This window comes from Xiphias gladius, chromosome 6, assembly GCF_016859285.1.
Source record: "Xiphias gladius isolate SHS-SW01 ecotype Sanya breed wild chromosome 6, ASM1685928v1, whole genome shotgun sequence".
Lineage (NCBI taxonomy): Eukaryota > Metazoa > Chordata > Actinopteri > Istiophoriformes > Xiphiidae > Xiphias > Xiphias gladius.
In genome coordinates, this window is record NC_053405.1 from 17745342 (window position 1) to 17852759 (window position 107418).

Genomic DNA, 107418 nt, shown 5'->3' on the forward strand with positions numbered 1-107418 from the left:
GGTTTCATAATTATCAGATTTAGATTTCAACGGCTCCAGGAGATGCCGGTGTCTGGGAGAAGGGGTTGCACGTGTGGAACTGGGCATGTTAATTTCAAATCCTGTTGACTTTCCTGTTTAAATTATTTAAATAATTCTGCAACCCGATCTGATTTGAGAATAAACTAAAAACAAAACACGCATACATTGATTATTATACATCAGATATTGGGTAGTTAGTAGTGTATTGTAATTGTGACGTTGCATAGGATTGGCTAAAGAGTAAATGGATTTATGAAGTAGTTAATTAGGTTAACCATTTACCATTACAGCCCTGGATGACAAAAGCCTCTTGTTTGACTCTCCACTCGTTTCTCTTCTTGAGGAGGCTGCTGTCCGAGCTAAATGATTTTGGGCCAGCAGGAGACTTGGTTTGCATCATTTCTCTCATGCTGCTGCCCATGAGCCCTGAATGAAGTCTGGGTGTTCTGCACATATGATTGTGAGAGGCCTGTTGTTTCAACACTGGTCGGGATTATCATCAGGATCATAGACCTCCCCCAGAAGGGCAGGAATGAAGGATTTGCCCCATCGTCCATGTTGCCCTGTTGTTGTTTGTTGTCAAATATGTCTGTGGTTTTGCTCAAATAATTTAAAAATCCTGAAAATAAATCTCTTTTAAGAATTTCAATACTCATAAATTCATGAAAGATCTCACATCTAAATTACTCACCTTCTCCAGAACTGTATAGGTATTTTGACGAAAGGCTCCCTGAGTGAAACTAGATGTAGATTTAAAGGGCAACGCCCCCAATTTTACAGTCTGTTGGGCAGTACTACTGCGCGTGATGTCACCTGAGTCGGCGTTACTAGCATAACATACCTAAATCTTTGAACAAACCACCGGCTGTCAAATCGCATTATGGGTGATGTAGGTGCCAGGATCTGACAAGGAAGAAAAATGAGTGAGATTTAAAAAAAAAAAAAAAAGACAAGATCTCTGGTTCTGCTGCATCGAATTTGATTCTGTTTTTAAAATTGTCCATCTTAAGTCTGACTCTGTTTTAGGACTGCAATTCTAAATCGGTGGAGTAATCTTTCAAAAAAATCAACAGAGGTTATCCTTAAAATCAGAGATGATGTTTTTTTATTTTCCCACCTGTTTTTCAAATCATACCACGATCCCGTGGAGAGCCATTTGACAAAGACTTTGTCTAAATACATTTGTAGTCAGTAACAGAGCAGACAGCATGAAACAACTTCAGATCACACATCTATCTGTTTATTTTTGTCCCTATCTCCCTCTCTTTCTGCATTTTCTTATGGCCCACAACACTGACCCACTGCAGAGCTCCTTCTCTCCCCTGCAGACAAAACTGCTTCTCTGAGCTTCACTTCTGTTGGAACATAAAAAGGATGTTGTCTCAGCTTTGTTTTCTCTCAGCTGTCCAAGGAAGCTCCTGGTGGATCCACCTCTGGTGGTCTCAGGTCTGGAGCCTTGCAGACCAACACATAGAAGAGCTTATGCACATGAACATACCATCAAATGCAAACATGCAACACAAACATACGACTCTGCCTCAGCTCCCCTGCTGCAGCATCTCACGTTCTCATGCGCTCCCACTGATTCAGAGATGTGAACCAAGTAGAGCGATGATACATGGCAGAAGCTCTTACTGACAACCTGCTGTTTGATACAATGTGAAATCCACCATGTTTTGTCTGTTTCTCACATGCAGGACAGAGGTGTGGCTTCTGGCCCCTGCTGTAGACATCAAATTACTTGCTATATGTTCACATATGATCATGAAAGGTGAGAGAACCTTGATGGTAAAATAAGAAAATCCAAAGTATGGCAAAACTAATTACAGCTTGTAAAGCCGATAGCGAGTTTAGACAGATAAGACCCAAATATATATAATATAATAAATGTATTAAAAATCAAAATAAAAAAATAATCAAATGGCTTTACAGCTAAATACAGAGAAGCCCTTGAAACCTGTTCCAGAGTGCATGTGACCTGAGACTGGGGGCAACGGTTCAACAGTTCACCAGTCTCTGACTGTCCTTGAGTGGCCCAGTGACCCAGCCAAAGCCCAGACCTTAACCCCATAGAACATCTGTGGAGAGACCTGAAGATGGCAGTTAACAGACGCTTCCCATTCAACCCGATGAAGCTTGAGAGGATCTGCCAGGAAGAATTTGATAAACTGTACAAATCCATGTATGCAAGGCTTGTACCATAGAGACTTGCCCAAGTAGACTCAAAACTGCAATTGCTACCAAAGGGGCATCTAGAAAGTACTGAATTAAGGGTCTGAATACTTTTGTGAACGAGAGATTTCAGTTTTTGGTCTTCAATAAATTTGCAAAAAATCGGTTGTTTTCACTTTGTCAGTATGGGTTATTTGAGTTGATGTTAATGGACCATTTTTTCCATTCACAATTAAATCTACAACACAATAAAGTGTGCAAAAAGGAAGGGGTCTGAATACTTTCTGAAACCACTGTATGTGATGATATAATTAAAAAAGAAAACATCACTGCTGAATCAACAAGCTACAATTTCCAAACAGCTATGCAACAATTAAAACAGATCAGGAGCAGCACACAACTAAATTACATTCATTGCAACTTAAACCTGAGATTACCTCTCCTGTTGAGTCACAAAAACATTTGTGCTACATATTTGCAGCTGCAGGCAATGAGCTTTTGTTTCTGTTTAATAGATATAGATGTAGACATATAGAAAGAAAGAAAGAAGATGGAGACACAACAGACACAGGCATGAAGGACACTTCAGCCAGACAACTCCTCAGGACAGACATCACAGAAAATAAATACAGCCATTTTGCCAAAGTCCAGGAATCTGGATAAATGAGGTTGCACAGCACGAGGGTAACACAAGAGGATCAGCGGTGTGTGTGCGTGTGTGTCAGGCGAGGTGTCTGTGACCTTCTCCACCTCAGACCCTGCTTGCTCATCTCCCCACTGGTCCTAGTCATGTTGATTTAAGCTGCTTATTCTACATCAGGTGGACTATCTGTAGTTAAGAAGTGGTCAGCCGGGGCGAGAGGAGGAAAAGGGTGAACCAGCCGCAGGGACCCTGGTACATCTCCTGATTTTATACCCCAGCATCCTTTCTTCCACAAGTCATGTCCTATATGCCATTTTTTTCTTCAGTGTTCTTTCATTCATGTCCGCAGGGTTACAAGAATTTTAGTCACACCTAGAGAATGGGTGCAGTGACTGTCACCCTCAGTCATCACAGTTGTTTGTAATATTGTAATTGCTTTTTAAGATGTTTCTACAATTGCACCCACAGTCAATTAATCTGTACAACAGCATCAACTTAAAAGTCTAACAAATAAGAAAAATGACTATTTTGAGCTTGAATTCATGATTGTATGTTACCCTCTAGTGGACAAGAAGAAAATAACAGATGAAAAAAGGAGGATTTTAAATTCGAGCGTTTCATGAACTACCACTAAGACTATGATTACCTTTGCTGCTTAATATATTTCTATATGAAACAGCAGAATGGGGTCAACAGATAAGTAGGGAAAATGCCCGTGATGTTCGCAATATTGCAAACTGAAAAATGCAGTCATCTGTTGCATGATATTTGACTGGAAGTTTTTGATTGACTCAAAGTTCTTTCCACCATCCAGTGCAAAGTGAGTAAATATATAAAAAACATAATAAGTATACGTGTATTTATTTAACATATTTGACAGACAGTAGTAAGGAAAGGGTCAAATGCACCCAGAAACACAAGGTAGGAACAAGGAAACTGCATTTTAAGTACACAAATAATTATTGTATACTGTAATACTGTAAGTTTTTATAAATTAATACATCGCATTGTTTCTTGGATATAATTCAGTTTTCATTTGTGAACATGGAACTTTCATTCTGAGGACATTATCATTCTTGAAAGACCATACATGGCCTGATGTTAGGTACTTCCCCAAGAATATACAGTATGTCATCCATAACACTACATGACACATGATTTGGAGTCTTAGAGGTAGAAAGTGTCTTTTGAAAGACAGGAACTCCACATATAGAAAAGGAACTCGGAGCCAGTTATAGATAAAACTCGATGAAGTCATGGTTCCTGATTTCTTAAATATTGAGGAAGTGACGAGTGTTTATCTGGAGCTCATTTCTGAACCAGCACTGACAGTAGGTGTACTCATTACCTGTGAGTGTAGAGTACAGAGGTCAAAACAGCACCCTTCAGCCAAAATCATTTCCTGTTGCAAATAAATATACATATGTAGCATAATCATAGATGAGCTGGACCTGCCATTCTGCAATAAGAATATTTGTTGAAACACTGAAATGTGGGTAACTGTGTGTAGAGATGGGATGTCTGGACTCCAACCACTTGTCCCAGGACACCCACTGGAATTGCTATTGCAACTAGCTTCTCATCTCATTTCTTCTGTCTAGGCTGGAGGTCTGCAAGCCATGTATAAGAAATCCATTTTCATTGGAGACTGAGTGACGTTTTCCTCCGCCATTTGGAAAAGTTTCAAGGCACCAGCAGTGGTATTGTGGGTAGTATCCGGTAACGTAACAACGTTGAGTCAAAAAAGGGCAAGGTTCACTGCATGAAGCCAACTTATATGCTATAGTTTTTTAAATAAAGTAAACTACAATAGGAAGCTCTAACAGAAGTGTTGAAATTCAAATAGTTGATTCAGTGCATAATGCCAACTCGTATGCTTGTGATTTTCTGTGCTTAACGTGAGCCCCTAAATTTGATTTTTTAAAAACTGTTGTGGCAATGTGAATCAGGCATAATTTGTTTCAGTAGTACCACTGCATAAAGATGAAAAAGCTTTTATTGTAGTAGGCAATTTCACCCTGTGGATTTTACAACGGAGCTCCACTAGACCACTGAGCTGAGCATTGCATTAAAATAAATCAAACAACACTGTCAACAGAAGGACAGGAAAAAAAATGACACCTTGATGCAAAAAACAAACCAAAAAAAAAAAAAAAAAAAAAAAAAAAAAAAAACAAAAAAACAACATTTGAGTGACAGAAAATTTAGGCTGAAACATCATACATTAAATTTTAGATTTCATCACTGATCTATGCACACATACACACACTACCGTTACTCAACAATCACACAAATCAAATACTATACAACAAAAAAAAAAACTAATTGAAATATAAAAAGAAAAGTCTAATAAGCTTGGATAATCAGAATGTTGACATTTAATTTAAAAACCTTTGTTCAGCAGGGAAATTATTACCAACCATGTGTTTTAAAAAGAATACCGTCAAAAGGAGCCTCAAGTTCTGCACAAGTTAATTGCAACAAAGGCTCATTTAACGAGAACAGAAAACTTCCAAAATGTTTCAGACACAAACTGAGATACAGATATGAGACTGGTGAGGTTAGGTCCATCAACCTCTGAAAAACATCTACATTTACAGCACAGAGCTCTGACGCTACTCTCCACCAAAGGCCAACCTGCACACACAACAAATTCTTGTAAGCAGTCAGGTGTGTTAAACAAACAAGGTAGATTGGACTGAATGATAAATATAAGGCAGGAGATCAAAAAAAATGGAGAAGCAACAAAAAAAAGTAAAGGTTTCCATCAAAAATGGACTGGAATTATGTCAAAAAAGAATCCCGATTTTAAAAAAATGTACAAAAACAAGATGGCCACATCCTCCCTGATATGACCTCTTGAAACAGTCCCACTATGGTCTTCAGACAGACAGACATCAGTAGCGTCGACCAAAAGCTCCACCCTGCAGCCCGCCGCCCTGCATCAGCTGGTTCTGTCTGTTGAGAGCTCCAGAGAGGGACTGAGATGTTCCTGTGTTCATGTAGCCTCCGCGGCTGTTGAGAAAAAACGACACCGTTCTAACTGACAGTACTGGCTGCTCTTGTGAAGTTTGTCTTAAAAGGGATAGCACATCAACAATGAGACTTAAATAGATATTGATAGATATACTGATATTTACTACACACCCTGCCATTCCTCCACGTGCCATGTGGCTCTGGCCTGGGATAGCACCATCCCTACCTGGAATTGAAAAGCAAAACATCAGACACAGATCAAGACCACTGTAGTTAAAGCTCTAGACTGCCATTAAGCAGGATAACTGTACACCATTTTACTTCAGCCCGCTGCTATGTGTGTGCCATCTGCCACACCAAGAGAAGGAAAAACTACTGTACTTCATTCAAAATAATGCTATCATGAAAACAGCCTGTGTAACTAGAAGTACAACCATTACACACAAAATACAGCACAAGCATTCATACTTTGCCACGGTCTGTCTCCTTCCATCTTCCGACCGGAGTCCCAGTCTCGACCTCCTTCCCTAAAAAAAAAAAAAAAAAAAACAAAACAAAACAAAACAGATATTTTTATATTTTTTCCCTCCTTCAGGAGAAATGTCAGTACTGAACTCTTTTCAAGTTTTTATATGGCTTGAACTGAAGCAGCTCACTGTGACGCTCACCTCGGGTTCATGCGCTTGTCATAGCCTCCACCCCAGGGCTCTCGGCCGTCTCTGCCATGTCTGTCTGACCTGTCTGAGAAGTGCTGTTAAGAGACGAGGCAGTTAAAACTCTCTCACACCCTGCTCCTGTGAAATTGCTACAAATTTTAGGCTTCAAAGATTCATGTTTTACTGTTCTTTAGGGCAGTTGTGTCAGGCACACACCGAGCCAATGACGCCACAGTCATGGGAGGAGGGTCCACGTCTCTTACCTGACCATCTCTGTCTGCACCCATGCCACGAGTGTTGTCCCGCCTGTCCATCATCATGTCATCTTGGTAACGGCCCCGGTCTCTGTGGTCAAAGTCCTGATAACGCTCTTGTCGACCGAAGTCGGAACGGCCGTAACGGTCATCCATGGCCATGCGCTTGTCAGGCCAATCATCTTTCCTAAAAAACAGATCAGGCAACAATAACCACAAGGAAGTTCACCCACTGAGCCTGGCTCTATCTGGCTGATATAGAGCACATACAGAAGTACTGAAGCTCAAACTCTTTTTTTTGGTGATACTTTACTGCTGATCGGGAAAGCCAACTGAAATGAACCTATGCTTAAGCAATAAATACATTCATCAATCATCCCTTTCAGCGTCACTACACCATGGCAGTTATTATTTACCGGCCATCCATGTCATAAGGCCTTTTAATGGGGCGTCGCTCCTGTTCATAACGCAACTGCTCCTGCTGCCGTCTCAGCTCCTCACGCTCCCTGAGGATCCTTTCCTGCTCCCGTCGCCTCTCGTACTCTATACGTAACCTTTCACGCTCCAGGAACTGACGCTCCATACGGTCCGCATCGAGACGCTGCTTCTCAGCCTGGGAATGAAACCATTCATCATGACTATCAACAGATATCGTAAAGATAATTTTTTATATAAAAAAGTACATCTGGGACGAAGAGAAATTTGACAAATGGATATATGGAAGCAAAAGATATTTCTATTGACAATTTAATTGGAAGCAGTGTATGTATTCAACAGTCTAAGATTTGCATCAGAGAGTATACTGTAAGAAATGTGGGCAAGAACACATAGCAATGCAGTGAGAGAAATCCCCTGCAATTATTTGACAGTACCTCAAGCCAGTGTCTCTTCCGCATCAAGTGTTTCCTCTCCTCTCTCTCCCTGAACAAACGGATTCGCTCACGCTCACGATCTGGGCGGTTGTCACGATCACGGTCACTGAAAAAAAAAAAGAAACAAACAAAAAAAAAACAGCAAAGATCAAACTCTGATCAGTGAGTAACTAGCACCAAAAGTATTTACTGTATCGAAAGACAGGTGAGTATATATAGGTTAATAGTGTCCAGTGTAAAATCATATTGTTCAAACATAACTATAATGATTTCTTCAGTCCTCAAAAACAGATCTAAAACACATTTTTATCTTACAGAAACAGATGCAGCTCTACTGTAAAAAATACATCACACGGACCTGCACAAGATAACAATCTTAAGAAGTACAAGAGCTTCATTAATTTTGACTATCAAACCTTATTAGAGTAGGTTGAGATAATTTTTTCTAGCCCCATGGCATGATCCTTACGTGTATCTGCGTCTTTCCACCTCTCTGATCTCCCTCTCCCGTTGTCTCTGTCTCTCCCTCTCTCTCTGCTCCTTGATCTGGTCGAATGACAGGATGTCTTTCTTCTCCTTACTAGATGACTTGCGGTCCCGACTCTTTGTGCTCTGGAGAAATGAGAGAGGGAAAGAGAGGACAGAAAAAGTTAAAGGCAGATTTAAAAAACACATTGTTACATATATTAGTAGACTCAAGCTGAGGTTTCTAAACATAGCTACCGTAGTAACTCGAGTATAGCAGCTATAGGGGTGTATGTTTACTTACTCGCTCCTTGCTTTTGGTTTTGACGCTGATAACGGGCTCTCCTTTGGACTTGTCCATAACTACAGTCCTCTCATTTCGCCCTGTGAAAAATATAGTTGATATTGTCAAGCAAAAATGAAAAAAATTACTTTTTATAGGAGAGGTAACTTTTTACAGCATTAACTTGATACATGCAAGATGGGAATCATCTAACTTTTCTTACCTTTGCCATCTTTCCCTTCTCCCTCAGATTTCTCATCCTTTCCATCAGACCTATAAAACATATCAAGAGTGTGAGCATTATCAGAGCTATTTTAAAAAACATTTTAAAAAAAACAATTCAGTGACTGGTTCACTTCTCTCCCCATAGTTTGACAGCTCATCCACTTTTTGAGTTATATAGCTCAGGAACTCTCAACTGCTATGGTTACAGGTTACCACCTGGTCATGCAATGCTAAAAATGTATGCACCGATGATATTTAGAAGGCACACTGTATCAAAATACCGGGCTGCTAGTTCATTTTTAGTAACAGACTTTACTCAAACACGAGGCAGCTTGTAAGCACTCTTACTTGGAGTCGGAGGAGTGTCTCCTTTCGCTGCCAGATTTCTTGGGGTCATTCTTGTCTGCTGGCTTCTTCCCCGCTGGCTCATTTTTAGCCTACAATGTTTAAACAGGAACATGTTTTTTCACAAGAGCTGAATGAACAGATTCAGTTTCACACACTGATCATACCAAACAATGAAACTGAACCATAACACCTCTTTTGTGGGCATCAGAGAGTTTGTGTTCTGATATGTTATTTCTTGCAACAGTTTAACAACCCTCTTGTTTTCTTGCACTTACTGTTTTCTACTGGCATCGCTTCCTATCAGTGCTTGCTACAGTAGAGTGAAGCCATAAACCGAAAATTTAGCAATAACAATATGTTTGATAAAAGCCTTGCCGGGTGTTTTGGAGAGCTGCATAATGCAATTACAACAACTAAAATGGGAATAAACTTAAGATTTATTTTAGTTTTATCCTCAAATCTTTATCTTAACAATCTAAGTGTATGTGTTGATTAAGGCAATAAACTTCCCACAGAGATTAAATTCAATAAAAAGGAAATTTGAGTTCGACCTACAAGGGCTAAGATTTACTCAGATCCATGAGGTGTTTATCTGGCCGGTACCTTAGTTATTAGAGGACCAATAAAAGCAATGAAAGCAAAAGTCTTCCCTCAACACTCACCCGCTCCACAGAGATCATCCTGCCATGCAACTCAGTCCTGTGAAGGTGGCTGATACACTTGGTGGCCTCCTCTGTGGAGGACATGGTAACAAAACCATAGCAACGAGCCCCGGGGCTCTTGGCATTGGTCACCACCTTAGCTCCAACAACCTTGCCGTATTTGCTGAAGAGAGTCTTCAAATCTGTCGCTCTGGTAGTGGACGAGAGACCGCTGACCCACAGATTCCTGCTATTGCTCGCTGCAGCACCACTTCCGGCGGCTACACATATACACAATACATTAATGAGCATATACCCATTGAATGTGAAAGACCAGAAAAGACAGGAAACCGCTTTATTCACTCACCCTTTTCATCTTTTGGCTCAGTCTGGCCATCTTTTTCCTCCGAGCTAAAGAAAAAGAAAAAAAGCCATAAGCATACACGAGTGAGGACACCTAGGATCTCCTCATATGAATGTATTTACCTATGTGTTTTATGGTTTAATAAAAAAGTTGACAGTGACCAGCCCATCATGTACCGCAGTGCCGTGCTTTAATGGTGAATAACTGGAAGTATACCCTATGAAAATCCGAATACGTTACTTGCCAAAGGGTAATAGGTGAGTGTAAGGAATGACAAATGAAAACAGACAAATGCACAGAACGTTTTTACCTCCAAAAGAGCATCCAAATTTTTCTAGCACAAAGGAGCCAATGCAACAGAGATAACCATTTTGGTTTCTAGTAGACAGAAAGCAACAAACCTCTTTTTCTGATCATCGCCCTCTACAGAAGAGGACTCTTTCACTGTCGAGGCTGAATCCGCAGCAGCTTTCTCTTCTGTCTTCTCATCCTCCTCACCCTTCTTAGACCCAATTTCTGAATCAACGGTTTCACCCACAGCGCCCTGTTCGCTTACACTAACAGCCTGCGAGCTTTTGTTTTCAGCGTCAAATGTCTCTTCTGGGACATTCTGTATGTCCCCAACCTCTTTGGCGTCCATGTCCACAACATCCCTGTCGGTCTCCACATCTCCAGAGGCGGCTTTGTCGGACACACTGTCTTCCCCTCTGGCGGTGGCAGCTTGCTCTTCTTCAGGGCTCGTCTCGTGGCTCTGGTGTTGATCTTCGTTAAGCGGCTCAGATAAACAAGACCCGGCTACTTTGTCATTTTCTACGGATTTAACAGGAATAGAATGGCACAGAGTTTAATCACTTCTGAAACACAGCAATGGTTAACGAGGAACTGGCAAGGCCTGGATTAGGAACGTCATGACCACTGGCGTGTGCTCTTAGAACTATGTATTAAAACGATGAAGTAGACCCTGACGAGAGACTGGAAGAGAACCCAAAGGCTGGAGGACAACCAAGCAACTAGTGCGACAAACACTTTGGTTCAATTCTCAAGTTGAACCACTTCAATCTGTTCACCTGATCCAAAGCAGACAAAGAGTTCAGTGCTGAAGAGAGCCACAAGATCGGCAATGCGGCAGTAGGGTCCGCTGCAGTCCATCTTCTTCCAGCCTTTGGATTTCCAAGTGTCCATTTGTATTGACCATAACTTCAGCTCAAGTCCAGAATATTCATATCCAGCTTATTTCTGAGTCAGTGTCTTTAAAAATATGTAACAGCTGATGAGTCTTGATGGACCTTCTTATCTTGGTCTTCATGTGGCAACCTAGAAACACTGCAATCACCTGCAACAGCTAAAACCTCCCTGACCATGGAATTTTAATTGCTGTCAATGTGCATCAAATTGTTAACCACTGCCATTTTACAACTTGAAGAACATCACTGGTAACTTGACCAATATTTAATGGTGAAAGTATAAATAATGGATAACCAAATTTCAGCACAAAGCCAGCAACTTCCTTTGGGCTTCCAGTCTCTCTTCCTAAACAAAGTGTTTGCATTCCAAGCTCAACACTGTAAAAAGATGCCTCCACCTTTTTATTAACCATTTTCTACAGTACCTGTTTCTTCTTTCATGTCGTCTGCATCTGGATCCTGAGCCTAAAACAAAAAATTGTGTTTTTACGAAACTGACTTTTACCATAGCATCACAATACACGAAAATATTTGTGAGGGAACATACCGTATTGATTGATGAGCACGTCATATATTCATCCTTATATAACATCTCAGACTCGCCCATCTGTTAAAATACGTACAAGTACAGAAACATTAAAACTTGACAAATTAAAAAAAAAAAAATTAGTTGACAAATTTGTAGTCTAGTCTCACCTCTGGACCTCTTGCTTCATCTTCTGACTCGAAACCCCTGTTGTCATGTTCTTCATTCATCAATGTGTCGTCTTCTCCATGGAAATTCTCAGATTCATCTTCATCATCCTCAGCTGGTACTCCATTGTCGTTCTCCGTCTCATCCAGAACGTTCATGTCGAGGATGTCCATTTCCTGCATGTTCTCATGATCATCCTGCAGTTCCTCCTGACAGAGGAAAGGGGGGAATTTGTTGAAAACAGTAAATACAACACAAAAGTATGATCAAGAGCCCAACAACTCTGCAGTTGTGAAGAAGAGGTACCAATTGTGTAAAAACATTTTACAGCACTATACCTGTTAAAAAAAAAACAAAAAAGAAAAACCCTTTTAAGAAACTTACATGCCCATCATGGGAGTCTTCCTCAATAGTGCTGTCCTCTGGTTCATCATTCTCTTGCCTGGTATCTACAGAAAATATACTTTAGTTTAGACCAAGTCTTCTTCAGGTGTCTTACAGGTGCCAAAGAAAACTGTTGTGTATACCATCTACAACCTCCAAAATTACCATTGCATTTATGGACCAAACAAAATTTAACATTTTCAAACTCAAAAAGATTTTTTTTCTTTTAGAATTTCTGGCAGGACTATTGCCTGACACACGGCAGGCAACAGACAACCATCCTACCGCCTACCATGTGCAATGGACCACACACTTCAAGCAACAGACACTGCCCCAGAAAAAATCTCATCTAATCACATATGAGGTTTGACTACTGCTCTTGACATTGACAAATATTTAAGGCTCAGAGGCAAGGAACACAAGACACGTTAAAAATTTTATTGCCAGTACTAATCCACCTGACTCTGACCTGCTCTATAAAATTTACACTGATTATTTTTTTCTTGTTTTTAAATATAAACTTAAGACCTATCCAAGCTTTGAATTCTTTTTTTTTTTTGCTTTTTTTTATTTATGTAGTGTCCTTGGGTTACATTAAAGGTGCTTAATACTGAAATGTTTAATGTTATTGCAAATGGAGTTTCATAGTGAAACATATCATTCTACTCATCTGACTGTATAACCCTGAGGATTATTTGCAATATGTGTTCTGTAAATAGTTTTTGCTGAATGTAATCAAATTAATAAAGAATAAGAAATATGCAAGTAACAGTTTGTAATGGCTTGGTTTGTTGCATACTAGATGATTTTTAAATGCAGGTAAACCCACTAAAAAGACAACTGACTCCTTTCCCATGGCCAGTAGACAAGTTCTCCCAGGGTCAACCCTGCAGACTACTACAACAGAAAGGGGTGGCAATCAATTATCCCACAGCTTCTGGTCGGCGGGACTTTTTGAGAAAAGAAAAAAAAAATGTATTTTTGGCTGGACCGCAAGAGCAGGGGACAGCCCTACACGGCGGGTGTGAGGGTGAGCTGCTAGCTGCCTTGTAGACTGTCAAAATTGATCCGTTGCATCTCTTTGTACTCGTGGGTTGGTGCTACTGTCAGTGTTGGACCCTCTTGGTGAGATGGTTGAGTCGGTGTTTTTAAAACTTATTTCCAAGAGGATAAAAAGGGGCAAAAATCATGTCCACTTGGTTGTCATGTTTCCATCACTGCTGATTCGAGCTGGAGCCAATTAATACCGCTGGCTACTGTCATTTGACCTAGAAATAAATGCCGATTGTACCCTTTCCCACTGAAGACAAAAACCAGATGTTAGTGGTTTTTTTTCCCAGTGTGAAAGGGGCTTTAATGCTGAGTAACTGGGAACACAACTGGGAAATGTTCTGAATTCTGGGTGAGTTGGCATGGAAAGACCCATTAGCAGCTAAAAATAGATGTGTGTAAAATGTATTTAGGAGCATACCGCAAAGAAAAAGTATTACAAAGTTTAGCCCAAGCAGCCTCTATTTATAATTATTTTTTCAACAAAAAGGTTTATAACAACAATGGCAACGATGCAGTCAATGCGCTAGACCAATGTTGTCCGTTGAAAAGAAAACCATGTGATGAACTCGTCAGCGCAAAGAGCCAAAACCACATCAAGAATTCAATAAGAAGCGGCCTTTGGAGTGTCTACAGTTGAACACTTGATGCAGATCAGCTTGGAGTCGCATTCAGTGCAGCAGTTTGATCCCAGTCCTGCTGTGGACTGCTGGCTGAGCTCAAAAGGGGCCAAACGCTGCTGGACCAGTGAAATCCTTGGTGTCTAAACAGACTGAGCAGACTTTTAAGTGTTTAGAACTAAGAAGAACTACTTTATTATAGAGGTGTTCATACCTTTCAAACTGTTAATATAGTTTAAAGCAATTTAAAGTATAAATAGATAAATTACTTTAATATTAAATAAGTACAGTTTGAAGCAGAACTAATTAAAAACATAGTGTACTTTTGTATTCAAGTAAATGAAATCACTTCGCTTTGAATGTGTCCTCCTATCCCTTTCTTAAAGAGAAACATCTTCCTTTTCATGGTGCCACTGAAGGTCTCCATGTGCTCCTTAATTCTGCAACTTAGAAGCGCCTGTGCTCCTTAGGAAAAAAGTGAGCATCAACTCCTGATTAAGAGGTATTTCTAACAGCAGGTGAGGTGAACAGGCATGTGCACAGGCCATTAAATATCTAGTATCATGTGTCATTTGACAAGCAGCGGGCTCTCCAGTATTGTCTCATTTACACAGAAGATAATGAGACAAAATCACGTGTCACATTCCACAGACGTTTACAGTTTAGGTGGAGGTGTGTTCGTGCAGCGTGCGCTGACTTTACCTCTGGCAGCCCGCTTAGGGGCAACGTTGGTTTTCTTTGGTGCTGAATCCGGAGCCACAATAATCTCATCGGGATTTGCACCCTCCTCCTCGATGGCCTGTTTATGGAGAATAAAGCCACAAACGAATACTTTAATGGACTGGAAACAAGTAAGGAGGAGTTGGAAATTAACCTGCGTCAAATATGCATAAAGCCACGAAAATTAAGGCATTTAGCTGTTTGACGCAAAGATTAGCTAACAGCTAGCGGTAGCACACGGTTCCGGTCAATGGGGCTCGTAAACTCACGTAGCTTTGAGTTTATAATGGTTTGACAGGGTGCATTCGCAAAGCCAGAAAAGGCAGGTTAATGCGGTAATTCTGTGCCTAGTTGTTAAACAAGAGAGCAGCCAGGACCTTTTTCAGTCGCTCCGACAGCACGCTCTTGACGCCCGTGGTGTCCAGGTTTCGCTTCTTCAGCTCGGCCTTCAGATCAATAACTCTCAGCTCCGACAGTTTGCGAACCTCTGCGCCCTCCGGAACCTCCACGTCCGCCGACGGTTCAGCCATCGTCCTGTCCGACAAAATATTTCTTCAGTTTGAAAATAACCCTTATTATGCACTTTATTTACTGATGCTGCACTACAAATGGAACTTGCTGGCCTGCAAAGGTGCTGCAAAATGGAGGCCGCGCTGAGCCAGTGACGTCAGGGCGCAGGCGCAGTACAGTTGTAGCGCAGAGACATGCACAGGGAAAACTGCATTCATTTGTAAAAAAAAAATTATGAAATACATGGGACACACACACTCAAAAATCCGAAGACATACAACAGTTCATACAATTCATCTTCAAAGGTTATATTTTATTTCTTCCCTCTTACAAAAAGAACACGTCAAACTTGATCTGCAGTGTTATGTGATAAAATGTACCGATTTCTTGTAAAAAATCTTTATAAAACATTACAAAAACTTAATATAGAAGATAAATGGACCACATACAATGACCTGAGTCCTGGGTCAACTTTACTGAAATGGCAAATCAAAGGCTTTTTTCCCATCTTTTGACTTTTTTTTTAGTATATGTGTACTCTGATTTATCAGTATGTAATGGACAAATCAGGTTTCATAATGCCTAGTAAGAGTGAAAATCGTTCATTTCACTAAATTTGTAGTTTGTGTTGTTTACTTGGCTGTGGGGCAAGCTTTTGCTGGGTACAAGAGGTTTAGGGGTATCAAACAATTCAGGACTGTCAGTCTCCTCTGGTATGTTGGCACTGCTGGATGAAGTCGGAGAGTCATTGGTGGAAGATTCTCTGCCAGTTTGTGCATAATATGACCATGCATTTGAGGCTGACCCAACAGAGGCGAAGCCCTCGGCAAAGGAGGAGCACTGAGGAACGCCGAAGGAGTCAAGGCTGAGGGCTGAGGACGCAGAGCAGGTGTGAGATGGTCGTGGTTCATAGAGGTTGAGTTTGGAGACCAGCGGTTTGCCAACTGTTACTGGTTGCCTTTCCTGTACCTCTTCGTCCATGTTGGAATAGGTGTAATGAAGACAGACACTGAATGTGAGCTCGCTCTATTAAGACAGTGAAGAGCAGAATGTGTTTTTTAGCTTTTAGAGAAAAAAAAATATATAAAAAGGCTTGAGAGGTTCTGACCCCCACAAAAGACAATGAAGTATCTCTCAGAAATAAAACAATCAACATAACATACTTAAATTTTACTCTTAATTGTAGACCTAATCAAATCTTTTTCAACATAAACTTCCATACTTTAAGCCTTATTTCTGACTGCTCAGTATTAGTAAATTGTTTCTAGAGGGCCCATAAACACTTATCAGGTTTCTTCTAGGACAGAAATAAGAGAAGTAACTATGAAAAAAAAAACGACCAGTGTCTGACCCTGAGTCTCTGCAGGCTGCAGATGCGAGTGTAAAGACTGGGGCCCTCTGATGAAGGAATATTTTCTTTGATCAATAATAAACTGCCGGCTTCAAGCAGAGTCTCCTGGTTACTCTTCTTCAGATCGATGTCCACATCCTCCCAAAGAAACATAGAACAAAGTGGTAAGGTCAGTACAGATCTTAAATCAGATTTTTTTTGGGTGTGTATGTGTACTTCAAGTATCCACAATAACAAATTATGTCCTGCTTAAATATATGGTATAGCGGAACACTGAAGTATTAAAAGTCACAAGCATTATGTGTCAGTATGAGCCCGAAATTTTGTGTGACTTTAAAATCGGAAATCTGTATAAGTAATATCAACTAACAAACCTCGGGGAAGTCAGTAAGCTGAGCAGAGCAAGAAACAATTTCTCTGGGCTTCTCAAGTATCCGGGTGTAGATGAACATGATGTTGGAGAACTCTGCAGCAAACCCAAGCTGAACCGTCACCCCACAGTCAAACTGCAGATAATGACTCTTGGGTAGGACTATGAAGACAGGCATTTGAATTAGGTAAACTTTACTCCACAGACATGACAATAACTCTTACCATATTTAATCATTTTAGATAATTTTTGTAAAAAGAGTACCGTGAGCGACGGCCCACTGCAGGTTGCGAGCTGAATAGGATGCAGAACATTCAGAGGTCTTTATCTGGTCGGTGAGGGACCGTCGTTCAGACAGATTACTTCGTAGCTCCAGAGCCTGCCTCCCTCGTGTGATTGCACAACGACCCATGTCTAGTAAGAGTAAAGAACTTTTAATCTACAGTATGCATTCATTAGAGCTGTTAAATAGTAATTCAACATGAAATTATGGAGGGGGAAAAACTGCTAGGTAGAAATTTTCATTTTTCATGAAAGTTTCTCCTCTGGCTAGAAACCAAAGAATGTTTCACTACATTCATGCTTCAGAAGAAAAACAGAGCTGTTATTTTTCTGCTTATTTGATGCTACAGTATAGTAAAAAGCAGCACCAATGCTTTGCAACAGGACATGTTCCATCTAGGTGTTCCGGTTAAGTCATGTTAGAGAGCCAACATGCACATTAGCAGAGCCCAGAATGTTCAAGCGTCAAACAAACTATAAAGAATAACGCCACAGGGGTTGGTTAGGTTAAAGATTCAGGATAGATTATGTGAGAGGTCTGGATGCACAGTAGGCTCACCTCACTATCAGGTAAAGTACAAAATTTAATGAGATGAATGAAGACAAATCATATTTAGTTAATTTGCGTATGGGAGTTGCAAATGAGCCACTTTCAGGCCACATGCTGATGCAGAGTAATCTGTTCTAACAACTTCATATACATAGAACCATCTCAAAGAACTGCAAAACTGCTAACTGCTTGGCCAGTTGCTGCAAATCTGAAAGCAAAGATCTCTTGCAGCACTTCACAGGTGTGCTCTACATACCTTCAGCCACTCTGTCTAGCATGACTGTGACCTTCTCATCTTCACAAACTCGCTGTTTGAGGAAGTTTATGAAGATGCCATTGGACACGTCTTCCCTCTTTACTTCATATGCCTCTGCATCTACACATCTAAACACAACCAAGTACATACAGTATGAGTGACACCTTACAGGCTAAAGCAGGAAAACTATTACATAATTAATACATGTATTCAATATACTTCTCCGTTCTTAAACACTGGACTCAAAGATTCAAAGACTACCTCTGATGCCAACCTCGGAAAGTTTACAATTACTGTGTCAGAGGATCAGCAACTTACGTGGCATAACCAAACACTGTATTTGCTGTGACCTTCAGCAGTCTTGGTTGTACAATGACATCATCATTTGGGTTTCTACAAGAGAAAACATTTAAGCACAAATATGCACAGCAGATGGTCTAATCTTAGCATGACATAAAAACAAGCTGGTACAAAAATTCATTTCTTTAAAATAAACACTGATACCTTTTGCGACACATGTCCAGCAGGAATATGTTGAGTCCAGTCTCTTTCTCCTGCATCCTGGTGAGTATATTCTGTACACACAAACAGTGCTCTGATGTGTAGGAGGCCGGTGCATCAATGGGAACCATGAAACTGTTGCCATAATTCTCATAACCATGACCAGCAAAGTATAGCAAGCCTTTGGTAGGAGGGAAGAGGGAAAAAGTGAGATTAATTTCAGCAAAGTAAGGCATTGAAAAAAGTTTGCCCTAATTACAAATTACAAATTATACTGTGAACAAATATATTAGCCTGTGCAGTCTTCAAAAGTACAGACACAGACCCAAATCAGGTTTCGAACATATTATCTAGATGGACAAGGGACAAACCGTAGACTCCCTTGTCAAGCAGCAAGAGGAACTCTGTAACGGCGCTGTGCATCTCCTGCCAGTTGAGGTCAAGCAGGGAAACCACCTTGAAGTCCATTTGTCGGAGGAGGTTGGTCAACTCATGGACGTCAGCAATGGGAGCACATAGCTGAGTGTGGTAGAGGTAGTTCATGTTGCCAATCAGCAGAGCAACTTTGCCTGTTGCTGTGGAGGGGAAGACAGGGCATCATGAAAGACCCAGTTACCTAATAAATTATGTAATATTACCTATTAACTGTGTACACTGGGCAACTCTGCAACTGTGGTCTACAGATACTGTACTGTAACTACAGTATTTGCTTGGAAAACTCGCCATAGAAATGCTTGGCTGACGAAGGCTGATTGGTCATCTCTTGTAGTGGATTTATTCCTGGTCTGCAAATTGGCCTTTGGATTTCCTGTGAGTCTGGCAACACCGATATGAAAAGAAATTTTTTTTTAAGTGTCCCATGCTGTTTGATATCTGATCAGAATGTGAAAGTCTCATTTTTAGTCCTTTCTGCAGTGCTTGCTAATCTCACATACACATTAAAAAAATGTGTGAAAAAATTATCTCGAACCGAGTCCACACTGATCAAACAATAACAATGTGGACACACACACACACACACACACACACACACACACACACACACACACACACACACACACAGCCCAATACGATCTCTGAACTGCTTTGACACACACAAAGTAAGGTTACATGATGATACTCTTCTTCACCAATGTGCCTACAAAAAACAGGAATCAAAGTGTGATGAAATGTTCCAGAAAATAACAGAGGAACTAGAATACTACTCTAGTTCCTTAATTTCCTTCTAAATATTCAATTAGGAAATAAACAATACCTAGACCACGATCAACTTCTACCCAGGATGCATCAGTAATGGAACTGGGACCTGCGAAAAATTTAAAAACACAAAGTTATTTACTGCACAGTTCTGCAATTTTGCTCATGTGTTAAACTGATCCTATAAATTTAGAGTGTGTCAGGCTTACTGTAATGTTGATCTATGCATGATCGCAAATTCCTCAGAAGCATTTGCTTGATATTCATACAGTTGTTATAAAACTTTTAACATTAAGATCTCTTTGATTTTTCTCATCTACACATTTACATTATGAATATAGAACAGAGAAATTATGTCTCTGGGTCTCACCAATGGTGACTGTTGCTGTGTCGCTCCACGCCTCATGATAAAAATTGAACACCTTACATCTGTACAGTCCTCTGTGTGCTGTGGTCACACACGGGATCTACAGGACAAAAATACAGAAATACAAAACATCAATTACACACATTATACTGACACAGACGAATACACATACTGTGTATCTCCTGTCATATGACAGTGTACAAATAGTTAAATGTAACATTTGCAACATTTTAGTCAGTGTCTTGTCAAACTCCTCCACTGGTGACCCACCAACCAAATGGGACTATGACATTCAAACATATTGGTCCACTTCATCCAGTGGAGGACAAGGAAAGCATCAACCTGATTTGATCATCTTTACACTCGCTCATTTTCACAATTGGTCTCCAAAATACAGATTTAAAACAAACAGCTCTGACTTTGCCAGGACAAGAGGAGCTCAAGCTCACCAAGTCCCATTTTAAATGTAAAATAAGCCATTTTTGTTTCTGATACCCTTTTCATGAATATAGTGCTGTGACTTTATATTTCTAGTCTTCGTTGGCAAGCCTTTTCTCCTCTAATTCTAAATTTTAATCCAGAAAGGTTTTCTGAAATGATGACTGTTATATGCAGTAGGTAAGCAGTTCACAACAGACTCTGTGAGCAGGCTTACCTTGAGTGAAGGTGTCTTGTGTTCTGGCATGGGCACCGCGTTGTGGTACCACTCGTACTGGGCGGGAGGGTTGGCCTCTGCTTTGCAATGAAGGAGCAGAGAGTCGCCCTCAGACGCTGCTTGGGACTGAGGCTGATGGGTGATACGCAGCCCACTCACTGACCCTGGAAACAGACTGCTGCTGCAGCCTGACATGACAAGATTTGCCACGCCATGAGATGGAATCAAAACAAGGGAAACAAGGAGAGGAGAAGAAAGAGAGGAGAGGTACCTGGACTAGAACTTGCACAGTGAACCAAGCAAACCTGAGCCCACTGAGAGAAGATGCAGTTTTCTCCATGGTTGACCCTACAGATGTAGTGACCCTGGTGGACCGGGGCTAGAGGACACAGGACCAGCTCCGGCATACACCCTGTCTCGTCCAAAATCTAAAGCAAGGAAATGATCAGTATATCCTAAAGTCTACATGACAAATTATAGCTGATATTTGTTAGGAACCATCATGAGAACAATTGTTTTGTCTCAATACCATCGCCACTGTAACATCAATATGGTGTAAAGGTGGCAGATTTAGCCAAAAATGAACATTAATACAGAACGCTCAACATAACTAAGGGTTTGACCTGAAGGTTACGTTACTTTTTATAATCACATAATGATAAGATGTTGGACTGACCTCCTCTTTGCCTCTGAACCACTGGTAGCTGAGCCCAGGGGGACCATCAGCTCTGCAGGTCAATACCACCCTGCTCCCCGCTGTGGCCTGCTGGGACTGCGGCTGCACTGTGATCAGAATCATCTCTGCCACTACCAGACACACACACACACACACACACACACACACACACACACACACACACACACACACATACACAGCCATACACACAACATTAACAAGCACAGACAAGAGGAAACACTCACTCAGTTGAAGAGGTATTTCCATTTAAAACATGTCACTTCAGAGGATGTGGCATAGTTTTAACAGGCACTAACTTACGAGAGGATATGAGAAAATAAATTAGTGCCAAATAATATTTCCTCTGCTTTGAAAGTTATATGGTTCACAGAGATATGACTATTTTTACTGTTGTTTACAATAGAGAAGAACTAACAGAGAACAAAAATAGGAAACTATAAAATAATTTTCAAACTGACATAAATTTCCTTCTTTGGCATTATGGCCCATTCGAGGGCTGAGAAAAATGAGACAACTAATTTTCCAGGTCTTGCTATTGGTTGTGTGGCTTGTCTTTATGACTTACTATGACATATAAAAAAATTAAAAATATAAAAGATATACCAAAAAAATATACGCTGTACTCAAGTAACAGTACTTGCCACTTTCCACCTCTGGCATTATCACCAATGACACAACCTGTGTTCTCCAGACAAATCAAAGTATCTTTGCAACTTTAAAGAGCAGAATTCATGGCTGATATCAAGGGCTAGAAGTCTTCCCTAAAGTAACCCCATAGCTATAACAGAAAAGTAACCCCATAGCTATAACAGAAAACAATGTACACTTTGTATCCAAAGTGTACATCGGATACAAAGTATCCAATGGATAAAAAGTATCCAATGTAATGTTAATGTTAAACCCCGCTGGGAAGGAAACGCAAGTTTATCTCAGGTCCCTGGATTTATTTATTTATTCTTTTTTTTTTTTCTTTTTTGGTTAAACGGGTACTTCCTGAAATAATAGTTCTATACATTTGCATAGGTATGGCACCACATTCACTTCTATTTTACCTGCGGTGGTGAGGTAATGCACCGCTTCCTGGTGGTCCACCTTCCTCAGGCATTGGAACAGGAATTCCAGGGAGCAGGAACGATCAGCGAGACGAGCCAGGAGGGTGCGTCCTGGGCTGCCTGCGGCGCTCAGCACCTGGAGTGAGCAGCTGGTCAGCTCACTTTCACTGCAGGGAAGGGGGGCAGAGTTAGCAGAGGTGTTGACAGTCCTAGGGCCCCCAAAACCTTGCAGGAATGTATAGTAGAATATTAGGTGGTGTTGGTGAGGGGGGGGCAGACCTGTTTAAAATGCCATATATCAAGGAGAGTCCTTGTTATAAGGGATAAATGTTCAAACGGTTTATTATGGTCACGGAAAAGATGTGGAGACCGCTGTGAATCGTGTGGGGCCGCCGCCCCTTTTGTGTGATGCCTTCAATGCCTTACCTGCAGCGGAATTTCGGTTCCTCGGCCACCGCATTGGCTAGCTGCCTCCATCCGCAGGTGGAGTTGTCCAACATCTTTGACAGCCTGTTCAGGACTTCTTCGCTCAGAGTACCAATGCTCATTTTCCACTCCTCGGTCTTATGTTTCACCACCAACAAACCCAGAAGTCCGCTGGACAAACAGGGACATTAAACTGAAACTTTACGGGCTGAAAACTGCCCCCAATAAACTCCACCACTTAGCAGTGAGTCATCTAGGATTTTCCCCCGGGTGTGACTGCCAGAGATGACCGAAAACAGTGGTTTTGATGTTGAATGAATCTCCCACCCGGGTGCCTACGCGACTGGTGCGCTACAAAGCTCGTAAGTTGTAAACACATCTTTGGGTTTCCTGTGGCCAGCTTTATGAAAATGCGTGGCGCGGAGGAAAGTCCGCCTGCAGTTAACTGTACACACAGGGCACAGGAAATTTTTGTCATATCAAGCAAACAAGTTAGGAAACAGCGAAGCTTTAACATTAAACCATAGGTTTTATCCAGACCAAACTAAAAACCCAGAAGTCCGTTGAGAACCGCGCTGCCACTTGCCGCTTCCGCCATTAATATAGGGAGGCATTGATCAATGGCGTGAGGAAGATTTTGGGCTTACCGACTTTACAAGAAGTACAGGCTGGTGATCAAATCCAGTTGTAGAGACAGAGGAACGAGAGGCGCTCAGATACAAGATGATGTCTGGTGCATTTTTAAACCATTGCTCTTCAACTCTGACATGATTTTGTTCCCCTCATCATTTGCTTTCATTTCGGTTCCTCATTTCTGCCATCCCCGGCAGGCTCATTTGCATGAAGCGTTGTCATAGCAACGCCACTCATTTAAAGCCAACTTTTACGGCGACGGATCAGTGCAAAAAACGAATTAAATTTACAACCTGGCAACGCAAACGTTGCTCCGTGATTTAGAACTGGTCTAGAAACCATGCATAAATGGTTTGCTAACCATAAATAAAGCCATTAATTACAGTTCATAAACCTTTCATACAGAGGTACCAGATTTATATTCATAACATGGATTAAAATTGATTAAAGCTATATGGGATCCTGCAAGAATAGAAAGAATCATTTGTTGGATATTTATTCATGTTTATTTATAATAAGTCTTCCAAATAAAAAAAGTGAAAGTGGTTTGTGGAAAAATCATCGCCATTGTACTAATTAATTAAATCCAATGTGATACCCCTGCATTACATACAATAAAGTACCTTTTTGAACTCTCACCACAAGGTCCATTTAGTAGCTGTTCTGGAGCTTTCGATTGTATCAAAAGCTACTAAGCGGACCTTTTGGGGAGATTGTTTCCAAGGTCAGAATGTACTTTCAGTCTGCATTTTTTGCTTCTGATGTTCACTTTATGTTGATATTGTGGTGATGTATTGTGTTCGACTGCATTTTGAGGTCAGGTCTTATATTTTTCCCCCTGTGTTCAAGATAACCATCGATAAATTTCCTGAAGTCCTATACTGTATATCAGAGACAGTTACAAGCTTTCTTTCAATTTACAAATACTGTTCTCTGAGGGCCAATGCAGGGAAACCACTGAATATGATAAATGACTTCAGATAACCTGCTAGATGGATGGCAAACAGTGGTTAACAGATGGTCTAATGATATTTCATTCAGGAACTTGACCTGGGATCTGAACATGTCAATGTCATGGCAATTCAGTTCATAGAGTCTGAAGCACGTCGATGTACAGAAGAAGAGCTCCCCGCTGTCACACTAGGGATGGCTTATAACTTCTTCCCTCTATGTAGCCTGTTGAAACGCCAAATGTTTTCCTTCCTCAGACGCTTCCAGTATTCCCAGCTGTCCGACTCCAGCTCGTACAACTTTTTGGGTGTTCCCAGGTTCAACTGGAACAACCTGAGCAAATGATAAGAGGGGGATTGGATCATTGAAGACACATGAAATGCCCTTATTTTCCAGAAAATTAAAGTTACAATGGGTGGACAAAATAACAGGAAAAAATATAAAATATGATCTGAAACTGCAGTCTCCCTATTACTTAATAGATGAGTCGAAATCTGTCTGACACAGTCTCAACTAAAATACAAACCAAAAGTAAGCAAAAGCATTCGTTATTTTGTCCAACCCGAGTACAGTATACTTCATATTCTTTTACTGTAATATAGCATCAATCTAGTATACCCACTGTCCTCTACCTCAACCTTCGTCAGCAATGTCCTGCATGTGTGACTGCCCTATCAACTACTGAAATTAACCATATTAACTAACTATATTCACTAAGCGTAGCTGGAGAGAGTCATATTGAGAGCCAAAAACTGTAGCTTCAAGTAAATAAATGGGGTATTATAGATGTAAAATGGGCAAAATATATGTACAACTCTTTGCAAGAGAAGAACACATTCAAAATAATTTCCTTATTTACTCTTAACCAATTAAAAACAGTTTTCTCAATAGATATTTTTAAAAACGAGGAAACAAAATTAGACAAACAGAAACTGTTAGTTCTACTTGATGATAGCAGGGGCCAAAAGAAATAAAATGTGGCTGAAACAGAAGAAATATGTGCTCTCACCACTCTGGGTATTCCTCCGGGGGCTTCAGTTTGGGGTCCTCTCCTTGCTTGAAGATGTTGACCCCTACTGCATACGAAGTAAGTCTGACAGGGTCTTTACACACTTCTGGACCTTTCAGCTCTTCCTTCACCATGCCTTTCCCTTTCCCTTTGGCGGCTGGAAGAAGTGGGGAAAAAGTCGAGTTTCATCATGTTAATATCAATACAAGAATGTCCATTGAGATTGGCTCAGGGTTGACTGCAAACAAACCACCACTGCTTTGTTAACCATAACACATTATGATTTAATGGCATCTGCAGACACAGGTGATTCAGACAAGTAGAGGACTGTGAAGGAATCTACTGTCAAAATGTTATTATTGTATTATTGCTTGACCACAACAACTATTATCCACCATTGTATTTTTTTATTTTTATTTTGAATGGCACACAGTGGTGTAAACAGACTAAATGTGTCAGCAAATCTTGACGCATAAGTGTCATCACCAGAGCCTATTTAAAACTGGCACTGAAGAAAATAGAGATTTACAGTAAGTGTATAGTGAACAGAGGTCTCCTCTTTACTCACCAACTTTCTTCGCATATCCACATGTCTGTATCCTGTTTAACATGTTCGTCCTGCAGAGCACTGTTGTAGCGTTGTTTGTGATGCATTTCGTTAACGCTACTGTCCTAAACAAACTGTACCCTGACATTGTTATTTTACGTTACTTAAAAGCGCAGCCCACGATGCTACAGTTTGACATTCATGGATCCTTCTAACTTCCGTTTTCTGCTTTGTCTTTGGCTCTGGCTCTGGGAAAATAATATACTGCGCCTCTCTGGACGGGAAGACACACTACAAGCCGGCTGATACAAGGTGCCCTACTTGGGTCATTTCACTTTAGTCCGACAGGTGGCAGCACAGGTGTACATGTGAATGGTGCTATTCTAACAAAACAGAAGACGAAGAAGAAGCGGAAAAATGTCGAAAATGTCGGAGTACGAAACAGTGCAGAAGAGTTCCCTGAAATTAAAAGGGGTAGGACACATTTCAGCTGGGAAAAAGTAAGTATTGTGGCATCTGGTAACATATTTTAGTAAGAGACGACGTGTTTAATCGGACAAAAGTACTTCAATACCCAGTCGCGACTGATTAAAAACCCCTGGTATTCAAGTGAGACCAATGTTAGCTTGTTTGCTAAATGAAAAACAGTGTCATCTGATATGTTAACGTTTACTGAGATTCTGTGAATACGATTACGATTTATGTGGGGAAATTCACTTTGAAAATCACTTGTCCCATATGGTCAGCACCGTTCGCCGTAACATTATGAAGTGTTTAGAAAACATTAGCATGTTAGCATTAGCTACATCAAAAACAACGAACTGTATAGGACTAAGGAGATGAACTCGATCTCAACATGTCAGACTTACTTCGAAATACATAATATAAACTTTGTCGAACGCAGTCATTTTATATAAGAAATGGTTAAACGTAGAAACCTCAGTAACACGCGGACAAAGAATAGTTCCTAGTGACTTGTACAACACAGACTGTGTGTAGACGTGTTTCTTTGTGGATGGGAGTGGAAGGTCCGACAAGCCAATTGTTAACTAACTGTCATTACATGTCTTTTTTTTTTTTTTTTTTTTTTAGGAAGAAGAAGAAGGATAAAGACAGTAAGCATCTCCTGGAGCAGGTCGTGACCAGTCAAAACGATGAGGAGGTGAAAACAAAGAAAGTATATGTTGACAAAAGGACACCGGCACAAATTGCCTTTGACAAGATGCAAGAGAAACGGGTAAGTTACTGGCCTCCAACATTTAAGAGCTACAATGACTGGACAAGGATTTGAGTCAGAGGCATAGTTAATAGTAGTAGTAGTAGTAGTAGTAGTAGGCTGTAGAAATCAAATTTAGCCGAACAGAGGAAAAGAACAGAATTGAAATATTGAGTAGAATAACCAAAAAAGATCTGGCTGCTTTGTGACAACTACTACCATAAATCTGTACCACAGTCAGCCACATTGCCATATTAGTATGAAGGTTCATAGTTTTACACAGTCCAGGAATAAGGAAATCATTTTGCACTGGTGGACAGAAGCAAACAGAGGAGTTCATATAAGAACAAACAACACTTGTCTAAAATAGTAAACAAACGGAAATCCAAAAAAAACCAAAAAACCTTTTGGATAGGAAAACTTCCAGGCATATGGTACATGTGTATTGCACACTTAGCTTCACAACCAGCAAGGCTGCACTGGAACAGAAACACCAAATTAACCATATGGGGATAGTAGATTATTACCTTATGTGCTGTTTTTGAACTCTCCTGTTCTAGGAACGTGGCAATTAGAAAATTAGAAAATACCAATGAGAGAGAGCCAACTGTATTCAATCTAAATCTTTACCCAGCATAGTGATTCCAACCTGAAACGGTTTCAATATAAACTATGTTAGCTCAGTAGTGTAGTTAATGGTGTTTCATAGTCTCAGTTTATTAGTCTTCACACCATATAATGACTGCGTTGATCCGCCCTTTTCTATTCAATGGACGAAGTTCATTATTTGAAACAGTTAATGTTGCAGCATAATGTGTTGTGAAGCATACACATGGTGAAGCACCATAACATGAACATGGTGAACATCCTCTTCATTTAACAATCAACATGTCTACTGCCCAAAAACATTGGATGATGTCAAAAAGTGACATAACCTACACAACCTTTATATGTACAGCAGGCAACTGGCATTGCAACAATTTGATAGCGTAGGCAGTTTTAACGTGTGATTTATTGGTAACAGGTGGTGATGTCTGTTGTCACTGACAGTCACAACTTATGACAAGTCCAGTGCCCATGTTTTCGTGTTGTTCAGTAGTATACTGTTTGTGACGGTGTTTATAGTGTGCCTAAACCAACAGTGATAATGTCCATTTTTCAACGTTTCTTTTGCATTTATTTTGCCTCTGTCTCTATCTCTTTCCTTACAGCAAATGGAGAGGATTTTGAACAAAGCTTCAAAGACACACAAACACAGAGTCGAGGTAACTTGTCAGATTTTAGAGAGCAACATTCCATCCAATCTGTTAATTCAAACTTGCAAAACAGCACAGTCATTCAAGTAAATGTTTTTTATAATTTTGAATATGAAACATTTATGTTTGTATCTTTACACGTTCCAAGTTGCATCAGAAAGGGGCTCATATTTATCACTGGAGAAATATTAGCAAAAATTAATGTATCTTCTGTTGTTTTGTTTGTTTGCAGGATTTCAATCGCCACCTGGACACCTTGACAGAGCATTATGATATTCCTAAGGTCAGCTGGACAAAATAGAAGAGGAGCAAATGTTCACCACTTGTACAAAAATCTCACACATCACGTTTCTGTAATGTATATTTGTTATTTGCTAGGTTTTTATATATATACACACAATTAAAATTTGTTCAAATAGAATTCATTTATTCTTTTGTTGTAATTCCTGGTGTATACAATAAAGGATATGAGTAAACATATCATTTGTCTTTGTTTTCTTTGTCATACTATACATCCTTGATGACATAATTTGATAACCAAGCATATTGGCTGATGTTTCATAGATTAAAAAATACAACTGGGTAGGTGTAAACAATATAAATAGCAGAAAACCAGAATATATTTGCTTTTAAATTATATTTTTAATTGAACTGGAACGCTGCACAAAATGGCACACATACTGTAAACCAGAACACAAAAGGTACAGTAGTCCATGTTAAATTATTGGGGATGGCACAGTGTGAACGTGAACTACCCTGAAGGTACCAACTACAACCTGAACAGAGTCAAAAAGTATTTCATAAGACTTTAAAACTAACTAGTTTGTATACAAATGTACACATTTTACTACAGAAAGTTGTATTAATAGTGAAACTTAATACTAATTTAGTTAAGCAACAGATGTATCCACTAAAAACACAACATTGTCTGATAAAACAATGAAGTTTAAGACATGCATGTGTATGCGTGTTAAACCCAGGTGAAGTTATGTTCACAAATATACAGGATTTACAATTATACTATGTTGATTTTCAACATTTCGACAGTTTTTGCATCATGTGTTGCAAATTTTTAGCCAGCTAAATAAAACCGTAAAATTTAATTTATCAATTGGCCCAGGTCTAATATTGGCATATACCTTTTTTTTTTCTTCAACCATTTTCAACTGGAGTAGGTTAAGTAACACCAGTAGGAGGCTGCATCAAACAACAGCAAAGGATTCTCAAAATTTTTATTAAGAGGTAAGAGGTGTTCAGGACTCAGAGCAAGTTTTATTCATCCAGTTCTTCTTTGATTTAACAGAAATACTCTTTTCTCACATTAGAAAATGTATTTGCTTTGTAGTGTTCCTTTTATTGTCAGAGTTCACTTTGGCCCCAGCATGTCACTTGGCTTCACCCACTGGTCAAACTGCTCCTCGGTCAGGTAGCCCAGCTCGACAGCCACGGCCTTCAGCGTGGAGCCTTTCTTATGAGCCGTCTTGGCGATGGTGGCTGCTTTGTCATAACCAATGTGTGGGTTGAGTGCAGTGACCAGCATGAGAGACTCATTCATGAGCTTGTTGATTCTCTCTGTGTTGGCCTGGATGCCCACCACACAGTTGTTGGTGAAGGAGACGGACGCATCGCCCAGTAGCCGTGCGGAGTTCAGCACGTTCTTGATCATCATGGGTTTGAAGACGTTGAGCTCAAAGTGTCCGTTGCTGCCCCCGATGGTGACTGCAACGTGGTTTCCCATCACCTGGGCCGCAACCATGGTCATGGCCTCACACTGGGTGGGGTTCACCTTGCCTGGCATGATGCTGCTTCCTGGCTCATTCTCCGGTAAGATGAGCTCTCCCAGGCCAGAGCGGGGTCCTGACCCCAAGAAGCGAATGTCGTTGGCAATCTTCATCATGCTGACAGCCACTGTGTTCAGGGCTCCACTCAGCTCCACCAGGGCATCGTGAGCTGCCAGAGCTTCAAACTTGTTGGGAGCCGTCACAAATGGCAGGCCTGTGAGAGACGCAACAGTGGAGGCTACTTTCTCAGCAAAGCCAATGCGGGTGTTGAGTCCTGTTCCTACCGCCGTGCCCCCTGCTGCCAGCTCATACACCCTGGGCATGGCGGCCCTCACTCTCTCTATGCTGTACTTCACCTGCTGGACGTAACCGCTGAACTCCTGTCCCAGTGAGAGCGGCACAGCATCCTGAGTGTGTGTGCGCCCAATCTTGATGATATCTCTGAATTCCTCAGCCTTAGCAGCCAGAGCATCATGCAGAGTCTGCAGGCCGGGCAGCAGGACCTGGTGGACCTCCGTGGCTGCGGCAATGTGCATGGCAGTGGGGAAGGTGTCATTGGAGCTCTGGCTCTTGTTTACATGGTCATTAGGGTGGACGGGATCTTTGGAGCCTAGTTTCCCTCCCAGGATCTCAATAGCTCTGTTGCTTATCACCTCATTGACGTTCATGTTGCTCTGAGTTCCAGATCCAGTCTGCCACACCACCAGAGGGAAATGATCATCCAGCTTACCAGCTGAAACCTCATCTGCAGCCTGGATGATTGCATCTGCTATCTTTGGGTTGAGGCCGTACTCCTTGTTCACTTCAGCGGCCGCTTTCTTCAGGATACCAAAGGCCATGATCACTTGGATTGGCATTCTCTCACTTGGTCCCCCAATCTTGAAGTTCATGGTGGATCTGACGGTCTGGGCACCGTAGTACTTGTCAGCTGGGACCTTGAGCTCGCCAAACGTGTCCCGCTCAATCCTGTACTCTGAACTGGCCATTCTGGACGTGCAAAAGAGGAGTTTAGAGTCGACGCCGAGTCTTTGCAAAGTCAGGAGGCTGCAGTTTAACTGCCGGACGCTTCTCAGAGACCGAAACATGGCTTCTCATTAGAGGTGAATCCGGGGGGAGGTCAATGTAGCTTTCCACATTGTAATCTGTCATTGGGTGAATAGGAAACTGGTCGCAATTCAGCCAATAGTGAAGCAAGAGAGGCGGGATTTCCTCTTGGGTTGTCGTATCGAGTGGCAACGATCGGGCTGCTTCATCCGGATCGGTGAAGCGTTTCACAACATTGCACGACAGTTTATCCGCTATGACAACCAGGCTCATTTTGCTTTGTAGAATAAAAGTTAGTAACTTTACATGATTTTGTTAATTTTTTAAAATTCATACATTTGATATGCGCGCCTATCAAAATTTTAAAGAAATATAGATATGGAATTTCTGACACACGTGGATTTTCTGATAATGGCACAGAAACACCAATGTATCACTGATGTATGTATTAATCAATGTATAAATCAATGTGTATGTGTGAGACTTAGATTGATGCTCAACATCCTGTGTGGAACTAGGATTAATTTACAGAATAGAGATGTGAAAAAAAGGAAAGAAGCCTTGTTTTTATTTTGAATCTTTTTTGTTTTCAGTGCCAAGTTTTATATTCATAAATGTAAATGGTCAAAGAGAAACCCAACATACACCACTTCAAGCATTACATGGCCTACAAAAATCAGAAACCCATTAGGACTATGGACATCGACATTGGTTTTAGTTTCTATATGTATGCGCCCGTTTATTTTGGTTTTTCTTGTCAATTCTTCATATTTTTATAGAATTTTTTAAAAAAAGGAGTCAGCGACTGTATAGTAACACTGGAAAATATGGAAGTTGACGCCTTGACATGGTGAGACTGGCAGCTCATTCAAAATAACTTCATTTTACCCCTGTACCCATTTTATTGTCTATGTGGTGATTAAGATGCAATTTATATTTATGATGGTTGAGATTGAATGTTATTTGTATGGCAATTTTTTTTAGTTGTTTATGTCATGCCAGAGAGAGGGGCATTGTACGACAGACAACTTCCCTGAATTTTATGTACCCACAACACATAGATAGATATTGCATATAGATGAGTTAAATGAGTGTGTATAGGGTGCTGTAGTTTGTAATTTTACAGTAATATTGTATAGTGTCGTAAAATGTACATTTAGGTTAGATTTTTTTGCGTAATTTTGTGACAGTAGAGATTGTTATGAAGCAATCTATCGCATGACATTAAATCGCAAGACCGATTTTCATTTCATTACAATATCTTGGTTTCGAGTAGAAAGTCCTTTATTTTGAAGCCTGGGAACGAGCCTTCACCGGAAGTAGTTTGTGCGGTGTTGCTATCTTGACTCCGCTGACTCTTCTCGCGGTAACGTTAGTACACTGTTAGCTTGCTAGCTAGCACCAGTCGTTTCCAGGTTTCGTGTCGACCTGAAAACAGTAAACGAAGAGAGACACAGAAAGGCTACGCAGCTGAATATTCTTTATATCCAGGCTGCATAAACGAGCGGGACAATGCCACACAACTTCCAGCCCGGAGACTTGGTCTTCGCTAAAATGAAGGGATACCCCCACTGGCCAGCCAGGGTAAGCAAGTAACGTTAACAGCAGCCGGAGGGGCGGAGGAGGGGGTGGGCTGCTCTGCATGGGACGCTGGAGAAGGTTCTCTGTGTATCTTCGGTTCTGTCTAAAAAGGATACCAATCACAAAGACACTTAACTTGTTTTTTACTGGGCTGACAGGCTGCGTTACAGGCCCGAAGTCAGTGCACCAGCAGCGCAATTTGCATGAGATGCTGTCGGCCTCATCCATATGGAGGCGTACAGCGCCAAAGCTAACGTTGTTATTTTGGAAATGACGTTTGAGATAACCGCGTAATATTTTCTAGATAAGAAGGCATCTTCTTCATGTTAAAACTTGCACATTGTGCACCGCATATCCAAAACAATTTAATTCAGTTAAAATTAATTTACATTGTTTTGTTTTCTAGAGGTAACCAACATTAGTACGCGGTACTATCATGTTTGAGTCGCAGGTCCACAGCAAACTTGTGCGATATTTTCTATTTGCCACTTGGCTTTTACTTCAAAGTTTGGCTTGTTTACAGATTGAAGATGTGGCTGATGGAGCAGTGAAACCACCTCCCAATAAAATCCCAATTTTTTTCTTTGGGACACATGAAACGTGAGTACAACATTGTATCATCAGTCACTTAAAGGTAAAAGTCAATGCATTTGCAGAACTGTTAAAAGTTAGATGACCACAATTGATTTTTTTTTTTTTTAGTTTTTTTTTTTTTAAATTTTGTGTAAAAGGAAGGGGATTAAATCACATTATTGGTAGAAAGCCATTAACTTTAGTACATTTGCTTTCTTTGTCATGCATTGTTGAATTGGCGGTGCCACTTTCAAATTTAGGCCCTTACTGATCTATTTTTTAGCCTAATATCCTCTTTGTGAGTGCAATGGTGTGAGGTGAAAACAAAAACACTACTTTTGTCTCAAACCACTGCTTGTTAGTCTCCTTTCACAAGCTTTCTTTTCTGAAGGTTCACTGTTAACCATTGACATGTTTCAGTCTGAGTGCAATATGTTTCTGAGAGATGTATTGTCATGTTTGATCCAGCATCAAACACCATTTGTTTGACAAGATGGCACCTGCAGTATATTAATCCAACACTAGGTGGCACAGTCTACTGTTGTAAAGTCTCAAGTCAGTGTAAAACTTTAACGTCAATGTAAACAAACTTTTATTTAAAGATAACATTGGTTTGGTTTTTTTTTTTTAAGGGATTAGTATAAGTAGGTCACATTTTCTTTACCTCCCTGTTTCACAGAGCATTCCTTGCACCAAAGGACCTTTTTCCCTATGAAAAGTACAGAGAACGCTACGGAAAGCCCAACAAAAGGAAGGGATTCAATGAAGGTTTATGGGAGATCCAGAACAATCCACATGCCTCCTACAGTGCCCCGCCTGTAGTAAGTCACCCTGATATCAGAAATCCTAAATCCTGAAGTATCCACAATTCGACATTACCCCATACTCAAAAAGATACTGTTGATGTTGACTTAACTTTAAGTCTCTTACTGTGTCAACCTCTCATTTTAGTTTTGGCTCAGGCTCATTTGTTGTTTGTGATCCTAATTTCAGTGAATTTTAGAAATGATTATTTCCATTGTTTTAGAATTTGGTGGCATGTCTCTGCTCAATAGTAACTCTTTCTTATGAATGCAGTTCAGTGTATCCCGGTGCCCAACTATTTATGATGTGGCGTAACTGCAACTTAACCCATGTGATTCTGACCAGGAAAATTTTTTTCCACAGCTCTCCTTTCCCTGTCCCCCTGATTCATTTCATGTTTGCCTTTCCTTGACAGTGAAAGGCAAAGTGTCATAAAATATCCTTTAAAACACTGTAATTTCACCTGAAAGACTGGATTTATTTTTTTTTGACAGACTGTAGACTGCATTTCTTTTCAGTAAAAAATGTGTATTGATCTTCTTATCACGGTTTGTGTGCAGCCAGCCAGCTCATCTGACAGCGAGGGCAACAATGCTGGAGGAGGAAGTGATGAGGATGAGGATGATGAAGAGGTGGCGGTTCCTCGGAAAGCCGACTCAGGAAGTGAGGTTGACTCAGATTCTGGGAGTGATGACCGTGGAAGGGGAGGAGGGGTGAAGCGAAAGCCACCGGCTCCCAAGGTAGTTGTTCAGACATTCAGTTTCATTAATGATTAACCCCTGTGATCACAGTTAATGGTACAAAAGGGATGCACTTAGTATAATAGGGTACCAAGTCCTAGCAGCAGCAACAGAGGTACCATAACAGTTAGCAATGCTTGGATACTTTGTGAGAATGTGTCTACTTACATAAGAATGAAAACAGGAGATGGCAAAAAAGACCACTAATTAGCTTCCTTTTTAGTATCAGGAGTTGTCATGGCAATGACAAAAGCATAATTAGCCATGATTAATGGAGCTCATCTGCATGGTTTGAGCACAAGTTTGAAAGGTCAGACTGTTTGGCTTAAACAACCGACTGCGATGACGAAAAACTGCAATAATATTGTTGATTCAGTTAAATTATATTTTTCTGTCGCTTGTGTTTTTCTGTTTTAGCGGCCTCCTCCTCCAAAAAAGGCTCGAGGCTCGTCCAGTGACCGAGATGAAGAGGAAAGTGGATCCCCCTCTGAATCAGAACCCACACCTTCAGAGTCTGACTCTGGAAAGAACAGTGACCAGGTAATTACACACACACACACACACACACACACACACACACACACAAAACATGGTATTTTTGGGTGCTCTGAAACGAAACAGCCTATAAATGTTACACATTTGTTTTTGCAATAGGATTTTACTCCAGAGAAGAAAACTGGCGGACGAGGTGGAAAGAAAGGAGGAGGCAGAGGGAAGAAAAAGGTGAACCATTTGTCCCCTTGTATAGTAAAAGTATTTTGAATACCTTTTGTCATGGCAGGTTTCGATTTTTTTTTTTTTTTTTTTAAATTAATTAATTTTTTTTTCTATGTGATGTTGCAGAAGGCTTCGTCTGACTCTGATTCAGACTCAGGATCAGGATCTGAGAAGAAAGTAGTGGACAGCGACTCAGAGGATGAGAAACCTCGACCAGCTCTGTCTGGCTCGGAATCCCTGTCTGGCTCAAAGTCTGAATCGGACTCGGATCCGCCTCCTCGGAAGGGCCCACAAGCACGCAAGAAAGGTGCAGCTTTAGTCTGCTTTATTTATAAATTACAGCTTGATGCAAAATCATGGACATCTCTGCTATTTGATATTAAAGGGAAGGTTTCGTGCTCTTATTTTTGCTTATGTAAATGTGCTCAATGCATGTTTTTCTCATCCACAGAGAAGCCTGCACCAAAGCCTCGTGCACGGAAACCCAAACCCACTCCGGCAAAACGAGCACCTTCATCATCCTCCGACAGTGACAGGTCAGGCTGCTCTAAGGCTTCTTTTTACCCATTCATGCACCACAAATTATTACACTATTATGAATTTCAAAATGCATTTTAGCTTGGTGTAAAAGTTGCCCTGTTTTTTCACAGTGATAGTGAACCCGACCGCATCAGTGAATGGAAGAAACGAGATGAGGAACGTAGGCGAGAGCTGGAGGAACGCCGGAAAAAGGAGGAGGCAGAGGAGCTCCGCCGGCTACGTGAGAGAGAGAAAGAGGAGGAGGAGAAAAAGAAAAAAGACAAAGATAAGGGCAAAAAAGGGAGCGACAGTGACAGCAGCAGTAGCTCAGACGAAGGTGTAGATGATCACCCATTGAAGAAGTCCAAGAAACCCCCTCCACCTCCGATCCCTGCACCCTCTGACTCTGATTCTCCACCACCAACTGAGGTAGACACATTTGTTGGAGGAAAAAAATGTAATTTGTCTAAATTATGTGTTATATTTTGTTTTGTTTTCAAAATAATAGGATTGCATGTGAGTATTGGTACCGTTGACATATGCAGCTTCTTGTGCTTTTTCTCATCAAAAGGTGAAGAAACCACCCAAAAAGCCAGACAACCAGAAGAAGGCAAAAATAAAGAAAGAGAAGGAGAGAAAAGAAAGAAAGGAGAAAGAGCTAAAAGAGAAAAAAGCCAGGCGGTTAGAGGAAAAGTCCAGAGCAAGGTGAGTGCACAATGAGGAACAGACTTGAGTATGCAAACCTCCATTAGGAGAACCTCATTAAAATTTAATATACAAAGGTCACAGAGTTCCTTCGCTCTTAGGTCTAAGCCTGAAAAACCCAAACGCAAACCAGAGAGGCCGCCAGAGAAAAAAGTGGAAAAGAAAAAGGGTCAGTGTCACACACAGTCAAACTCAGTTTAACATGCACTGTTGTTGTTTACTGCAGCTGACTAGCAGTTATTGCCTGGAGAATTTATTTGCATAGATTGAAACTGTGGAACGCTTCACTAAATGCTCAGTCATGTTTATTGTTTCGGTGAGAGGGATAGTAATAATTCAGTACAATATATTGACTGTTACTTTGTGTGTCCATATGCAGAGCCATCACCAGAAGAACGGCTACAGAAACTCCACACAGATATAAAGTTTGCACTCAAAGTGGACAACCCAGTAAGTGACATCTATGGTTTTGGTGTCATACAGATTTTCTTCCTTATGTGTTTTTATTTCAGCTTGACAACTTAATTTTGATGTATTTGTGTGTTCTCTAGGATATAGAGCGGTGTCTACAAGCCCTGGAAGAACTTGAGGCTGTGCCTGTCACCAGCCAGATCCTCCATAAGAATGCTGAAGTTATTTCCACATTAAAGAAGGTGTGTCGTCTTGTCTTTTGTTTGGCTGTCATTACTTTGTATGTTAGCAAGCTCCTCTTGCATTAAGACGTGATAACCCACATGTTTAAAATAATGGAAAATACCATACCTGATGTCCTAATTGTAATTGGTACGCATGTTTTCTATACATATACTGCTTAGATTCGGCGGTATAAAGCCAGCACTGCAGTCATGGAAAAAGCTAGTGACGTCTACAACAAGTTAAAACTTCGCTTTGTTGGCAAGTCAGAAGTGGCAATTAAACCTCAAACAGAGAACAAGGAACCAGAAGATAATGAGGAGACACAAGACACAGGTAAAAGGCCACATTTTGGATCGTGTGGTGATCTGGGTTCTACGTTACGTGGATATTTTTTCATCGGGCTTGGTATACTTGTTTTTGTGTCTCCTGCACGCTTATATTAATTAAAATTTGGCTTTTGTAGGCTCCACTCCAGTGAACGGGGAATCGGAGCAGAAAAAAGATGACATGGAGGTAGAGGAAAAAACAAAATCACCTGCCCAGGAGGAGAATAACGACGATACCGCTTCAAGTCCAAACAGGTGAACATCCCATTTGAAGCAATATACAGTATTTTTGCTCTACTTTCAGCTCTTGTGTCATATGTAGTTGAAAGGGTATGAAAGCAGGGATGGACATTAAAAAAGACATCAAAGATTCTCCTTATAAAAATGGAGGACCATTGTGTATCGTCACTTAGCACTTGTGTAAGGATGGGACTCATTTGTTAACCGTGACAAAGCTTATGTGAGCTTCCCCGTTTAATAAACTGGTAATTATGATTTAAACATGACAGTAGTTGTGACTGACTGTGTACTTTCTCTGTAGACTGAGCCCGGACAGCCCTGCTGAACAACAGACACACAACTATGAAGAAGCAGACAACTCCATCTCTGCAGAGGTGGAACCACCAGCTGTTGAAAGCTGAAAGACCCTTCTCCACCATTGCAGTGGAACAAGTACTAAAAGATGGAGGCCTCTTTGTTTAACATCATACAGTGCTCCTGGCCCAACAGCATTGCAACACACACCCAGCCTTTCCTACTTCATCTGTTACATCAATGTTGATGTTTTGGACATTTTGTACTATAATGATATCAAGCCAGAAGGCCCCGTTGCTCACACCGTTTGGTCCATTATTTATCCCAGCAAAAAGGAAAGCTTATTAGTGTGATAGTTTGTGGCGCTGCGTGATCCCCTCTTGTTTCTAAAATGTACTTTTCCTTTTTTTACAACACTCAGCCCGTCCTGGATACTCAACTCAAACCCCTGCTCCTGGCAACTTTCTTCTTTCTACCACATGAACTCTTACTTTGTTCTTTCATACCGTATGTATATTGAATGATTACGTTTTTAGCACTTCTAACCGGAACTTAGGCTGGGGTAGTATGAGATCAAATTTTCATTATTGTTGTGGGGAAATTGGGTGGAAATCGAGCCATGCTGTTAATTTTTCACTTTGAAGATTTTGTGCAGCCCTTACATCTGTTGGCTTCTTCTTCTTTTTTATTATTATTTTTTTTATATATAAAGCCTACAAAACATCAAAACATCACCAAGGCCTCTTGTCTGTGTGTATGGCATTGTGAGAGTGGTGAAGTAGTATTCAGTCTGAAATGTAAAGCCATGAGTTGAGTCACTTAAAACTGTTTTCCAAAGGAGATCCTCCTACTTTTTATAGCCTTGTTTTCAGATATTTTCATCTACAGTTTTGTCTAAAATAATAATTACTGTGGAGTTACACACCTTGCACTCTCATCTCCCCATAGTGTCTGCATTCAGTAACTTGCAAAATAAATGGAATAAATGTACAGATCGAAAAATGCCCTTATAAGCAATTGAGATCTCATGTAGCTGCAGCCTATTTTGACATTTTCCCGTCATATGTATACAACAGGTGTTTTTAGTGCTATGTAAATTGGTTAAGCATTTCTATCACTTAGTTGAGACTTGAATAAAAATCTCAGCATGGTTTTGTTTCTATCTCGTTTCTTGGTGTGTAAAACTTGCTTTTAATTCATTGCTTTGCTTGTGTAAAAGAGGGAGGTTTTCCAACAACAGCTTCACCATATACTGTAGTTGGTTGTTTGTTGGTTTCTGATATCTAACGGATAGTCAACCTTCTTATATGCAATATAGCCTCCTGCATTTACATATTCCGCTTACTTTAAGCTTGTGAATGACTTGTTGCAATTTAATAGGACTCATTCAAAGCAGCTGTCTGACAGACTGCATGCAATATATTATATTTAGATACTATTTTGAAATTAACTTTAAGATACAACAGTTTAGTGTTCTGAACGGGAGGACTAGACCTTTAATTCTACTGATTCCCATATGAGAATCTCGCATAATTCTCAAGTCAGCTGACTTCAGACGCCATTTTGTCAGCCATTTCCTATACTGATCCATTGCCAGCGTCTCTGCACGGCACGGGACGCCCCGTCTGGCCTCAGCTTCATCTGCCCGGGCTTGGTAAACAGCAGCGGATTCTGCACACACGGTACCCGGGTGAATGAGAGACAGTCTAGCAGGTCGGTCGGCACCCACTAGACCTCTGCAAGGCGCTTTGCCCCGCAGAAAAGAAACGGTACAAGTCACTGACAGACATGGCTTTGAAGATTGTCAAAGGGAGCATCGATCGGATGTTCGATAAAAATCTTCAGGATTTAGTACGTGGCATTAGGAATCACAAGGAAGATGAGGTAAATCGACCAAACAGCAATCGCTGTCACCTGCAACATTTTTAACTTCACATTCATAAATGTTTAGAAGTCACAGCACACATTGCCGTTCCCGTTATCGTTGACGAGCTAACAAACGTTAATAGATAACGTTGGGTAGGCTGGTCAGCTAACGTTAGCGTCGGCTCAGTCATTTCACCCGCTAGCTAACGGCTAGTCAAAACAGTCGTTTTCTGCGGCTAGTGCAGCCAAATGAAAGCTGATTTAACGTTTGCTAAATAACTGGTGAGGACATGTATACGGTTACTAACTTTGTAGTAACATTACCTGTCAGGTTTTAAGCAGGTATTTTTATTGTAGGCTAGTTACTAACACCTAGCTAACTGAGATCCAGTTAGAGGAAGCAGCTCGATAGTTAATCACAATTTAACAATTACGCTCCTGCATGTTCAATGAGGGTACTGCTACTGTCAACACCCTTTCCGTTAAAACCAACTGATGCTAACCTTATCAGTTACTGGCTTTAAGCGACAGTTTCATTTGGGAAAAAATATCCAGAGGTCTTCGCTTTGCCAGTGATATTTGTCACTTATTTGAGTTGAGGACACCAGAGTCACTTGACCGCTGAGTGAATGAGAGGTGGTGCTCTGATGACAGCGTGTGAAAGAGGCCTTCTACTCGTGGACCTTTTTAATCTATAAAACGCAGATGTTACTATTCTAGATCTTGATGTTAAAATCCATCTTCCATAAACACGTAAATTGTGTGAAATGAGTCAGCCAGCAGCTCGTTGTGAACACCCCATCAGCGATTGAAGGTGATGTCATCCCTGTCACAGCTCTTGCCTGTGGGTGAGGACAGGCTCCTGGCTACATCACAGCACCAGACCCGATCGGGAGTAAGGGTGGGATGGGCCTTTAGAGGGCACTGTTTGGGGTAGCCACGTTTCCATCCCTCACATCAGCCCTCCTTGTCTTAAAAGCTCTGCGTTGGCTGTGTCTGACCCTGTTCCTGCTGTAAAAATGCTTACAGGTGGTAACATAAGGTGGGTATAAAGCAGGATCCCTGGGTTGCTGTTGCACAGACCTGTGGAGCTTTGCGCACCTGCCTCAAGCTGTAGGTCAGGTGTGAAATGTAGAGGTAGCATGTCTGTCCTGAGGGTAGCTTTTGGATTTGATTTCTTTCTCAGTGTGGCAGATTGTCCTGCTTACCTACTCATCAAGGAAGCAATTTACATGAAGGGGCTAAACCAGCAGGCAAAATCAGCTGTATACACATTTTCCTATGGTTTAATGTCATCTGTGTTGTGTCTTCATTGAGTTATAAAAATAAGCACCTAGATAAGCTATTCTGTACCAGGCCATCAGTGCTTGATCTCTTGATTCAGTGTATGTTGTAAGCGGTTCGCCAGTGGTAACCCCACCTGGGCAGCCTAGATAAAGTGGGGGTTGCCCAGTCAACAGTGGACAGTTTGCTGAAATATTCATACACTGGGTGTGTGTATGTGTGTGTCTACACCTGAGTGTGTGTTGACTTTTTCCATGCCAGCCCGCAGTTTCTCATATACTCTATTTGTTTTTCACGTGTGCACTGCGTCTTTGCACGGTTCATTCATTCACTCTCTGCCCCACGCCTTCGGAACAGCAGGCATTTTCAAGAAAGGTGTGAGGATGTCCTAAGTGTAATTCAAGGAGATTACTAGTAAGAATTTTAGGCCTATTTGTAATTGTCTGTTAAAAGAAAAGGTATAGCACTAATTAGTAGCAGCTAACACTGAGCCTGCGCATTTTTTACTTGGATAGTACCGGCCTTCCAGTACATCTCCAGCTCAGCTTGCATTGCTGGAGGAAAGGTTGTCTGTGTTGGCCCTGTGACAAATATTTCAGTTATTTCAGTGGGTTCTGAGCTGGTTATTGAAGAAGACTGAGATGGAGAAGCACTGTGTGTGTCTGGTGATAGTGTGTTAAATCTCTCCCTGACTGCCCTCCAGCCCTTCTAGCCACAGTTTCTCCAGGAGCAGCAGCAGAACTCAGTCTCCCCCTCCCACCTGTCACTGTGCTGTCTCATGACTGCACACACATGACCAGCACACTCTCACAGTCTACACGACTGTATGTGTGTGTGTTTGTTTTGCAAGCTTGCTCCTCTCAACAATGGTTGACTGATTGCCCTATCTAGAGGTTTCACTGAGTTTGTCCTCCACTGTTTGAATAAAATTTACCATCTGCATTCAGTATTTCAGGAAATCTTGCATATTATAGCAGGTGTTAGGAGAGCAGCTATTTTTTTTCGCTCATTGATTCAGGCATGAAGCTCCTGAAACATTCATATGTTAAAATGCTTTAGTGGATGGAAGAGCTGTTAAGTCACCCATTACCTTTTAGACCCACATAAAACAACTTGTGTTTAGCAACTGCATGATCGGTGATACAGATCATTTTTTGCTCATGATGTCTTAAATATTTTTTGGTCTTTAAGTGTGGACAGTTGGTTCTCTGATTTGAACTTTTTAATCAAGTGTAGCATGTTTTAAGTGTCTTCCAGCCTTCGGGCCATGCATGATGACAGTCTATATAATGTTCGTCTGCAAAGGCCATGAAGGGAGGAAGTGTTTGTGGTTTACAAGACAAAGCCTCGTGCTAGATTTCAACTGCAACCTGGACCATGGCTTCAAAGTTATGTATTTTAGCATTCAAACTGTGCTGGCACAGCTGTGGAGCATACTCTGTCACAATTCATAAATTTGATGACTTGGCTTGGCATAACCTTGAATCCCATAACCAATGACTCGTGGCTTGAATTTGACTTCTGACTTAAAGACCTGGTGCTTTCCCTAACCCCAGAGTGGAAGAATTTTGGCTAATGCTAGAAGCATATTAAGAGATGAAGCATACAATATGACTTTATAAAGTCAAGAACAAAGTGTAGGACGTGCCTGACTTGACTAGATTTGACCTGAGTTGGGACTTGCAAAACAATCATTCAGCTCAAACTCTGCTGGCCAGTGTCTTGGATAGCAAAAACAGGCAGACCAGGATTTTTTTTTTTTTCAGCTGGTTCCTGATGCTTGGAACCACCCTCCTACTCTGGATATCAGTTCACCTAATCTGATTTGGTGTCTGTTGTTTGTCCTCTCCTTTGTCTGCCCTCAGGCCAAGTACATCTCCACATGCATCGATGAGATCAAACAGGAGCTCAAGCAGGACAACATCGCTGTCAAAGCCAATGCCGTGTGCAAGCTCACTTACGTAAGATCTCTCAACACCCTCCACCGATTCACTGACTCTTTCTGTCTGTCACTTCTACTTGATACACAAGCACTGACCCACGTACAGATAGTCAACGTCTATGTATGGCTCTCAGTGTAAACCCATCTGCGTTCCTTTTTTGAACAAGCATTGAATTTGGTGCCTTCCAGTATGTTCAAACAGTTTTATACTCTGCAGGTGTGGGACATTGTGTTTACACGCACACGATGGAAAATTTAGTCAGACTCTGATGACTGTAGAAGGGAACCACACACAGACTTCAATCTTTGTATATTATCTTTTCTATTCAAACAGCGTCAAAGCCCATTGTTTCAGATCAAGCCTTCATAAGGGGAAAAAGAAGTGACCGCTTAAAGCATCTCATACATTTGTAGAAGTTGTGTACAGAGCTCCTTATGAATAGTTTGTTTTTTAAGATTAGTCACTACAGAGCCAGATAGCCAGCAGGCAGCATTTATTGAGAACAGTGCACAATTGCTCTTTAAATGAAAGTACTCTTTGTATTTATATCCTAGACCTGCATTTAGGTTTAGATGGCTTGTTGCGATTGGCATCAGTGCTTTCTTTGAGGGCTTTCAGCTCAAATCATTTAGCCTCTCTGTCCAGCACAGGGACAGATTAGAGCCCCTCTCCTCCTTTTATTCAGCCATTTCTCTCACTCATTCTCCTCTCTTTTTTCTGTGTTACAGCTTCAGATGCTGGGCTATGATGTCAGCTGGGCTGCTTTCAACATCGTTGAAGTCATGAGCTCCTCTAAGTTCACATACAAGGTACGACTTCAATATAATGATTTGTCATGGAATTGTTCAGAACACACCAAAGTGTAGATATGCCAGAAACCTGTTGTCGGGATACTTGGGATGTTTGGTGAAGCAGTCCAAGGCTAATGACAACCACAGGTGCTAAAGTAGAAAATGTAGTTATTGAGACTGAAGTTATGTCTCTTCATAGATAATCACCCAATAAAAAAGCACAAGGAATAGTCATAGCAGATTCTTTGCACTGTATAGGTGAATCTCTATGGAACTGCGGCAGGTTGATGAATATTTGTAATAGTAGTATTGTATTGAAATATACAGTATCTACTTACATAGTCAAAATGCAGTACAATATGTGATTTGCTCTGGTTGCTGTCTTTCCCACAGAGGATTGGCTACCTGGCAGCTTCACAGTGCTTTCACGAGAGCACTGATGTCATCATGCTGACAACTAATCAGATCCGAAAGGTCAGTTATACTCGTGGTCTGTGTACTCTATGAATATCTGTTGACTGTTATTTGTTCTTCAGCCAACCTTTTCTGTCTTATGGACTCTCTATTTTTTTTTTTTTTTCCCCCCCATTTCTTGTCTCCCAGGATCTCAGCAGTCCCAACCAGTATGACACAGGTGTTGCCCTCACTGGCCTCTCCTGTTTTGTGACCCCCGACCTGGCTCGGGACCTGGCCAATGACATCATGACACTGGTGAGTCATGGAGAATATGTCAAGAAGTTTACCCACAGGGCTTATCCTCTTTGTTTTTTTTTTTCTCTTTGCTACAGTTCACCCCCCTTTCATTCATCTTGATTTACCTCAGAACTTTACAGTCAAGATGAGGTGTTACCCTTTTTTTTAATAGGTTGAACAAACTGCCTCTACTTTCTTTGCTGTTTTCCCTCCCTAGATGTCCCACACTAAACCCTACATCAGAAAGAAAGCGGTGTTGATTATGTACAAGGTGTTTCTCAAGTACCCAGAGTCCCTGCGCCCTGCTTTTCCCAGGCTTAAGGAGAAACTGGAGGATCCAGACCCAGGTATCAGGAAACACGCTATATTCTCCATAATCCCAAAGATTTGCCCCACAATTTACTGCTGTGAAGGAAAAGAAAGTTTCTTTGTTAGTTTTTTATTGTGGCTCTTGGTTTTAGCTATTGGTACGATGTTCGATTATTCCTTCTAAAAAAAGAAAAACATATATTCAAACCATTCAGATATCTGTTTTATTGCATTAGGTCCATAAGAGGGCACACCAATACAACAAGAGACATAACTACTTAGGTGCACATTTTCCAGACTTGCCCTCAGGTTGCTTGTGCTGGAATGGTAGGCTAACTGTAGCTTACATAGCTTGCATACAACTTTATCTCCAAGTTCCACAGTTTTGCCGTCTACTGGCCAAAACCGAAGTATTTCCAAACAGAGCTTATGGCGCTCTCTCTTCGGCCGAGTTGGGCTGTGAACTCTCTGCCATCATGACCACAGGGTTGTTGCTGAATTATTCGCTCATTTCAGCATGAAGTACATTACATTTTCAGTCGATGAAAGTGACGTGTGACTCCCGTCTGTCATGCAGTGCATTCATTGCAGTGGCACACAAGAATTTGCGATCGGTATTGCCACTTTTTTTTTTTTTTTTTTTTCCAATTTGATTATTTGAAAAAAAATTGGAATACTTGTTGACAGCCTTAATTTGGTTTAGGCCAAATATACCTTTTTCTCTTCCAGGTAGCTAAATCATAGACACTGCTGGCACTGCTGGTGACAGGTGTTCTCTGTCACCTGAACCATGTGAATTATTCAGCAGCGAAGAATATGAGATTAAGGAAGGCTCATTTGTGATTCTGTCAGGGCTGTCTGGGAATATTCAGCAGTTCACAGAACTCTTTTTGTTGCATAGACAGAAACATCTCACAGGACATGTATCTGGCTTTATTGCATGTAACAAGGGCTGTGTTAGTGAGTCAGTTTTTACTGGTCTGAGATTCTGAGATTCTTATCTGAAAAATAAAAGCTGCTTCCAACTGCATTCAATAGGATATTTCAACTGTTATGTATGGTGAAAAAAAATCTATTTTCTCTACTATTTTAAATCTTACAATGTTCACCAGTTGTGATGGCACAAAAAAAAGGCTACACATCAATGAAAAAATGGATCTAGTTACAGAATTTTGTCACATTTGTTGAATGACTTGTGTTTTATACATTTTTTTCTCTACCTGTGGTATACTCCTATATTATCATTGTTTTTTAGGCGTACTTAGTTCAAACTGACACAATAAACACACAGATCACAGTTTTACATTTTTAGTTATGTATAAATAAATGTTTTGTCCCTTTTTGTATTTTCTGATTACTTTTTCCTGTCTGATGTGTTTGCTCCTCTTTAGGCGTCCAATCAGCAGCTGTAAATGTTATCTGTGAGCTGGCCCGGAGAAATCCCAAGAACTACCTTTCTCTGGCCCCGCTCTTCTTCAAACTCATGACCTCTTCTACTAATAACTGGGTTCTCATTAAGATCATCAAGCTGGTTAGTCAATAGGACACAGTGTTTAGGTGTTGCTGAATTGTGTTGGACACTCACAGTATTGCACCATTACACAGGGATAAATCCATCAGAAAAGAGGAACTGATTTTCTAGTTTCTCCACCAGCGCTGGCCTCAGTAGACCTAATTGCAGTTAAGTCATATGACAGGTTGCATTGCATGGAAATCTCTCTCTATGTCACAAGAACCACCTTGTTTGAAAGTAACAAGTTCTTGCTCTTTCTCTTTCATTTATTATAAATAAAATATAAGTAAATTATTTTCACAAAATTACTTATTTGATTCACCGAGGGTCATCTTTAATTTGGAAAAGGTGAAATAGTATCCACACGAGTTTCAGTGTAGAAAACTTTTTTTTTTTTCCCCTCATTTTTCTAGTTTAAATGTGTCACGGCACTCTGTGTTTTTTACAGTTTGGTGCCCTCACACCACTCGAGCCACGACTGGGGAAGAAGCTGATCGAACCTCTGACAAACCTAATCCACAGGTGAGATGAAATCTCTCACTTACAAACTTTTCCACAGATTTTAAAGTAGTCCGATGTGATGAATACAACAATAATCTTCTCTCTATTTTTTTTTTTTTTTTTTTACCTCGTCCTCCTATCTCACAGTACCTCTGCCATGTCTCTGCTGTATGAATGTGTCAACACTGTGATTGCAGGTCAGTACTGTTATTCTGTAGGCATTGTAGTGGTCTCACTCAGCTTAGTGTGTGTTTGGCATAGTAATGAAAACTACTCTTTTGAATTTATTTATTTACAAAATAGCATTCTTTAGCAATAGTGTCTTATTTACAAAATCTGCATCTGCATTTGCTATTTCATAGTCTTACTAAATGCAAAAACCATCAGTTTGTAAAGACTCAATTAACTTGAAAATTGACCTTTATCCTGCAGATTTGGCAGGATATTCTTTACTACAAAGAAGTTTTTGCCTCAAATACAAATCCTCATCGCAAGACTCTTTCTTCTCACACAATGTCAAGTTCACATTCGGATCTAATTTCTTCTTTTTCCTGCATTACAGTGTTGATTTCTTTGTCCTCTGGGATGCCTAACCACAGTGCTAGTATCCAGGTAAGCCTCTGAGGTCCACGCCTCTATCTGCACTTTAATGTGGTTATATATTGATTTTAACGCTTTCGACTCCAGTTGAATCACAATGCATGCTTTCACCTGTTTCCTCTGTTCACATGTCTGCCTGCCCTAACATAGTTTAATTACAAAGCAAATGTCAAGCTAATAAAGCTGTTTTTCTTTTTTTTTTTTTTTTTTTTTTTTAGCTTGCCATATAGGCCCCATCTTACCCACTTTTGTTCGTCTCATTTATGTTCTTTGAATTGTGTCCATGTGACGAGGTCACAACTGGTGTGGAAAGGTTCACATTGATGTTAATGGCTCTCCACTTCTCTCTTGCTCTCTCTCTCTCTCTGTCTCTGCTTCTTTCTCTTTCTCTCAGCTCTGTGTGCAGAAACTGCGAATCCTGATAGAAGACTCGGACCAGAACTGTGAGCCATCTGTCAATGCCTGCAGTGTGTCATTTTCTCATTGTCTGCGTGTTTCTGACTATGGAACAGTCCACCCTTTTAGACGAGAATAACGTAGACCCCCTGACTCTTGATAACTCGAACATTTTTACCTTCCCACTCTCAATTAGATGGCCTCCTTGGAATACCATTTCACTTAGGTCACATCTACAAAAAAACCCATTTATGGCAAAGAAACTGAACAATTTTAAGCTTGTTTTTTCCTTGCATCAGTCTGAAAGTGGTAAAAGATGCCAGTTTGCTACTTTCAAACATAAGGCTTCGCTCTATAAATACATTCCCTTGCCCACTCCCAGTTGGAACTGGGATTGCTGCATCCAGCCATTCGAGTTATCTGGATCCCCAATGCATAGTTAGCTATGTGTGAGAAGTAGACTATAGACCTCTGGTGTTATTAGAGCAGACTGTGAACCTGTGGTTTAAGATTTTCTTTATCCACTTTAAGACTTTGCAATACATTGATGAGTAAAGGGGTGAGAGAGCAGCTCTTCTCTGGATTTTGAAGATACTGATTAAGTCAATAAGGTAAAGTAACATACTTAAAGCTGTCCGAGCCCATTTAATAGCCCTGAGTAAAGAAGGAAGAGGCCTTGTTTGAAATATTTGCTTACTTCTCACTTTTCATTGAGCAATTGTGCCTTTGTCACTGATTCAAAGTTGAACACAGTGTAGGTTTTTTCCAAAACATTTTGCCAAACTGTTCCTGTCACTTTTCCATAGTAGAGCTAGATTCAGAGGCGATGCCTGTGTCATCGTCTCCTGCAGCTACGCTGAGTCCGTGTCCCTGGTCATTTCTGCAATGTATTCACTGCAGTGACCAGCCTCACCTCACCTCACCCCAAGGTCACTACCACACATGCACTTATTGATCCAAGAACCTGAGAGGCTTCTGTCTCGGCCAGATTACATGATCAGCAGAATGCCATGATTCAGCAGATTGATGAATTTTTAAGGCTGTTTGGGGAGTAGGAAAAGCTGCCAGGGATATGACAGAGGATAAAGCAAAACAAAACTACTTGTCCAGTGTGTGTATTCTCCCATGTCTATGTTTTTGTATGTCTTTTCCATTTTTCTGTGTTTTGTCTTCCTTTCCTTTCAGTATTTAGTTTGTGTCATTTCCATATGATTCCTTTAGACTATTGCAGTTGAAGATAACATAACAGTAACGGGATTTACGTGTAAATATTTTCTATATACAGCCAGCTGGGCCTTATTGAGAGACCAGATGTGGGGAAGCGTAGTATAAAGTAAAATTTTTGAACAAGTAGTCCAGTCCAAAAGAGTTCTCTGTCCTCTGGAAACCATTGACCTCCAAAAAAGCACTTTTTCTACAAACAGATACTATATTTTGTTTTATAACTGCAGTCACAATCAAGTAATGATAGTCAAGTTTATAAATGATACGATCTTGAATAACAAAATACATAACAACAAACTTCTTTGGTAATGCAGAGAATAAACTCAGGTGATAGAAGTTAGTGGAGAACTAATGGTGTCCGTACGTCTGTTTTTAAATACGCCAAGACCATGTGTGTACACGTGTTTTTTGTAGTGAAGTACCTGGGCCTGCTGGCCATGTCAAAGATCCTGAAGACCCACCCCAAGTCAGTGCAGTCCCATAAGGACCTCATCCTCCAGTGTCTGGACGACAAGGATGAGTCCATCCGCCTTAGAGCTCTGGACCTCCTCTATGGCATGGTATGGAACCAAAATGAATGTTCATTTGTATTGTTAAAGAAGAGCCAGATTGTCTTTGATTCACTGCGAGTTTTTAGCAATTTATCTCTCCTCTAAGTAAGGCAGGCTGCTGCTTGTTGTATTTTACAAGCTGACTTGATTTGTACAATACAGTGAAACAGGTTTACCAGGCCGTGACACAGTAGCCTGCCAAAGTGGCTTGTAAAATAGACAAACCGACCAGCAGTTGGTGTTCCCTCTGTGCCAGTTTATGGTTGTGTGATAATTGATGTTGTTTTTCAGTGTCTTTATTATTTTCAACTACAGGTGTCATCCTACAACAAGTGAGATAAAATATGTAATGACATATGGATAAAATAAATGTAATTATTCATGATAGAAACTAAACAGTCCTTTAAAATATTACAACTGTGCTCTTGTAGTTCTAAGGTTATTTTTTTAGAAACGTCTGCCGCCTTCTGCTTTAGAAGAACAAAAAGTTGAATTTTCAATCATGCGTTTAAATTTGATCATTTATGAACTGTTGTCTCCTCTCTCCAGGTATCCAAAAAGAACTTGATGGAGATTGTAAAGAAGCTGATGCTGCATGTGGACAAAGCAGAAGGGACCACCTACAGAGATGAACTCCTCACCAAGATCATCGACATCTGCAGCCAGAGCAACTACCAGTACATCACCAACTTTGAATGGTCAGTCTCTTAGCCAGTAACTCCAGCCTTGTCCTGTGTTTGATGTTATTTTCCACTCTGGTACATATTCTTGATCTGTATCTCTCTGTATCTGCTTGACAGGTACATCAGTATCCTGGTGGAGCTGACCCGATTAGAGGGCACGCGGCATGGCCATCTCATCGCCTCTCAGATGTTGGATGTTGCTATACGGGTCAAAGCCATCCGGGCCTTTGCTGTTGCCCAGATGGCCACTCTGCTGGACAACGCCCACCTGCTGACTGGCAACATGCAGCGAAACGGGATCTGTGAAGTGTTGTACGCCGCAGCCTGGATCTGTGGCGAGTTCTCGGAGTACGTTGATCTCTCCCATTGGGATGCATACATATTAACACTGATATAAGAAGACATAAGTAATCCTAAAAAGGCTGTACAAACCAGTCTCCAGCACACAGTTATTTGTCCTTTCGTACGCATTAGGGGCTGTAAGTAAAGCAGCAGACCTGCATAAAGATTTCATGAATGTAAAATGACAGTAATAAGATATCCCATTACCTCAGTTGTCCTTAACAATGAATCTGTAGGGAACTGACAGGTTTGTTCAGATACTCTCACCCTTGTGTTTCCATACTCTGTTATCTTTCAAGTACAAGCTAACAAAGGCCTGGCAACCTAACCTGACTGACAGTTTTTTTTACACACACAGCAAAGCTATTCCATATCTCTAAATTGGACTCAGTGACACATGAGGTATCTATTTTTACCTGTTAAGAGAAACAAACCCCTTCCGTTTCAAAATTTAAATGGATAGTAGGATTCCTGTTGGTGATAAAATGTCTGGATTATCATGGCATTTTCAGATGGAGACATTTTCAACATGTTTCACGCACTTGAGGGCAATCTTGCACTGATTAGCTTTGATCCACAACAAGCCCAAATTTATAGCCTAAATACTGTGTATGGTGGGAACCTTTCTGAGAGTAGAGAGTAATACACCAGGAATAAGAGAATTGCTCCTCCACTTCTTAGACACCTGGAGAACCCAATGCAGACGCTGGAGGCCATGCTACGGCCGAAGGTGGCCACCTTACCAGGCCACATACAAGCAGTGTATGTGCAGAATGCAGCCAAGCTGTTTGCCACCGTGCTGAAGAGCCAGGAGGGGAACACGGACAGCACAGCCGCACAGGAAACCAGCCAGCTGATGATAGACAGGCTACCGCTGTTTGTACAGAGCGCAAACCTGGAGGTGCAGGAGAGGGTAAGAGAGGAAGAGCCACATGTTTGAGAGGCATGAGTCACATCTGGTTTTTCTTTTGCCCAAATCATAGTAGAGCTGTTTACTGATTACCTTTTGACCTTTGCATTATATACCTCACAAGGTTACTCACTGCATACAAATCTGATAAATACCTGTGCTAATTTACACGTCTGCAGGCGTCTTGCATCCTGCAGCTTGTCAAGTACATCCAGAAATTGCAGCAGAAGGATGTAGAAGTAGCAGAGGAAGTCACTGCTCTTTTTGCTGGAGAGCTCAACCCTGTAGCCCCCAAGGCACAGAAGAAAGTGCCTGTTCCTGAAGGGTACGTTAGCTCTGTGCATGAGGAACACACACACACATTAAAACTGCAGTATTTCATAGTTAGACATGACTGTATTTTAAATATTGTTCAGTGAAATCCAGGCCTTTTTTTTTTTTTTTGCTGTCGTGGTGTACCAGCAAGAATAGCTGAAACATAAATTCATATGTTTGTGTTTGAGTCTTGATCTGTGTGTAACCAAATTTGTTTCTGCAGTTTGGACCTGGATGCCTGGATCAACGAGCCTCCATCGGAGAGCGAGTCTGAGGATGAGCAGCCCAAGGCTATTTTTGCCAAGGAGGAGCCGAAACACTCCCGCCCCCGTCACACAGAGGTGGATGAGAAGGAGCTGGCAAGGGTAGGCTGGTCCATGGTTGTAGCTTTGCTGAATTCTACAAGGATTATTGTTTTATGAATAGTTCAGAGTTAAATTACTGTATGTTTTTTTTGTTTGTTTGTTTGTTTTTTTTAAAGGCCACAATTTGTAATTGTTGAAATCTTTTAGAACTGAAATATTTGGAGAGAAAAATTTTAATTGTTTTAGTTGTCATAACAGCTTTTCATAAATTATTTGTGAGTTAATTGTGTGTATGTTGTAATTTAAGTTTATAGTTTGCCCTTACAAAGTTCTGATCTTTTTTTCACCCATTTGCTAATATTATTTCACAAAAGTGCCACTTATAACTGGAACTAATCAAGTCATTCATATAAGATGCACATTCTATCTCCAAAACAAACAATACAAACAATTTTGACCTTCTCAGAGTTCTACAGTGAGTAAATCTGTTTTCCCACGCGGTTCGCCTCTAATGCTAGAACTGAGGCAAGCTTTTCTTTATTGACTTTAATTCATGTTGCTGTTTTTACCCCACTCCCAGAGGAGAGAAGCCAGAAAGCAGGAGCAAGCCAACAACCCTTTCTACATCAAGGCCTCCCCATCCTCTCAGAAGGTGTGCCTGCCAGTCACCACTAGGCTACATGTCTCAGTTTAATCCAGCCTTTTTAAAACCTCACTTGTATAAGTAATAATTAGTGTATATTGAATACATGTAGTTAGGCTTGTGTATGAAATGTATAAACTAACAGTGTGTGTTCAGTATGTTTTTAAATGGATGTTTTTTTTCTGTGCAGGTTTACCAGGACACCCCTGGAGTGGAGCACATCCCAGTCGTGCAGATTGACCTCAGCGTGCCTCTCAAAGTCCCAGGTGCGACTCTCCCACAAGACACTAATTTCACACTCATGACTCTTTAAATTAAGTCAAAGTGGTTCACTTTTCCGCCATCATGCTACAGCATAATGCCAGTACTGTAATGGATCAGGGCTAGTTAATTACATAATCCTAATTTTCGTCCTCATTATCTGTTCATACCTTCGCTTCTGTTGTTTCTTTTTAAATTTGGATAATTATTAAAACATATTACAATACGTGTTTGTTTTTAGTATCTGTCTTTTTATAATATACCCGTGAATGTCTCCTGTCCCTTAGGTCTGCCTATGTCTGACCAGTACGTCAAGCTGGAGGAGGAGCGCCGGCAGAAAGAGAGAGCAGAGAAGAAGAAGAAGGAGAAGAAGAAGAGGAAAGAAAAGCGCAGTGGACGAGGAAAGAAACATGATTCGGGCCCGGAGAGTGAGGAGGACATCACGCCTGCTCACATGGTCGACATAGTTACCGAGGAGATGCCAGAGGTACGCTGGAGCTGTGTAAACATCACAATAAGTTCATAAGGAAACATTAGACTTAATGTTATCAATAGTAAAACACACTTCAAAAGCCTGAAACAAGGGTTATAAAATGGGAAAAAAGTGTCACTGCAAACAGTTTTCTTTCTTCAACCAGTTCTTGTTTAAATAGATAGATCAAAATGTTGAACAACGTATCGGTTTTCCTAAGTTGATTTGATAATCCTCTCTTAATTATAATGCTGTTTACACATCACTCTGACCTTATTATTGTTCCAAGCTCAGTAATTCCAACTGTGAGAAAGTGTATGACTGTGGAAATAGATCTCAGTCAGAATTAAATATTATAATTATTGCTTCATTTATTTGTTTCTCAGCTCTGAGACGAGAAGTCAATATCTCAGTAGATCTCTTCACATTTCATGTGTGTCGTGGTAATAGATTCATTTACAAAGATATTAACTCTGTTTTATTGATTCCGCCTTCCCGTTGCTGCAGAATGCCTTACCCAGTGATGACGATGACAAAGACCCCAATGACCCTCACAAAGCCCTGGACATCGACCTGGACAAGTGAGTCTACACTATGTAGATCCTAATTCTACAAATACAGAGACCTTTGGTTAAATTTAAAATTAATTTCAGTGCATAATGTTTAAGTTGTAGAAACCCATCATTTATATGTCTGACTAAGCCAATCAACCAATCATTGAAACTTCGATTTTCAGCCCAAAGCTGCAAAAAGTAGAGGAACACTGTAGCTTGTATGGAATTGTTTTTAACCTGGATATTTTTTCATCGTAACCTCTTAAACCCCACTGATCCATCGGTGGTAGTCATTATAAACTAATTCCGTTCTTTATTTCAAATTTTAATGAAAATTTTTTTAAAAAGTTTCCGAAGATACCAAAACTTAAAGGTTAATTTTTGGAATATGTGTCTAAAATGATGCCAAAGATAAACAGAATATCTCAGTTTTCAAATGGGCTCCATAAAGTCTTGGTTTGAATATTTCACAAAGCGCAAACATCATATAACTTCAATGAAGAGCTGGAACAACATGATACTGTATACACACAGTATATATAGAAAGTATGTGATACTGCCAGACAGAGTGAAAGAAGAGAGAAAAAAAACAGACTTTAAGAGATTAAATCAGCACTCATTCCTGGTTATATCTTGAGCTTCCTGGCCACATCCTCACAGCCAATGTGACTTCTCCCTTTCCCTCGTCTGACTCCTTTTTATGGCGTTCTGCTTTCTGCTTCCTCTTTTCTATGCCTACACACACCCATTACTGCCCCTCTGTTTGGGCAGCTTGGTGGAAACAGCTGGGCGCAGGTGAGTAGCACCCCAGCCACAGGACCTGGGCTCCAACATGCACATGGGCTGCTTCTCTGTCTATCTCTTTCTCTACAAATAGCTGTGTTGCAGTTCTCACTAACATAGCTGTCTTTTATATACTCATTTGCAGTTTGCAGTACCTGCTTCCTCTTTCTGCTCTTCTTTCCTTGTATTTTCAGTGTCTGTTGTTTAATTGTAGCCTTTGAACCAGTATACTATCCAGTATCCCTTTTCTCTTACCTTGCTTTCTATTTATTTAACTTCTATAAGCTTGACAATATCAGCAGCTGTTTCTAAACAAAATGCTCTATAATTTACCTTCCCTTAAAAAAAGAAGGGTTCTCTTCAAACATCGTATCTATTCGATAAGTTTCATAGAAAAAAGACCATTTTTTAAGTGGCTGCTGCTGATCTTCTCAGGACTTAATCTTTCACCACCTGTCCTCCTGGAATAGGCTCCTAAAAGCATTTTGGCGCTTGTTTTTCTTGGAGAAGATAATCGACATCAGCATGCTTTTAAGAAACCTATCCCAGGGGTTAGGTCCTATAATTCTTTTGCTCAGAGTTTCCAGATCCTCTTCAGTTGGATTCGTTAGAATAGCCATGCCTCCAAATTCTCACCAGCATTTTTTGTTTGTTTTTTTGTTTGTTTGGTTTTTTTCAAGTGGATTCTCCTTGCCTGCACTTGGTGGGAATGACAAGCATGTGTGCCCTTAGAGCAATGCTATAATTTAAATTATTGAAAAGGATTATAATAGTATTGGGTTAAACCAAAGTTTTACGCTAAGCAATGAAGAAGAGTAGAAATTGTGCAGTAGTAATTAGAAGCATCTGGTGGAGACTGTCTGATGGATATACTGTACATTTATATCCATATCTGTAACTTTATTTTGCAGAAAACTGGCCTTAATAGTAATGACTGTCTGTCTGTTTTTTCGGCTGTTTTTCAAGTATATGACTGCAAGCCTTTTATCTGTTTATGTAGACTTTTGCTGTCACTCTCTGGAATGTATGTCAATGATGTCTCTGAGTTTAAGAACAATCCTGGAAACTGCTTGATGTATGAGACATTATTAATATGTATGTAGGCAAGCGCACAAACTAAGAAACATCCTGTTGTGTTTCTGAAGGTTATGAGCACTGCGTATGTGCAGGACATGAATTAAGGAAATAATACATCAACAATCTTTCTAAGAACATCTTGAAAACCGAGTAAAGCTACACTGGGGAAAAAAGAGAATTAAAAATGTGCATTGTAAGTATTATTACCGTGGTATATAGTTAGGGCTAATGACAGAGCAGTAGTATGTCTTTATAATGCAGAGCCAGCAGGGGGCTGCAGTGAATGTGGTTACTGCTTACAAGGGCCAGGCTTTTGGGAAATAAACTTGACAGCTCATATCAGTTCAATATGGAGCAATTTATTAGTGTAGTTTCTAGCTGTCTCGGAATGTCCAATGCTTCCAGCTCTGCCAGAGCAATGGCTTAACTCAAAGCTTTGAATGAGACCTGGCTGCCTCACAGTGCAGAATATGTGCCTAAATACAGCGGATTGCTGCACCGTACAAGCCTTGTTCACCTTTTCTAACAAATTAATCCACACTAAAAGAATGAAAAAAGGTTGAAAATATTTATCAGATAATGGCACTAACTCCAGTAAGACCAAAATCACATCATAGGTCCTCATTCGAGCAAAGTTCAAATGTGAATCTGTACTCTTTTGTTCATCCAGGCCTCTTGCAGACAGTGAGAAGCTACCAGTCAGGTCACACCGTGCAGTAGAGGCTCCAAAAAGCCCAGCAGAAGATGGAGATGCAGAGAGCGCTGCCACACAGGAGCCCAAGAAGAAGAGTGGCAAAGAAAAGAGGGAGAAGAAGAAGGATAAAGACAGGGATAGGAAGGTGAGGTTGAAATGCTTTTTTTTATCTCAAGGGTTATCGTTCTTTTGTTCCTGGAAACAACACTCACCTCATTCTGTCAAGCTGACAAAAATGCTTCTCAAAACCAGTAAATCTGAGTTATGGAGCAGTTTGAGCAAGGGGAGAACAACAAGTAGCTTTCAACCACTATTATGTGATGACTCAGCTGTTGTGTTTCTCAACCTTTCAGTGACACAGAGCTGAATTTATTCTTCTTTTTTTTACAGAAGAGCAAAGAAGAGAAGAAGAAGAAAAAACACAAACATGAAGAAAAGGAGGAAGATCTTCTCGGGGGTCAGGCAGATGAGCCTGTGATCCAATCGGAAGAAACCAGTGAGGTGGCAGCTCCGCCTACTGCCACCAGCGCTGAGGTATACCCCTATAAAAGGGTGGAGCAGGGCTATTTCCTGCCTAGCAACAGAGTTTGTATCTAATATTTTTATTTAATGCCAAAACCTGCTGAAATTAAATAATCAGATCTAAAATCCATAAATAAAAATGGCTTTAACATACCATTATACGTAGTCTACAATTTCTGTTAAAAGGTTACGTGCAAACAGATATCTTTGATCATTTTCATTGATTCAGCACCTCCATTGCTCCTTCCCAGCCTCTCTTTCAGTCAGCTTTAGTGATCAAGTATCAGTTTCCTCATACCCAACAGCACAGTCTCTTGCCAAATACTTGATTTATTCATGAAATAGAACAGTACAATATCTGTGTCCATTTTCATGAATAGTAGTAAGATACAGAACCTGTTTGGCCCTCACCCCTCTCACCACCTCGCATTCCTTTCCCTCCCTTCCTCTTCTAGGTTTCGGATCTGGATTTCTGGCTGTCAAACGCTCCAGTGCTCTCTAACACCCAGGTGGAGTCGCGCGCCCCCCACCCTCCCCCAATCTCTTCAGTTAACACATTCCATGTTCATTACTCCATGTTTTATTGATCTACATCATACGTTGGTTTTTGCCATGCGTTGTCCCTGTCGATATGGATCAGTTGTTTTTTTTTTTTTTTTTTCTCATCTTCCACACCCCAACTTTCTCTTTCACAGGTCACATAACCCTTTCTTGTCTCATTCTAAAGCCACCCTCTGTTTTCCAGCATGTGTATCTATTTGTGTGTGTGTGTGTGTGTTTGTCTCACAATGCCGGTGGTTTTCTGCCGCAGCTTTTGTTTTGCTCGCTGGATGTTGTGTCGTTCTTGAGGTCATAGTGGTTGTTGTTGTGTTGGTGGTGGTGATAAGTTAGTGCAGGTCACGTGAGGTTGCCTGGAATCTGGCCTGGAGTCAGTTCCCTTTGTTCCTGTCACCACCGCGTCCACACGTCTGTTCTCTGACTGCTTCCTCTACGGTCACATGTGGGGCCACGCTCGTCTTTGTTGCTGTTTGACCTTTGTATTGTCACAACTGTACACATAGAATCGGAAAACAGCCTTTTAAGATTATAAAAAAAACCTTCTTAGAGAAGGGTCTAGTTAAAGGTTTGCTAAGGATATAGCCTCTATGAAGCAGTATTTTTATGAGTGAGTCTACATTGTATCAGTACACACATGCATGCACAGACAGGCGACGCAACATCCAGTCCTGATGCGGATTTCAAGCCATTCTGCTGATCAGCTCTTGGTCAGCCATTCCGCTTATCAACGGTAGGCTGCGGTAACACGCCAGGAAACGCAGCAATGCACCAAGAAAGACAGTGAAGAAGAGCGTTAGCTAGTAAAGATGGATGTAAACAATGCAGGACTGAAAATATTTGAAGAATTTTTGCTTTTGACATTTAACACAGATGTTAGCGCAGACTTTGCACCTTCTATACCGTGTCTTCTTTAGATAGAGGTTGTGTTCATTCAAACCAGGCATTTAACTTTGGTTTTGAGGAATGCTGTTTTTAATCATGTGAGCTATCAGCCCCAAAGTAAAAGTTGATCCAGAAACATGACCTCTTAATGACATGCCTCAACATGTCTTTGTGGAAGACTTGTTCTTGCACTGGCTGTCACGCTAGTATAACATCAGAGTTAGACCTAGAGAGCTTACAATACCATATTCATAGGCTGTCACTAGGATCCTGTAAATCGGGCTCTTTAATAGGTGAGCAGCTTGAATGGTTTGGTTTTGGTACGGTCAGTCATGCACATAACATACTTGTTTGTTTTTAGCTCCTTTTAGCTCATTTGGCTAGTTAGTATCGTTGCATGCAACACTTTTGGTTAAAGTTATACTATCCAGGATTAGTCGAGGTCAACAGAGAGAGAGAGAGAGACGGTGCAGCGGTAGCGAGAACAAAGCAGTGCCGATTTTATGTGAGACAGCAACTAAACCTTGTCCCTATGTTTCTTTGGGGGTTTTTTTTTGAGTCCAGCCCTCACACCCTGCGCGCTATTATTGGCTGGGGGCTGCACACCCACAGCCCAAAGGTTGCAGCTCAGAAACGTCCTGATCACAGCAAAATAAGAAGAAAATAAGAAAATACAGGCAGAGGGCAGATAAATACAACCCACACGCTCCTTCTAAGTGATGATTGATAGGGATTACTTTTGTATGAGTCTCTACATTGTGGGTTTTTTTTTTTTTTATCTTTTTTTTTTTTAAGAAAAATCCTTCATAGTATAGCTTTAAGCAAATCAGGTTTGTGTTGGTGGTATCATAGAGCTCAATAAGTCACAGCTGATCATGAATGACTTTTATATGAATGAGAGAACTCACTAACTTCACTCACCTCTATCAACGCAGAAGCAGCACACACTACTGTAGGTGTTACATGCTATGCTAATGCCTGTGTGTGTGTGTGTGTGTGTGTGTGTGTGTGTGTGTGTGTGTGTGTGTGTGTGTGTGTGTGTGTGTGTGTGTGTGTGTGTGTGTGTGTGTGTGTGTGTGTGTGTGCGCGTGTGTGCGTGTGTGTGAACAGGAAGCAGTAACAGTATCAGAGGCATCCCCTGTGCCAGAGGCAGCCTCGGGCACTGTGCCAGACTCAGAGCCTGATGAGCCCAAAGACACCGAAATGGAGGAGACTGTGAGTCACCACAGATGAGGCGATAATTGCAAAGTAGAAAGTTTGGCTGTTGTGCTAGAGATCCCAGTTCACAGTGACCTGACAGGGTGCAGCATATTGGCAGCTCTTCTTCTTCTTCTTCTCACAATTCTGTGTAAATGATGTACAACAGACCTGCCAGTTCTAATGGAGAAATATTCCTACCAGTAGCCAAGTTTCATTACCAATTCAGTTTTCAAAGTCTAGAATTTCTAATAAATTGTCTTCAACTTCCTTGTCTGTTTTCAATGACAAGAAGTCCTCAAAACACAAGAAGAAGAAGCAGAAAAAGGAGAAGGAGGAGAAGGAGAAGAAAAAGAAAAAGAAGCATCACCACCATCATCACCACAGTGACGGAGGTGGAGAGGAATCAGTGCAGAATGGCACTGTGGAGGAGGAAGAGCCTCTGCCGGTCAGTGTTTTTCATCAGACTTTAACAGCCTGACCTTCACCATCAGTGTGAATGAAAACATTCAGCACACACTCTGAACATAATTCCCTCAAGTTTTTATTTTCCGCATTGATAAAGTAAAAAGAATTATTTTCTATGATTGGCCCAATGTAGTGCTGTTCCACTCAGGCCATTGAGATTGAATATCCCCTTCATTGTTGATGTCTATGAAGCAAATTACTTGCTTTCATCATTGCAAGAAATAATGAATTCTGAATCAGTTAAGTAAAAAGTAAAGTAGCCTCCTTGCGTCATTCTGCTACTTTCAAAAAACAAGTCACTGAGTTCAAAGCCACAGAATATCTTAATGCTGCATGTAGACGGTAGAATTTATCCTCAATGTGATCTAATCTTCCTAGTTCCCACTTTTTAAGCCCATTGACTATTGCAGACACACACTCTGCCTTGTTTGTTATGTATCAGCCAGGTAGAAGCAGCTCCTGTTGCCTAGTTGGCATACTGAGTTACAGAGAATGCCTGATCTGACCTGAGCTCCTCTCTCCTTTCAGCCCATGTCCAATTACTGCCTGCTGGCTGAGAACTCCTACATCAAGATGGTGAGTGACAATGACTGGGATGCTGTTGAAGGAGGGAATCGGAAAATTAAGTTTTATACTCATTATTTTACACTGTTTTGCCAGCATTTGGCCTCATTTTGGTCATAACATTTATTTGTTATTATAATTATTAAAAATAGAATCTATCATTGGGCTTAATATCAGATTGTCATACATTCCTTATCTGCCTGATTTTATTAAGTTTATAGCTTTTCATTCACTTTACAAGACAGAGGGATGATATTGAGGCTTGCACTAAAAATGGGTTTGCTTGCTAGATTTTCTCTGGTAACTGAAAAGGAGAAAAATATTTGATTAACCACGTGTGATGTTTACCCTCAGTCGACTCGTTTGTTACGTTGCATTGCTGTGTCACTGCATAACCATATCTCTGCAATAAAATGAATAAGTAAAATGTTATAACCAATAATAAGACCCAGATTTTGGGATCTTATTGAGCAAATTCTAACCTTTACAATGTTGTTCTGCATAGAGAAATGTGCAAATGTTCATGTTTAGGCCAATCATATTAATGTACACATTATCTAAGGCAACAGTAGCAATTTAAAAATAAAAAAAAATAAAAAACATGCAGATCTCTAATTTCTCTCCCTCTGTTTCAAGATGATGGAAGATGCTGATCAGGTATTGGTTAAAGTTCTGTCAGTGACAGAATATTCTTTAAACTCTTCCCTAGATGTGTTTCTCTGTATTCTTGTTGCTCTTCACAGACGGGCCTCTGAGGCAGACTAGGGTAATGTGTCCACAGCAGAGCAGTGTTGTATCCGTTTCTGAGAATGATTTTGTCCCTGTGATTTTCTCCTTGTGCTCAGACTGGTTTCTTAGAAACCGTGTGCTTTGGTGATGGGTTGATGAATCTGACTTGCTGTCTTTACCGTGTTGTCTTTTCAAATAATCATTGGTCAAATACAAGGAGGGAGGACTAGAAAGTCTGAGTTTGAACAGTAATTCCAGCTGCAAGTAATGAATTAAATAAAAACAAATTTTCTTCTTGTTTTCCCCCCTCCCTCTAAGGTGTATGACATCCAGGGGAACCTGCAGGATGGCAGTCAGGTTGTGGTGTCTGTTATATTTGAAAACAAGTGTGACAGCTTCCTCAAATCCATGGAGTTCAACGTCCTGGACTCTCTGAACTCCAAGCTGCAGAGGCCAGAGGGCTCAGGTCCACATGATGGCCTCACCGTCCCCTTCCAACTTCCACCAGGTCAGTGATTATCCGCAGAATGCACCTTTTTAATATGAGATGGTTTCCAAAACTAGCCAAATATACAACATACAAATTTTTGCGCTTTGTGTAGTTTCAGTATGTTGACTACACTGTTCTCAAATGGTATGTATTTCAAACCTCACTTTGGGAAGTTTTGTTAAGCCTGAGTACCAAACAGTAAGCTTTTCTCTTATGTGCCAGGGGTGTCCAATGAGGCGCGATTTGTCTTCACTGTGCAGAGCATTGTGATGCCACAGAAACTGAAGGGAACACTCACCTTCATAGTCAAGGTTAGTAGGAAAACAAATGCATACACACAGGAAGAGTGCTTAGAATGGTGGAAAGTGGTTGGTTGGTGGGGGTAACGGGGTGGATACAGCTTGGCCAAGACAAGGAATCCATCCTTACCAGCTCCAGTTTCATTCTGGTCACTAACCCTTTCACCCAGGATCCATGATACTTTGTTATGGATTATCTTTATTTGTTGTTGTGGTGGGTTCCCACAGAGTGAGGACTCCTCCACTCATGAGAAACTGGACTTCAAACTGCACTTTACCTGCACCTCCTACCTAATCACTACTCCTTGCTACAGGTTGGTGATTACTTTTTTTTTTTTTTTTGTCTGTGCTAAAAGAAAAGTCAATGGATCACTAAAAATCATATGGTGTATCCTCTGGAGACCATGAGTATTAGCACTAAATTGAATTTAAGTTTTGGAGTTGTCTTGGATATTTGTCCTGGTCAAGAAGAACCTGAAAACTGATTTTGTTTCTGTCATTTTCGTTCGGCCAGTGATGCGTTTGCAAAACTGCTGGAGTCAGGGGACCTGAAATGCAGCTCTGTCAGACTGGAGGGAGTCATCATGCCCTTCCACCACCTACTGGCCAGGATCTGCTTCCATCACCACTTCTCTGGTACATATACACTAGGACATGTACTATTTATTTGTTTCAAGTGACAGACTTTTGTCCCAAAACATTAAGGTACCAGATGGGTAGAGCGTTCCACTATAAAACAATATAGTGTTTGTCAGGAAGTTAAAAACATTACGACAACGTTTTTAGAGGTGACTTATTACTTTTCCTGTGATGGTGAACTTAACTTGTGCCGTGTATTTGTGTTGATCTAGAAAGCTCCAGCTGACAACAAAAATTTAGACTATTCAGAATAATACTCATCATAATGGTATGCAATTGCTCTGAGCATTGTTGACAATTGTGCTTTTTGTGTCTTGTTTGATCAGTTGTGGAGAGGATCGACTCCTGTGCCTCCATGTACAGCAGGTCTATCCAGGGTCACCACGTCTGTCTGCTGGTCAAAACTGTAAGATGACCAGTGAAATTCCTCCCTTTTCCTCTTTTCACCAGTAGATTGATAGATTCATAACTAAATTGTTATTGTTGCACCAGTCATACATTTAAAAAAAAAAAACTATGAATTTTCTGATAGTGACCTTGACTTTGTCTTCCTCCCTCTCTCTTTCTCCCAGTCTGGTCAGACAGTGTCCATTGACGCTAAATGTGACGAGCCGACGCTGCTTGGGAATGTGCTGGATGAGATCAAGCAGACCTTCTCTCAGTGCTGATTGTGTCTGACAGCCCCAGGGTGCCCCCAACCCAACCACATCGCCCCCCCTCCCTCGCTGAAACACAACATAATCATGTTACAAAACACTGCAGCTGGCACTTCCAATGTCGCCCTATTTATTAGTCCGGAGATTTTCAAGACTTCTTTCCCTTTTACCTTTTACTTCAGTGTCCCACACTCTGTTGTTCCTCTGCACTCTGAGCTCTGTGGTCCCTCCCCGACAATTTGATGTTGTTTCACAGACTCACTGTGTACATGCTCCTTCTTCCCTGCAATGCATTTTCATTTTTACTTCCTGTTTTTCCACCCCTAACAGCCACCCTCCCCCTATTCTGACACTGTACTGAGCTCCCGTTTCTGGATGCCCCGAATCCTCTGTTCTTTCCTGTGCACCTTTCTGCCCTCCAGTCTGTCGGCAGTTCAGTCTATAACAGTCATGTAATGTAATATAATGTTGACAACTGGACTTTTGCTGTTGATGGTTAAATTTTGTTTTTACTGTTTTGAATTTTGTTTTTTGTTTTTTGTTTTTTTCTTTTTTTTGGTCTTTGGTTTGTTTTTGTTTCTTTCTTTCTTTATTTATTTTTTTTGTCTAAAGCCTGTCTGCGCCTTTGTCTCGCCCCCTTCTTTCTGCTCACTAAAGTTACATGTGCATGGAAAAACCATGTGACTGACTCTTTCTCTGGAGAAATGGGGACTCTAACCTGCTCACCCACCTCTGACAAGGTGCCTAGAGGAAACCAGACACTGGGTGACTGCAGTGAGGATAGTGCAGAGATGAAACCAAAGCTACATATAAGGCATGGGTCTCTAACTAGTGTCAGAGCTGTTGCCCTACTTGGCTCAGAGCAGATCTGCTGGTGTTAGTTTAACAGAATCCTTGTGTGGCACTACAGACGACTTGTACAGTAGATCGGTGGTTTGCTCTGTGCCTTAGCCGTGCAGTCTGACCCACTCCAGCGCTTCATGAGTCTCACAGAGCCCCACCTCCCTCCCCAGTATATTTGCTCTCGGATCCAACTGTGCTAACACCCTGAATCACCATATTTCAGCACAGGACAGATTGCTGTCAGGCAGATGACACCTTTCCCAGCCTCCTCTTCAACTCACGGCTGTAGTTGTTAGTTGTATAGAAAATGTTATATTGTTGTAATTATTCAGAAGCATACTGTTATTCTTACGAAGCCGCTATGGTGCTGACAGTCCATACACACGTTGTCAAATTAGTGACAGAATAATCTGGCATGAACAGAGCTGCTCATGTTACGTCACTGTCCTGCCTCCTTTCTGTGAAAAAGTCAAAGTATGACTAGGTAAAGCACGACATAGTTACACTATCAACCTTTCTCCACTTTTAAAACCAGCTGATCTGCTTATCGGGTTGCTGAAGTTGTTCTCTCCATAAGCAGAGACTGAATTGGACAGTGGTTTTAGGTTCCCTCGCGGTCAGTATTGGGAAACATAGCTTCCACGTTCTTACAACCACAGAACAGAGTTTTGTCTGTCTTCATGTGAAATCAAGTGAAACATTTGCGCCTGTGCCACTTTGACATTTGCATCACAGTAGCTGCACCCAGGCTGGCTGACACCCAGCTGGTGTGCACCCAGATAAATCCCCAGTATTTCTTTTCCCTTCAGAAACTGCCTTGCCCACTTTTTTTTGTTTTTTTTGTTGTTGTTGTTGTTGTTTTTTGTGTTTGTTTGTTTTTTGTTTGTTTGTTTTTTTTGTGCATTGACATGTTACGGTGAACAAGAAAGGCCATTTTTAAAAAGAAATAGTCTCCTCTTAGAACTCTCTCAGAGACATTGGTGTTTCATGTCACTACCCGGTCCAGCACAACTTAACCTAGTAGTAGCAAGATAAAAACTGACTCGGTAGCGTCTCTGTTCATATATACTGATAAGGCCCCTTCACATCTGTCTTCTGTTGTAGATAACAATTATTATGATAATGATGTCTGTGGCCTGAAGGTCAGTTCAGCCATTCTATGAGATCTTCTGTCCAGTAGTAGAGTCTGAATACAGAGGTGATCAGCTGTATATCAAGAATGTCAATAGGAAATGAATATGTATGTATTCCTTGTTTCTGAAAATGACTGATATCACTGAAACTGAAAAAACAACGCCCCTAATCATACATTATCCTAATTCTGATCATTTTTCCTCTGCATAATATTTGATTAAAATTTGTATATTGCATGATTAGGAATGTAAACTTTTTATTTCCCTTTTTTTCTGTTCCATGGACGTGCTTACACGAACAAAAACCTGTCATTCCATCTTGTCCTTTTTCTTTATAGTCTTTTTTTTTTTTTTTTTTTTTTTAACATATAAAGTTTACTTGGCCATTCTCTGTTTTTGATGGTGTGTTTTTATCTATTCTAAGATCAGACAATTTTAAAAAAGTGATATTGTTGAATGTTTTAAATTATTAAACACAAGGGGAAGGAAGGGGGTGCTACTTGCTGTCATGACACACAGGGCATGGGGCTCCGAATAATAAGTTGAATAGAGCGGGTCCCATGAAGCAGTGTACTGAGAAGCAGCCCACTCTGTCTTAATTCTCTGTTGGTTCAGTTGTAGTGAGTTATTTTACCAAGTTTGGCTTGTAAAATTGAAATATGCTCCTATATGACTGATTTTTGAAGGTCCTGTCTTTTTATTTCTCCATACTCAATTCTCCAGCTGTATACTGTTATATGTTTTAAAGGGGGCAACGTAAATTATCAAACTTCCCTTTAAAGAAAGTCCACCCAAATTAAAAATAAAGGCTGTAAGAAGGTGCTGTAGTCTTTTTGTGTGTGTTACAGTGAATAAACACCCACCTATGCCAAAATGTTTAATATCTTTTCAGTGTATATGACTAAAGGGACAACAAATGGGTAACAGAATGATGTATGTGGAGGAGGTGTGTTGTTACATAATTCCAGTTGTATTATTATTATTATTTACATAGAAGATGTTAATGGTACACTGACACGTAACAATTGACTAACACAGCAAATGTAGATGACTTGCTTTGAACATCAATTCCCAGAAAGCCTTGCCTGACAGCAAAAGTAATCGACACCTCCGTACGGACTGACAGCGAGCAGCTGAGATGAGTAAAGTTCAACCGACAAAGCTACTTGTTTGGGTTTCGTTGTTTCATGTATAACTGGTTTGTTTGAAAGCAAAGGTCCCTCAGCCGATCCCCTTTTTCTTATGATAGCAACCCACCCGAAAGAGGAGACGGGCTAGCTTTCGTTAGCATCACCGCCAAGCTAACCGGGATCAAAATTAAGTTTCCTGTGTTTACGTTCAAAATAAAATCTCGACTCAACGCTTTAACTGTATATTCTTCAAAGGTTATGCGAAATGGCCAGAAGGCCAAGATGATTGCCAGCTGAGCTAACAAAATTAAAAAGCACACATTTAGGTTTCCCATATATTTTGAAACCGGGTTAATAGCTGAGTCTATCTTCAGCTAAGATTGGATTTAGAGCTAGCTAACGGTAAATACCCCGAAAACCGACGGGAAAGTGGCTCACCAATTCATTTGAAACAAAATTGATAAAAAGGAAAAACATACGTCAATAATATCGGGGTGTATACAACAATAATACAAAAAATAAATACTATGTGAAGTTGTAAGCTGTTAACAACGGAACGAAACTTTATGTTCAAACCGATAAATAGGGGCTAAATTTCGAAACCTGTAGCCGGAAGTAGAGTAGGTCTGTAGGTGTCTGACTTGATAACAGTAGGTTTAGATGGTTGGTAACAACTGGGGCTACCCGGGATTGTTCACAACAGAGGAAGGCGCACCAGCTCTGACCAAATAAAGCACAGTTGCGATTCTTAGATCCTGTTTCGGAACCATACAAACGGAAACTAACGTTAACGCGTTCTTGTGCCACAGGGCTTCGTGGTTCTACTGAAAGCTGTTGTTTGTACCGAGCTAGCTTTGTCCTTCTTCGCAATCACAGCTACGGTGGTGTTGCTGGTATATTTATACAAATCGTTGTGGAATATGGCTCAGCATGGACATCATGTAGCCAGTTCCCAAAAAGCACTAATGCTGGAGATGAAAAGTCTCCAAGATGAGCCGGTCGAAGGGTTCAAAATAACTTTGGTGGACGAGTCGGACATGTACAACTGGGAAGTAGCGATATTCGGACCTCCAAATACACACTACGAAGGTGGTTATTTTAAGGTGAGTAGCTAATGTTAGCTAGCAGTCGATCTATTGTTCTTTAGCTGGTTGATTTAGCCTACATTTAAGTAATTTAGTCATAGAGGACAGCTCAACGGGTAACCTTAGCTTTTAAGTAACCGTCTTCATCAACGGCAGGTAACGGTTAATAACGTTAACTCGGCTAATTGGCAGTTCTTCCTTGTTTACTGTGATAAAACATTCTCCCCCTCTTTGTTCAACTTTAAATCAACACTCAATCAGGATTATAAGACTTTAATGATGTAGGCTGATATACACTGAAACTTTTTGCCTATGGCTCATTTTTTTCTAAAACACAAGTCAACTGAGGTCCCTTAAATAGTGACAGTCAACGCATGATCACGTTTGACACTTTTGTGTTACCATGAAACAAAAGGGTTGTTAGCACAACTGCCTCAAGCTTCAACATTACTGTAATGAGGCAAGCTCATCGTCTAACTAATTCAGTCAAATTAACTGCTTTTGAGTTCATTTGTATGTTCAAATGAACTCAAAAGCAGCTCTTACTTTTGAAATGTAGCCACTCGGCGTGTCTAACTTAAAGTCAGAAGCCACTTAATTTGTTTTCTGCCATACTTCCTCCCTTGAGAGTGAATGTTTGGTTTCACAGACGTGTTGTTCCTGTTTGTGAGTATTTCTGCAACTGGCAAACAGGGCTGGCAGTATGCAAAGCCTCCGTGAAGTTATGAACTAGTCAACTGAGTTGTCTTGGCTATATTGTTATTTTTAAATCTTCTCTAACACTGTAATGTTTAATTGTTATATCTTTTTAGAGAGCCAGGAATGTCAGCTCTACTTTTATTTTCATGGCACCCAGGGCTCTGCCCCTTGACCAGTTAACTGCTGGTAGTTTTTACTGTTTTTGCCATAAAGGTTGGTGCTAAAGAACCTGACTCACTTTAAGTCCCACTGTAAGCTACACACCTACAGGGTACACATAGATTAGCTTTGCATTTGTTGTTGCACTCTACTGTAGATTTGTCTCAAACCTAAATAAGTGTGTGATAATAAACTTCAAATGTTGCAAAATACTGAGGGTATTGTTGTTCACCTAAATTTCAAGCCCTATGCTAATGTGGTTATTCATTCAATAATCCACTTTGATGTATTACTTTGCCTGGCAAAGTTTTAAAAAAAACAAAACAAAAACACACCTAGTAGTTCTGATCCAAACTTGTCCTAGATAGTTATTTTAGTGTACATCAAACAAAAGACAATGAGCTTTTATAATAGTCCTGTCTTTCTGAGAAAAAGACAAGGATAATATAGGTCCGGGCCCTGAAAAAAGATTTAAATTTGCAGAAAGAGTAACCAACAAAAATAACAACATACTCAAATTGTACATGGTCTCTTTACAAGAGCTTTTTGTCATGTGCTCATTATGCTATGTCCTGCATTAGCCACAGTTGTTTACCTATAACAATTAAACTGTAAGGTATCAGTAATGGCTCCCACTTCGTTCAGACTATCCAGCATATTGTATCACTTAAGCTATAAAGTGCTTTGTGATTGTAGTTCTTGAGAAGCCTTTACATTTCGCCTCTGGTCTTTGTCAAGCCTATGAACACAGGCAGAGGACCCCGGCCAGGCTACCACGGACAGTGCTCAGTGTATCTGTGTGGGTGCTGTGTACAGGATTCCTTTGTCGGACCAGGAATGCACAGCCTGACTGTGAAATCCACTGCATGGTTGTGACTCATTGTTCTGTGCTGGGTTTCCGTCCAACCAGTTTACCATATTCAGACAAAAAAGAAAAGAAAAAACAAAAAACACTGTTATGACCAGGTTAGCCCAACAAACAAGCAGTTAAATTATGGCACACTGCAGCTGCCTTTTCATTGGAAACAGGACAGGTAATGACGTCACATGAAACCTGGCTGAGTCAAGTATTTATTTCACAGGGGTGTTGCTCTCAAAAAGTCACACCATGATGAAGCCAGCCATCATCCTGGGTCTTGTAAACCAGAGGAGCTGAGATGCCTACTCCCAGAGTACAGACTTGAAGGGGTGTTAGGACAGTGACTCACTGTGTGTTGTTACTGTACGCATTGAGTTTGAATGTCCAGATGATACAGTAACTATGAGGTATAATCTTAATACTTTATTTAGTCTAATATAATGTTAATTTTTATAATGATTATAACCATTAATTTTTTTCAGTGCAACTCTGCAATTAAAATTAATGAGGAGGCTGTGTAGTTTTACGGTCTGCTTCAGCTGTATGCCAACCATGTCATATAATCATGACCGAAACATAAAGACTATGTTAGTCATTTTCTAGCTCAGCATATTTTCTAATAGAGATCTGGTCCGTGACTGCTTGATTCTCTTTCTCTGCACTTTTTTCTTTCTCTGGAACATCTGTCTTCTCTCCACACATTTTCTTGACCCCAGGAAAATTTAAAGATGTGAGAAGTTATTAAATAACACAGTTACACAGTTACTGTTAACATCAGTCCAGAACTACAACGGCTTACTTGCCTGTATTCAAGATTTCATGTGGAAAAATGATGCCAAGCATTGTCCCTTGCTACACTGATTGCTTGTTTTTTGGATGTTTGGGTCTTGTCAGAATCTTTATTCACTGTTGAGCTACTTGTTTGTGATTTGGATCCCCAATCAGTCTCCTTAGGAATTTGCAGTCTCACAGTTTGTGAGTGCTTGGAGTTTGGTCCGATATCTGCATTAAATTATCAAAGTGGAAGAACAGTGGTGGATCGCAGCAAGTTTTCTGCTTTAATAATGTTATCCAGAACTGTTGGTATGACCCCAGTTCAAATCAAGTCACTCATTAACAAGCCACAAGTGATCACTTTACTTTCCAAGGAGCCCAGGCAGCATACTGCAACAACAGGCCCAACCAATAGGTTTTATCTTACATAGCATAAAGTACATGAACGTACTTCCATTACAAGGCTTGAAGCTCTGATTTAGTTTTGCTCTTTACTGTGTCAAGTACTAGTTTCATATTTATACAACACAAAAGCACCAGTTACACACAGACAAAAAAAAAACTCAATTTCTTTCCTTTTGCTGGAAAAAATGAGAGAATTCACTTTTTGGTTATTGTTTAGCTCTAAGTTTCCTGGTAATAATCTTTAAAAAATAGTTTTTTATGAAAATCTTATATTGACATCTGTATGCTTTATTAACATAAACACAAAACCCAGCAAATCTACTGTTGTTCTGTGCTCTCCATTTTGAGCAGGGTTATTGGGTTCATAAAACAACAATAACGACCGTAAAGACTTACGCTGGTCCATTAACTCCACTTGAGAAATATGACGTTGCTTCTGAGACTATCAGTTCACATTTGGCAGATTTGACCTCTTCCTGCTCCATTTTGTTTCATGCACCACAACAGCAGAAAAAAGATGCTCTACATCCACTACTGTGAAGTCATCTGCTTGTGTTTCATGGAGAAGTTTCACATGGTGACGTACGGCAGAAGCTATGCTCTGTGTGCAGTGACACAGGGCTGAACTGCACTGCTGTGAAGTTGCCTGTGAAATTGGATGGTTGACTGTGTTTGAAGTGCTGCTGTGTCAGCACCTGGTAGCTTTAATTATAATTTTTTTTGCATGTAATTATGATCTAAATGGTCTCTCTGCAACTCATACTGTAAAACGAAACCCTTTGTATCTCAGTCAAGTGGTTTATTCGACTAACTTTTTCATAGCAAACATGGAAAAGGGAGGTGTTGCCCTTCTGACTTGGCTTGGGCCTCTCTGTCTTTTTTAGCCTCTGACAGACCGGAGTTGTGTTGAGCAGCTGACTCTCTGTTTGTGTCTGCTTTCCTTCCTCCTCGGATGCATGCTACATAATTTGTACAGGCTCTATGTTAGCCTTGCAGTAGAAGTGGAGGGGAGGTTACAGGCAAAAGGACCCAACCAGGCTGCAGAGGGCTTGGCTGTCGGAGTCATGTTTCCCCTTCTGGCTGTGTCACAGAGAAATGAGAGCAGGGTAGAGGGAAAAAAGAGGGAATACAGAAAGAGCCAGATCAAGAGCAGGCAGAGCCCTTTCTTGCTGTGGTGCCCCTTTGAAAGGAGAGCCTGCTGTGAGCAGAGGTGAGCGTGAGGCCCCAGAAGACTGTTATAACCGTCCCCTGAAGCCCTGGCCATGTGTTTTTTTTTTTTCCTTCGTGTATGAGCCAACAGTGTGGTAATCACAACTTTAAACATACCTACAAATATGGGCCGGTTGTTTCAATTTTCCATGTGTTACAGTCACCTAGGAACCAGTTTGTAATACACCAAAAGCTTGTGATCCTTTTCCTCTCCTCTACACCCTCCTCCTGAGTTGAGTTAATGAGGCTGGGGGCTGTTGGATATGAGCATGATAATCTCTGGGACCTGTGTATGTGCTATGGAATTTGCTCTGCACAAGGACCTTTTTCCTCATCATTTAGTTTGGTGTGTGTGTGTGTGTGTGTGTGTGTGTGTGTGTGTGTGTGTGTGTGTGTGTGTGTGTGTGTGTGTGTGTGTGTGTGTGTGTGTGTGTGTGTGTGTGTGTGTGTGTGTGGATGTGGATAAGGTCTGTAGAGAAGGTAAAGAGGTGCACAGGGAGAATTGAATGATTTTTTTTTTTTTTTTCTTTCTTCTGTTCAGGGTCTTTGCATTGACCTGGTTTACTTCGCCATGCTGTTATTTTCCACAGAGTGGGTGCGTTCACTCTCATTCCCATTAACGTTTCAAGGCAGCTTTTTTAGGTCACATTCCAAGAAAGAGTTTCATAGAAAGAGCCAATTGATCTTGTATTTTATATTCTCGGTAACAACTGCTTAGTGGGTCGGTTTTTGTTTTTTTGCGTGCATGGCTGCAAATTGACTACACTTAATGTCCACTGCTGAAATGACCTGTTCAGGGTGAATCACCTATTGACCGTGGATGCTGTTAATTCTGTGCTCAATCCAATTATGAGGCATGACAGGCAAACCAGTGGTGGCACGTTGTAACAAATGTACTGAGGCTAGCACTTTGTGATGGTCAGAGATCTTGGTTGAGCTGCTGTATGTGAAGCAATTTCACATACAGCATCTGTACCTCATTTCCAAATACCTAATTTCCACTACCCATTCCAGTACCCATTACTGCTGTGTTACAGAATATGCTAAAATGTGAGTATATAATAAGGACAGGAACTCATATAGACAGGATCATTTCTGAAAACTCAAAAGCAGTAGCTGATTTTGGCCTCTTAAGACTATGCTGCGTTATTCTCTTCCCCTTCCTCTTCGTCCTTGTGTTTCTTCGCTTCTGTCTGCTTGGCGGTGTTGAGACAGGAGACAAGCTGCTCACTGCTGCAGAGTAAATTAGCCAACCAAGCAGCCTGTCTGTGTTTAGGCCCGCTCTGCCACTCTTCTCTCAAACGATCCATGCATCCTCTCCTCCCTCTCCCCATCCACCAAGGGTTTGGCGTAGGCTTACTCGGTGGACAGGTCAAGAATTACAGCACTCCGATTTACGTTTCAGTGAAGTTTTACACCCCATTATTAGTGTTTTATGGTCTCCAAAAAGGTTTATAACACACCCTTTGCCCGGACAGACCTTGGGCACAAATTGCTCTGCACCTATTTCCAATGGTTTTAAATCGATCTGTAGTTGGTGCTGCTAAAACCACAAGCAGCTTGCATACTTCCCTTCTTCACTAGGTTCATCACTTTGTCAGTTATATTTCGACAGTATCATGGAGCCTTAAATGGTAACTGTATGCATTGTTAGTGTTTGCAGTTTCCAGTTTGTGATATTGTATTACGAGGAAAACGGTTCAAAAGCCTCTTGGTAAGCTGCATTGTGAAATCGTGCTCTTACCTTCTTACAGGGACCAATGCTCAAGCTTTCGTAGTGCATATCCCCACCTTCATGCTTTACTTGGGGTTAACATTCAGAGTCGCAGGATCATGATGAATGAAGCTATTATATGCAAATTTTTAATGCAAAGATCTCCCAGAAACTGGCTACAAAGTGAGATATGGTATCATTTTTTTATTCGAAGATATACTTTTTTTTTTTTTTTTTTTAAATAATATCATCCTTGTGAACTATAGAGATCTGGGACTTTCAGATTCCAAGCTACTGGAGAGTTTTTATTCAGTTTTTTTGGAAACTCATACCTGGAAGACAAACAAACATAAACCACTTTGCCCGTTGGAAGTGTTTGTGCCCTGCCGAATGCCCTGTAGTTCTTTTTTGCACCATTTCCATCCCCTTTTGAATTGAACCAAATGGTTACTCAAAGTAATGTTGAATAGCTACTGATGGGAGCTACTGTGGTTTATTTAAAAGATCCTCACTGGCAAGATGTTGTAGCTGTCAGCTCCTCTTATTGTGGTCAACAGAAAACAGGCATTGCATTGTAAATAAGAACAGACATTTGACATGTCAGTTGGACATGATGTGAGTTTTCCCAAATATATAAGCTAAGATTTTCTTCACTCAATTCTCAGCCAGTGGAGAGATATGATCTTGATGATTATATTGTTTGGGAAGACAAACCAAGCTCTCACTGTTGCAGCCTGGCCCTCCTCCCCGCCCTGGCTGGCTGCTATGTGTTGCACTGTTGCCAGTCTGTAATGTGTACAATGTTGGCTTGAACACTGCACTCTGAAGGCCCGCCAGTTTTTTGGCAGGGTCAGTCAGACCCTGGGATTTTGGGTTGTTTTGTTTTTTTGTTTTTTTTTTCCCCCCGACAAGCAGCATTATCTCAGGGATAGGTCAGAGGAGGTCAGAACATACTGACACACACTTTAAAGACAACAGAGCCTTAAATACAGCTCTGACAGACGGCGGACGGCAGCAGATTCAGTGAATATTAACAGATCACACTTTTGGTCTGAGTATTGATATACAATATTTTTCTGGTACATACAGCCTGGTTTAAATGCTACAATGCATTCAAAGAGGGCTAAAAGCTTACAGTATTATAAAGAGCACAACCCCCTTTATTCCAAGTGGAATCCCCCCTTCCTCCTCCCACCACTCCACCACCTCCCTGCTCCCATGCAGCCCCCCGCCCTCCCACTCGACGGTTCACTGTGGCGAGGACCAGCTGACCATGCCGAATCAGCAAATGTGAGCAAGTATGTGCTTGTGTATATGACAGGGTGATGAGGGCGGTCAGCAGAAAGTTTCATGCTGTGAGCGACATACATGTGTGTAATCAATGTAGTTGGTGTCCTCTACACGTAGTGTGATTTATACCGTGTGTGTGGGTGTGGGTGTGGTTTCAGTGTGAGGGAATATAATAGCAGAACATGGGTGTGAGTAGTGGATTGTCTTGGGTTGCAGTGACAGCTGGAGATGACAAACCCCCACAATGTCTTTATACCAGCAACCCCCCACACCCACCCAGCCACCTACCCACTGGTGTTTCTCTAAGCTCCACACTCGGCAGCTGAATGCACTATGAGCCTCCCTCCCTCTCTCCACACCATATTACATTACACTGTCATTAGTTCCTCCATGCTCAGCTACCTCAGTAGGGTTTGCCATAACTCTACAGCTACTATTTATAGGTTTCTTTCAGGCACTGTTGAAGCTGATCAGCATGATTGTGGAGATGTTCATTTAGCCGCTGCTTGTTGACACCAGAGCCGTAAAACAAAGGTCTCTCTAAAGAAAAACTGTCAGAATGTAGCCCTCTCTCTCCCCAGCATCTGCCCCTGTGTGTGTGTGTGTGTGTGCCCGTGTGTGTGTGCGTGTGCGTTTGTTGCTTCTGCAGCATTGTAAAGACTTGAATTCAGTTAACCCTGGGACACTGTCTACCAGCAGGATAGATCTAATACACACTGCAGGTTTTCTTAAAGTAAACAACACCACTAGTGTGCTAAAATTATATGCAGCAGCCTAATTATGGTTATAGGAATCGCCCTTTACTTTCCTAGTACATTTTGAGCCAGCATGTTTCTGTTGGCCTAATCAGTGGAAATGGTTCTCCCAAACGGTAAGCAGTTTAGAGGGAAGTAGTCATGACTTGTCTGCTGGCACGGGAGAAGTGGAGATAAACCTCCCGCCTCTCACATTGCTATTATGTGTCTTCTTTCACCCTCAGGCTCGGATCAAGTTCCCTGTCGACTACCCGTACTCTCCACCTGCTTTCCGCTTCCTCACCAAAATGTGGCACCCCAACATTTATGAGGTAACTCTGACCAATGTAAATGCTGGTTAAAACTTGCAGTAGCTTCCCATAGCCTTTGTTAATAGACCCATGAGCTACTGCTTATATAAGTAGGGATCTAGAAACACTAGATCCTTGTCATGTGATTCCAGATAAAAGCTCTGATTTAATTTTTTAGAAGGGCTTATAAATGTTAAGGAATTTAGGACAGACTGTGTAGAAGAGTATCCAATCCTAATACTTTAATCTGAAACTGTATCTAAGTAGTAAATAAAATATTACCTCAACATTTTTGTGTTGGTTCTCTAGAATGGAGATGTTTGTATCTCTATCCTGCACCCACCAGTGGACGACCCACAGAGTGGTGAGCTGCCGTCAGAGAGGTGGAACCCCACACAAAACGTCAGGTACACACCATAATATAATACAATATAATGTGTCCCATCCTAGGTTCTTTTGTTATTATTTGGACAGTTACACGTTTTTTGTTCATCAGGCTCTGTGCTTCAGCAATTTCAACTTGAAATACGTCGAAATACGTTATAGTGCCAAGTCTCAGGTTTAATTTGAGTAGGTTTATATCAATATAGAACTGTGTGGGAGATATAGTCCTTTTAATATGGTCCGGACTGGACTTTCAAGCATTTTTCATATCTTACCATAAGTTTTTAGACTTCTTTCCTACATTCCTAGCAGGATTTTGATTGATGCGTTTTTCCTGCCTACGAGGCAACCATGATTTGCCTGGAATCATCTGGTTGTGGTATGACAGTCAAAGACTTGCAAAGACTTGAAATTTTCCATAGTTTCCATTCTTCTGGGTTTGTGTGCTAATGTAGCTGATAGCACCAGCTGTTTTAAAATGCCTTTCTTGTGGATGTGTACAGCTCACCCGTAAAATTAAAGCCTTTGAAGAGAGACAAACTTCCAGATCATGGTCAGTAAAAGTACTACTATGATTGATTTGGACTGACTAATTTGTGACAAAGCTTTGTGACACAACTTTGCTAATAAGCTAATAATCTGCAGGTTTTGGCTCTCCTGTTCATCGACGTCACATAAAGCTAGACAGTTATCTGAGATCTTCCCTGAACTGCCAACAAACCTGCTGCAGTGTCAATGCAGCACACAACCAAACATGATGTATAATTCATTCCCCTTTATTTCAGATATTTACTTGAACCACTTTCATTCAACCCCTGTAGCTCTCCCGTTCTCCCTCTCTCTCCTTAGCTTTTTCCTTTTATGCATTATGTTTGCACAAACTCTCACAGTTGAATAATGGTGTATACCACAATAATAGGTCCCTTGTAGCCACCGAGCTGATGATCAAAACAACAACATAAACAAAAATAGTCCTACGTTTTGGTCCAAGGAAAGAGAAAAGGAGTTGAGTGAGCTGGTGGGGGATCATAAGTATGAAAACAGTTTTAGGGACAAGGTGCACTGTAACACTCCCTACCCCCCTCTTCCTATGTTTCCCTTTTCCTCCCAACGTATCACTTTCCTCTCTTTTAATCTGTCTCTCAACTTTCACTCGTCTGTTGACATCTCCTCTCAGGACCATCCTGCTCAGCGTGATCTCTCTGCTGAACGAGCCCAACACTTTCTCGCCGGCCAACGTGGACGCATCCGTCATGTACCGCAAGTGGAGGGACAGCAAGGGCAAGGACAGAGAATACATCGAGATTATCAGGTGCTTAGAGGACACGCAGCACTCTTCTCTTCACACTTCAGGGAGTTTTTCAGTGTAGCAGGTACAGAGAGTACCAGCAACGAAGCTCCATGTGGCCTCATCTGACTTTTTTTTTTCTCTCTTCTATTTTTCCTTCTCACAGGAAGCAAGTGCTGGCTACCAAAGCTGACGCAGAGCGGGACGGCGTCAAGGTTCCCGTCACATTGGACGAGTACTGTGTACGCACCCAGGTCCCGCCCACAGACGACGGCTCCAACCTCTTATACGATGACTACTACGATGACGAAGAGCTGGAGGACGATGATGAGGACGACAACGAGGACTGTTGCTATGACGAGGACGACTCGGGCACCGAGGACTCCTGACCTCGCCTCCCCCATGATGTCCCACCATACCCCCGACCCTGACCAGTCCCTGCCCCACCCCACACCCCCCACACACTTCCCTCTTCTGTCATGGACTAAATTTTAATTCCCTGCCCCACTTCTTCCTCCCCTCATCCCCTCATCATCCTCACTTAGCACAGGCCCCCCCTGTCCAACCGTCTGTCACATGTGCAGTCACAGTATGCACACTAAAACCTGATGCATCGAAGAAAAGAAAGCTACAGAGTTGTTTTTGTTGGTTTCTTACATGTTTTCTTTCATTCTTTCATTTTTTTGTCTGAGTAGAGGTTGCACACATGATACACACACAGCAGGAAAACTTACAGTAACAGTACTTCCTCATGTGCATCTGCTTGTCTGCACTGGTAACTGGTTTAATTTCCCACAAAAGTGTTTTTTAGCTCCTAGACCTATTTCTTCCTCTGGCATTGAGAGAAACAAAGCTATGTTGTGTTTTTTTTTTTTTTTTTTTTTAATGGTCACGCCTTTTCTTGACATCATCAGCAGCAGGGAGGAATATAATGTCACAGGTCAGATCAGATCAGAGTAAACAAGCAGAGAGCATTTACAAAGGAAGCTAATTTAGAAAAATTATAGTGTGTGTGTGTGTGTGTGTGTGTGTGTGTGTGTGTGTGTGTGTGTGTGTGTGTGTGTGTGTGTGTGTGTGTGTGTGTGTGTGTGTGTGTGTGCGCGCGTGCCCGTGAGTGTTCAAAATCTGAGTTACGTCCGCCTCTGAGCCATGTGTGTGACCTCCAGTTACCAGGCTGTTTGAAGCCCTGCCATGCTTCACCTCTGACATTTTTAGAGCCCCAGGGCTTGTGCTGCTCCAAACAGGGAAGCCATTCACACTCCCTTGTGCCTTCCCTCGCTCACTGATACCACAGGTCTGAATGACTCGTGGGACAGACTGGTCAAAGCAAAAACCCCTAGCAGCCAGACAAACAAAGGTGGCAGAGGGAGATATCACAAGGTCTCAGGTGGGGATAACTGTGCACACAGTGCCCTCCTGATGATGGAACAAGTTATTTATAGCAGCACCTGTCAGACTTGTCCGGGGTGTGAGTAAGAAAGGTAAGATCCAACAGCTGAACTAAAGAGTGGAATGTAGATCAGGATCCCACACATGTCCTCTACCGACTGCCACACAGCCTTCATCACACAAGCACGTGCTACTAGGGGCCTGGATGCATTAACAAACAGCTAGCTGAGCCTGCTGCTGCACATGAAATCCAATGTACTGTATTTTTAAAAAAAAAACAAAAAAAAAAACCTATGCAGTCAGTGTTTGAACTCAATTATTATGCAGTGCTTTGAATGTGGCAGTGAAGCTGAGCCTTTCAAATGTCTGACCTGAACTTCAGCTTGAGTTTTACAAGCCAGCTACATACCTGTTAGGACTTTGGACTGACGAATCCTTGGTTAGAGATGGACAGTTGTAGTTGTATCTGTGTTCGTGTTTGTCAGTGGTTTGTTAATCTAAACCAGAGTAGCACAAGTCTCCAGAGCAGAAGAAAACGAATGAAATTGTACACTAGCCTTCACAGAGCACATACCCCTAGTGGTGGCTGGGTGTATAGGCAGTGTTTTTTCTGTTTTTTTTTGTTTTTTTTGCTTTGAAATGTTCAACTGGGCCACAGCCATCTTGACTCACCTGAATCAATGACCCCTGTTACCTGAGACGAGATCGGTAGCAGTGCGAGTGATTCAGAAGAATGAAACTGACCTGATAGGGTTTTGTTTTTCTGTCTGCACTGTCCGAGCCCCTCTTTGTAACTGCCAGAAGTGCTCTGTTGCACACTCAAAGACACATTACCACCATCCAGCAGTATTTCAAATGAAATTCTCAACATCGCTGTAACCATGTTTCCGTTGTGTGTGTGTGTGTGTGTGTGTGTGTGTGTGTGTGTGTGTGTGTGTGTGTGCGTGTGTGAGAGAGAGAGAGAATAGTCGCTGATCGTTTATATAACTTGCCGAGAAGTGCAGAAATGGGAAGGCCTGGGGATAGGGTTGATCTTTGAGCATGAACGGGAGAATGTGGTTCTTCACTAGCATGCTGTTAATGAAGTGTTTGTGGTTTTAGATCTGCTATAAGGGTCGGGATTGTGTCCAGGGACAAAGGTTCTCAATTTTATCTAAAACTGTTGCATTGTGAATGGGCTGAAGGTTAACTGTTTATTTTGGGCTTCTTTTACAGTTTTTTGATGTAATCTTATTATTTCCAAATTGTGGTGTGAGCTGCAATGTTTTCTGTCTTATATGTAAGTGCTAAGAATATTGACCTGATTGTTTAAAAACCCAGGATTGTTCATGGAAGAGCGAATAAATGTATCAATCGATTACATGAAAAATCAAACAACAGAAAAGTTGTACAGAACCAAATTGACACAGCACACCATACAGTAGTTCATTTCCAGCCTTTCTCAGCCCTGAATGCTCAGAAATTAGTTATCAACACTCAATAATTGACTGATGTCCGTTACACAGCCTATGAATGATTCTCCCCCCCTCGGTTTTGTTGTTTTAGGGTGAATGGGATTTCTTTTTTTTCTTTTTTTTGTCAAACCACTGTTATTTTTATTGTCTCTTAGTCCCCACTCACCCTCCTTCCCCCAGTTCTCTGAGCTCTGATTGGTGGCAGCATCACTGAGGGAAAAACCCAGCAGTCAATTACAGAAAACAACAAGAACCTCAGGAAAAAAACAAAACAAAAAAAAAAACAACCAACAAACAAACAAATCCTTTTCCAGCTGAGTGAACCTGACCCTGGGGAGTCTCACTTTTTGGCTTCAAAGGACTGTTTACAATCCCTTGATATGCACATGTGGATATTTTGACGATCACTTGATGTTTTTTTTTTTTTTCTTTGTTTTTTTTTTTTCTTGTTTATATTTTCTTTTTTTCTTATGGTTTGTAAATCTATTTAAAATCTGAAATAAAGATCTTTATTAGATGTTGACTTATTTTTATTAAGGGGGGCTTAAGTGGCTCTGTTTGAGAGATTTAAAAGGTCTCACTGGTTTCTCCCTTTTCTGTGTTCTCTTATAGACACTGAAATGGTGTGAGTGAATGAAATTTGAGTCAAACTCAAGGCTATCTCTGAGAGGTAAGACTCATGTCCTTCCTTTTCACTTTCAGTTGATGGTTTCTTTTTTAAACCTTTTAGTGGAGCTAAAGTGTGAGGAAAGTGCATGATGAGATGCATAGCCAGAAGTCACCCTTGCAAGGCTTTAGAGGGTGGTGGAGACTTTAAAGGATTTTCTGATGCTTTCCATGTATTATCTGTTAAAAGTGGGAATTTAAGAAATGCCCTTTCTAAAAGGCCATGGTTTCTTTTTCCTTGTCTCCTGTTCCCTTCTTCACTTTTGGTAACCTGAAGTCTTGGAAGAAACCATGGTAAGACATTTCTGTTTGATTTGCGAGGTCTGCTGTTAATTTAGCCCAGCTTTGCATTAAAGAAATGCAAGATATTTCTCTGTGCCACTTCCTTTCTGACGTAGTGAAAAAGATCGAAAATAATGTGCGCTGTAATGCATTCCTGTACATGCAGCTGGACTATGCAAAGCAGATTGATGGTAAAGGGGCTAAAATGTGAACATTTAAAAGCCTTCAAACTAGTGCTGAGACCATCAATTAGTCGATCCTCTTCAGTGTTTTCTATCATCGTAAACTGAATCTGTGTGTTTTGGACTCTGGGAACATGTGATGGGCATTTTTGATTATTTTTTGCAACATTTTAACAGACCAAACCATTAATGGATGAGTTGCAAAAATAACCAAGAGAATAATCTTTAGTTGCAGCCCTTCTCGCTGCTTTTCTGTGGTATGATAGTCCACATGCTGTGGGTGGGCAGGTTAAAGGGGCACTCGACTGATTTTCCAATCAGTTTACTTACCACCAGTAGTGCTACTATTCAGCCTTTGAAAACAGTTCCAGAGGATCAGTGTGGGAAGATGTGGGGGAGACCGTTGGGGAGGGTTTAATAAAAGGCACAACTAATTTTTTTTAGCAGCTCTAGTGAGCCTCAGACAGTCTAGAACAAATCAAAGTTTCAGCACTCCAGCTATGTAATAACCATAAAAGATTAAACTAAATTAATAATGATTAAAAAAAAAAAAAAAAAAAGTAAGAAAACAGGAGTTGACACCATAACAGCAAATCACAAACCACACTGGTGAGGAAACTTATTAAACACTTCATCCTGTAGCGCCCGATGCTGTGGAGAATTTCGCACGCCTCTTACACCTTTCCAGGTGTACCTGCGTCCCATCTGCCCGTCTACAGTTTCACTTCACTTCTTGCATGTGAAGTTTTCTGCTGCTTCTTTTCTTCTTAGAAACTAATCAGAAACACAAGGGGCATAGAAGGAAATAATACATAATGATAAGCAAACTTTAAATTTATTGTTGATGCTAAAGTTCCAAAGTTCCTGTCTGAGTGAAAACATTTCCATGCAGCTTTATTCGAGACAGAGAAGGATGTTTTGTTGCACTTGCAGATAGGAAGATGGTTGTATTTTTTTTTTTTTTTTTTTTTAGTTCCAGCTTATTGGACAACACACCCATTTTTCAAGAAAGCAGTAACGGTTCCTGTCACTGTGTCTTTCCTTACAGATGCCTTAAGGACTGCATGTGATCCAGCAAAAACACTGAGGTAAGATGGTGTTTGTTCTCGCTTGAATAAATGCACAAACACCAGGGTGCAGCAAGTTTTTCTCATTAGAGACAAATGAGCTCATATTAAGTGCTCTCAGGGGAGGGCTTTTTTTTTAATGTTTTTTTTTCCCTCAGCTCAAATAGGTAAAATCTTTTATTTTACAAGACAGCTGGTGAATTACAGAACTCTTTTTGGTCTCTAATTATCTCCACCACTTTTCAGTTTATCCTCACTTCCTAAGGGGCAATTGTTTGCACTAACAGTCCCACATTCAGAAGCAGCTTTAGGAACCTTTAAACGCACTAGCCTGTATTGGTTTTCTGTTCTGTTTTGCTGTGCTCAAACTGTGTGAGGAGTGCGGGTGATGGGATCCGTACCCTGCAGTCACTCTTACAGTCAGTGTGGTGGAGACTTGAAGGGTTTCCTGATACTCTCCTCCTGCGAGCACTTGCACCAAACTACACGCTTTTCTTCACAGAATTTCGTTCGTGGCCGATTCATGCCTCTAGGGGGCAGCAACAGCTTGTCTGTAGTTACAATGGAGCTTTCAGCCTGAGTCACCGCAAAGATTTTGTAAAATGTAGGAGTCAAAACAGTCACTGACATGAGTATAATTTTGTACTTTTGTATTTTGTAGATTTTTTTTTCAATATGCCAGACTATTAAAGTTTGTGTTTCTTTTGTTCTCTCAGTTCAACCTTCTGTAAAATTACAATCAACACCACAAGCTCAAGCCTGCAATGTTCCCTGCCTTTACTCTCCAGTCGGGGGCGCTGCCATTCCCTTATATATACAGAAATAAGAGAGTAATATGGGTTATATATATTTCACCTTTTCATATCAAAGTGCCAAAGTACCTTCCGGTCATTTCCACTTTTCTCATCACAAACTGCGACTCTGTAAGTAGACTGTCGGTATTACTCCCACGCCGTGTCCAATTATATGCTGCTACTGCACATCAATTGGTTTATTATCTCCATGTTCTTCCTGGTAAAGTTGAGCCAACCACAGCTGCCTGTAAATCTGGAGCTTGAAAATGAAAACCATCAATCTGTGAGACACCGTAAAGGAATTTCACCGGACAAAAATGCAGATCAGTATGCTGTGTGTCGGTACTTCAGGGCCAGCTCTGAGTGAAATCTCTCTTTTCTCCGATCAATGTTTTTTCCTGCATCCTTTTCCCCACACCCTCCTAAGACCCCCCCCTCCCCCAACCCACCCCACAGAGATATACCGTCTTTGCTGCAGAGTCCATCAAATTTGTTTCCCATGGCGACAGGTCTGACCTTTTGCCCTGCGTGCGTCCAATCCAAATGCCAGTTCAGCTGACCAGAAAAAGCAAGACGCTCAAATTGTCCTGGCATTTTCAGAATTGCTTCCCTCCCCATTTGGATTCTTTCCTACTTCGCACTGTGTTTTTTGCCCGGAAAAGGAAAACACTCTGCTTGAACTACAGGTAATAAACCCGACTGCGGGATCAGAGCCAGATGCTGTGGCTCCTCTCCTGGCGGTTTCACACAGTGACAGTGAGTCACATGTGTTACTCCGTCCCCCCTACTCCAGCTGGTAGTTTGGCATTGATCTCGTCCTGGATCCCAGTGACTAGAAGCCAAGTGAGTCAGAGCCATCAGTAACCTGTGGATAGCTGCACGGCCAGAGGAATGAACGAACCAAGTGAACTGTAACAGACCGGAGAGCAAATGCAAAATGAGAGGAGGGGAACAGAGAGTTGGTTATTGAGGGGGGAGTGAGGGGGGATTGATCCATATGTCAGGATATGAGATATCTCCAAGGCAACAGAAGTTGTGGTGACGGTGACAGCGGGTTGGCAGGAAGGAGGAAAAGATGAATGACAACAATAAGAGGCAGTGGGGTAAAAATGGATCCTAAGACATCTCAGGCCTCTTCCTTTTTTTTTTTTCTTGCTTGACCATCATGACTGACCGTATGTCCTAAGAGTCGTTGCAGACACACACACACACACACACGCACACAGCATAAAAGGAACAGGTGAGCAAACCTGGAGGTTCACTCCACCTCCTGCAGAGCTTTTGTGTAGCTCCTGTTCAGTCTGACAGCCTCAGCCTCCGCCTCAGCTTCAGCCTCCGCCTCCGCCTCAGCCTCCGCCTCCGCCTCAGCCTCCGCCTCCGCCTCCGCCTCAGCCTCAGCCTCAGCCTCAGCCTCCGCCTCCGCCTCCGCCTCAGCCTCAGCCTCAGCCTCAGCCTCAGCCTCCGCCTCCCGCCTCCGCCTCAGCCTCCTCCTCCGCCTCCGCCTCAGCCTCTCTCAGCGTACAGGCTCTTCCTTCCTGTCCTTCCAGGAAGCCAGTCGGACGTCAGCAGGGAAGATGTCGCGCCACAGCATTGAAGCAGTCTCTGAATTGACTCCTTCAGCTGCTTTTTTCACATATAATTGCCTGCACACAGGCATCACTGTAATCTGTCTATCCAGGTGACAGGAGAGAGCAAGCAAGGACAGTACCGCGAATCAGATCTATTTTTGTTATTTAATGACAAAGTTTGCCTCTGTACTTTTCGCTTTGTAAGAGCTCCAGTGTTCCTCACACATTTTCGGGCAGACAGAGATGTAGGGTCCGGCCCCTTAATGAGAGCACAACAGACACATTAACCTTTTCTCAGGCTGTAGCCTGTCCTCGTCTCCACGCTGAAGATCCCAGACGCTTGTGTATTGATCTCATTATTTTGTAAAAGAAGTTGTTAACAGTTTGAACCTGGAGTTGTTCTCCGAGTGGTATGACATTCAAATATTTGCCAGGAGATATTGTTTCTATTTTAATAAACTTTCATTTTTTTCCCATTTATGTAGGATTTATAAGGCAGCCTCTCCAATTGTTTATCCTGTAATAGAATTGAAAGCTCTGCTGTAATCTGTAGTGTTGAATTGATTAGTTGATAAATCGATTAGTTAACGGACAAACCAATAATCAATAGTTTTGAAAGCCACTTATTCATTCAAGTAATTTTTTGAGCAAGAATGCTCAAACATTCACTGGCTCTAATTTCTTTTCAGCATCTTCTTCTGTGACTACTTTTTAAGTAAATTTTTCCATGTAGCTTGGTGGGGGCAACGGAGCATAACATAAACAAGATTTTAAAGCACTGGTGCAGAGAATTTACACCAGAAATTAATCAATTCTGCTTGGAGGGAGCATCCAAATGTTCCTCTGCAATCTGTATGGAAAGTGGCTCTTTTGACGGGTTGATTACACCAGACAGTGACCTCTGGGAGGACCTGGGAGCAGCTCTGAAGGCATGGTGTGTAATTATGTCCACTCAGAGCACAAATAGCTGACGTGGTTTAAATTCCATGCTGAGGCTTTCCTCGTGGCTCTTGGTCGCTACAGGTTGAACCGTAACATCCGGGTTCACTTTCACCACCTGGTGAAGAATGTAATGCAGCAAGTCGCTCCTTCTCTGTGGATCCGGATTTTCCTGTGTGTGCATATTTGCTCACGCGCATGTGTAAACAGACGTGGATACGCTTGCATGTGGATTGGTGAATGTTACATACTTGTGTACCTTTGTTGAATGTCAAGATTAATGTTATACAAATATAAATCCCCACTGCAACAGACAGTATGCTTTATGTATCTGAGGGCACGTATCATAGATACGTTTGGTTGACCCTTTCTGTGACTGAGCTGTTCAGGCCCTGGAAACATCGCAATATAATCGTAGTTTGGTACGGGATCCTCCACAAACACAATTTTCTACATGAAATCGGAAAAGCTTTCTTTATCTCCACTTAAAGCTTCTGTATTTGTGTTGGTTTGTCCTTGGTTTTTGAATTGGTTTGAAGTGGGGATCGCCTCAGCTGGAATGTCACATACTTCTCTGCATCAATCAGGATTTAGAAATATCTTAATCTGAATCTAATGATAGTTGTGGGGCTGCCTGATTATTTTGCCAGGTCAGAGTCACTTGCTTCTCATCAGATGACACCCACAGTCCTAATGGAGCAGGTTAGCTGAGTTTTGGGATGCTCAACTCCTATATGGATTTTTAGCCACAGAGATGGCAACGTTGGTTGGTCCATCACTTTGGTCCAGACTGAAATATGCCGAAACTATTTGATGGATCCCAATGAAATTTTGTAGAGACATTCGTGGTTCCTCTGTGAGCATGTTTGCATGCTAGCATGGCTGTGGACCCTTTAATCTTGTTTTTTTTCTTCCCCTAACTTCATCTTTGATTGTTGCTCATATAGTCACAAATATTTAATTATATGAAGAAATGCTTAAGATTTGATACAGTAAGTTTTCAGAGTTTTCAGAAGAGGCTGAAATTTAAATGGAGGTTAAATCCAACAGCTCATTTACTATAAAGCGGTGTTTGTTTTGCTCTGTGAGCTCCCAATTAGCTGTGACAAGAAGGGTGACTCCATCTGGAACAATCAAGCTCATCTCATTTTCCATCTGAAAGAAGCGGAGACAGGCATAGCTGACACCTATTCCAGGGCTTTTCACGTTAAATGTTTTGTTAATCTGCTGTTTGCCAAGCTGTTGTTGCTGCTGCTGTGCCTCGCTGTCACCAGGTATTGCCTCTCACAGTAGCTGAAATCTGTACATTTCTAAATTCCTCCCCGTCCAGTCAATGCAGCGCTGAAACTGGCTCTCTGCAACTGATGTATGATAAAGCGGTGGCCGTCACACAGCACTTGACTCAAAAACCAAGCGATCCGGACAAACAAACTGTGCGTTTTTTGTCCTGCAGATCAATGAAGTCAGTGGGGCCCTTCCTATTTTAGCCAGACAAATGTATTTGTTGCCATAGCAAAGTTTCCAGGGTCGGTTTAAACCCGAAGACAGACAAAAAAGAGGGGGGGGGGGGCGCTGTAAACTGAATTAGACCAAACAGCACACAGGTGCATGTTCTCCACCCTGCATTGTCTGCTCAGCTGCATGTGCTTTTCCTGGTTAAATAGGCACAGTCTTATTGGATGTAATGGTTTACTGACAAACACAGGCTTCGTGCTGTGTGCTAGTGGGTGGGGGGGGCAAACAAGTCTGGCCCTCTGAATGAGCTCGAGTGTCACGTCTCTCTCTGATATTAATGATGTTCATACCCTTGGTTGAAAGTTTGGACTGAAGAAAACGTTAGGCTGAAGGACTGAGATGCAACAGAGTAAAAACAATTCAAAACAAACAAACAAACAAACAAACAAAAAAAAAACACACGCAGCTGTGATGGAAACAGCAAAACCAATCCAATGAAACACCAGATTTCTCCAGCACTGACTGTTCGGGGGTAGACCCGGCAAAGCCACCTGTAAGATTCATCTTCCCCTTACAAATAACCAGTGGGCTTCTAACTGGGTCTGATGGGGAAACGCGGACACGCGCAGTTTGATCTTATTGGTCCGCCGCAGCCGCGTGCCGTCTATAAAGCGCTTTGCAGGAGCTGCGGAGCTGAGACCGCGCACGAGCTGTGGCCGAGGGCAGAACGCGCGCTAACCGACGGAGCAAGTGCAGAAAGAGCAGTGGGGCCGTTTTCCATACCGCTGTAAGTAGGTTATTTCTGAATTCGTGTAGGCTGTAGCAGTGAGTTGTGCCCGATTTCGAGGCGACAGTAAATGTTAGAGGGTTTTGGAAAAGAGGCTAAAGAGGGGGAGCCTTCCGGCGACCTGCCGAACTGAATTTTAGTTCGTAACTTTTAGGGAATATTTCCCTTCAGCGTTTTCGCTCAAAGCTCACACGTCCACATATGTTCTGAAGAAGCGGAAAGATCATCTGTGGTCAGAGGAATAACCTTAGGGACATTACTGTTATCTGACTTGACAAAAGGGGGGAAAAAAATCAACTGTAAAATTATTTATCTATTTATTTGGGGCCCTATATTTAACAAAGTGTATTTAGTGAAACTGAGAGCAAGAATGAAATCGCAATATTCTTAGTTTGAAAGAATAAAATGCACAAAAACAGTTCTCAGTTTTATCCAGAGAGGATGTAGTAGGCATTAATAGCAACTTAATGCAATGTCGATTAATAGTAAAATAAAGAATGCGACTTTAAATTTAGTCCTTTTTTTTTTTTTAAACACGAAGAATCAAAAGCGAATAGTAAAGAAACCCCCTTCGTCGTTTTTAATCTATTCCCACATTGACTGTCGTTACACTACCAGTCAGTGAAGCCTCTCTGCAGTCTGAAGAACATTATGACTCCGTCTCCTTTGTTGTAAACGTAATGTAGTTGAATTCTGGTTGATTTTGTATCGTTTGTCAGTTCAACGACCTCACATTGCTGCATTTTGTCACCTGTTAGTTCCCTAAAATGTAATGAGCCTAGTAAATTAACTCTACTTCTTCCCAAAAGCCGGTTTGAGGCTGCAGTTTATATCTTGTTCATGGCATCTGTAGTCAATAGCTGCATGAGTTAAGCTCAGATGCTGTAAGTGTAATATTTCTTGTTTATTCAGTCTTAAGCCTTTAAATGCTTGGGGTTTAATCGTACACTGTGTTTGCTCATCAGACCTACAACACCCCCGTGCTATTTTTATCCCTCTGCCCCCCCCCCATGTGTTATTAATTGCAGACACACCTGACTGCACTTAGTCCACACACCCACACATCCCACTGTCTGGTGGGACCATGTGGGTTCTGGATAAGATCCGTGGGTCGGTGGAGACCGGTGTGCTGCGACAGGGAGAGAACGGAGAGAAGAAAGGCGTCGCCCCGGCCTACAGCAACGTCCTCACCCCCGACAAGATCCCAGACTTTTTCATTCCGCCGAAGCTGGTCAGCTCCCCCCCAGAGCCTGAGTTTCCTAATGTGAGGCCCAAAGAGGGGCTGCAGCCATCCGCGTCAGAGCAGACTATCGGCAGTGGGAAGAAGATCAGCAGCCCAAGGAGTCCACGTCTGGTGGCCAAGATTGCAGGAGACACCAAGAGCTTGCTGAGAGCGGCAAATCGCCACATCATACAGATAGAGAGTGCTGACGATGTTGTGGCTGGAGACACCAATGCAGACCCCCAGTCGCAGACAGCTATGTCCCTGCCTTATGTTCCCAAAACTCAGACATCTTATGGCTTTGCAACCTTGAAGGAAAGCCCCCACACTCGCCGTAAAGAGTCGCTGTTCCACTGTGAACTTACCAGTCCCATCACCCCTCCGAACGCCCAGAGGAAACCTGCGGGGAAGGGCAGCGAAGCAGGAAACCATCTGAATCCAGCTGACTTCAACACCTCTCACATGAATCCTTATCGATACTTCAGCGGTGGGGAAAGTGACACCTGCTCCTCAGCTGAGTCCTCCCCCTTCAGCTCTCCGCTGCTCTCCCGCTCCGCATCTCTACTCAAGATCTTCACCCATGAGACGCAGGCTAAGGTCGTGAAAGCGAAGCGGACGTTCGCTCGACACAGCTCCCTCTCCACAGACGAGTGCAGCTCGGCCGAGCCCAGCCCCAACATCCAGCGACGCCTCCACATCCCCTCATTCCACAGTGTGGCTGGAGCGTCCGACCACGCTCTCCATCGAGAGCACACCATCAACCTGCACAAAGGCGGTACAGTGAGGATCAGCGCCAACTACGACTCCAGCACCTCCCGCCTGCTGATCCGCATCCTGGCAGCAGAGAGTCTTTACGACAAGCACTTTGACATCAAGAGCATCAACTGCTGCGTGTCCGTCTACCTGAACCCAGGCAAGCTGCAGAAGCAAAGGAGCAACATCATCAAGAACAGCCGCAACCCGGTCTTCAACGAGGATTTCTTCTTTGACTCAATAAGCTCAGTTCAGGTGAAGAACCTGTCGGTGAAGTTCAAGGTGGTGAACAAAGGGACCAGCCTCAAGAGGGACACGCTGCTGGGAGAGCAAGAGGTGCCGCTAACAAAGCTGCTCTCAGGGCTTTAAAGCTGCAGGACCTGGAGGTCAAAAACCAGGGACACTGATTGAAACTTAAATTAGATGTTTGCACTGGTTTCTATACAATCTGCTGTTGTTACTCTGATAGATTAAATCGCTGACCATAAAGATAAAGGGAGAGAAAAAATCAAGAGTTTCTAAGAAGAACCAAATTTCTAGAGGGGAGGGAGGGTTTTATTCTGAGATTTGCGAACTGAGAAAAACCCAAAGCTCAAGAAAATGAGTCTCTTGATGTACGTGGCTGGATAAAGGTTTTATGGTGGTTGAGATTTACCTGGCTCCTTCTCCCAATAATGAGTGCTCATTAAACCAAGCTGGGTTCGATTGCAACAGATGAATTAGACAGATGAAAGGGTTTTTTGTTTTTTTTGTTTTTTTTCCTGGACATGTCTCCCAGCCAACTTTGTCAGCCAGGTCTGTTTCAAAGGTTGGATGACACCTGTGCATCAGCCTGTCTCGGTGTCCTTGCCTGCACTGTGTTCGTCATGTGTGGCATGGTTTTATTATTGTAATGTGCCATAAGTCCACAGCAGCGCAGAATGGGATTCTACATTAGCTGCACCATGTGTTCAGCACAAAGATGCCTTTGTGAATCAGCATGAGCTTTGAAGTGGTACTACATCCTGATGTGCAAATGACCCTTTGATCCCAGTTGCCATGGCCGACCTCCTACAGGGGAGGGTGAGGACAAGCAGAGCAGTCACGATAGTCACATTTACATGCACATCAAAAATATAATTATAAGGCGACTAATAATGCAAGTAAGATTAAAACCTATAATTGCCATAGCCTGATTCTGTTATTGTACTTGTGCTCTTACTAAAAGAAAGTGAAGTCAAATGACTCACATGTCTCTAAATTAAACTGTGTGTTTCCTTGTGGTCTCACAAATGTGTCGAAATCACTTGCTTCCTCAAGACACAAAGTTTTTCATTATTTCAAATCCTGCATTGTTTACATCGGCGTTCGCTTGTGAGCATTCTCCTAGTTGACTGCCTCTGTTGTCGTCTTAAAGTCACCAGTTGTCGATCAGCAGAATGGCACGAACTCAGGATGTGAACAAAACGGCGACCCAATCATAAACACTTTCCTCCATAGCACTACTAGTGGTCAAAAACTCCAAGGGGTACCTTTTTTTTAAAAGTTTATTTTTCTTATAAAACAACTTTTAAAAATCTGTATATGCAGAAGAAACATTTGACCCTGTTTCCAATACAAATTAACTTATTTCAAGTAAAATAGTTAAAGAAAAATCAAGCTTAAATTTTAATGATTCTAGTGCAAGATTCAGATACTCATTTCTAGAACAATCTTGGAAACAGGATGAAATATTCTTGCTGCAATTGCACATATCTTTACTTAAAAAAAGATAAGAACTCAATTATAGACATAATTTATTTAATAAGATGAGGTTTTATGCAATTTGGGGTACATGGATTTTAATGTTGTTAATAGCCACCAGTTATGTCTTTAACTCCATGAAACCCAGCTGACTGAGTTAATAAATGTGGAGGAAGGAGGAAAAACTGTTTGCAGAGTCTATGAAGAAGTTCATAGATTTTACACACACACACACACACATATACATACATGTCTATATATGTGTCTGTGTCTATATGTGTACATATACATACATATATGTATGTATATATATATGTATATGGTTGATGAAATCTCTTCAGCCTTATGAAGGACTTGTGTGGACTTTCCAGCTGCAGCCTGTCACGCATGTCTTATCCAGTGTGGGCACTTTGATTAAATCTTGTGCAACTAGGCAACAGGCTCTCGCCGAATAGGTGTGCCATCATCTTCACTCTGCATTCAGAGCGGCTGGCATCACCTCAGTTTTACTGCACAGATTATCAACACCAAGAAAGGAACGGGAGCAGTCGGTCACACAGCCACATGAAAGATCTTTGGGTAATTTAAAATTTCTCTCCGCTCTGTTTCACTGAAGTCCCTCAGGATCACCTAAAAGTGTCCAGTCACTTTACTTCAGTTAATTATGTCAAATTCTTCTCTCCAACTTTTTATTTGACCGTAACATTTTGAGAGAAGTAAGCCTGTGGCTGTGACAGTGATCTAACTGCTTTTTGGTCAATTTTGATAGTAGTGGGGAAAAAGAACAAGGTTATTAAAAATCACACTTTATACCGCGTAATAAGATTAAATACATCAGTCAAGTAAAAAATATAACGCTCAATTCATGCAACCAGGCTGTTGCCTTAGTCACAGTATCAGCAGTGGACATATACAGTACTCGTGTGCATGTAAATGTATTAAATGTCTCATATGAGAAGTATAGAGCACTGTAGTCAAAGTGCAGAGTACCAGTTGCATGGCATGAATATGTCAGTAACACACTGGTGTTTGCATGACATGCTCAAAGTTTAATGAAACCCTAAAGCCTTACTCTGTGTGTGTGTGTGTGTGTGTGTGTGTGTGTGTGTGTGTGTGTGTGTGTGTGTGTGTGTGTGTGTGTGTGTGTTTGTGTGTGAGAGAGAGAGAGAGTGAGATAAAGACAGTGTGTTTTGATTAGCATGACATTTTGTCCGAGGTTAATTTTCTATGTAGTATTTTGTAAAATGCTTTTGAAGGGTTTGAAATGACTGTAAACATGTTTCGGATTTGTACTGTATGTACGTAACTACATATATACTAGTTTCTACTATTGTCAGTGAAGTGCCAATTATGCACCAGTGAGTGAGAAATGCTGATGAAAGGCATTTTAATTATGTCTGCTTCAAGTCTAATGAAGCCCAGGAGACCAAGCAGAAATGTCAAGAATGAAATACGAAAAACAAAGCAACAAAGAAAACAATATAATGCGTTTTGACATGAACAACAGCCCTCTCCTCTCTCGCTGTACTCATCTGTCCTTCTGAGGAGTTAGAAGAATGTGATTGCAGCCTCGAGTGCTCGGCCGAGGACAGAGACTAAAGAGAGAAAAGAAGTGAGAGATATCAGAGTGATGCAAATTACCGAGGTTTCTGACACACTGCTCCAAAGCTTCAGTTTAATTCTGGGAGGATTACTCTCACCTGGTGTTTGTAGCTCACTTGTAGCGCTGCTGTTGATATACTCTATGTACTTTATATAAAGTGACACTGCTGGTTGGCTTTGTGTGACAGTCGGTGATCTGTTGTAATCCCCGTTGCATCCTTGTGTGAAAACATACAGCAACCCTGTTGTTTACAAAAGCTTTTCCAGGGTTTCTTCTAGCATGGCTTCAGTAGTGTCAGCACTAAATTTCCGTGGATTGTTTTTGTGCAGTGGTGGGTTGCCTTGTGTTCTGATTCTAGATGAGGAAAGCTGTCAACACAAATCTTTAATAATAATAATAATAATGAAAGTACACCTAAAATATGGGTGGCGTGTTCTGCAAATTGTTTGACTGAGCCCTATTTTTAGAACTTATAGTTTTGACTGTTTTCATGTGGCTTATCATTGAATAGAGATGATATGCAGGGCAGAGAACAGTAAACAGTTATCTGACCACTTCTGCCTGTGGCCTTGTCACAGTTTCAAATTCTGCAAATGGTAAAACATAAAAAAAATGGCTTCATCTGATCAGATCAACCTTATTAGTAAACATATCTGATGAAGTATCTATCACAGCTGAAAAAAAATGGTCAAAATAAAATTCCACTTAATGTTTTTTAACCTTAATTGACAGGAGTTAAAATCATTGATCCACTTTTGACTTTTTTTTAAATTTGTTTTTTTAAAAATGTTTTTCTGCCACAAGCTTCCAGTGTTTTTAAAAATCCTTCTGAAAAGCTTGAAAACTCTCAAAAATATCTGATAAGAAACCAGAGTCACGTTCAACTTGCGTGCTCTGACTGGTTTCATAAAAAGGCAGAAGCCAAAGACAAACACTTAGCCTTTACATTTCACGTTTGAGAAAAACAGAAGCATAAAGTTGCATCCCTTTTTGCTGCTATGAACAGGGGATTTATTGAATTGATTTGTGCAATTTTTATTGCTCTTGTGGTCGATTTTGAGCTGAGCCGGAGGTTAGTGTCTAACAGAAACATAATGGACAATGTTTAGATGAGATAAGCTCTGATAAGCCCACTTGAAAGAGAGTCCTGTTTTTCCTCCACCGATGATTGTTTTTTACTTTTTGAAAACATATAGCATGCTAATAATCAATGTATTAACCACTTAGTTTATCTGGTACATTCAAATAATTTGGATAGATTAAAAATAGAGAGATATGTTTGGATTCAAAGGGGTGTATCCTCTATACAGTAGACATTTCTGACTCAGCTTCTCAGACTTAACTGTACTTAGTCTAAACTACTTAGTCCAACAAGTCCTCCAACCTGAATGACCTATAATACGTCACCAAACGTCCTCCTTTGCTTCTGTAATAATAATAATGACCTAACAATAAATTGTAACTATGGGTCGCAACAAGCTGCTGGCACAGACGACCTATAGGGTAGTTTTTTTTCTTGTTTTTGTTTTTTTACAAGAGGACAGTGTTGCTCAGTGTCCTTTTGTCATTAGTGTGTTATGTTTGGTCTTTAGTTAAAAGGAATAGCTTGTTATTTTGGGAAATAAACTTTTTTTTGTTTTCTTAGCTAAGAAGATTGATACCCCTGTCATGTTTGTGCGCTAAATATTGAGCTACAGCCAGGAGGTGATCAGCGTAGCTCAGCATAAAGACTAAAACAAAGGGGAAAAAGCTAGCCTGGCTCACTCAAAAGATGAAAATACACCTACTGGCACTTCTAAGGCTGACTATTTAACACATCGCACTGTGTTGCGGTAAGTTGTGGTTTTAGGAGGAGTTGTGTGCTGTAACCAGTAACCTTCTTCAGTGACCAGTGCAGTGACTAACCCCATTTCCAAAAAGGCAAACTACTCTTTTAAAGGTGTTCTGACATCGCAACAGAAGTGTTAGACAAGTGGACATTTTGAAATGTTGCTGGTGCAAGAAAAAATGTCAGTTGTCCAGCAGCGCCATCAGGATTCATCCCCCAAGGGACCATGAATGTGTGTACCAAATGTGACCACAATTCATTCAATAGTTGTCAAGATATCTCACTCTGGAACAAAGTGTTGAATCCCCCAGAGTAATGCCACTTGTGAGGCTACAAACAAGGTTGTTCATTTTAAATTCTGCCCTTTATTTGATCCACAGAGGAATCACCAGAATTAAGTTTCCCATTATCCAGCCTGTTGTTGTGGTGAAAATCAGTCCTCATATCCCTTCACTCAATAGCTGTTTAATTAGGTACAGGGCAGCGAGGCTTGACTGATGACATTTAAAATGGGCATTGAGGAAAGTGTCGGTGTCTGTGTGTGTGAGAGAGTGCTGGTCAGCTGGATATTGTATTGTTTTTTAAACATACTGTACATATACTGAAGTGTCTTCCTGTCCTGACAGGTTTTCTCTGAAAAATGAAGCTGAAAAGTGCCAGTCCCTTACTTGACACTGAAATCTTTAATTCCTCTCCAGACTTAGATAAACAATAGAGGCTGATTTCCACGTGTTGTTGCTGTTCTTGTGTTTCTGGTCTGTGCACGTAGATACTTTTATACTGTGATACTACAACCACTGACGGCTGTTCTGTGGTTACTTGGTGTACTAATGGGTGTGAAGTACTTTAATTAAAGGAAAAGTTCCACAGCATCTCTGCTCATGTCATTATTGATTTGCAATAAATTGGTGCACTTAATATGGGGTCTCTGACGATATTTGTGCCAATTAAGTAGAATTACCGAGCATTAATATTGCATGTCCAATGGTGGCGCAGACTGAGGGGGTAAGAACTGAAGGTCTGGGCTGATTACAAGTAGAGCCATAACGATACAGGAATTTTTGAGGCCAATATAAAATCTGATTTTTAAATAACATTGCTATCAAGTAGGAAAAAAAAACACCTTTTTTTTTTTTCAGATAAACCAAATGATTAAATGTTCTTTTATGGGCTGAGAAAATGATCTTACTTCATATGTCATACAAACCATTTGCATCTGAGTATTTTGAAAAAGTGCATTTTCACAAATATATAAACAAAGATGTTTTTATTAGCCCATAAAATATTTTCTGAGATATACGGTAGGTTGACATTTTTGGTAAGGATCCCTTAAATACGGTTTTCAAAGACATCTGATAAAAATATGTCTGCATGGGCAGAATGTTTTCCAGTTGGACAAAAAATGTTACTTTAAAATAAGCCTGTAGCAGCAAATACAAGATAAAATGACAGTGAACTGTACTAGACATAAATCACTATGCAAAAAAAAATATATCAAACTAAAATTAAGAAAACTGGGGGTCAAATGTGTGTCAAAAAAATTGCGTTTATTGCTGCAACTTACTACCATGGCTTTTCTTTGTACATACAGTATCGGCCAACAAATACACTGTACCAGTATATTTGTGATAAGTCAGTACTGGTCAAAAATATCAGCTTTATCAGTAAATAATTTTGCCTCCAGGCTTTGAACATAGCTGCAACACTTTTAGTCCAAATCCCCTGGAACTTCTGTGACTTGGTACAGCTCCTTTCCCCACATTTTGTGTCTTTTCACTAGAAACTGTATAAATATCTGTAAATGCCACAAACATTATCTTTCCACAGAAATGATAGGACGGTCTGAGAGAGATCACTTAAAACTCTTAGCTTTTAAAACCTCTGTACAGTTGAATATAAAGCACAGAGCTACTGAAATTAATCTACAGTATAATTCAATCTCAAATAAGAGGTATGAAATGAATTCCAGTATTAAATATTAAATTACCAAACTATTTTCTTTATTATAACAAGTTCCTTTTTTTTATTTTGGAGAAACTAAAAAACAAAGCACAGTATGTTACTGCTCCTGTCTAGTTTCCTGCTGGTATTCTGTTTTGTTTTGCTCTTCTGTTCAACAAGAGACTGTTCAGATCTTTTTGGTTCAGGTAGATCTGCTTCCTTTCAGTTTTGTCTTTTAGTGTATCAAATGGGAAATTTGGCCTCCAGCATAACAAAAACTGACAGATGAAAGCACTTATGAACAGAGGAAAAACGCTGCTAGTTATATATATAATTCAGGTAAAAACAGTGATAGTGATGAGTAAAAAACAAATTAAAACAGGTAAAGAGAAAATAATTAGACAATAAAGCAGGAACTATCTTGCCAATAAAAACAAATGGTTCAAATTGAGAAAAAAATTAAGTGATCTTATTACACCTACTAAAAAAATAATATTTAAATCAATTTCACCCAGGGATTTAATACCTTTCCATATAGAAATAAGTTCAAACTCTTTATTTAAGAGGTGGTAGTTATGACTGGTAACTTTGTTTTACCTTTTGCCTGACTCTTCTTACAGATCTCTGTAAGTGTGGATTTCCGCTCAAATATAATCTTATTGGCAGTTTTGATCAACTCTGACTATCGATTTTTAGGTTACTGCATCATGCTATAAGACCAAAGGTTAAATGAGGCTCAATAAACATGTAGTCTTCTTAAGAAATGCAGTTTATTATTTATTATTTACATTTATTAGTTTTTTTACAGATTACACCTGTTTTATGTATTGAAACTCAAGTCCTTCCAAATAATTTTCCTGGTGTTTGTAACTTGCACAAAACCCACTTTTTCAGAGTAGAAACTTTAATTCCAATCTTAATAGTTGCTTACAGCTTCAGCGAGTGTTTTAACTGAGACAGCCATACAGACATTTTATCTGCACAGAATAACTAAAAAAGGAAAGGGTGGTTGTGACAGGGAGGACGAAAACATCCATATGGCCCTTAAAGTTCACCTCTGGGTAAACTCTCAACTTTTTCAGTCACAAGAGCATCACCACCACCACAACTTAGTCCCTCCTTCCCTCATCTCCGGCTGCTCTGCCTCTGTGCTTTTTGTCTTTATAATTACGTGATTCCCAACAGTAATGTGACACTCTTGCCCCCTCTGACAAAACCCTTGTCTCGTTAATGATGTCCTCCTTAAAATCCCATATCCAACAGAAATCCCATATCCAACAGAAGTTTCAGGCCTCCTGTCCTTCTCAACCCCTGCCCATCGTTCCCCCTGAATTAACACTCACCACATTCACAAACAGCAACATTAAACAGCTCAACTCTGCTATGCTTTCTTTAATTTGTGGAATAAAATACTGCACCATCACCATTAGCCTCTGGGAGGAGTCACTCTTGGAGTTGTTGTTTTGGAGAGGAAGTATGTGGGAGAAGACCTGATACACACCAGGGAAACACAGGAAATAACTGCTGCCAGTCTCATATCTCTATTCCACTGCATTCTAATTTCTTTAAAAAAAAAAAACTTTAGCTAAAAACTAAAGCTTCAATTATAAATATTAAGTTAACAATAGCTGAAATGTATAATGTGAAAGTGATCGCTTATATATTGATAAACCCACAGAGAATTATTAGACTACGCAAATCTGCAGTTCCCTTCAGTTCTACAGAAAGTTTTAGTATCTTTCAGCTCATTTTCTTTTTAAAGGCTGCCAATTTTAAAGCCTTTGTTCACTCTTAGCAATGCAGCAGGCAGCTGTTTTCAGCACAAAAGCCCTGATGAAGCCATTAAACACTACCTGCCCAGCACCAAATGACAGACAGTCAAAGATAGTAGCAAGCTGGTGAAAATAGTGGAGCATTTAGCTTCTAAAAACCCAGATATTTTCCTCAGGAGTTGGTGGAGAACCAAAACAGAGCTATAAAGAGAATGAATATTGGACTTAATTTTTCAGGAGGTCAAAAACAAGACGACAAATAAATGCTTAAATCTCGGATAGCTAGGTGCCAGCAATACAAAAAAAAAAAAAAAAGATTCAAAAAGCAAGAATAATCAATAGAACAACTATAGAAACAAACAATACAAACAAACAACTCCTACTCCTACACGGCATCGGGATTGCTCCCGTTCTGTATTCTAACTGTTGGTACTGTTGTCAAGTTCAGCTGGGACAGACGTCTTGAGTTTACCAGTTCATCTGGCCTACACTGGTAAAAGGCGAAATTGATCTAGTAACCGGTAAGGCAGATAATTTATTATTTTGAGGCGCGACGGTGTTACATGCTGGCAGTTGACAGCCATGTGTGTATTGGCACTAAACCGGCAGATTCGGCAGTTAAGGGGAAAGTTAAGGGAAACAAGTTACAATATTGTGTTTTTACAAATAAAAGAGAGATTTCAGAAATCTGACACTGCATTTTTAAAGAGTCTATAGCTTCTCTGGGATAATCTACTCCAGATTTGACAAGTCTAAATATAGTGGTTGTTTAACTGGACCTGGTCCAATACGGTCCGGATGTGGGGAAAAAAGCAGTGAAATCACCCTTTCAAGGCTTCCATAAATTTAAAAAAAAAAATTTCAAAAATTTGAAAGTTGGTTTCAAACAGCGTTAAGTTTTAAACTACAATGTCTAACACCCTTTTGGCAACAGTAAGTGGTGCAGAAAACAGAATCGGTCATCAAATTGTCCAAGTTAAACTTTCCCCTTAACTGCAGAACTGTAAGCGAACTTCAGCGTCGCCACTAAAACCTAAAGGCTCATTTATGCTTAACGTTAGAAATTGATACGAATATGGATATGGACGGGGCCCAATGTCCGTACTCTGCATTCATTTCGTCCGTATTTGTGAATGTTTTGTGACACTGTAAAGATACAGCCCAAACGGATCAGTACCACCGGGAAAAATCGTGGGGACAGAGTAGCCAGTAGTTCAAGCGAGACACGACGATCCCTTTTTAAAAATGGTGGAACTTTTTGAGGAGAGGTTATGCAAATTGGTCAGAAATTTTAAATATCTATATGATGTTACTTCACCGGGGCACAGGGACAAACAGGTACCTCCTGATCCTTTGCCATGTTTTTTTTTTTTTTTTTTATACAGAAACTCTTGACTCTGAGCTGCCCTTTAGTGGATGTTTTGCTTAACATCCATGCCAACCTAAAGGATGCATGGAAGTATGTGGACAGTGACGGTTACATTGTTTGAAATGGACTTTTCTATATTTGTACATACAGGGAGCATAAATGAGCCTTAAGGCTTATTGGCTGAGAGTAAATTATCTGCTGGAGGGCCGCTGTGCCACTGTATGTGTTGGTCTACAGTCCATGACAGATTAGTTATTTTTATTTATGTAAAAGCCTTTCTAAAGCAGCAATATAACTTCATCTTTAAATAAGAAATAAAAAAAATAAGCTTTCTCTCAGGTGGATTCAGTTGGGTGTGGTCTGAAAGGTGCTGGTATTTTATTGGATGCTTTGTTTTGAGCTGTTACCAAACATGGTGCCATGGTAGTGTTTTGATCGAAGAGGTCACAAATTTTGATAGCATTCATTTCTGTGTGCCGACATTTGTGACCTGTCAGGCTCTGTGGCACTACAGGTCTTGACCAGATACTTTCAGGTGACATGTTAGTGCTCTATGGACAGCCAAACCCATGTAGCAAAATTATTCGGGCAAAACCCTTGGTCACAAACATGTCTTTGTGCTTCTCGTGGCCCTTTATACGCCATGATCCTCGACTCGAATCTGGCCTACATATAGCACTATTGTCAGATACTAGGCTACTTCTACTTCTGCACCAACAAAAGATAATCTCGCAAACTATCAGCCTACATGGGTGGATAACTGCCAGAATCGGCCCAGATATGGAATCACTGACAATCATGCCAAATACAGGCCAGACTTGGGCTGCGGACCCATTGGTAGATTGAGCCAGAATAATTTTGTTCTCTGGGATATCTGAATATCTCACTTTTTGGTTAACAGCTATCACACTCTGTAACCTTGTCTTAATATTGCGGGGGCACCAATTTTGGCAAGAACCTACCAAAATAAAATATCTGATAAAGTATGATAATGGTGCATTTATGTCATATTGTTTGAAGCTCGATTACAAGCAGCCCAATAGGAAAAACTGTTCATGTCAGCCTCTGCCTATAAATCAAAGTCAACAATATTGGGAATTTCGACAACTACAGACGCGTAAACAAACTTGGCAGCACCACCGCTGGCAGTTACATCAGTAAAACAAAATCCAATCTCAACACTAATACAATCCATTCAGCTCATTTTATAGGAGCTATACACTGTTTGTATCTGGTTTCACTTGGTAACAAACTGCTACAAATTTGTGACAACAAAATTAGCTAATTTAGGCTGTTTATCTGATCTGACTACAGGGTTAGCACTGGGGCTAACATCTTTAAATGCCAGAGCTTCTTATTCTTCCCATTCTGCGGACACTGCATGAAAACAGGCAGCATAAAATTTTTTTTTACAGTGGCAATGCAGATGAAACCTGGGAAGTTTGGGAAGTTGGCAGGTGCCCACAGGTCTGATCCTCTGAGACAGAAGCGGGGCTGAAACCCTACTCTCTGATGTCAGTGATGAATACATTCAGCTTTTGAATTTCTAGTGGTCAAATGAGGGGATAATCTCAATCAATCAGCTCAATAGACCCACAGAATCCACAGTACAACACACTCCCATCTACATAATCACTCATGACAGCTGAGGTGGATCTGACTGACAGTTTATCAGAAATATGAGCACTTTTTCGTCCTCTCCTCCACCACCTCATTCAACAATTGAGTTACCTCAAACAACTATGCCTGCTACGACTGAACATTTCCACTATTTATTATTCAGCATCCGACACAGGCAACAGATTCATACAGATCCTCTTCCTCTCTGCTCATCCCTGCCGTCCCTAATTCATCCCCCACACCTGCACACATGCAAAAATACTATTAGGTTTCCCGTGCCAGCTGCACATGAGATGTTGCCATTGCCTACACCCCGCTAACTGTGGCAGCAAGAAAATGTTTTCCAATATCCTTCATATGCCATTGTTCATTTCCATCCTGTGCCGGATGTCTCTCACAGCTTGTAAATTGATTTATAATGCTGTCTTGTCTAGAGTAGGGTGGAGGATGGGGGAGACACAGTGGAGGCTGGAGGTGTGGGAATGGCTGCAGGGTCTGGGTGTAGCAGGGCGGCAGCAATGAAAACCCACACTCCGAAGGGCAAATTTGATTGAGGCGGTTTTCATCCCAGGCTTCCTTGACTTCAGAGAGGAAGGGTTTTGGGCTGTTATTGGCTTTATGATTACTATGGCAACGACATAGCAAGATGCTCTACCAGTGAAGGAATGAAACAACTGTGTGTTTGCGTGTGTGTGTTTCTAATGGGAGGGTTGAGTATTGCTGTTTAAATTGCCGTCCAGTACAGTTGTAACACGCTGTGTTTTTCCTTTGAGTGTTAACCCTCGGATAAAACACAAAATTTAAGAGTCCTTTAATCAGTGGCCCTCGCCTTCTTTGCAATGTTCAAATTAGGGTTTGTTATTTGTGTTAGCTCACTGTCAGAAGTACTGTATAGGCCTAGAGATATTTTACAAGAAACCACACATATAAACCTGAGACCAACTTGATTCCGTAGCAGTGAAGGTCAAAATGTCCACTGTAAGATCATCAATGGCTTCTACTGGTATGCTTGCTGAAATTTCACGTTACTGGTATTTTCTGTTTACTAGAGACTGTACTATACTTTATGCTCACCTACACAATAAACTCTTAATGTAATTTCGTTGTATGAATAATGTCACGATAAAATACTTTCCAAGGACCAGTGGTATCTGGTCCTTCTGTCAGTCTGTCACCTTAAACATTCGCTAAACATTGATCAACCTGTTATAGCTTAGCTATTGTAAGTAGACACATCATGGTCAGTCAACGTTTTGGAGTCTACTCCAAAGGCTTAACAGGAACTTCTGTTCAGGATGCTACTATAGCAGAGTTTAAGGTTGCGGCACCATTGTGTTCTTTATATGGTCTGGGTCATATGGACCAAAAATAATTTTTTAGGCTAAATGACGGTACACAATATATCTCGGTATTTTCTATAAACTGGGCTGAATGTTCATTTGTAACTCAAAAACACATCTGAATGAATGAATTTATGTCTTTTATCCGGTGGTTTTAGAGAGCCTTATCAGATCCGGCGTCACAGCTTGGTTTAGTAACCTCTCTGTGCAGCTCAAGTCCAAACTGGTCTGACTAATGCAGACTGCATGGAAGATCATAGGGGTAAAACAGCATTTGTCCCTGCAGTCTATTTCCAAACAGGCTACCCCAAGGCAAGCCAATAGGATAGTAACTGACCCATCCCATCTTCTACACGCTAAGCACCGGCTACTGCCTCTGGTAGGAGGTTCAGTGTCCCTCATAGCAGACCATATAGATTTAACAAATCACTAATCCTGGTGTCAATAAAACTTCTAAATGGTGGCAGGATGGCCACTGGATTGTCTTTTATGTAAGGGATTTTTAATGGAAAGGGGATTTTCACAGTTTTTACTGATGTTTATTTTCTCTGTTTGCCATGGTACTTGTTATTTATTAACACCTCTGTATATTTTCTGTATGTGAAATGTTGTCTTTCTATGGCTGTAGCATGGGTGAGGAGCCCAAGACAAATTACCACTTTGTGGGACAATAAAGTTAATCTTGAATCTCGAATTTGAGATGTCACAAGCACTTTAATTAAAACAGACTGTGATCAAAATAAAATGCAAAACAGGGGTTCCCCTCCCTGTTTCAAACAGGGAGGGGAAGGGAACACCAACAGATAAAAATAGAGTACAATTATCTTCGGCAGTGTGGACCGGTGCTGTGTCTCTACCTAAAACTCTGTGACCACCTTTTTAAAAATTTGGAAATGTTCAAAATCAACATCAAAATGTTTGGATGAAAACCTTTTTTTTTTTTTTTTTTGGTTTGTCTCGGTTTATAAGCATTTAAATGGTGACTGCTGCACACCAGAAAGAACTACTGTAACAGTATAATCTTATGCGCATTTTTCCTTGTACAACAAGTAAAAGTGCTAACTAGCTCTATCTACAAATACCAGACCAGTGCTGCTCTTTTATAACCATGTTTTCACCGTGGATAATCAACTGGTGAGGATGCAGACTTTTTGCACGAGTCCTGTGAACTTTACTCTGTGTCTTTCGAATTATTAAACACGGCGGTGCTGAAATAGCGCGATACAATGTGTGTTAACCGTCAAATGCACGGTTAACACCCTTCTCCAGGGTAATAATTTTTAGACAGAAACAGAAATCCCCTGCAAAGTTTGAACTACTCCTGGACTTAATGTTAATTTGCTAACTATTTTGAGCAGGTAAAATTAATCGGCAGCTGTCACTTTCAGTGGCTAAAATGGCAACTGTAACTGGCAAAAAAATCAGAAGCCTGCTTTTGTCTACTTTTTGAAATCAAGGACCTGCTGTTGTTCCACAAATGGCTAATATTTCCATATGTGCTAAAGCTAGGATTCAAAGCATTACAGGCACAACAACAGTAACTGAGGGAGGTGGGCCTTAGCTGAGGCGGAGTTACAATCACATTTTAATTCAGTACTTCCTCACCCCAGTCAGACATGTGAGAGTGACTCGGGAGATAAATACAGTCTATGGGATAAACACACGTGTAACGAACGTATGGAGTCCTGACAAAGGCAGGGTCACCATGAGGAGCATTCGTGGTGTGTTTATCACCAGGCAACCAGCGCCATTAATGATGAGCTCATGGCTTCATTGTTGGCCTGGCCCCCAGCGACCCTGTCAGCGTCCGCTCCCAGTGGCCTTAACCATTAAGATGGCTGACCCTCAGTCACCAGTGCTGCAGCACAACTGCCGTGATCAAAGTAGACACTTAAGCTGTAAACTCTGTTAGGGCTGTAAACTGGAGACGACTGTGCTGTCAAACCAAGCCCACAGTGTGAGTGTTACCACAGCAACCTAGGGGACATTTGCCACAGGTGAGGGGGAAATGATGGTACTCTGGAGGCAGGGGGGTCGTTTTACTATTGTTATTGTTGTTTTATTTTGAGGAGAATCAGGTGGTGAGTGTTGCAGAAAAGACATTTTCTAAGAATTTGGAGTCAGGTAAAGCAGGTAGGGAGTGTGTGTAATTAGCTGCCAGAGGTCAGCTCATGTAGAAACAGGTTTCTCAAAGAAGCTAAAAAAGGAACTTTTATCTCTAATCTTGACCATGGTATCTTATCTATAAATATAAAGGGCTACAACTAATCTCTATTTTCATTTCAATATACTGAAATATACTTTTTTTTTCTTCCTTGATTAATTATTTGCTCTGTAAAATGTTAGCAAATTGTGAATTGTATATATATATATACCAGAAAATAATCAAATTTGTAATTTTTTCTTCCATTGTCCAACTGTTATTGAGTTATCAAATGAGTTATCGATTAATTTTCTCTTGATCAACTAATCGATTAATGGTCGCAGCTGTAGAGGGGACTGAATAAAGGGTTGATTTTAAAATAAGATTCATTTGTTAGAATATGTCTGTATCTATTCTCCCAAAATAACTGATGGAATAAATATGAAGTTCATAAGAGAATATTATTGATGTCATTATTCATGTTGAGATGTTTTTCATAAAACCATTATATAAGATTTAATCAGTTGCATCCTGGAAATATTTACAGATAAAGATTAAACATTAGGCTATAGCTTTCTGAAACAGAAAAATCAATATTCATCGTGATTTATCCACTTCTTTATTTACCAAGCATCACTACATTGATGGAGGAGGTGCAGTTATGGTAGATTGTATGCATTCATCTTCCATTATTTGTCACTATAATACAGGACAGCAAAAGACCCACCTCGGTGACACCCATATTGATTTTTATTGTGGAAGTAAATTTGCCACGACTTCCATTTTCCACTGAAAAAACAATAAATTGGATGAAAGGAAATGAAAGCAGTTTCATTAACTAGTCATCAACGCCCTATAGACAAGGCGAGGGCTATTTTCCTCCCCAATCTCTCTTCATATTAGATACTGAGGGAAGTACTGTACTGTTTGTTCCTTCACAGAGGGGCAAATTATTCATCTCTTCCAACAGAGTGACCATGTGCTGACCTGACATCCTTATTAACAAATGTACATGACACAGTTTCAACTCCAAAACTCCTGTTCTCGCCCTCACACTCTTACTGCATCATGTCTCTCTTTAAACCTGCTTCTCTCCTTGTCATGGCTTCACATGTAGAAACAACATCACATAAATCTTTGTGATAGACACTATGACAACAAGCTGAGATGAAAAAGGCTCTTTGTGTACATTTGTTTGCACAAAAAAATGTTGAATCAAAGACAAAAGGTGCTGAACAGACCAAATTGTGCAGTCAACATAAGGGGTAATTTTTAAAATTTGTTTTAACAATCAGATTTTCAGACATTCATGTACACAAAAAAATGCATAAATCACAGATGAAACATGTATAGTATTGGAGAACCTAAATAAATACTAATTATAGAATCCATTTCGCCTTCTTTTCCAAACTTTTGATGCAGAGCTAGCAAAT

The 107418-nt window shown here is 40.9% G+C and overlaps 9 protein-coding genes across 13 annotated transcripts; 5 read left to right on the forward strand and 4 right to left on the reverse strand.

The window, feature by feature from the left end:
* Positions 1–4988: 4988 nt before the first annotated feature.
* safb (scaffold attachment factor B) lies at positions 4989–15255 on the reverse strand. The gene is made up of 20 exons (XM_040129306.1): positions 14950–15255; positions 14555–14651; positions 12183–12247; positions 11801–12007; positions 11652–11711; positions 11530–11569; positions 10322–10730; positions 9924–9967; positions 9578–9837; positions 8916–9004; positions 8566–8615; positions 8364–8443; positions 8064–8206; positions 7595–7700; positions 7139–7335; positions 6732–6909; positions 6481–6563; positions 6281–6339; positions 5984–6038; positions 4989–5851 (listed from the first exon to the last, which is right to left on the reverse strand). The coding sequence occupies exons 1-20, from the start codon at positions 15100–15102 to the stop codon at positions 5734–5736; spliced, it is 2493 nt and encodes an 830-aa protein (XP_039985240.1). The 5' UTR covers positions 15103–15255; the 3' UTR covers positions 4989–5733.
* A 153-nt stretch (positions 15256–15408) lies between these two features.
* Positions 15409–23597, reverse strand: malt2 (MALT paracaspase 2). The gene is made up of 17 exons (XM_040128332.1): positions 23434–23597; positions 22787–22957; positions 22361–22527; positions 21288–21418; positions 20883–21039; positions 20612–20799; positions 19960–20056; positions 19648–19698; positions 19116–19208; positions 18764–18967; positions 18396–18573; positions 18210–18284; positions 17892–18019; positions 17068–17217; positions 16808–16965; positions 16434–16571; positions 15409–16108 (listed from the first exon to the last, which is right to left on the reverse strand). The coding sequence occupies exons 2-17, from the start codon at positions 22906–22908 to the stop codon at positions 15665–15667; spliced, it is 2481 nt and encodes an 826-aa protein (XP_039984266.1). The 5' UTR covers positions 22909–22957; positions 23434–23597; the 3' UTR covers positions 15409–15664.
* Positions 23598–23911: 314 nt separating this feature from the next.
* On the reverse strand, positions 23912–26183 carry mrpl54 (mitochondrial ribosomal protein L54). The gene is made up of 3 exons (XM_040128334.1): positions 25948–26183; positions 25380–25536; positions 23912–24703 (listed from the first exon to the last, which is right to left on the reverse strand). The coding sequence occupies exons 1-3, from the start codon at positions 26072–26074 to the stop codon at positions 24571–24573; spliced, it is 417 nt and encodes a 138-aa protein (XP_039984268.1). The 5' UTR covers positions 26075–26183; the 3' UTR covers positions 23912–24570.
* A 70-nt stretch (positions 26184–26253) lies between these two features.
* Positions 26254–28878, forward strand: fam32a (family with sequence similarity 32 member A). The gene is made up of 4 exons (XM_040128335.1): positions 26254–26426; positions 27019–27163; positions 28354–28407; positions 28631–28878. Exons 1-4 carry the CDS (start codon positions 26344–26346, stop codon positions 28697–28699), a joined length of 351 nt encoding a protein of 116 aa, XP_039984269.1. The 5' UTR covers positions 26254–26343; the 3' UTR covers positions 28700–28878.
* A 738-nt stretch (positions 28879–29616) lies between these two features.
* Positions 29617–31334, reverse strand: fh (fumarate hydratase). The gene has a single exon (XM_040128333.1). The coding sequence runs from the start codon at positions 31262–31264 to the stop codon at positions 29765–29767; it is 1500 nt and encodes a 499-aa protein (XP_039984267.1). The 5' UTR covers positions 31265–31334; the 3' UTR covers positions 29617–29764.
* A 1217-nt stretch (positions 31335–32551) lies between these two features.
* Positions 32552–39509, forward strand: hdgfl2 (HDGF like 2). The gene is made up of 16 exons (XM_040129806.1): positions 32552–32807; positions 33328–33404; positions 34057–34198; positions 34742–34921; positions 35339–35461; positions 35576–35644; positions 35765–35945; positions 36090–36174; positions 36289–36586; positions 36729–36862; positions 36964–37031; positions 37242–37312; positions 37414–37515; positions 37678–37831; positions 37962–38079; positions 38366–39509. The coding sequence occupies exons 1-16, from the start codon at positions 32736–32738 to the stop codon at positions 38463–38465; spliced, it is 1974 nt and encodes a 657-aa protein (XP_039985740.1). The 5' UTR covers positions 32552–32735; the 3' UTR covers positions 38466–39509.
* A 421-nt stretch (positions 39510–39930) lies between these two features.
* Positions 39931–66868, forward strand: ap3d1 (adaptor related protein complex 3 subunit delta 1). 5 transcript variants are annotated; one of them, XM_040127801.1, is made up of 34 exons: positions 39931–40242; positions 43374–43469; positions 44180–44260; positions 44636–44716; positions 44846–44953; positions 45153–45282; positions 46636–46775; positions 47206–47279; positions 47406–47455; positions 47821–47870; positions 48253–48301; positions 49893–50038; positions 50579–50727; positions 50830–51060; positions 51736–51967; positions 52144–52289; positions 52503–52644; positions 53165–53236; positions 53418–53493; positions 53776–53975; positions 54468–54541; positions 57045–57213; positions 57459–57602; positions 58046–58099; positions 60141–60245; positions 60520–60675; positions 61224–61271; positions 61896–61916; positions 62307–62496; positions 62701–62789; positions 63006–63091; positions 63292–63413; positions 63743–63822; positions 63989–66868. In XM_040127801.1, exons 1-34 carry the CDS (start codon positions 40147–40149, stop codon positions 64082–64084), a joined length of 3783 nt encoding a protein of 1260 aa, XP_039983735.1. In that variant the 5' UTR covers positions 39931–40146; the 3' UTR covers positions 64085–66868. The 5 variants fall into 5 exon arrangements, with proteins under 5 accessions (XP_039983735.1, XP_039983736.1, XP_039983737.1 ...); XM_040127802.1 differs by having other exon boundaries at positions 60523–60675; XM_040127803.1 differs by having other exon boundaries at positions 57462–57602.
* Positions 66869–67592: 724 nt separating this feature from the next.
* cdc34a (cell division cycle 34 homolog (S. cerevisiae) a) lies at positions 67593–81216 on the forward strand. The gene is made up of 5 exons (XM_040127807.1): positions 67593–68281; positions 76352–76438; positions 76727–76824; positions 77979–78113; positions 78256–81216. The coding sequence occupies exons 1-5, from the start codon at positions 68099–68101 to the stop codon at positions 78476–78478; spliced, it is 726 nt and encodes a 241-aa protein (XP_039983741.1). The 5' UTR covers positions 67593–68098; the 3' UTR covers positions 78479–81216.
* Positions 81217–88581: 7365 nt separating this feature from the next.
* Positions 88582–91887, forward strand: LOC120790377 (C2 calcium-dependent domain-containing protein 4C). The gene is made up of 2 exons (XM_040127810.1): positions 88582–88672; positions 89701–91887. Exon 2 carries the CDS (start codon positions 89757–89759, stop codon positions 91014–91016), a length of 1260 nt encoding a protein of 419 aa, XP_039983744.1. The 5' UTR covers positions 88582–88672; positions 89701–89756; the 3' UTR covers positions 91017–91887.
* The last annotated feature ends 15531 nt before the right edge of the window (positions 91888–107418 follow it).

Coding starts and splice junctions, on each gene's coding strand:
- safb (XM_040129306.1), bottom strand. CDS start 15,102: ATGGCTGAACCGTCGGCGGACGTGGAGGTTCCGGAGGGCGCAGAGGTT. Junction 12,008..12,182: donor AAGACTCCCATGATGGGCAT/GTAAGTTTCTTA, acceptor TTCCTCTGTCAG/GAGGAACTGCAGGATGATCA. Junction 8,444..8,565: donor AGAAGGGAAAGATGGCAAAG/GTAAGAAAAGTT, acceptor TATTTTTCACAG/GGCGAAATGAGAGGACTGTA.
- malt2 (XM_040128332.1), bottom strand. CDS start 22,908: ATGAGCATTGGTACTCTGAGCGAAGAAGTCCTGAACAGGCTGTCAAAG. Junction 20,057..20,611: donor ACAAGACACCTTCACTCAAG/GTAAGCCTGCTC, acceptor TTTGTCCTGTAG/ATCCCGTGTGTGACCACAGC. Junction 18,574..18,763: donor GCTTGACAAGGGAGTCTACG/GTTTGTCCCTTG, acceptor CTCCTACCAAAG/GCTTGCTATACTTTGCTGGT.
- mrpl54 (XM_040128334.1), bottom strand. CDS start 26,074: ATGTCAGGGTACAGTTTGTTTAGGACAGTAGCGTTAACGAAATGCATC. Junction 25,537..25,947: donor TGGATATGCGAAGAAAGTTG/GTGAGTAAAGAG, acceptor CACTTCTTCCAG/CCGCCAAAGGGAAAGGGAAA. Junction 24,704..25,379: donor CCGGAGGAATACCCAGAGTG/GTGAGAGCACAT, acceptor TCATTTGCTCAG/GTTGTTCCAGTTGAACCTGG.
- fam32a (XM_040128335.1), top strand. CDS start 26,344: ATGTCGAAAATGTCGGAGTACGAAACAGTGCAGAAGAGTTCCCTGAAA. Junction 26,427..27,018: donor CACATTTCAGCTGGGAAAAA/GTAAGTATTGTG, acceptor TTTTTTTTTTAG/GAAGAAGAAGAAGGATAAAG. Junction 27,164..28,353: donor ACAAGATGCAAGAGAAACGG/GTAAGTTACTGG, acceptor CTTTCCTTACAG/CAAATGGAGAGGATTTTGAA.
- fh (XM_040128333.1), bottom strand. CDS start 31,264: ATGTTTCGGTCTCTGAGAAGCGTCCGGCAGTTAAACTGCAGCCTCCTG.
- hdgfl2 (XM_040129806.1), top strand. CDS start 32,736: ATGCCACACAACTTCCAGCCCGGAGACTTGGTCTTCGCTAAAATGAAG. Junction 36,863..36,963: donor GAGGAAAAGTCCAGAGCAAG/GTGAGTGCACAA, acceptor CTTCGCTCTTAG/GTCTAAGCCTGAAAAACCCA. Junction 37,832..37,961: donor TGAGGAGACACAAGACACAG/GTAAAAGGCCAC, acceptor TGGCTTTTGTAG/GCTCCACTCCAGTGAACGGG.
- ap3d1 (XM_040127801.1), top strand. CDS start 40,147: ATGGCTTTGAAGATTGTCAAAGGGAGCATCGATCGGATGTTCGATAAA. Junction 44,261..44,635: donor CCTCTAAGTTCACATACAAG/GTACGACTTCAA, acceptor TCTTTCCCACAG/AGGATTGGCTACCTGGCAGC. Junction 45,283..46,635: donor ACTGGAGGATCCAGACCCAG/GTATCAGGAAAC, acceptor GCTCCTCTTTAG/GCGTCCAATCAGCAGCTGTA.
- cdc34a (XM_040127807.1), top strand. CDS start 68,099: ATGGCTCAGCATGGACATCATGTAGCCAGTTCCCAAAAAGCACTAATG. Junction 76,439..76,726: donor GGCACCCCAACATTTATGAG/GTAACTCTGACC, acceptor TTGGTTCTCTAG/AATGGAGATGTTTGTATCTC. Junction 78,114..78,255: donor GAATACATCGAGATTATCAG/GTGCTTAGAGGA, acceptor TCCTTCTCACAG/GAAGCAAGTGCTGGCTACCA.
- LOC120790377 (XM_040127810.1), top strand. CDS start 89,757: ATGTGGGTTCTGGATAAGATCCGTGGGTCGGTGGAGACCGGTGTGCTG.